The sequence below is a fragment of the Schistocerca americana genome, chromosome 11, assembly GCF_021461395.2.
Source record: "Schistocerca americana isolate TAMUIC-IGC-003095 chromosome 11, iqSchAmer2.1, whole genome shotgun sequence".
NCBI lineage: Eukaryota > Metazoa > Arthropoda > Insecta > Orthoptera > Acrididae > Schistocerca > Schistocerca americana.
In genome coordinates, this window is record NC_060129.1 from 206,046,299 (window position 1) to 206,190,477 (window position 144,179).

Consider the following 144,179-nt stretch of genomic DNA (forward strand, 5'->3'; position numbering starts at 1 on the left):
TTACAGATGTCTTGCAGTCGAGGGTAAACCATCCGAGTACATGCTTAGGGGACAGTCGCGAACAGGCTAAAAAAAATCGAATTTTTTTTTAGTCTTAATCTATGCTGCAATTATTTGTCTACAAAATGCCGTTTGTTTCATACAAATCTGATTATTAGATTCGGAGTTATTAATTTGTTCGTGAAGCACGGTAACTTGCACTAGGTCCATTTTTGCAGTGTCTTGCGCAGTAGTCAGCATTGACTATAGTACAACAATCATTTATGTTCCACGGGTATAAATACTCTTTATTTGGGTTGCAGGAGAGAACTGTTATTCTGATGTTGCCAGCCTGTCTGCTTTGTCGACTATCGTTTGTCAGTTTCTTCATCCTAGTTGTTTACGTTTTGGTGATACAAATGTAATGATTTTGTGAAACGTTATAACACAATGGGTAGAATGAGGAAGTTTGGATACAAGCCCAAGTTTCGTGGAAATAAATACGTAAAAATAAACCTCCAAACTGCTAGTTTTGAACAGAGGGCAGAAAATAATATTCAAAGTGAAGTCAATGCGAGAGTTAGTGCTTCAAGCAAGAAGCTTCTAGGTGCTGCCGGTTTTCCAAGTGCCTCTCAAATGCATGACAATGCAATATGTGGAGTGAACAGTGTTTCTGTTGTTACTGATGCAAACAATCTGATCTCCATGAGGTTATTACATGAACTTATCGAAAAACACACAAATTGTAAAAACTGTGGTGGAAATGTTACTTTGCACGAAGATGTGGTGAAAACCAAGGAAATTGTTTGTAATTTAGTTTTGACATGTTTGGAATGTAGCCGTACTGCCAATAGAATGTCATCCCACGTAACAAGAAGCAGATTCTATGAAAACAGTATAAGATTAGTGTATGCACTCAGGTCTATTGGAAAAGGGCGAAGTGCGGGTGCTGTCCTTTGTGCAGGTGCTGTTCTTTCCTGCACCTCCAAGAAAGTTTGATGTTTACAACAAGACTATTGGTGCAGTTGTAGCTGAGGTAAGTGAATCCACAATGCTGAAAGCAGCCAAAGAAGCAGTTCAGTTGAATGATACGAAATCTGACCCGAGGCAAATTTCTGCCGGTTTTGATGGCAGTTGCCAGAAACGTGGGCATACATCCCTAAATGGTATTGTGTCAGCAACTTCTTTTGATACTGGGAAGGTTCTGGATATTGAAATTATTACTAAGTTCTGTGACATCTGTAGCAAAAATCCCACTATACAACATGTGTGCAAAAAGGTCTATGACAATTCTAGTGGAGGCACGGAAGTGGCTGGTGTTGCTAACATTTTCAAAAGGTCTGTGCAATGAAGAGGTATCCTCTATACAGACTACCTTGGGGACGGGGACAGTAAGGCTTATCAGAAAGTGGTAGAAGATAAACCTTATGGGCCTAGAGTCAAAATTAATAAACTGGAATGTATAGGACATGTACAGAAAAGAATGGGATCACGACTTCTAAAGATATGTAAGGAAAAAAGTTAGGTGGTAAAGTGGGCCTGACAAAGGCTGAAATAGACAGGATCCAGACTTCTTATGGTATGGCCATTAGAAATAACTGCAACAATGTAGAAGCAATGAGGAGAGCCATCTGGGCTATATTCTTTCATAAAATTTCAACAGATGAGGAACCACAACATAACCTTTGCCCACGGGGACCTGCCAGCTGGTGCAAATTCGACAACCCAGCTGCATCTTCCAGCTAAAAGCACAAACATTCAATTCCAGAAAAAATCCTGCTAGCTGTGAAACCCATTTTCAGAGACCTTAGCTAACAAGAGCTCTTGAAAAAGTGTCTCCATGGAAAAACTCAAAACCCAAATGAAAGTTTGAATTCTGTCATTTGGACAAGGCTACCAAAAACTGTTTTTGCTAGAAAAGAAACACTAAAATTTGATGTTCATGATGCAGTGATGTGCTTCAATGCTGGTGTGTCAAAGAAGACTGATGTATTAAGACTCTTGGGAACAAAGGATGGTATCAATACTGAAAGGGGACTGAAAAAGATTGACATGGACTGTATCCGCTATGCTGATATTTCTGCAGGAAGTGCTACCAAGGAGGACAGGATAGCCAGAAGATCAAAGAAAAGAAGATAAAGATCAAGAGGCTGAGCCACAGTATAGCCCTGGAATGTTTTAAAAGTGCGTCTGTATGACAATGTACATTACTTTCTTGCATGTAAAACTAATACCATTTTTCTCAAAACTACATTTTTTGACCTTCTGGTACACATTTCTGAATGCTACAGATATCACACTTACAGTATCTCTTGTTAATACAACGATGATTAATTAGATAAAAAATAGACCAGTAGTGATAACAAGAACAGATTTACAAGCTCCGAGGTGTTTAGAAAAGTTAATTTTTTGTCTTATAGAACAAAAAAATGATTACTCATGAAATATATAAAATACATTAACCATTTTTTATGTGATTTGAGAATGATGTTTCAGCTGTACAAAAGTTTCAGGTCTTTATCTCCATTAGTTACTTCAGAAAGTGTACCTGACGTTTGCTCGTTTTAGCATTGATTCCTTATGGGAGTTCCCTCGCCACTGTGTCCCCTTAAGTGAAGTACAACGCCATGTTTTGTTAAGAACACTATGAATTGTTAAGATTATCAGTACTTACCAATGTATTATTGAACAATATACGTCTATGACCAGTAACATCCTTCAAGTATAAATGTAACGTGTGTACCACATAGGTAGTCCTTCTGTTGTATTGTTTCGTGGGAGGTGGTTAGCATATGAATGTGAATAAAATGATTATCTTATCAAATGTGCATTCTCTCTAATTATAATTTATCTTATCAAATGTGCATTCCTCTAATTCTAATGTCCAATACTATCTGTGGAAACAGTAGTTTCACAGCAGACGCTTTGTTACCCCACACTGAGGCGTCACCCGGTGAAGAGTTTCCCGTGACGCATCCATCAATAACACGATCAGCGGCATACTTTGTGTCAGGTGTGACATTTAAGCAGGAAGGGGGCAAAGCTTGGATGAGAAACTGCGTGACAAAGCGGTTGCCATGTTCACACTACAACTATTCATTTCAGCCAGGGAATGTCCATGCATTTGGCATAGTTCTCATAATCCCCTTTTGATATGCAATTAGCTAGCACGTGCCACAGTTAAATACAAAACGCGACTTGCCACCCTTGTACCTATGGTGTATCGTGAAGAGGTCAGATGAGGCTTTACCTACGTAGCATAGGCCGTGCATGCTGCATAGAGCACGGCAACTCGGCCCGCGTGATGCGTGTTTACAGTCTGCGGCCGCTTCTGACCACCTTGATCTTCGATCGTACAATATTTCCCACTGTCTTGTAAGCAACGTTTGAATCACAATAGCAACATGCGTCACATCACTATAAGCGTCTTTTCCAGAGCGTTCGAATGATTGAAAAGAAAATGTATAGCGTCCCATTTAAAAAACCATGTACTTGCCTCATTATCTTGGTCAATATCAACGTTGTGATTATTGTGCACATACCAACGTATGTGCCCCATAGTCTGCTACGATTCACCGAACACCGCTTGTTGATATGGGCAAACAATCTGCATTAAATGACCACCACAGTGGATTGTAAATCACAAGACTGCCCTAAACACTATGAAATTTGGCACACCCCCAAGAAATAGAAAACACACATGATGGAACAGTGCATGGGATCGAGCAATAGAAGAAAGAATACAAGCTTGGAAAACTTTCAGTAGCAACAAGACTACAGAAAAATGACAGGAATTTGAGAATGCAGAAGAGTTCATCCGAGGCAATACGAAGAGAAAAATGTAGATATGATATAAGCCAGCTTAAAGAAATTAAACACGAATTTATCAAGAAGACCACCAGAAATTTTTACAAAATTTTCAAAGGAAACCTAACAGGGTATCAACCACCCAATCTGCTTTTGCCGGCCCAATGGATCACTGGAAACCATCCCTAAAAAGAACTGTCAAATTTTAGCTAAATATTTTCACTCACTTCTCAACTGCGAGCATCCGACAGAATCACTTGAAGAGGTAAAGGAAATAATCAATTCTTTTAAGAACGACAAGTCTCCAGGGGAAGAAGGAATCGTAGCAGAAGTATGGCAATTAAATGACAATCTCACACAAGCAACCCACAGAATTATATCAAATATTTGGGAAACTGAACACATACCCGCAGAGTGGAAATGTGCATTAATTCACCCTCTCCACAAAAAAGTGCAAAAACCGATCCAAATAATTACAGGGGAATTTCACTGCTCCCTGTAATGTACAAAATTCTTTCAAAGGCCCTGTCAGACTGGAAGAACAAGCGGACCAGTTAATAGGGGAGTATCGGGCAGAGTTTCTCAAAGGTCGATCTCGCATCTAACAGATACGGAACTTAAAAACAATTTTGCAAATGAGAAGACGTAGAGATACTGTGGTAACTTTTGCCGATTTTAAGAAGGCTTACGATTCAATAGACGGGCAAACATTATTCTACACTTAAGAGGAGTTCAGGATTGACAGGAAAACAGGGTCAATTATTCAACAGGCATTAACTGATACAACCTCTGAAGTTAAATTCGCGGGAGAAACATCAGACGCATTTCATATCCATACTGGTGTTCACCAAGGAGATGGGATGTCCCCCTTCTATTTAACACAGTTCTTGAAAAAATTGCGAGGACACGGGAAAAAGGAAATAAAAGGAAGTCAGCTCGGGATTACGTAAGAGCAGAGAATCGGGGCAAAGTGTCTGGCTTTTGCAGACGATCTTGCCATTCTAATGAATAGACAGGAAGCCAAACTTGCATTGAAAAACTACAAGAAATCTCTCAGAAAACTGAGCTACAAATCTCCTATGAGAAATCACAATATATGGAAAACTAACCTGTAGATAATCTCCCCGTTACTACGCAATACAGGAAAGATGCACAAGTTGCCCACTTGAGATATCTGGGAGAGAGAATCCAACCGTCAGGACTGAACTCAATAGCCAATAAAGATAGAATCTCCAAACTTGAAAAAGCGTATAAGCTCACTCGGAATCACTATAATAAGAAACCTATTCCTGTCAATGCGAAACTAAGGCATTACAACAGAGAAGTCCAACCAGAAGCACCTTATGCTGCAGAAACTACAGTGATTTGTGATCGTACGAAGATCAGAGAGATTGAAAAGCAGGAAAGAAAAATTCTGAGGAAAATATACGGACCATTGTTTTGTGAGGGAATTTGGACAAAGTCACAGAAACAACAACGGTGTGTGGACCCTCCCTAATGGGACGCTGTGTTTTCTAATTTGGCAACTAGTGACCACCACTGTCTGGCAAGAAGGGGATGTCTCATTACGACTGAGGACACCGAACAGCAAGGTCACCAGCACCCTCGTTTTAATGATACACTGACGAGCACGGTGAAAATCTACGTAAGAAATGGCAAGTCGCATTCCACTACGAGTACCGATAGGCAATGACGATACGGTGAGATTCGGAAAACCTCGTAATAAAATCGCGGCAAGTGACAGCAGGCAACTAGTTGACACGGGGGATAAGATATCAGTAAAGACACTGTTAAAAAGGAGGCAGATGGTTGTGGCTGGGTGACTACTTATAAATAGTGAGTGACAAGCCCCTCTGCGACACACAAAAATGTCCAATATCTGGGGATGAATTATGGACACCAGGCGAAAACCTTAAGACACAAACAACTCTCACCTCATCATCAGTTTTAATAGAGGGCACGTCCTGTGGGGGACCCTGATCGACCCTCAGGTCATCGTGTGAAACACAATTAAAATATGTCTTACTGATAGCTGTGACCCCCATCTGTGGTATACTGAGGGCTCCCTCACATCGTAAGAGGAAGCCACGTGTCAGTGGACAATGTCCCACTATCAGCCGCGTCACAGGTGGAAGGACGTAAACCACGGTGACACTGAAGATTTCACAGAATGTAGTTCACTATTCCTCACTTTCGGCAACCGAGCAGTTCACCAACATGTGGCCTTACCAATCACAAACGAGAGGACAGCCCACAGGCGGAGGGAAGGGGGTGGGGGAGGGGGGGGGGGGGGTTTACACTGGAAGGGAGCGAGCTGCCTCAGCAGCTGCAGCGGCGTGTCCATTTCCCCAAATCGCTACGTCCCGAAAACGGTGTAGCGGGACTTTGATTTTCACCGCGCTACACTCGTTCCCTCAGATATAAATTATACCGTCGCAGCTGTACGAGTGCTCGACGGCACAGAAAATATATAAGAAAATGAAGGTACTAAAATTGTAACTGTTTTCTACCAGCTTTTGTCTCTCGAGAGCAGAAGCTTTACTCACTAATTAGCTAGTCTCGGTCGGATTAAGACGAAAAAACTTATTGATGTGCAGCAAATATTCATATTCCGATTTAATAGATGGTTTTAGTGAATAAAATTAGGTATTTAAATGAAACTGTTTTACTCACATACCTTCACTCACATTAAGTCGTATGCAAATCCCCACTTAAGAATCTATGCCAGATGCCATAGTTCAACTAGAAATTCTGCGCATTAAAGTTAAAGAAGGGGTTCTAAAGACTTTGCTTGCCAAAAATTAGTTTTATGGGTAAGGCAAAGTAACCCCGAACGAGATTTTGAAGGGCGTGTGCTTCCCAGGTCAGATCTAATGTGCAACACCATCCTCTGACATTACTTTCAGTCCTGAAGACATTGTCAAGTAATTCTGTGTAACCTCAACCTCCTTGCTCACGCTAGAACAAGTTGTCGAGCCTTACACACTGCTCACTGATCAACTGGGTTTATAGTACTCAATTAGTGTAGTTAATGATTTCTGCCACTTTTCACTGTGGAAACAGCTTTCTGTGGAAAGTAATAAATCTCCACACTTGCCACAGTGCCGCAAAGGAGCACACAACCGAGAAGTGGATGCACGAAGCTGCAGAATACGGAAACGTGGCCGAACTGCTCAGACATCCTGGCACAGGGAACGGACGCTAACAGCCAGTGTGAAAACAGCTACACCGCATTTCACAGGACGGCGACGTCGTCGTCGTAAACTGCCTGCCGGAGTCGGGTGACGAAGCCAGTGTGCGGAACAACCGGTAAGAGACGCCCCTCCTGACAGCGGCAGGATACAGCAGACGGGACGCCGCGACTGTCCCGCTGTTCTACGGTGCAGACAATGACGCACGGGATGGCAGCGGGCAGACAGCTCTGCCGAGTCGCCGCACGTGGCGAAACGGCCGTCGCGAAGCTGCCGTTGCGGGGGTGGTGGGGGGGGGGGGGGGGCAGTCGTAGATATACCGAGTGGGATTCGTCCCGTGTAACACGGACCTGTCCTACCGTTTGGAGACGAAGCAAGTAAAACTCCGAGACACTGTGAAATACGTGTCGTCGAATTATTCAAATCTTCCTCCCCCCTCCTTTCTTCTCCTCATACTGATCTTCCTCCCACAGGTGAGACTTTCTGAACTACTACCGTCAACTGCCTCGAGCTTTCGAAACGGTAGTTTCTTACACTTAGTCTGCCGGTAGTAGATCAAATGTTTCACTGTCACAGGAGTGCCGAGCTCTGTCGAAACTGCTCCGGAGTAGCAATCGTTAACGTTTAAATTCACTACGTTCCAAATAGACACGATCATTTTCAATAAACTTCCAGTGTGGTATACTTTAAAGCAATTTTCAAGACTCCTACACCACATTCTCTTCCCAGCACTTTGAAATTGGTGTGTGCATTTTCATATCGGCACAGACGTCCCTATTCTGAGGTGTCTTGTTACTGTTGCCCATCAGCGTACAACACAGTGAGAGGCAACTTGTGCAATGTTAACTGATTTCTTGTAAGGAGAAATCTAATTCGGTAAATCTGTGAGAAGGTACTGACAAGTCTGGGTCTCGCAGAGAAAGCAGTGACAGGTGTTCTTGGTGAAAGCAAAAGCTTCCTTTTCAGCTTTCTAAGTAGTTTAGCAGTCTCAAATTTTCGCATTGTGCACCACGGAACAAAACAATTGGAAAAATTATTGGTTTTAGATTTCTCACGAAGAGAAAAGCAACTGTTGCCACACATATAGTGTATGATGTGAAGGGTGACTACTGGAAATAGTAATAAAAGTTCCTCGGGCTTCCAGCTGCGACAAAGCCACGAGATTTCGGCCGAATACTCCTCTGCCATTGTCAAGTGGTGGATGTCTCAGACTCTGAAAATCTTGCTGAAGGAACCGAACCACTCGCGAGAAGTATTCGAGAAAAAACAGCTGCAACAACCGCCAGATTGCGCAAGCTACCTTTCTGAAAATGTGTATGCAGAAAGACTACTCTGAGGAGAACTGAGAAGGTTGCGTTCTTGCCGTTCTGCGACTCAATAACAGGAAAGACGAGCCAACTCCTAAAGAGGCATAAAATAGATTCTGTCTTCAGGGCTGCAGCAAAAATCAGACAAATCTTGAGGCCCGTGAAAGATGACGTAGGCCTGAGAATGGCAGGAGCGTATAAAATACCACGTGGGTGTGGACAGTTCTATAACGGACAGACTGTGCGTACCACTGAACGGCACTGTGTAGAACACTTAAGTTGTTTACGTCGACGGTACCCAGACAAATCAGCGGTAGCAGAGCACGCACTATAAAATGGTCATTGTATTGCATTCGACAAGGCACCAATTATCACACGGACTAGAAGTACAGTTCCAGTGAAATTTTCAGCACTTGACGTTGACTACGATGATAAAACCGGTGTAGAAAATCAGGAAAAAAGCTAAAATACTCCAAAAAAAAATTCAAAAATGAACTTCTCGATGCAAAAATGCGCAAAAGGTCTCGTAATGTACACTAATAGTCGCACAAAAGACCTCTCCACATGCTTATGCGTGAGTAACACATTCAAAACATTCAGTGACAGTAAAGCCTGGTGCCAAGTTAAATGTAATGGTCACAAATATTGGAACAGATGCAAGCCAACAAAAAAAACGTTATCACTTCTTAATTATTGGTGGCGGAAACGATGTATATACAAACGAAAGCAAGACTGCCCTGCAATCTTTCCGTAACATATTGCCGAAATTGTTTAATACAAATGCCGTCATCACAACTGTTCCAGTGCGACATGATCTGCCAATATGGTCCTGTGTAAATGAAGTGAAATTGTACAATCGTGAGCTAAAAAATTGTGCGACAAATTTAACTACGTACAATCGGTAGACTTTAGGGAAATGAACCGTGGTAATTACACAAGCCGTGCCCTGCACCTAAACAGAAAAGGAAGGTTAAGCTACTTTCGCAGTCAAGTGAACTGTTCTACAAACGTAGCAAAGAAAAGGATGCTGTCGCTCTAGAAGCAAGATTTGTCAGAACATCTGCAGCTGATGTTTGCACTGCTTTTGCTGTTGATGTTGGAAATAATACTTCCCTGGACACTGGTGTGATGAACCTGTACTAATATATATATACACACACACACACAAAGATGATGTGACTTACCGAACGAAAATGCTGGCAGGTCAATACACACACAAACAAACACAAACACACACACACGAAATTCAAGCTTTTGCAACAAACTGTTGCTTCATCAGGAAAGAGGGAAGGAGAGGGAAAGACGAAAGGATGTGGGTTTTAAGGGAGAGGGTAAGGAGTCATTCCAATCCCGGGAGCTGAAAGACTTACCTTAGGGAGAAAAAAAGGACAGGTATACACTCGCGCGCGCACACACACACACACATATCGATCCGCACATACACAGACACAAGCAGACTGACATCTCTGCCCAACCTCTTTGCATTTACACACATTATATACTACACGGCAATCACACCAGTGTCCAGGGAAGTAGTATTTCCAACATCAACAGCAAAAGCAGTGCAAACATCAGCTGCAAATCTTCTGACAGCAGAAGTAGCACCTGGATCAATGTTGAGAACCACAGGGAACAGGAAGCCCTCACAAAAGGCCCAAAACTTTTTATTCACAAAGGTAGGAAAAAACCAGTATAACAAGTAGAACAATAGATTCAAAGAAATTCAATTTAAAAATACTGCATCCAAATGTTTAATGTGCATCCAACAAATCAGAAAATTGGAAGTGTTTTTACCTGCTGAAGTGCCCAACATTTTCATAATGACTGCGCACGGTTTGAAGGAGAATGAACTAAATGTCTTCAGTCTAATGGGATATAAAAATGTAGCATATTACTGCAGAACTGCACACAGAAGTGTGGGAGTAGCAATATATGTAGACAGCAAAGTAGAGGAATTGCACTCCCTGGAGGATAAACTACACAGAATTTTGCTTTGAGTAAAAATCTCGAGGAAAGGTGCCTTGTAATAGGAATATATCCACCACCTACTTCATGCACTGAAAGATTTTCACTGGAAATTGATATGCTACTGCTTAAACTCACGAATCAATACACTTATGTAATACTAGCTGGTGACAAATACACAGGGTGAGTCACTAAGTACTGCCACCTAGGATAGCTCCTGAAAGATGATAGCCGAAAAGTTGGTGTGACAAATGTTGCACGGGTCAACGGGGGCAATTATATTATGTCGGTTTTTTGTTGCTAGGTGGGATCACGTCAGAGATATGAAGGTACACTGTTTTTTTCACCTCTTCAGGGATATTTGCACAAATGTGGCCATTAACCTTATGCTGAATATATTGAAGGAAATGGAGGCCTGTAATGGCCAGTGGTTACATTTGTGGCCATTGTGTTCCCATAAGTTGGTTACCCTGTCTCTAGTTCATTATCTCTGACTGTTACGGAGAGAGACGTGTGGTGACTATCGACTGAGTCACGTGTAATATCTGTTTCGCCAAGCTCTTTGCGGCATTCTGTTGCCGGGCGCGAAAGTTTACACACGTGGACAGAGAATCACGAATGTATCTACTGTATGTGTGTGCCTCTGATAAATAAAATAGTGTTTATTACATGTGGTATAGTGTGCACCATTGAATTCAGCAGTCTTACAACAGTAAAACCCATACTGGTGACCCCGAATTTTGTGCGCGAGTGCTACAACAAACTTTTGTACCGTCGAGCAGTACACAGTGGATCACTTGCCGCCCATTACACCACACACGTGCCAACTAAGTTGACCAACGGATGCGTCGGCACAGTTTTCCAACTATCCACGTTGTGTTCGCAATAGTTCGACGCAGTTCCCGCACACACCTACCAGCAGTACTCGACAGGAGAGTGCTCCTGCATTCCCACAGTCACAAATGCTGGTATCAGGTACGAACAATAACTTACCGTTATCTTACGTGATTCGGCAGTCTTGTGCCAGTGTTCCGTAACAACACAACGTTTTTCGCGCACAAAACTGAATTCGAACATTTTACGTCGAGTACGAACTTTCCACATGTTCCGAGTGCTCGACAGCGGCCGACAATGTGCTCGAACCCCTGTGACTGTGTAATAAGGAATACCACTCAGTCCACGATATGAAGATTGTAGCACTGCATTGATACCGACGGTCATCGCTTTGAACACCTTCTGTAAATGGACGTTCGTACCAACTTTGTGACCTTCATTGATCTCCAAAGACCTTACTGTTCCACACCATTGAATTTGTCTCGAAAGCCACTATCAGAAAATAAGTACCAAACTATAGCATTCCATTTAAAATGGCAAAGTTGACCTTCATATCTATGACAACTCCACCTAGCAACAAAAAACCAACATCATATTATGGCCCCCATTGCCCCAGGCAACTTTTGTCCCACAAACTTTTCAGCTCCTATCATACTTTGAGTTGTTATTGTGGCAACAGTTAGTGACTCACCCTGTAGATATCGTTAAAGTCAGTGGCTACACAAGGAGTTTTCAAGGCATCGTAAGGACAGACACCCTCCAGTTTCATGTGACAAATCCATCAAGGCTTACAGACACATCTGGCACATTAATAGACCATGATCTGTCAAATATACCTACAGACAGGTTATTACTACTGTTGTTGCAGACCATTTTGGACAAACAATTTAACTGCGAGATCACATAAAAACAGAGGAAAAAGGAAGTGGTTGAATTTAGACAAACTAACCTTAGAAATCTGAGCAGGCTAGAATTTTTGCTAGAAGAATAGCATGGTACGATGTGTACATAGAACAGAGTGCAAAAAAGAGCTGGGAATCTTGAATTATGACACTACATAGGGACAGATTGTCCTAAAATATACAGAACTACTAGGGTTACACCACACAAAAAAAAATGTTTACTACAAAAATTAAAAAGCAAGAGATGAACTGATTTAACTCTTTGAAACATATCAGAAAGGAAAATGTCAGGTCAGTCTTGAGGCTTACAAGTATAAGAAGGAAGCATACACTGGGATGATAAGAGAAGCAAAGGCAAGCCACAAAAAATCTAAAATACAATCTAACATCTCTAAAACAGTCTGCAAGTACATAAATGGAAACAGAAAAGAATCGGATGCCTTGAAAAATACAAATATAGTTGACAAGAGAAGGGAAATAAGTGACCTATCCACAAATAGTGTGCAATATTTTCAACCAGCACTATATAGCTATACTGGAGAAACTTCTAAAACAAAACATATCAGCATCAAAAAGATTGGGAAGTCCTAAAAATGTGGCTGAGAGTTGATATGTCCTTCCTACAGATGAACCTTGAAAAAATTGTAGCACTAAAAAATAAAAATACAGGACTTGTGGATGGCATTTCAGAAAAAACAGTCACACACTGTGCTAGATATGTTGCTAAACCTATAGCATTCCTGATACATTTAGTAATGAAGCAACGAGTATTCCCTAAGTGTTTGAAGTAAAGATGTGCCAGTTTTCAAAGGAGGGGATATAAGAGACCGTGGAAACGGTCGGCCAATAACCGTCACACCTGTTTTGTCTAAATGGTAAAAGCAGTGATTACAGATGACAAACTTTGTAACACACATCAGTGAGGCAATGGATCATCAAAAGAAAGTATCTAGTGTCTATTTAGACCGTTCAAAAGCCTTTGATTGTGTCTGCCATTAAACTCCTACAGAATCTGGACTGCTATGGCACAAGAGAGAAAGCTGCTGGAAACAGACAACAGTGTACTGAAATAAAATAAAAATCTGGAAATACAGAGAGAAATGTTTACTCTGATTTTCTGCAGGTAAATTGTGCAGTAGGTCACGATTCAGTACTACAATCTCTGCTCTATCTTTATATCAATGATATGCCCACTGCTGTAAATAAAGTGATCATGCATGCCAATGACAACTTCACTAGTACGTAGTGACTCCGTGAAGGTGTTGGAAAAAAGAGCCAGTAAAAACTTACAAATGGCAGAAAGGTATTTTACAGATACTGACTTATTGGTCAACAGGAAGACGACTATGTTTACAAATTTTGAAACAAACAAAACCAACAGATCAGAGGAATTTACAGAGTGTATTGGGGTGTACACTTAGAATCAGTGGACTGTAACAGTTTTCTGGGTGTAGATGTGGACAAATGTCTCATGTGGAAACCACACTGACAGGATCTGTTCCAAAGTAAGTGCAAATATATTTGTAATGAAAAAAAAATTGCTGTACAGTGGACACAGAAACCTTGCTTAATATGTACTATGGACTTTCCTTCCCACACATATTTTACTGTACCCCAACACGAGGTGATGCAGCAGATGTCCATGAATAAAAAAATCCTAAAGCTTCAAAAGAAAGCCATTACATGCACAGCTAAACTAATGCCTCGAGAATCCTGCAAAAACAAATTTGAGGAATTTAAAATATTAACTGTACCAAGTCTGTACATATATGAGAGAATACTTCTAAAGGTAAAGTGTACAGCACCTCTAAACAGAGAGACTACCACCTAGTATCAAGAGCATCAAGCAACTAAGCATGTTCAAAAGAAAACTCAAGGGACACCTCATCTCTGGATGCTGGTATAAGGTGAAACAGTACTTGCTGACAAATCAATAGGACAAATGTTATTTGGAATTAATTTCATGTAGTTCGTGAACGAACTAGTTCGAGAGAGCATTCCCACAGGCGAAGTACACGAAACAGTTCACGGATAACCTAGCTCCTTAGTTCGTTTGCTCTTTTCCGAAGACCGACGGACAACAGCGAGACGGAGAGAAAGCCCGCAGTTGGCTTTAAAAAAAAAAAATCACGTGCTTAGAAATCAAGAATAAAGTTGGTAGAGTGCAGTTACCTCAGAGGGAGAATCGAGATATTTTAGTGGCTGATCCTACTGCTAGCGACCCTTCGGCGTCTTTTTCTAGTAGCAGCAGTAATGAAAACAAAACGACTATATGGGACGACTATGACCAAGAAATAAGAAAAATCACTAGACCAGATAACCAACTTGCTGCCGGTATTCGCAAACTCTATAAATACCTCAACGAAGAGTATTTAGATCGAAAAAAAGATCCGCTCGAGTGGTGGCACTAGCGTCTTCAGTTACATCCTCATGTACATGCATGTGTGTTAAAGAGATTTTGCATAGTAGCGACATCAGTGCCCTACGAACGCGTTTTTTCTGTTACGGAAGAAATCCTTAATGAACGAATAACATTATCAATGAACAAAGTTTCCAAATTAATGTTTTTACATAATAATATGTACATTTTTGTAATATTTCACTTGAAAATTAGAAGACTGATTATTTAAAGAATGATAATGCAAAGCACAAAATGTATGCTTTAGAATACAATCTCACTCAGTCGGTCATAGTTATTTTTTCTATGTCTAATTGTTCGGTAGCAAATTACAAGTGTTAGTGTTTCTTCTGTTAATGATGAAAGTATTATTGCTTGTGCCATATAGTACTTAACCTGTAGCTAAAGCAGAAATATTTTTGTTGGTTATTTCCAAAACTTTAAAAAAGTCTATTATTTATGAAAGTGTATTTTTATTTTAAAAAAAAGCACAGAATTTGAAATAGACACAGGAGTACGACATAGAACTAGACTGTTTAGCATTTGCTGATGACGTGGCACTGATTGCACAAGACATTACCGATGCACAGAAACGGCTAGAATTATTACAAGAAAAGGCAGCTAAAATAGGATTACAAATTTCATTTGAAAAAACAAAATTTCAGACTGACATCAAAGATGCGCCCTCTGATCTCAAAATTGGTAATAACTACATCTCTCGAGTAAACGAATTTAAATATTTAGGTGAATGGATTGCAGAAAATTGTAATGAAAAGAAATCTGTCAGATCAAGAGTCCAGAAAATGGAGACGGCGTTTCAGTTAACAAAAAACACCTACAACAAAAAGTCTCATGGAACTGCAAAATACGACACTATACAACAGTAATTAGACCTGAAGCTCTCTACGCATTTGAGACACTAAACTTTCAACACAGAATACTAAAAGAGGAATTAGAAGTGAAAGAACGTGCGATAATGAGGAAAATCCTAGGACCAAGAACTAAAGATGGGGTACATTATCCAAAACCCAATGCAGAAATATATAAAAATATCTCCAAAATAACAAACACAAAGCACATGAGAAGAATCCAATTCATGGGGCACTTAGAAAGAATGGACTCAAACAGGTTAATGCACAAAATCCACACATTTTTAAAGAACAAAACTACAAGACCGAACTGGTACAAACAGACGGAAAAAGACCTCAGATATTTAGGGTCTCCAAATCTACATGATAGAAATGAAATCAGAAAAATCACAAACACACAGGGTTTTGAGGAAGAAGAGAGAAAAACCTAACTGACATACATGGTCTACACAACGAAAGCTAGCCCATTCGTTGTTTATGAAGGAATACTGGGCTAAAAGAAAGGCCAACAAATGTTGATTACGCGTGGTCCTACGTGATCCATCCGCGAAGAAGAAGAAGAAGAAGAAGAAGAAGATTAAAAAAAAAGCATTTAGCATATTCTGTAAGTAATATTCCTACACTGAACTAATAAATAAACAAATATTTTTTAAAATTAAAATACTACAAGTGCACTGTACATAAAGTAAAGTGGTTTACTACCCCATTTTACCCATTTGTATAAATAACTAGTTTATTTGCCCTTCCTAAGTCTAATTACTCGACATAAAACTGTGATAATACAGGCATTGGTACCACTGGTCATTATTTAAAAGACCAGCATAACAAATAAAAGAGTGTGTGCAGCAGCGGTACCAAAGCGAGTGAACTGTCTTTCCGGAAATCGAGATGGGAGCTAACGAACTAAAAGAGCGACCTAGTTCGCAACAGAACCGTGAGCTAAACTGAACATTCCCAGTCGCGAACTGTTATGCGCAAGACTAGTTGGAATGTCTAATTTTCCTGAAAGAAGGAAAAAGAAAACTAAGTGTAGTGCTGAAAATACAGAAGAAAACATGCAGACTAAGACTCAGAATTGCAATAATGTATAAATGTCCTAATTTTTCTATGCAGTGTGTTTAACATAGATGAAGTAAATGAGTCTTCAGTTCTTTTACACATATTATTATTCGGGACCTGAGGACTGACCTTGTGGCCGTAAGACCCATCGAAGGGCAACCTAAGTGTCGGAACCAGGTCCGAGCGCTGGCCACGCTACGCGGATAGGGGAACGCCTCCCGTAATAGGAGGTAGCTGCCGAATGTATGTCAATAGGTAGCTCCGGACCGAGGCCCCGTGGGCTTCTCTGGGGGCCCTCTGTAGTGGAGGGTTGCTGCTGAATATACTGAACAGGCAGTGCCACGCAGGATCTACAGGCCGACCTCGTAGTAAGTCCCCTTTTCTGCCGTCGGGGGGCAAACAAGAGTTGGAACCAGGTCCGGTCTCATATGGTGGGAGACCGTCACGAATATGTTGAATAAGTGACTGTTATGGGGCCCTCTGTAGTGGAGGGTTGCTACCGAATATGCCGAACAGGTGATGCCAGACCAGTCCACGGTTGAAGGGTTGTTGGCCAGGGCCATCGTTAGAGGAGTCGGGCCACGTTCTTTAACGTGGGAATCACTAGTAACAGAGAGCCATTTGGCCACGATGTTACCCTGTCAACTGCATGGCAACGACCGTTAGAACTGTCACGTTTCTACCCGATCCCTAGCTCACACGAGTTAGGTCGTAAAGGGCGAGACTGGCAGATCGTCAATGCAGTAGAGGATCGCGTCGGCGACCTCGGCGGAAACCCGTCACGCGCTGCAAGAGGAGTCTCGCTAACACGAGTAGCGTGGTGGTAAAAGACCATGCGAACAAGCGGTAAACGCTGGGATAGCCGTCTGAGGTGTCGGTTCACGTGGTGGCGTGAACTAGTATCCGAACTCTGTTTGGTAACGGCGATGTCCCTTGGCAGACCACACGGCGTTTACTCACAAAACTGCCGGAAGCTACCCAATCCCGCGCCTCAATAGGTAGAACCCACGGGCAACGGGCACTTTCTGGTATGCAGGAGATGTGTGGTAGAGGATTGCGCAAGCGACCTCTGACAGTAACTCGTCAATGTGACAAGAGAAATCTTGTTAAAACGAGTACCCCTTTAAAGGGAGCCATGGGGTAGCTGCTGGGGTAGTCGTCAGAGGTGTCGGTTCACGCGTGAACTAGTATCCAAGTTCTCCTGCGGGAGATACGATGAGCCCCTTGGCAGACCGCACAGCAGTTACCCATAAAGCTGCCTGTTTTCTACCTCATCCCTGGTTATCGCCTTTTTCCAGGGCAACGGGCGACTCAGGCAGTATAAGATGTGCGGTAGAGGACCCGAATTTAAATGTCCTCGGCGGTTACTCGTCTAACGTGGCGGGACTAAATGCCAACACGAGTAGTAATTATTATTATTATTATTATTATTATTATTATTATTATTAGCAGTATGTCAGAAAACAACAACAATTAGGTTGTAGACTTTCCCTATGTGTGCTAGACTGCTGTGTAAATGAACACAGGCTATCATATATCACTAAACAAAAATATTATCAGTAAACGTTACTACAGAATTATTTCATGGAACAAATGACAAATTTGCAAGAAATTTGTTTCTTTCTGTATAAATTTGCAACATAACACACCTAAAATCATTGTAAAACTGATCAGAAAAAATATAAAAAATGGGAGACCTAATCATTTCTGAGAGTGAAGTGATTATGATCATCATAGTTTTAGCAGTGGTGATGGCTTGCCTTTGTCTTCGCTTGCCACTAATACATGGAGTAAAATTTATTGTGGTAGTACAAAGTGTCCCAACTTCAATGTTTATGTTGGTGTAATGGGCAAATTGGAAGATGAAGGTAGCAACATGGCACAGCATAATTTGCTTTCTGTTTTTCGGTTATGATTTGATTGAACATTTAACACTTCAAACTAACTTGCATGCCACCTAAAAAGCCACACGTGTAACCAAAAACAAAGTGTTTTTCTAGCAAATAATATTGTCGTGGGAATAAAATGCCCCCTTAGTTACTGTGACACTTGATCTTGCTGTAAAGAGTTGAGGGACAACTGTACAAGTTCACTCATGCCCCTAAAAAGTTTTGGAGGGCTACTAACACACATCCATTTCAACAACGACAACATGACGCCACGAAGAGAGTCTACAAATTATGGTATACTTTTATAAAGTAAGAGCTACGTTTGACCACATCAAGCAGTTGACGAATGCAAGGCGACATTCAAAGGTAGTATTATTTATAAATAATACGTGCCCAAAAAACCCACCAGGAGCGCATTTACAGTAAGGCTTCAGGCCGATGAATAGTTTGTGATTTTTAAGTGTACACTGCAAAAATAGATAGAGCTGAGGATAATTTAGGGCAAAGAGCTGTACCTGACTTGTGCTAGGGTCTGGAAACGGAAGGTTACCACACGATTTCTGACAACTGCCTTACAAGTTTGCCACTAGCAGAAAGCTGAAACAACATGGGATACACAGTTGTGGTACCTTCATGTGTGACCACAAAGGTTTGGCACAAATGAAGCACGAAGAACTCAGTAGAACGGAATCTAATTGGCCAGTAAGGAATGATGGAATATCCTGTATAACAACGGAAGGACAATTTTTTAACTACGATCAATTCTCCAGATGACGTTTCTGTCGTGAACAGAAACGAGACTGACGGCAGCATGAAGCAAATTTCTTATCCTGACACAGCTAACACATATCGTGCAAATACAGAATGCACTGAAAGCTGACACCGTTCTATACAATTGACAGAAAATCGTGAAGGCCGCGATTAATATTTGTTTCTGTATTTTGTCCATTTATCAGTTGCGATGTATACCGGTATGAGATTACGACTAGGAATTTAGAGTTAACGTTTTAACTGGTTAAATAAGTACTAGAAATGTGACAGGTTTACCACGTAATACACCACACCCCGACAGATTCAAACGACAGGTGCCGACAGAAAAGAAAAAGTCAGAAGCGACACACACACACACACACACACACACACACTGCAGCAGGGGCCACTAAAATGTCGTGCAAACTGTGGTACGAAAAACCACTTAAAACACGATGTATACTTATGCTTGTCACCTGACAAGACCGCTTTCATTCTTTTCCATAGTTAGTTATTTTGAGTCTATCCAGGCTGTGACGTACGTTTTCTACTCACCGTGTATATCTCTAAGATTTGCCACAGTGGTTTCACACGTAGCCAACCTCCAATATTCATTCGAATGTGTAAGAATGTAATAAATTCAAATGTTTATTTCCTTACTCTGTATCTGATTAAATTTAATAAAATTCCACCTGAAATTCAGCAGTTTGATGTTACGTTCCATAAAATGATTACCAGATACGGCAAGGTAAGAGCACCGCTTGTCATTAACAGCCCCGCCTTCGCACTCGTGCGGCTGCAGACCGGTGCATCACAATTTGCCAGAGACTGTGACCACATACTGGACACTGAGGTTGTCGTCAGGCACCATCTCCTCCGTGAAGTGTACACGGGCGAGCTGCCGCAAGGGAAGGGGAGTGGGAGTGGGCAAAACTACTGCCAGCTGCAGACAATTGTGAGCTCCCTCTCCACAAGGAGGCTCGTCAAGACTAATCGGTCCTGGGTTCGACACCGGAGGACGTGGCAGACCGTGCAGTGCCGGCCTCACGGCACGTGTACTCTCGCCTGACGGACACCGCCGTCGAGCCGATCTCCCGGGGCCTCCCCGGACGTCTGGAGAACGGAAGACTGACGAGACGGGGCGGCTAGCTGCCCACAGCCGACGGCACTAGTTTTGCAGTCAGTCGAAGAAAAAGAATCGAGTTTGCATAAAATTCACACTTTCGAAGTAACGGTTTGAGACGACCCTCAAGTTTCCTTCCATCCGTGATGCAGTAATGTAAATCTCACACGGTCCACAATCGGCACCGTCAATACACGTGTATTTTGTCGACAGACACACTCCGTAAATGATTTCTTCTTTGAAGGTATTTTGAAATTTTCATATCCTCGTGCAATATTTTTGAAGTCAGTCTCTTGATTTACAATCTATAGTGCTGATGACTTAATGCAGATATGGGATAGACATGTAGAGAGAGAGACTATCAGTTCCACCGACAAAATCCGAACGTGAAGCATTGTGCTTCCTTCTAGAGACACTAATATTCCTAAACTGACTAACGTCGCCACTAGGTATATCTCGCACATGCACTGTTTTTATGTTTGTACAGGGTGGCGCAGGGGAACGGGAAATTTTGAACGTTACAGTTGGCAGCACTGTAGCACCGGCAGATGTTCGAAACTTTGCACAACTGATGTGAACGCATTGCCATTTAGTAATCGTGGAGAACTGGACTGGTGCGGAACGTGCAGTAGCCGTGAGGGCATTTTACAAAAATGGTGATAGTGCGACTGCCGCACAGAGAACATTCTGACAGCATTGCCAGCTCGGACGTCACAGACGCGTCCCATCTGCGCATGCGATTACAACGTGGGTGTGTAATTTTGAAGAAACAGGATCTGCCTTGAAAAGAAACCTCCAGGTGGCATTCCGACGGTACGTACCCCAGAGAACATTGCAGCTGCTAGGGCTGCAATCGAGAGAAGTCCTCGCCACTCCGTTCGACAGCACGCATCTTCGCTAGGGATTAAGCGATGAAGCTTACGGAGAATACTGCACGAATTAGACTTCCATCCCTATAAGTTTCAGATTGCGCAACACTTACACGAACACATGTGGAGTTTAGTAGCCAGATATTGGCTAAAATCAACGAGGACGCGAATTTCCTTGGTAACTTATGGATATCAGACGAAGCCCATTTCCACCTGAACGGATTCGTGAACAAACAGAATTTTCGTTATCGGGCACAGGACAATCTTTGTGAGTTTCAACAGCGACCACTACATAGCGCCAAGGTCACAATACGGTGTGCTGAATCATGTCACGGTGTTATCGGCCCTTATTTTTTTGAACGTGAGGATGGTAGTGCAGTGACAGTAACATCCGCTCGATATGTTGAAATGCTTCTAACATTCATTACACCGAGACTGTACGAGCTTAATGTTAACGTCGAAAACGTGTGGTTTCAGCAGGACAGAGCCACGTCACCCACTGCTCGACAATCGATGGCAGCAGTTCGTCAATTGTTTGGAAGACGCATTATTTCATGTAACGGTGACATTGCACGGCCTGCGAGATCCCTTCTTCCTGTGGGGATATCTTAAAGGCGAGGTGTACCGTACACGTCCTGCAACAATCCATGAACTGAAGGAGAACATTGAAAATGAAATCACTGCCACTCCCCGAGATTTCCTACACCGCGCATTGCAGAGTTTTCGTAACAGGCTGTTAGAGTGTGAACACCGAATGGGAGCACATCTTTCCGATGTCACCTTTAAAAAGTAAAGAGACATTTTTGGACATTTTGATTGTTAAGACATACTGAATAATGGCATACTGAATACGTTCACTTTCGTTAATAAACTACTAGTTTTATGAATTTATTCATGGAAATGACGTTATTTCCCCCCCCCTCCCCCCTGGGGGGGGGGGGGGGGGGGGGGTGCACCAAAGTGTTATCCACCTTTGCGATTGTGGCCAGTACAATGAACAGCTTTTCCTGGTCTGCAACCAGACAGTGGAACCCGGTACAGTGATGGTGACTTGTCCCGTGTAACACAGTTCTGTCATACGATGCTGCAGATAAAACCCTGGTGCTAGGCCAGCAACATAGATCAGAAAACGCGTGGTTGGCATATCAGAGAGTGAACGTCAGACACAAAGCTGAGGAGAGTGTTTTTAGTAGTAGGGGCGAGTTATTTTGCGACTGACCTCAGACGTGATGCGCTATTTTTGACGAGTTTCTCCAGTTGGGGGCGGCAGGGGGGGGGGGGGGGGGGGAGCAGTTGCTGTTGGGCCGCAGTGTTCTTAATTTGGTAACTGCACTGTCAGGTGGGAATGAGATGACTATTTACGACTAAAGGCACCGAACAGCCAGGCCGTCAGTGCTCTCGTGTTAATGATGTACCGACGAGCACAGAGAACAATCTTATTTCAAAAAACGGCAATAAAATGGAAAACCGAGTTGCATTCCCCTTCGAGAACTGTAAGGCAACCACAATAATGTGAGCTGCAGGAAAGCCCGTAATAAAATCCCGACGAGATGCTGCACGACAACTAGATGAAATAGTGGATGAAGTACCAGTAAAGACATCATTAACAAGGAGTCAGGTGTGTGTCGCTAGGTGACTACTTATAAATAATCAGTGACCGAGCCACTCTGTGACACGTTAAAATATGACATTCTATATTTGGGAAAAATTTCCGGAAATCAGACAAAATCTTGAAACACGAACACTACTCGCCTCATTATCAGTTACAATAGAGGGCAAGTCCTACGGGAGAGCCAGATCGACACTCGTATCGACATATAACACACACTCAAAATACCTCATGCTGATGTCTGTGTCCCACATCTGTGAGAAGCTGGGGGCAGTCTTGCATCTTAAAAAGAAGCCACATGTCAATGTAGAATGTTCCACTACGAGCTGTATAACGGTTACTCCTTCAGACCCTCCCAGGTGGAAGGAAGTAACCCAAGGACACACTGAACGTTTTACAGAACGTAGTTCATTACTCCTCACTTTCAACAACTGAAAGTCCTGCCGACACGTGGCCTTCCCGGTCAGAAATGGGGGGACAGCGTACACGGAGGGGGGTTGTTCGACAGTGAGCGAGAGTCAGAAAGGGAGCAAGCCTCCTCGGCAGCCGCAGTGGTGAGTTCGTTTCCTCGAATCCCTACGTCCGGGAAACGGGCAGGAAATGGTCCCCTCGTCTCGCCTTTAAGGTGAAGGGGAGCATCCAGCACTTCTCGCAGGGTATAACACACTACCAAAATTTCGAAGACTAGCCATTCCGTACCGGCAGTGGCCACATCGGGGACTAGGCATCGAGTCGTGGCAGAGCACGCAATGCCTCCGAATTGGGTCACGGTCAATTCCACGTGGGACCTGTCAGTTCGAGTTGGGACGTAAACTGCGGCACCTCAGAGTTTTGACCGAGTGCCGTCCACAGAGGGCCCGCTTGTCAGCAGAGGACAGCACGGAACACCACAGTTGCAAATGTGGCGAGCATTTTAAGCGGCACTGTGGAATTACACGCTACTGCCCGTCTCGAGATCGACAGTCATGTGTCGAATGCAAATTTCTGAGGTTACACACCGAGCTTTCGATCACTACTTTGTCTGTAATTGCGAGTTTACTAGGGGGCACAGTAACTGGAATTTTTATTTTGCATTTTATTGAACCCTACATTTACAGTATTTTAGTCCCCTTCAAAGTATCATCCGTGTGCAACGGTACACTTAGCCCGATGCTTTCGCCACTGCCGGAAACAGTTCTGGAACTCTCGTGGCAGGATACTGTTCGAAGCCGTCAGTGCGTTTTCTTTGACGTCATCTACATCACCAATTCAGTTTCCTTTTGGACTTCGCTTCGTCCGTGAAAATAAAAAAAAAGTCAGACAGAGTGAGATTGGGTGAGAGGGTGGACGAGGGACAAGCACCGTGTCACGTTTTGCCACAGACTGTCGGAGCTGTGACGGCTGGAGCATTGTCTCGCTGGAGCAACCAGTTTCCATTTTTCCCCAGTTCTGGCCATATTCACTGCACACACCTTCGAATCTTCCTAACACATCCTCATAAAAATATCGGCTCACAAACTGTCTGGAACAACACACTCCCTGTAAACAATTCCATTCATATCAAAAACATAGATAAACACTGTTTTCATGTCGGACGGCACTCGACGTGCTTTCTCGGGCCGTGGCAATGTTCGAGTTTTCCACTGGCTCCGCACTCGCTTTTACTCCTCGACTCCAGATTGTACCCGTAGTACTGACTCTCATCCGGCAGTTGGACAGTTTTGCATTTCACTCTTCGAACCGTGGCAAACATTAACGTGGTTTTCTGTTCAGTCACCTGCGAGTGAGCGAGGAACAAATTTTGCAGACTCAGTCTCGTGTGCAAATCTTCAGTTAAGATTTACTGGACTGTGCTCCGTGACACTTTTCTTTCCTGAGAAATTTGGTCAATGGTCCTCTGAGAATTGCTAGTTTGATTGATTGTGGCAATCGTTTTCATCATTTCTTGATGTCTAAGTACAACCACAGTGTGGCACTTTTCAGTCGATGTTTTGCGAGATCTGAAATAAGAGAACCACTCTTAGCCCTGCGATTTCTCCAAAGCATCGTCACTAAAGGCTTGCCGAAGCATCCCAATAGTCTCTGCTGCAGTTTTCCCCGACAGGAAACAAAATTTCATGCAGACTCTCTGCTCGTTGTCAACCGTGTCATTAAATGCCAAGGGAAGCGAACAGAAACACTAACAACAGAGCACAACAAACAAACCACTGAACTCCAACTGATGCCAGCTTCCTGAGCCACGTGGAATACCCCTAACCAACACCACCTAGTACCACAACACGTAACAACAAAGCGTGCACATCCAACTGCAGCATTCCAGGTATTTTTTGATCCCATCTCAAAGTTTCAGTTTTCACTGTGGTTTATCAGTGTGTAAATTCACAGGTGAACCAGTAACACCGCTATACACTCAGTCATTAAACAGAATTTCAACACCAACAGACTTGTTAACAGTTTTGACAATCAATTTTTGTACGTGAAGTTAATAGATGGTTTTAGTGAATACATTTACATGTTGAAATGAAAATTTGTTTTACTCAGATATCTTCAATCACATTAAATAATATGCAAATCCCCGCTTAAGGATCTACGCCCGAGGCCACAGTTCAATTTGAAATTCCGCACATTAAAATTACAGGATATGCCTCAAATACGTGGCCTGCCAAAAATTAGTTTTCTGGGTTAGCAAAGGTAACCCTGAACAGGGGATTTTGTAGGGTGCTTCCCAAGTCAGATGTAATGTGGAACACCACCCTCTGACATTACTTTCAGTTCTACAAATGTTGTCAAGTAATTCTGTTTAACCTCAAAATCTCCTTCCCCATACTGGACCAAGTTGTCAAGTCTTACACGCTGCTCACAGTACTGGGTTTTTAGCGCGTAATTGGCACGGTTATAAAGACTTTCAGATTTTCCACTGCGGCAACACATTTCCGTGGAAAATAATACGGCAAAGGAGCAAGACATCGAGAAGCAGATTCAAAATGCACAGGGAACGGAGACGCGGCCAAAGTCCTCGAGGTCTCTGCCAGGGGAACAGACGCGAACAACCGGCGCGAACGCGGCTACACTCCACCGCACTGTACAGCGGAATTCTGCCGCAGTCGGGGGCCGATGTCAACATGCAGAACAAGTGGCAGCAGGGCGGCCTCCACATAGCGGCAGGATACAACAGACAGGGTGCCGCAAAGCTCCTGCCGGTCCCCAGAGTGAACAGAGATGTGAGGGACAGCGAGAGGCAGGCAGTTCTGCAGACCACTGCGGCGCGTGGTGAAGCGGCCGCAGTGGGAGTGACACTGCGGGTGGGTGTGGTCGAGTCCGCGGCCGCCGGTGACTGCTGCTGCTGCTGAAGACCTCTCCAGCTCGCCATAGCCTACAACAGGAAGGTAGTAATTGACACTCTGAGGGGGATTCATGCCATGTAACGCAGGCCTGTGATACGATGCTGTAAGTAAAACAAATAAAAGACTGGTATGCCACACATCAAGTGCCACCAAATTACTGAAATATGTATCCACTCCTCTTCCCCCCCTTCCACACCCACCCTTTCTCCTCCTCATACTGTCTTCCTTCCACACGTGATACTTCCTGAACTACTGCCTTTGACTTTGTTCAAAAATCTCTCGGGCTTTCCGAACAGAAGTTCGTGTTCACACCTCTCGAATATCAGTCATTAACAGTTGAACCTTTAGGTGTTTTTCGGTGGTGTGCACAGACTGATCTGTTGCATAGCACGAGGTCTAATCTGACTGCAGTTAACGAAGCCAACGAACGTGAATACGGGATATAGTGTGTGGTAACAGGAGTGATCTGTAGCACGTTTCATCACAATAACTGAAACTGCAAAGTAAATTCAGGAAAGCTGTATCGTAACAGACACGTCTGCGACACGTATTCCAATACGTACTAGGTGTACAACTTTGCTTTTGCCGTTTACCGATAGGTGGCGACAATGGGAAGTAGTGGTCGAAAGAAACAGATCGCAGATGTCAGGCAGTTAGCTCGGCCCTCGGTCAACATAACCTCGTTCAAACATTAGTCGATTTGTGTCTGCACCATAAAGTTGTTCTGGATTGAAAATGTCAGTTTACGAGCCTAATTCTAGTCATTTGCGGGAGGTGTTACTGTTTAGTTTCAATATGAAGAGAACAGCAGGTTAGTCTTATTGAACGCTCTCTATTATGTACGGTATAAGTGAAAGAACGTTTCGTGAGTGATTTTAACTTTGCAGACCGGCATAGCGGTGGAAGAGAGAATGTTTTCGAAGATGCAGAATTGGAGACACTGCCGAGTGAACACTCGCGTCAAACTCGGGAAGAATTGGCACGATTAGTGGGAGTGACACAGCAAGCCTATTCAAAACGTCTCGAGGCTATGGGCACGATTCAGAAAGAAGGAACTTGGAGTCCCGTGTGAGCTGAAACCGAGAGAGACTGAATGGCGTTTGTGAACAGTTGCTTCAGAGGCAAAAAACGAAAGGGATTTCTGCATCGCATTGGGACTGGGGACAAACCGAATATTCACAGCTCAAAGATCGTGCTCTGCATTTGGTGGGACCAGCTCTGTGTCGTGTACAATGAGGTGTTGAAACCAAGTTAAAGAATCACAGGTGCTCGTTATCAAACACAATATGTTTGAGCAGAGTGTTCGAAGACAAACGGCCACAATACAGTGGGAGGTATGATAAAGGGATTTTGCAGTATGACAACACTCGACCCCACATTGCAAAAGGGTCAAAACGTACTTTGAAACGTTAAAATGGGAAGTCGTACCCCACCCGCCGTATTGTCCTGACATTGCTCCCTCTGACTATCACCTGTTTAGATCAATGGCGCACGGCCTGGCTGACCAACACTTCAGATCTCACAAAGAAGTCACAAATTGGATCAATTCGTGGATCACTTCAAAAGATGAACCATTTTTTCGACGTGGGATTCGTACACTGCCCGGAAGATGGGAGAACGTAGTGGCCAGCGATGGAAAATACTTTGAATGATACGTGTGTAACCAATTTGTTTCATTAAAGCCTCAAATGCCGGGGGAAAAAAATGGCAGAAGCAAAGTTTTACACCTTGTATTACTCACGTATGTTGCACATAAATTATGAAAAATGCATCAGGGTACCAATTGAGTTTGTTGCTGTATACAGCGACCTGGAATTTGGCCTCGAGGAAATCTACGGATCGCAATGGACAAATTAATGAAATAAAGAACGAAACGAAAAGGGATCCATTCTTACCGTGTCGACCGGCAACGAAGCGTCCAGCGATTCTTCCATTGCGGCAACAAATAGGCTGACGATTAATGTTCACAGGCGTCAACTTCTCCGATTTGGTTTGTGCTGCAGGGAACTGTTCGTAAACAGATATTTGAATCATTAACATCTTAACAGCAAATTGAACATTTTAACACAGATTGATTTCACATTAATTATCATTCACACACAGATTCACACTAATTTACATAGTTGTCTTAACTATGAATTGCCAGTAAACATGTAATCATCACATTTTTTGTTTTCTGTTTTTATTGAGCACAAACAACTGGACATGCTTCTAAGATATAAAATATTGTCAAGCCAAGTACACGCACAGCATTTTCTACGCATCTGCATCCACTGTCACACACTAACAGCAGTTCAACACTGAATACATTTTAGTAATATGTATTTAAATCCAAATACAGTCCAATTGCATACATATGATGACAATGAGGCAGCTACCCAAGGGATAAGCAAAAGTCAGTAATTGACAGTGCCACACTACATTCAATCATTCTCTGCTCGGCAGTCTGGAGCAAAGCAGGCATCACCAAAATCTGAAGTGACAAGAAATGTTCAATAATCGCTAGAAAGATCACTGGATCTGTTAATTTTGACAGTGTGAGGCTGATGTGCTTTTCCATCAACACTTGGTATGAAAATTGCCATTAGTTCAAGGTTTTTATATATTGAGATGCAGTGGCAAGTTAAACTACTGCAGGCCTAGGGCAGCAAAAATAAACAAGGTCCCCAGTCGGAGTTACAAATTTATGTGCTTGTAGTGTCCACTCTGTACAAAATGAGTCGGATGCTTCAGAAAAGAGTGAAGTATTGATAATGTATGTAGTCAATGCTCTAATGAAGGTCAGTTTTCACTGCCCATCACGTCACCTCACGTCATGTCGCGTCTAAACATTCCACAATGCATTTCAAATGGCGGCGTCCACATTGGCCATCAAATCACTGTCGAGGTTTCTCAGGAAGAAAGTTTTGATGGCCGACATCACGCATTTATCACACGATCCAGAAACGCATTTCCTTCCGATATACAGTGACATATGTATCTCCTAACTTTGTTTTGTCACACATTTTGTGTTATTTCTATTAGTTATTTTTGTTATTTGGTATAATTTGTTCCATTTTGTTGTTTATTTTGTTAAAATGTTTAATTCTATAATGAATGACAAAAGATTAATTGAAGCAGTGAGGTAGCTTACGAATTGTAGAACACGAGTGTACTTCATTACTTGCTCTATACTACATTTAAGTGGACTTCTATACATACCGCTATATTATTTAATATTTTACAATGAAATGGATGGCAGTATGCATGCAACTTTAAGCGGAAGAGATACTATGGTTAAAACCAGAGTACCGGTATTAAGTGGAATATATCTGGAAGTGGTCAGGCATTTATAATGTTCGATAAAGAAATGGACTGAAACCTTCAGGCATTGCATCTGCAAACCACTGTGAGGTGCATGGCAGAGTGTACGTCCCACTGTACCAGTATTAGGGTTTCTTCCCATTTCGTTCACGTACACAGTGCGAGACGATCGAATGCCTCTGTACCTACAGTAATTATTTTAATCTTATCCTCACGATCCCTATTTGAGCGATACGTAGGGGGGTTGTCGTATATTCCAAGAGTCAGCATTTAAAGCGAGTCCTCAAAACTTTGTTCGTAGACTTTCTCGGGATATTTCACATCGGTCTTCCAGAGTCTCGAAGTTCGGTTCCTTCAGTCTCTGCGACACACTACCACGAATCAGACAAACCTGAAACCATTCGTGCTGGCCTGTACACGTTCAACATACCCTGCTAGTCCTATTTGGTATGGGTCCCACACTCCTGAGCAATATTCTAGAACCAGTCAGACGAGTGGTTTGTAAGCAGTCTCGCCTGTAGACCGACTGCACTTCCCCAGTACTCTACCAATGAACTGAAGCCCACCACCTGCTTTGCCTACAACTGATCCTATGTGATCTTTCCATTTCATATCCCTACAAAGTGTTAAACCTAGGTATTTGTACGAGTAGGCCGATTCCAGCAGTGATACTCTGATATTATAGTCATTGGGTACTACATTTTTTTCGTTATGTGAACTGCAAAATTTTACATTTCTGAGCATTTAAAGCAAGTTTACAATTGTTGCACCACTTTGAAATCTTCTCAGGATCTGACTGAATAAATATATGAATATGCAGCTTCTCTTAGATAGTACTTAATTGCAGATAACTGCATCAGCTGCAGAAAGTCTGATTTTACTATTAACATTGTCTGTACGGTTATTAATACACAACATGAACAGCAGTGGTCCCAACACATTTCCCTGGGGCACACCTAAAGTTACATCTACATCAGATGACAACTCTCCACCCAAGATAACACACTGTGTCGTCCACACGAAAAGGTCCCCAATTCGGTCACAAATTTCACTTGACACCCCTGAGCTGTGGTACCGAGTCAAATGCTTATCACAAGTGGAGAAATACTGCAACTACCCGATTACCTCGATGAAAAGTTTTCAGTACGTCTGCGAGAGAAGTGCGAGTTGGGTTACTCGTGACTGACATTTTCAAGATCCGTGCTGCCTGGCATTGAGGTGGTCACACTGTTCACAATACCTCATAATGTTTGAACTCGGGATACATTCTAAGATTCTACAACAAACCTACGTCAAGGATATTGGACGGTTGTTTTGTGGATCACTTCTACCCTTCTTGTACACGGCTGTGGCCTGCACTTTTTTCCTAGAACTGGGCAGAGTTCTTTTGTTCGAGAGATCTACAATAGATTATAGTAAGAAGAGGGCTAACTCAGCAGCAAATTCAGTATAGAATCAGAAGGATTCCATAGGGCACTAGAGCTGTCCAATTTTAAGGATTTCAGATTTTTTTCTCAACACCATTAATACTCGCTTCCATTCACCTTTTCTGTGTTATAAGTATTAAATTAGGGTAATTCGCCTGGATTTCCCTTTGTAAAAGAACATTTGAAAATGAAGTTAAGCATTTCAGCTTTTGGTTTGCTAACCTCAATTACAGTCCCTGGCTCTTTTGCTAGGGGCTGGACACAACTTTGGTGTCAGCCTTTACATATGACCAGAATTTCTTTGGGTTTTGTGAAATATCACGCTACAACATTCTGCTGTCAGTCACTGAAGGCATCACACACTGCTCTTAACAGCTGACATTTCATTCGGCATCTCTCTATCTGTAGCCCGACGCTTTGTTTTATGCCTATTACATAGTAAACTCCGTTTCTTTAGAAGTTTCTCCACAGTAGCTGTATACTGTGGAGGTTCTCTCTCATTATTAGCTGTTCTACTGGGTACGTATCCATCCAGCACATGGTCAGCTGTTCTTTTAAACTTTACCCGTAGTTCCTGTACACACTCCTGCACTGTGCTGGAAGTTTGAAGTTCTTCAGTGAGATATGACACGACTGATTTTTTATCTAGTTTCTGCTTGTTTTAGTTGTCCTTTTTACTTTGGTACTCACTGTCGCCACAACTGCATCACGCTCACTGATACTAGTTTCGATGCTGACATCCTCAAAGAAGTCAGATCTGCTTGTTGCCAATAGATCCAACACATTTCCATCACGAGCGGTGCCCCTAACTATTTGTTCTAGTAGTTTTCAGTTAAGGCATTTAGTAAATTTTCACAGCTCGTCTTATCGTGCCCACCAGAAACAGAACTAATTTTCCCAATTAACTGTCTGACGATTAAAGTCTCCACCGACGATTACAGTACGATCGGGGAACTCGTACGTGCAAGTGAACCGAAGCTTTCTCTGAAGGTTTCTGTTACATCAGGAGACGAGTCTGGTGGGTGACAGAAGGATAAAAGTATTTTACACCCGCCATCGATACTGCGCCTCGCTCCAACAATATGAAGTTTCAATTTCTATCTCAGTCGATACGACTCTTTTCTACTGCAACAAATACACCACCTCCATTCCCCAACTGCCTATCCTGTCAATATACACTCAAATTTTTCCCGAAAATCTAACCGCCATCAATTTCAGTTTTCAACCAGCTTTCTGTACCTAGTGTTATGCAACCTTCACCGCATTTCACGAGCACTTCAAACTCTGGCACTGTTGCAAATGCTTCGAGAGTTAACCGTTAAGATTTTAATACTCTCACCTGCGGGAGACATTTATTTCTATCTTACACTGATACTTCCCTGTATCGTACAAGTATCACTGTCTGGACTGGACGGAGAGCCGTCTAATCTAAAAATCGCACCCCACACACAGTCTGCTACCTGACTACTGCCGTCTGCCGTATAGGGCACACCTGATTCATTTAAGGGGACCCTGCAGTTCTCAGCCCTATAGCACAGGTCCAGGAAGTGACAGCCTAGCTTGTCACACAATCTTCAGAGTCTCCGGTTCAGTCATCCACTCGACTCGGAAACGAGCGGCCACGATCAGTTCTGCGAACAGTGCAGCAAATTGTGAGCTTCGTTAAAACTTATCACGGACCCTCACTACTACGATGCAAAGTTATTCCCGTAAAGACACCGTCACGGTGTGGCTGACAGATGTAAAGTAATCTGTAGAGATAATCACGATGTCACTTATCTTGACGCTGCCGAATAGCCACCGTGCACGTGGCTTCGTCGTCTAGGCGACGATCGATTCCTTTGCTGCTCCAGATGAAAAAGGTGTGGGTTTTGACTATTACCAGACCGACCGAAATCACGAAGCAGGAGTCCACTATTTTTGTTTAGAAAATCTCTGATCACAAAAATAAAGTACCACGTGCACTGTGGATACCACATATTTATCGAGAAACACACAAAAACAACAACTCTCGACCGCAGCCAAAACGCGAGTGGCCAAAATCACGTTGCTGACCAATGACCTCAGAGTTGTATCGACAAAGAACTTACAATTTCTGTATCGATTATTGATACTACATTTTGAAGTTGCGTGAAATATCAAATAGCATAATGGATAATTCAGTGACAATAATAATAAGAGTGAGAAAATTGTACATATAAATAATGCAAGTCAAACTTTTAGAAATAATAAAAGTTTTAATTTAAATATACTTCCAAATTTGAATTGATCGCAAGACCTACCTTATGATCATACTAAGTGATCAGTTTTCGAAAACTACTTTAATTATCGTATAATGTCTCACAAAAAAATGGGCTCTATTGGTAAGCTCCATTACAAACTAAGCACAAGTCGGGTCTTCTCAGCTGTCTATTCCAGTCACTGGAATGACCCAAGAATGACCTCAGAGCCCGGACAGGCATTTGTTCTAAAGTGTGGGATAACGTGCAGTCGGTTGGATGCTGTCCCTTCAATGGCTGCTGGAATAGGCTCTTCAGCATACTGAATAACACCCTCGAGCAGACACACTGAGGGCTCCCGGTGTCCTTTCCCGATTCTTGCAGCCATTTCTCCAAGTGGTACCATCATTCGCCGTATGTTCGAACTGCCTACAATTAGTAGACCCCTACACTTTTGCGTTTGCCTCCTCCTGACTCGGATAAAACAGGTTTCCCCACAAACAGGTGAAGTGAGTCCCACAGAGTCAGTTCCAGTGTCAGTGAAAAACTTCAACTCCAACTCGTCGGTTACGGGGATCGGTACGACACCCCGAGTCCTCCCCGGTCCCCTTCCACGTTGTACGGCAGGCCCGGATCTACCACTGACGTGCCACTTACATTTGAGTGCACAAGTAATGGCAGCTCCTGTACTTTCTGCAGAGGACACTCGACTTACAGGAGAGGACGGTACTTGAGGTACCTCCGGTACCAGTACAGGAGGTACACAGCTCTCGGCAGCTCTCCCGACGCACCGCTTTGCAGCAACTGCCTATCTTTTGACAATACTCGGGACGATTTCCAGCTGCGTATGAATGTCAGCCAATTAATTCCATGTTGGAGAACAACATTCACAGTGAGGCAGCATTTTGGCTGCAACAATGGCAAAGTATTTTGTGTGTAGTATACCTCAGACTTCTAGAAGAATATAATAATTCCAATCCCAAAGAAAGCAGGTGTCGACAGATGTGCAAATTACCGAACTATCAGTTTAATAAGTCACAGCTGCAAAATACTGAAGAGAATTCTTTACAGACGAATGGAAAAACTGGTAGAAGCCAACCTCGGGGAAGATCAGTTTGGATTCCGTAGAAATACTGGAACACGTGAGGCAATACTGACCCTACGACTTATCTTAGAAGAAAGATTAAGGAAAGGCAAACCCACGTTTCTAGCATTTGTAGACTGAGAGGAAGCTTTTGACAATGTTGTCTGGCATACTCTCTTTCAAATTCTGAAGGTGGCAGGGGTAACATACAGGGAGCGAAAGGCTATTTACAATTTGTACAGAAACCAGATGGCAGTTATGAGAGTCGAGGTGCACGAAAGGGAAGCAGTGGTTGGGAAAGGAGTGAGGCAGGGTTGTAGCCTCTCCCCAATGTTATTCAACCTGTATATTGAGCAAGCAGTAAAGGAAACAAAAATTCGTAGTAGGTATTAAAATCCATGGAGAAGAAATAAAAACTTTCAGGTTCGCCGATGACATTGTAATTCTGTCAAAGACAGCAAAGGACTTGGAAGAGCAGTTGAACGGAATGGACAGTGTCTTGAAAGCAGCATATAAGATAAACATCAACAAAAGCAAAATGAGGATAATGGAAAGTAGTCGAATTGAGTCGGGTTATGCCGAGATAATTAGATTAGGAAATGAGACACTTGAAGTAGTAAAGGAGTTTTGCTATTTGGGGAGCAAAATAACTGACGATAGTCGAAGTAAAGAGGATATAAAATGTAGACTGGCAATGGCAAGGAAAGCGTTTCTGAAGAAGAGAAATTTGTTGACATTGAGTATAGATTTAAATGTCAGGAAGTTGTTTCTGAAAGTATTTGTATGGAGTGTAGCCATGTATGGAAGTGAAACATGGACGATAAATAGTTTGGACAAGAAGAGAATAGAAGCTTTCGAAATGTGGTGCCACAGAAGTATGCTGAGGATTAGATGGATAGATCACATAACTAATGATGAAGTATTGAATAGAATTGGCGAGAAGAGGAGTTTGTGGCACAACTTGACTAGAAGAAGGGATTGGTTGGTTTACAGGTTCTGAGGCATCATGGGATCACCAATTTAGTACCAGAGGGCAGCGTGGAGGGTAAAAATCATAGGGGGAGACCAAGAGATGAATACACTAAGCAAATTCAGTAGGATGTAGGTTGCAGTACGTAAAGTGAGATGAAGGTTGCACAGGACAGGGTAGCATGGAGAGCTGCATCAAACCAGTCTCAGGACTGAAGACCACAATAACAACAACTAATGTATCAGAGTCTTGTTTACATACATATTTGTGGCAGGCTTATTTACTGTAAAATAGCGCTCTGGACTGTGTGTGAAACAGTTTTGGAAGCATCAGTGGTCAACATTTACTTGGTTTCACTAGTTCACTGCAATGAAGTTTAACTATTAAAAGCCAAAGACACAATGTAAAGAAAATTTCTAAATCTTGAAGGGAAAGGTATTGAGGACAATATCACTATTGCACAAAAATTTGCACCGAACCAGTAACTAAACTTAACCTTGAACAAATTGTTTCTCACAGGGTGTGATGGCAGGTCACAACAGTCTGTTTTAACAAAAAATTGCGTTTCAACTTTCTAAAATATTTATAAAATGCAGATTCCTCTTCCTCGGGCTCTTTGTAGAGTGAGAAATCCCCCTCTGTACCACGTAATAACATTTTTTTGGACCCACTGCACTGTTTCACACTTCTCTCTTCTTTCTCTAATATACAAGCTATCCCTGCAAGCTGAAAACCATTTGAGTCCAACAGATGTCATTTCCATACAAATGTGGTATCCAGCATCCACATATTTATGTAACCGTAATTGAACTGAACTGGCCTGAACAGTAATATACATACTCAAAGATATCGGTCGAAACTTGCAGTGTATATCAGCATTTAGCACAGCAATTATCAGGTAGAGAGCAACAAAATAAGAAAATTACCTTTTATTTTGATGCCTGAAAACAAAGCCTGTAAAATTACAGTAACAGTTTGGTCACCACAGTACAAGACACTAGTTGTTATAAATATTGCTATTGTACGTATGTTTGTGCCTTCATTTTAACAACATTCTCAATTATGTCATTTAAATTCATCTCCTTTCAATTGATAAAATGGCTCGACTGGCTAGTCATTCTAGATTCATCATTAGTTTCAGAGAAACTGCTCTCTGATGATGCGACAGAGACAAATGATCCAGAAGTATTGCACTGTAAGTGACACACAGAGTAATGATTCGTGGAAGTCCCATCTAATTATAAATTTGAAGGTTTCCTAGGCCATCAATCTAAGAGCAACTTCCACACACTTATCGATTTGTACAGAGATGCCTAAAATCTCTTTATTTCTTTCAGCACATGCTCCTTATCAATCTCTTACATTTCTACCAAATACTCCAGTGCTACAGCCAGAACATCAGCAGCTTCAAGCATAAATTTAGTTTCAACCATTTGGAACAGTTTGGCCATTTTTTCATGGTTAAATAGCATTGCAACATTTTCTTTATAATTCTGTCAATGCATTTAATCGATGATTGACGAACTTCCTGAATTGATAATCCAGCATTTATTTATTTTTATTTACAAGTCAAGTTCCATAGGACCAAATTGAGGAGCAAATCTCCAAGGTCATGGAACATATCAGTACATGAAATTACAACATAAAAGTAATAATACATAAAAATAAAATGTTTCTGAAACCGAAAAATGTCAATCCGTAAGTTTACGTAAATGCAAACAACAATACAACAAGAATCAGCTTAAGCTTTCAAGGAAAACCTAAACAGAATAGAAGGAGTGACGCATGAGGAAACTTCACGTTTCGACTTGAACGCACGTGGATTACTGCTAAGATTTTTGAATTCTTGTGGTAGCTTATTGAAAATGGGTGCAGCAGTATACTGCACACATTTCCGCACAAGAGTTAAGGAAGTCCAATGCAAATGCAAATTTTATTTTTGCCGAGTATTAACAGAGTGAAAGCTGCTTATTCTTGGGAATAAGGTAATATTGTTAACAAGAAGAACGGGAAGAGTTACTCCAAAATATAATACCATACGACATAAGCGAATGAAAATAAGCAAAGTAGACTAATTTTCGTGTTGAATGCTCACTTACTTTGGATACCATTTCAATAGTAAAAATGGAAACATTAAGGGGCTCCGGAAAGGCTCAAAATCATGAAAAGTTCAATTTTTACTTTTTTACGTTTTCTGAATCTGCAGACTATTACCTTTTAATAGATATATAATTTATTCAATTCCGAAGAGTACAACTATTTTTAAATTTTTTTTGAAATGTGTTCTACATGGGCGTGACCCACTGTGGCGCTGTTAAACTGCTGTCAAATGGTGTTATTATTAACGTCCGTGTTCATCAGGTACATTTTAGTGATGTGAGAAAGTATGTGTTGTGGCTAACCTGTGATGGTTCAATATATATCGCTGGTGTGATTGTCGATTGTTTCATGTTTATTTACTCTGTCGTTATCTCGAAAATATTCGTAATTAATTCTGTTTCTTGAGTCTCTGTTTTGTTGAAGTATAATAATGAGTGAAAGTAAAGTTATTAGAAATCCTCTGAAGGCTTTTAAGAAAAGGAGAAATGTTGGAAAGCCAAAGGTATGTGTTATTACTGTAAACAATAAAGACGATAACCAAGTGAGTGAACCTAACCTCTCAAGTACACCTGCCCATAGCAGTCAAAGTCGGAAAGAAAATACTTCACAGAAGAAGCTTGGTTCAATGAGTGAAAAATATGAATGTTTTATGGGCGAATCGGATGTGAATGAATTATTTGATATGTCGGTTCTCAAAGGAATTTTTTCAAACTGTGTAAGATGTATTCATTGTAGTGAAGTTGGTCTGGAACTCTCCATAATAAAGCACGTAGGACTTGCTAGTGAAATACAACTGAAATGTGATAAGTGTTCATACATGACCACCTTTTGGAACAGTGTTGCAGTAACTGCAACTGAAGAAAATGGTAGCAAAATCTACGAACACAACAACGAGCGATGCTTGCTTTAGACAAGGAACACCTTCGGGCTGCAGACAGGGCTGTAAAGAGTCTAGAAATACAAGCAAGAGTAAACAGGAGGAGGAACAAGAGGAAGCTGGAGGAGGAGTTTGCAGAGGATGAAGATAATCCGTCCTATGGACCTGGAATGCACTAAAAAGTTAATCCAATCTTTGTCGCTCGATTCCCAAAACTTTTATTTTCTCATACTAATTACATGTTTTCTAAGGATCTTCCAAACATATTTGTTTCAAACTTTCAGTAAATGTTACACAGTACCTTCTGCATAATTTGACACAGCCTTTTTCCAAAAAACTGTATATTTTTGAATATATAAATAAAAAATTGCAAAAAAATGTTGTGAATTTTCATTACAATTGAAAAAAATCATCTTTAATAACTGAACTAAAATTTTGTAAAATCCCTGTGCTAAGTTGTAGCCCATATTCCAATAAATAATCTGTAAAAAGTTCAACTTCCTACTCCAATACTTTGTGAGGAAAGATGTAATTTATAAGCGTTATTTTAACATTGCAAGTATAGGGCATTCCGGAGCCCCTTAAGTCTTTGAACAAGATCCTGAATGTGGGCTTTCCACAAAAGTTTACTATCTATCTGAACACTCAGAGAAATTTGAACTGTTCAGTTTCACTAATCTTATGTCCATACTGTGAAATTAAAACATCAGAATTTGTTGAATTTTGTGTTAGAAACTGTACAAACTGAGTCTTACTGTGATTTAGCATTAGTTTATTTTCTACAAGCCATGAACTTATGTCATGAACTGCACTATTTGAAACTGAGACAGTGTTGCACACAACATCCCTTACTACCAAGCTAGTGTCCTCAGCAAACAAATATTTTAGTTACCCTTAATACTAAAGGGCACATGATTTACATAAATAAGTAACAGGAGTGGCCCCAACACTGATCCCTGGGGCAAACCGCATTTGACCCTACCCCACTCAGATCCCACATCACAGCCGTTATCAACATTGTGAATAATGACGTTTTGCTGCCTGTTGCTAAAGTAAGAGGTGAACCAATTGTGAGCTACTCCCTTATTCCGTAATGGTCCAACTTCTGGAGCAATATTGTGTGATCAACACAGTCAAATGCCTTTGTTAAATCAAAAAATATGCCTAGCGTCTGAAACCTTTTGTTTAACCCATCCAAAACCTCAGGGAAAAGAGAATATAGCATTTTCAGTTGTTAAAGGACTTCTAAAGCCAAACCATACATTTGATGGCAAACTGTGTGATAAAAAATGATCTATTATCCTTACATACACAGCCTTTTCAATAACTTTAGCAAACACTGATGGCATAGAAATAGGTCCAAAATTTTCTACATTTTTCCTTTCTCCCTTTTCATAAAGCGGCTTTACTACTGAGTACGTTAATCGTTCAGGAAACTGACGATTCCTAAAGGAAAAATTACAAATAAGGCTAAGTACAGGGCTAACATGTGCAGCATAGTACTTTAATAGTCTGCTAGGCACTCCATGATAACCAGGAGAGTCCTTAGTCTTCAGTGATTTAATTATTGACTAAATCTCCCCCTTGTCTGTATCACTGAGTATTTCAGACAACAACCTCAGAAAGGCATTTGCCAAGAGTATTATACGACTCCCTGCAAAAAATATATTTTTATTTAAATCACCAGCAATGCTTAGAAAATGATTGTCACATACTGTGCATATATCCGATTTATCAGTAACAGACATTTTTACTACAAACTGACTTTATATCGTCGACCTGCGTGTAGCATCATGATGCTAGTTCACATGGTATTTTTTTATTTACCTTCCCCCTTCCTTGTTTGTCAATGTTAATGCCCATATCATTGCATTTTTTGAAGCAAAAAGTGACAGAACTGTTACAATTTTAAACACGGCTGACGGCACCAAGTGTGTATAAACTTGCAACAAATGATGTTTACAGCAAATTGGTTACATGAAGTTTATTGTAATAAGCAATGGCTGGGTTTCAGCGTCACTACAGGTGTCTTCTTCAGTAGAAATAACGTCATCTAACTTTCATTACATTAACATTGTAAGCACATTCTCAAGTAATTTTTTGAAAGTTAACAGCATTGTCTGTAACAGTTCTTTCCATCACTAAAAACTCAATCGGGGTTTTAAATTTGACAAGTCTTTAATCCAAAGTCATTTTTGGGTACTGCACATATTGTCGGACTAAATTTACTTCCTCCAGTGCTGTGCGTCTAAAGTTGATGTAGGTCATAAAGATAAATATCACATGCAGCTGGAAAGAGCAAACTCGGACATCTATTAAGGTTTGCCATAGATGGATCTTTCATACCTTCCAAAGGGCTTACAATTATTTTCACATTTCCTGTTATGACTGACAATAGTATTGAGCACTCCAGCAAATACCAGGCAATTATTTCAAACTGTCCCCTATTTTTTTTCCCCCTACAAGTAATTCGAATCTATAAGTAGATGACAAAAAGAATGAAATTCTCTACAGTTCCAAAACAGGAATAGATGCGAATGCACAAACTCCACAGAGATTTAAGAAACAATTGACACAGACTGAACACAGCTTGTGGATTGACTTTTCTGAATTGTTTGTTTCACTTCTCCACGTACATCAGACAGACATGGCATCATGTTAACCTTCATCCATTCACTGCAATATCCAGACCATCTTTTCCCAGGTGTTGTTGAATATATTTTCACATATCCTCTGCAGTCTTTCCCAACATAAATAAAAAGCTAAGATGGGTTCCACAACTTCCACAATCGTGTCTTCTATACTGGCTTAACTGTAATTACAGTAAAGCTGTGTAGATGGTACAGTCATCAAAATGTTTCCTGCAGAATAGCTGCAGCCAGCTCATTATCTACATTTACATACATACGCCACAAGACACGGTATGACGTATGACAGAGCTTACCTCGTACCACTACTAATCATTTCCTTTCCTGTTCCACTCATACAAGGGGTGTTCAATAAGTAATGCAACACTTTTTCTCAGTCAATATCGGTTGAAAAGAATTCAGAATTTGGGGAAGGACATCACGGAATTTCAGCCCCTATATTTTCATGAAGTTCCAATAGCTGGCAGCACTACACATAGCCTTCAAAATGGCATCTGTAACGGACTGTTTCCATCTCCGTGACAACACGAGGCCTCACACAAGCCCACGCACCTGAGAGAAACTCTCGAAACTTCATTCGACTGTTCTTCCTCACCCGCCCTACAGTCCGTATCTCTCACCTTCCGACTTCCGTCTGTTTGGTCCGATTGGGGACACACTTCACGGGAAGCGGTACACGGATGTAGCGAGGCAATGGCTCCGATGTCGACAAGTAGAGTTGTACCGTGCGGGCTTATAGGCCCTTCCAGTAAGGTGACACGAGGTTGTCACACTGAATGGAGATCGTGTTGAATAATAGTGTTTTGCAGCTGAGCAAGTGGGGAATAATAGGGTGTACTAGAATTCTGAATAAAATCAACCTGCTTTCAGAAAAAATATCAGGACACCCCCTCTCCTCCATCCACAAACAGACAACCCAGCCCCCCTCCACTTGCAGCCCCCTCCCCTTGTCTGCCACTGATGTAATGTACCAGATAAGGCACAATCCTCAATGACTCGTCTTCTAAGATGGTGTCAACACATCTTGTTTTTTGTACTGTCATGGCAGGGAAAATATGACAGCTGGTTTTGACAGTACCTAACTTCTTTTGCTCCTTTTACCAAAACACAGCAGAGCTTACAACAGTCCATCATGAAACATTTAATTTCTTTATTTACGTTGTTGCAAAACCCCACAACAATTCACTTGTCCCCACCTACCAACATCCCTTAAAAATTTATATTATTTTATTGAAAAATCTGTAGTTATTTAAACATCATGAAGATAAGGAAGTTTTGCATTTTAACTATATGGAAAAATACTCTTCTCTTTGCATGCTATCCTTTGCCAAAATTTTGTTTCTATATCCCAAACCGTTTTTAAGATACAGGTGAGATGTTGTGGCACGATCTGAACCAAGTCCATTTCATACAATCCATTTTGCCGAGATCTCCTCCCAAGTTTAAAGACTAGTTCAATACATTACCTGCGTTTCGTTTGCAGAAAGTATGCAACACAAACAAAACGCAAATTCATAGCAATCCTTGTTTTCCCATCCAAACTATTCAATTTTTTGCAATAGTTTACTTAATATGAAAACATCACAATAATTCTGGTTTTTAACAAAATGACAGACGTTACTTCATTACGAACCTGCCGAATGAGGTGATTAGACGAGAGAGAATCAATCTGTTTTACTCAATAGTTTGAGAAAGACTCCAAACCTCGACATTCTGTTTCGTCTCACGTTAACTGGCGTTCTCTGTGGCTTCCCGTCTTGCAGGCTGTGGTGGTACTCGCCATGTACGAGGTTTGTCCGTAAAATACGTATAAAAGTTGAATAATAACTATTTTACAATTATTCAGGTATTACAATATGGTCTCCTTCGAAGTGCCCACCCTGAGAGCGATACACTTCTGCCAACGGCGTTTCCACTGTTGATAACATTGCTGAAAGTCTTCAGTTGTGTTGTCGTTCGGTTGCCGTGTCGCTTCCGGCTCGGTGGCTTCCACATTTCCCGAGTGCCACCCCCGAAGCACCATATTGCATTTCGGGAACGTGAAGAAGTCACACGAGGCTAAATCGGGTGAATAAGGTGGGTGGTCTGTCACGGTGATTGAGCTTCGGGCCAAAAACTCGCGCACAATGAGCAACGTGTGAGCGGGCGCATTGTCGTGATGAAGGATCCATCTGCCCCCTTTTGCCAACTCCGGTCGAACTCCAGCCACACGAGCTCTGAGACGTGTCATAACTTTGACGTAAAAATGTCCCTTCACTCTCTGGCCGGGAGGGACACATTCCTTGTAAACAATGTCCCTAGAATCAAAGAAAACAATCAACATAGTCCTCACATTGGACCTCGATTTTCGCAACTTTTTTGCTCTCGGTTCTCCAGCTAGTTTCCATTCCTCGCTTTGAGATTTGAGCTCCACATCGAATTCGTAAAATCAGGACTCGTCTCCAGTGATGACTCAGTCGAGGAAGTCCCCTCGTTCCTCTGCTTCCAACCAATCCTCACAGCACTCGACCCTCTTCGCTTTCTGTTCTGGCATCAAGAGCTTCGGTACGATTTTCGCACACAATTTCTTCATTTCAAGTTTTTGTGCCAGGATTTCGTGAACGATTGTTTTGGGGATTGACAGCTCGTCAGCAATCATTCTGACCGTCAATCTACGGTCTTTAAGAACACGAGCCCGAATTCGTTCAACATTTGCATCGGAACTCTATGTCTACGGGCGTCCCGGGCGAGGGCCACCGTTCACTACTTCTCGGCCATCCCGGAACCTTTTTAACCAGTTGTTCACGGTCGGTTCCTTCGGAGACTTGTCTCCGTAAACTTGTTTCAGACACTCAAAAATCTCTCAGCCATTCTTGCCTAGCTTTGCAAGAAACTTGATGTTGACGTGCTGTTCCTCAGAGAGAGCTCCAGGCCGACGGCAGGTGAAAAAGGGTGACTGTCACAACAAGCTGCCGCACACGCAGAGTGCTCCGACTCGGACTGAGCGTTGATGGGATTGATTACAGCAGTAGTCCCACCTGGTGGTGACTGCAACTTTTAACAAAGACATTCTTGAACTTTTATACGTATTTTCCAGACAAACCTCGTAATGTAGTTGAAGCACAGATAGGCCCATCCTCTTCTGGACATGACCTTTATAACAGCAATCCATAGCCTTCCATATAAAAAAAATTGCCGATTTTGTTACATCTTTAAGTAATACACATACAAATTTTAACTAGTGTACATTATATTTAGAAAATAAAATACTTCCCACGTGAGTTTATAAGTGATACACAAATCATTTTATTCAGAAAATTGCAAATTTTATAAAGAGATAAAAATCTGAAAATGTGGGAACAATTTTTTTTTTTCCATTATACCTCCCCTTAAATGTGCCTGTCTGCAACTTAGTGTGTTATTATGGTAAGTAGCAACCTCTCTTCCGAGACTGTTTATATTCCTACCTGGAATTTCCATTGTTTGCTTTCACTTAATATTATTTTTTTAAGAACCTCTTCACATCATCTGTAAAATTTAATGAAACAGAATTACGAGGTTCTTGTTGCCTACCTCTGATTTATCTCTAGCACCTGAAGGACCATCTATCGAGATTGGTAATTTTATTGCTTGCTGCCTGGAAAAATTGTGGCAGTAACAATACCCCTAGCGAACCTTCACCGAGGGTTTTGGAGAGAGAAGAAATGACAGTTGTCTAGTGGAACCAGGCTCATTGTCAAAATACCAATCCCAAATGTCATCAAAGCAACAATTCTGAATGGCAAGTCAAAAAGGAAGCGTGCCATTTGATTTCAAAAGACTGGAGCTCCCTATTCATCTTGCATTCGTAATGACCATTGAATCCCAAGTCAGTCATTTTAGGTACATGTAGGCTTTTCGAACAGTCAATTATATGAAACTTCCTGGCAATTTAAAACTGTGTGCCCGACCGAGACTAACTCGGGACCTTTGCCTTTCGCGGGCAAAGGCAAAGGTCCCGAGTTCGAGTCTCGGTCGGGCACACAGTTTTAATCTGCCAGGAAGTTTCATATCAGTGCACACTCCGCTGCAGAGTGAAGATCTCATTCTGGAGTCAATTATATGTCGCACGCTCAAAAGTGTCTGCCAAAAAAATTGTTATTGCGAAAGACAAAGACAAAAATGCTCTGTGTTCAAAAGTATACCAACAAACTTCAAATTTAATTACTGCACAAAGAATCCTTGTCTTTCATTATTTTGCACATGCAAATGTGTGTGCTTCACATGTGTGTACATACTCCAAAAGAAAAAGAGCCATCGCAACGCATGCTGGGCACAGCTCATGTTGAATAAAATCTGCTACCAGCCACAATCAAAGGTGGGTTATTTAGATCGCAGCCATTTTCAGTCTTACGCCTATCTTTAAGTAATCATACCTTATAGGTTATAAATTCTGTTTTCAAATGTAGTACACATTTTGAATGTGTGAGTTTATGTCTCGCCTGCAGGTAACAACATTTTTAGTGGCATTAATGTGTGGAAATCTGAATATGGCGGTGCAAGTGAATACTTTGGTGAGAAATGCTCAATTGTGATACGGATATTCCATCTAACAGTGAACAATTAACTCTAATCGAACGTCACAACATGAAACTGAATGTACAGTCATTTGAAGATCAGCATACGTACAAAACTGGTCCTGATTTAAATAAACCATCTCAAACAGTGATGACAGATTTTGTGTGTTCCCTTTCCTTATTTGCTGAAACTGCCCAAAGAACATTTATTTTCTTACCAGGTAGCGCACTATTGCTGTTTATAGAAGCCACTTGACACCAATTTCTCTTGATCCCCAGTCAGTTCAACATAAGGACTGATGCTTCGTGATTTAGTACTTTCGCCACTTTGTAATGCACTGTCACCCTTGGGGGTTAACCGAAGCGTCCGATTCCACCTGTCAGCTTTGACCCGTGACAAAGACGATGGCGCAGAGTTTAGTTTGTGAGAGTGGCGTGCTTGCATGTGTTTCGTTTTGATATGATTGGTGATGCTCTCTGGTGGTGTGTTTATGTGTTGTGTATTAGGTCATGCTTTTGGTTCAGTGTGTGTGTTTATAGGCAGCGCATTGTTGTGGTCGATGGTTCTCTCTGGTGGTGTGTTTACGGTTAGCATGTTATGCGGCATATGGGGTTCATTTGCATGGTAGCATTGCATATGTGTGGTATCGGTTGTGACTGTGCTTTCAGTGGAATATTTTTCAGTGAGTGAACAATTTTGGTTTTGTTATGTCAATGTTATTGTAGTTTTGTTAGTCGTGTGTGAATTTTTGTAAATCGCTTTGTTTATGTCTTTGCTAGGTATTGATATGACTGACAAGGTGAACAGTTTAGGTTGTCGTCGATGATGGGGGACAGTGAATTGTCTCTAATAAAACTTCTTCAGCTATTCGGCCTGTTGGCTGAAGTTGTGAAGTGTTCAGTTTCTCGTGAAGAAATCGGGCTTACTAAAGTTCTGGTGTCTCGGCTAAGGGACAGCTATATGTGGAGATGTCTTAGGGATAACAGGTCAAGAGAATTGGTCAATTTTAATTTTCTAAGTTTTTTTTTTTTTTTTTTTTTTTTTTTTTTTGTAGGATTAAGTGTGGTGGTGGTGAAAGTTGAGACTTATGTTGTGTCAATAGTTGCTGTTGACCTATATAGGTCAAGGGAAGTGTTTGATTCCAGTGTTTTTAGTTGATTTTGGGAAGGTTGTGGTTGTTTTATTTTACTGTTTTTGTCGTTCAGTTTAGCAGCGTGTGTTTATTTTTAGTTTGCCCCCACCCAAATACCCCCAAGTTCCCTCGCTTGTCCTGTTAGTTTCATTATACTTTTGGAGGAATATGTATTTGATGGTTTTTTGATCTATTTTTGTGTTTGTTGTCATTTTTATGTAATGACGTCATGGTCGCGATATGGGAGTTGCCGTGAATGGTCATTTCCGCCATATTGGTGACGTCATTGGTCAAAGCAGATGGGTGGAATCTGACATTTCTGTAAACCAACCCTTGGCACACTAAGTTGTTTGGCTGTGGCAGCCATTAAGTTGCCTGCCTGGACAGGTTCTATAGCTTTTGCCCTTTATTTGCGCCTGTAATTTCTACTGGTTCTCATTCCTGGAAGAAGGTGCTCCAGTTACTGACCACACCAGACATTGGAACCCAAATTCACAAGCATAAAATTCCAATAGGAATTCTTAATGTAATTAATTTTGGTCACATATGTTTTGAACTCAAACCATAAATAAGACCCTGGAGCCAATCACTGTTAGGTGGTATGAAAGACTGGACCATGACAATTATTACCAGTCTTCTATACCTTACCTTAAAATTAACAGATGGGAATGATGATATTTTTAAAGAGTCTTCTGTTCTTAAACTCTAGTTATCACACCCAACAGACAAGAATTAACTGGTGAAATTGTAAATGATGTTTCTCAGAAAATCATTAAGTGGTTCTCTGCAAATGGGCTCTCATTAAACTTTGACAAAACACAATACATACAGTTCCACACAGTAAATGGAATGACACCATTAATAACTCCAGACTTCGATCAGAAATTGGTAGCTAAGGCAGAATATTCTAAATTTCTAGGTGTATGCATTGATGAGGGGTTGAACTGGAAAAAACACATGGGAGATCTGCTGAAACGTTTGAATTCAACTACTTATGCTATCAGGGTCATTGAAAATTTTGGCGATATACATCTCAGTAAATTAGCTTACCACACCTATTTTCATTCTCTGCTTTCGTATGGCGTCATATTCTGGGGTAACTCATCATTGAGTAAAAGAGTGTTCATTGCACAAAAGCGTGTAATGAGAATAATTGCTAGAGCTCATCCAAGATCATCCTGCAGACACTTATTTAAAGAGCTACAGATCTTCACTGTGGCCTCACACTATATATATATATATATATATATATATATATATATATATATATATATATATATATATATATATATATATATATATATTCACTTATGAAATTTGTTATTAACAATCCGAACGAATTCAAAAGTAATAGCAGTGTACATGGCTACAACACTAGGAGAAAGGATGATCTTCACTACTCAAGGTTAAGTCTAACTTTGGCTCAGAAGGGGGTAAATTATGCTGCCACAAAAGTCTTTGCATCTTAAGTCTGACAGATAGCCATATAGCATGTAAAAGGAAATAAGAATTTCTTAATGGCAACTCCTACTCAGTAGATGAATTTTGGATATAGTAAGTGGGTAATTTCCCCAACAGCCACAAAAAATAAATAAATAAAAAGATTAAGTGTCATGTAATATTTTGTGTAATGTAATATCTTGTATTGACACCTTTTATTAATCTGATACGTTCCACATCATTACGAAGTGTCGTATTCATGATCTATGGAACAAGTACCAATCTAATCTAATCACTGATATCTTGTTGTTCAACTGAGGAAGAAAATACCAGTGTTAGCCACGAAGGAAAAAGTAAGCAAGCAGCCAAACACTGGTATTACCAACAGCCAAAAGAAGAACATACCTAACACTGGTATCGTGTACTTCAGTTCATCTACGAATTAAGTATTGCGAAGAAAACTATAACTCTTCCATTGGTACCCTGTAGGTCAGATGACATTACCTATTGTGGAGGAAACCACAAACACAGTATCTCATTTCCGGTCACATGAATATTAACTGATGGGCAGAAAATGACACTTAACACTGGTATCCTATACAGATCAACTGAAAAATAGGATATTAGTGTTACCCCCAGCAAAAAGAATGACAAACCTGACGTGTCTTATTTATTACGGCACTGCAGTAAAGTAAATGGTACACAAATTCCTTAAAACAACAAATGAAACACACACACACACACACACACACACACACACACACACACACACACACACACACACATTCTTTCTTCCTTTCTTTTAAGGGTACATTCATTCATTCAAATTTAGAACTTGACACTTCGTTTCCAAAGCTATGCAATTTACTATTGAATTTAACTGAATTTTATCTGATCCTGTAAGATTACATTGTGTACAGTAAATGTACATGTAATACAGGACGTGTCAAAGTAGTAACATTCATTATCACTTATTTTTCTACCCCTTTAGCTTTTATTACATAATTGATAATGAATAACAAACTTTTTCAATGTGAGAGTAAGTTTCTTCGGAAAGTTGTCAAGTACACTACGTTGCACTTTTTAGACAGACTACTTAGTAGACTGATACCAGAGTACTGGGGTCCTGTTCTAGCATTGCCAGTCGGTGGGGTATGCTCCGTACTTCATTCTTCCTTCTTGTATTGTGGGTGTGCACACTAGCATTTGTAATCCAGTCCTCACTACCTTTTGTCATGTGCATTATTGTTTTGTATATATACAATGATGAAGTTAAGATACCTAACTTCTTGAAGCAGTTAGGTCTTTCTACTTAAAATGGTCCTAATTGCTTTTTTTTTTGTAATGTGAACACTCGTTTTGTCTCTTGTTTGAGTCCCCCCCCCCCCCCCCCCTCCCAGTCACTCCATACAGTAAGTATGGTTTGAAAAGTCCATGATACACTGTACACAGAAGGTTGTCTTAATACTGTGATGGCTGCATCATTAAGAATATGACAGAGCTCAGTTTCTTACAGACATTATTAATATGTTTTTTTTCCCCCATTTCAGTTCATTATCCACAAGAATACCTAAGAATGTAATAGATTCTAATTCTTCCAGCCTTGTTCCATCAACCTCTAAATCCACGTCTACAGCCTGCTTGTTTTTAAACACTGCATACATAGTCTTTAGATTTATAAGAAGTTCACTTTCCAACAGCCATTGAGCTGTGACATTTGCAGATATGTATGCTCTGCTCTATGACTCAAAAATAAAATGTCATCTATGAGTTAAATATGACATCAATGGACAAAGCTAATAAGTTTTGCACCATTCTTCAGTTGACATAACATTTTCCTTTGCAAAAAATATTGAAAACTGGTCTCAGAACACCAACAATCACTTCATAGTTTACTCTTCCACTAGAACAAAGCTGTGTTGAGGACCTGCTAACCTACAATTTTGCCACATTGTAAGGCATTAGACTTTCACATCCACGCCACAGAGAATGGTCCTACTGTCTACTACTAATCGAAACTCAGATAAATGTGAAGGGCTGTTTCTTCTACCTTAACACTTTACCATCTCTAAGCCCAACATATCCCTCATTACAGATGGATGGTGAGCCACCTCCCCCCCCCCCTCCCCTTGTTCTTCAAAGTAGCAAATGGAAAGCTGCAGTTCACAAAATGGAAACCAAATAATGTCGCAGCAGTTGAGATGTCAGTTGATAATGTGTAGTATCACTACATTATGAAGACTTGTGCATAATGTGAAGATGGACTGGTAGTGAGGTATGACTGAACAGTGAAGCACCAGCCTTTTACTTCTTAGCAAACAAACCCCTGCACACTAGGGGTGAACCAAATGAGGTCTTGCTGTTTTAAGTGGACTGACCCCTGCATTTGCGTGGGTGGAGGTTCCCATCTCCATCTGACCATCCAGATTTAGGTTTGTGTCATTTCCCTAAATTACCTCCAAGTCAATTTAAGGATTTTTCCTACTATTAGGCTAAGGCCAGTCACCTGCCCCATCCTTGTGAAACTAGACCAGTAAGAATGTAACTGCCTCTCTAACCTATACAGTGTTGTTCTTAAATTGCACTGCTGTACATGTACAACACCCTTGCAACAATAATCCACCAATAAATAAAACAAAGAATGTTCACCATAATGTTGGGTTATGTTAATTATTTTTAGCTACCTTTTCCACAGTGGACCATTTCACAATACACTCGAGGCAGGTGGATTTGTAGAGGAAATAAAGAATTAGGCACACGCAAGCTTAGTTAACAACCAGTTATCAGAATATGAGAAATGTACTAGAGCACAAACTGCATCAGCTTTTTTAGGGACAGCAAAGAGAGAAGCCCACCAATTACAGTGCATACAGAGGTGTTTAAACAGGCATTCTTCCCACAATCACAACTGGAATAGGAAGAAGGCCTGATACCTGGTAAGGTAGGAGGTACCCTCTGCCATGCACCTGTGTATACTAATGACAAAGAGCTCCACCTTACTGGCGAGTGTCAATGCTGAGACAATACACCGTTTCAAAGAATGTCTTCTAGCAACGACAAAAAGCCATGGTATTTAGATATTTCCAAATGACCAGAAACCCGAGGTTTTCACGACACTTGTCACTTTTCTCTAGCAACAGAAAGTGACTGGAAACAGGAAAATGTGTATGAACTTTGCATAACTAAGAAACATTCTTGTTAATTTCTCAACTAATTTTAAGTCAAACGGATGTATGACAAATACAAACTCTTTGAAGTTATGTACCAAGATGATACTGCCCGTCCTGATAGAATACGCAAGTCCAACTACTGCTATCACATATTTCATCGGAGTGTTGGTAATAATGTACTGGGTCATTCCATGTTAAAGAGACTTTGTGACAAAAAAATTAAAATGACAATATTACAAATATAACCTTAAAAATGCCAAGTTAAAAGTACATTTGTTCATTGCAAAATAATCATGAATATGAAAAAAATAAATTTCTACCTTCACTAAGTGTTTAAAGTGCACTACTCTATGGCACCACAGAGGTATGCTTTATGCTATTTCCAGATGAGTATTAGTTGTGTTATCTATGGCTGATTGTTCTATTGTTGGAAAGAATATTGAAGTCAACATTGTTATAGCTCATAATAATTCGTTTTGTTGAAGTAAGCTAATTGCATTTCTTTATTTTGTTAGTTTTATAACATATATGCAGCTTGTAACACCCGTAACAAAAATGATACAAAAGTTTAATTTGTAATCTAGTAAATTTGTTCTGTACAATACCTTTCTGTAAAAGTGAGGTTATGCACATGTTTTACAATATCATACCATTACATGGCATTTTGAAATCTTATTTAACACTCTTAGAGCTGTTACGGGTGTTACTAATTTTCGTTTCGGGTGTTACTTAACACATGCATAACACCCGTAATTTGAATTGGAAGGTTTAATGCCACCTTCATCTTTAGTAGGCCTAGGCCCTACATTTAAATTATAACCAAAGGGTATTATTATGAATGAAAAAAGTTTTTAACTATGTTTATTACATATGAAAACAGTTTTAAGCATGAAAACTAAAATTTTTATTCCTCTGCATACATTTTTTAAGCACTACCCTACATTATAAAAGTTAATTAGAGCATTAACCTGACTCAACTGATGTTCTCCTAAAAAGTTAATTAAGCCCAAAATTCTTTACATATAGTTTATGTTTTCCATTCTAACTTTTCCAAGAACAATATTTATAACCTCAGTTTTAAAATTTACATAGGCCCAGTAAACTGCTTATTGAGGCAAATTCTAGTCATTCATAAGAGCCTATGTTTAACAATGTACTGTGCTGGGCAGTTCAAAAATAAATATACTTAGTCCAATCTATGTTATTTTGAGAGAGACTTTGGATTGACAGTCTAGTGGAATTTTTTTGCCAGTTCACATGGTAAAGGCGCCATGGATGGCATTGGAGGTGTGCTGAAGAGGAGCATGTGGACATGCTGTTAGATCTAGGAAAATTATTATTAACAACACAATTGAGTTTTATGACTACACTCTGAAGAATTTTTCTAAATTTAAGGTACTATGGGTTGATAAGATAGGAGCATAACATTCCTATTTTGGATGAAAGGTGGAAAAATTTACAAGCGATTCTTCAAATCCAGGGCTGACATCACTTTTGGCCTTATAACACAACTGATTTGCTGGTTTCAAAAACAGCAGAGTCATTAATGACAAGGGTGTCATTTCTGACGACGCCAAAGTTAAAACATTACATGCAAAAAGATGCATAAACTTCTATGAAGTGTGCAGTTCTGATGATTCTGATCAGGAGACTGCTTCACTATCTGAATCACAAGACAATATTGGAAGTGCTTGTGAGTTAAGCCTAACTAATAAAATTGAAAAGTCTGATTTAAAATTTGGGTTATTTGTCTTGGTTGACATTGCAAGTGATAAAAAGAAGCCAACCCTATCCAAAAGTCAGTACTGTTACTTGGGAATCTGCCAGAGTGAGGTTGATGAAGAGGAGGATGTGAAAATAATCTTTCTGAAGTCAGTAGGAAAAACTAAAACACTTTTTAAACTAGATGAAACTGATGTTTGTTTTGTGAAATTCAGTCAAGTACTATCTAAGGTAACACCAGAAATCAAACAAGGTAACCGTTCGTACTTTGAGTTCAATTTTGAGTTGGATGTTGCTGAAAAAGATTATTAAATGAAGTTTTTAAACCTATCAACAATAAGAAAACATTTTTGTCATAAATTTATTAGGCCTACAAAATTAGGTTATGTAAGCAATGATATCTTGGCCTAGTTGTACTATAAAATTGTAACAAAATTTTTTGTGTGATAAATAGCTTTATCCTTCAAATATGTTTTCTTAAGTACATACTTTTATTCCAAATAAACTACAGTACTTCTTTTACTTTGATGCAATTGTAAGAGGTAGATTTATTCCTCAAGAATCAAATCTGATGCATCTATGTAACACCCGTAACATTTAATGTAACACCCGTAACAGAAAAAAATATATATATACTGAGTTATGATGTCCAAAAAAATAAAAATTTATATTTCAAAATAAAATTTGGGGCAATACCTCTTAACAGTTGTTTTACAAGAATAAAAGCTTCATCAAGTTTGCAGAAATTAGAGAGTTCCCTAACTCATAACAGGGGCCAGGTCTACTTTTGGTAACACCCGTAACACTACTTTTTTGATTAATAACCAGGAGAATAATAAAACAATTCCAGTATCAACATTTGTCACATGAAATATAATGTAAGCCTTAAAAGTTTTCAGTATTAAATTCAATAAATATTATTCCTTACATTATTTTTCCTGATTTTAAGGTGTGTACATGTAACACCCGTAACTATGGAATTGCCCTACTGCAAAATTGTGACTTGATAACTAAATTTGTAAGCCAACGATTATCTTCCTGTGTTGTCACGCAAATATTAAACTAGCAATATGAAATATGCAGTGAACTACTTGATAAGCTTAAGGAATTTGCTGATTTGCTCACAGTACTGGTATAGAGGCACTAGTCACTTTCTAATTTACTCGACTAAGTTTTGATGTCATATGTGTGAACAGCATTCAAATATTATGTCAGCTTACTGTTAATACTGTATACAGACAGTTTCTAGGTTTCTCATGCTTTTGTTCCATATATCTCGTCCATTCTGCATCCCTGATGGAACTCATTTTCGATGGGAGCTAGGGAACACGTTGAAAAAAATAACGAATGAAAAGGGACGCGTTCTCACCTTATAAACAGGAGCGAAATCAACCAGTGGGTCTTCCTTCCCGGCAACACGAGGAAGCGACAAATGGGCTAATAATTAACGTTCACCAATGTTCACTTCCTGGAATAGGGTCGTGTTCACAGGAACTGTTGACATAAGATGAGGCACTAGAATCTTCATTACCACATACACCAAGTAAACTGAACATTTTAACACAAATTAGTGTGTTATGACAAATCATTCACGAGTCTTACCAATTCATGTAACTGCCGTAACTATAAATTGCCAGTAGACATTTAAGTATCACAATTTTGTTTTGAATTTTATCGAGCACATCCGACCACACACGCTTACAAGACGTAAATTATCGACAAGCCGGTCACAAGCGTAGCACTTCTGGTCTAGTGATTCTGTCTTTTCTGTCGGCTTTGACCAATAACGTCAATCGTCATGCATTAGTCAGAGATAGTAATGTCTTCACTTCGAGGCATAGATAATAAAACAGTTCTGTGTCCCGGATAAGCGCTATCATTGTACATTAAAATAATTATTCGTAATGATATTGAGGTAATTTGGAGTATTAGTTTGTTATTGTAGAAAAATTTTTAGTGTCTTATTTTCGTTTATAGGAATGGATTTGTTTGTTTGTGGGTATGGAACTTTCGTTACTGTCTGTCTAGGTGAGCTTCGGTTATTCCTCGATATTTCCGTGTGGTAAGTTCACTTTTCCATTTGCTTCTTTCACTGTATTTCACTATTTTGACATATTTCACTGTTTTATTCCACCAATATGTGTATTTTCGTGTTGTAAAGTACGTAATAGAAATTTCTCAGCTGTCGATCTTCTTTCGTTTCCCAGCACTAGTATCAGTACGACATTTTCGAATGTGTACTTGCTATATTACAGGCTAAACCCCCGGCACAACTAAAATTTCTATCATGTCCTTCACTTCGCATTAACACTGACGACACAACGAAAATTTGTATCCCATCCTTCACTTCGCCTTTAACTGACACTATATATGTCAATTGGCGAGCAAGATACAAATGTTGCGTATAGCTATATAGCTCAAGTAACGAATGGGATACCATTAGCTTCCAAGGCAACAAGGAAACTGTACCCCAAAGTGAAGTACGGGATACAAATTGTACATGTGTCGTCTTCTTGTCTCCGTGTAGTACAATTGAGGTACAGTTGCGAATGTAGCGTACGTCTATTTCCACCGTTTCGTCACCAGTGTACATATATAGAGGTCAACGGAAGTCTGGTATACATATATTACATACGTAGGTCCTTCTGTCATCAGTGGTACTGATATGTACATAAGAAAAGACTGTTAGTAATAGACTAAATAAACAACACATCTACAATTTGTATCCTGTATTCCACTTAGGGTTTACTGAAGAGGAGGATACATCGTTCAAGTGAAGAACAGGACAGTAATGCTGGTGAAAACGAGGAAATCGACTTATGACAAACTCGTATTCCGTACTGTACTTAAGCAACACACTTCGGATGAGCTTTTAATTTGTATCGGGTTTTTCATTTATGGTTAGTGAAGCAGGGGATACATAGTTCAAGTGAACAACAGGACAGCAATGCTAGTTGAAATTAAGAAATCGACATACGCTAAATTTGTATCCCGTACTGCACTTAAGCAATACAGTTCGAAAGAGTTTCGACATACAACTGACGTACATGTAACTTGATGTCTTCTTTGCTAGTAATATATTTCATTCATGTATTTCCATTGTATTTTGCGGAGAAATACTAAGATACAAACACGCGATATCATTAACGTGAAAATACTACTAGCCCTTATATATGTGAAGTACAGTCTTTCTGTCTTGCATTCCTTTGTTTCTGAACATTCTTCTCAGCTCTTTCATCTTTATAATACATGATTTCTGGCCAATTCCGAAGCCATTGGTCAAAGCCGACGGGTTGTATCCCCTGCTAAACTAGACCTGGACTTTTTGTGGGCAAGTTTTAAGAGTTCCGCATTAAATACATTCTACAAGCATGCATTTAAATGCACATTTGGTCCTGTCGCAAACATACGTGTACAAAGATACCGCGGCACAAGAAAAAGAATAATCAAATTTCCACTCTTCTGTTGCCTTGATAACATTTAATTCATTTCTTTCCATCCCACGGGGACTTGCGACCAAAGATGAATTACCTATGTCTGCGAAAATCCTATCCGTTCATTTCGACAACAAGCTAATGAGTAACGAATACCTTCATAATATCCTAGTGGGCATGATCTTAACATTCGACAGTGTTACTTACATCGTCAGACTATCGATTAATCGATAGTATATGCGCTATCGGTAGTCTGGTTTAACTATCGTTAGTCCTATCTTTTATAATGTAATTGGCGCCTGAAAAATTGTTGGTTCCTATTACCTCCATGGCGTTTGGAGTGCAGAGGAAATGTAGACTGTATGGTGCTATTTAATCAACAACAAATACGGTGGCGCCTAAGCCAGTCTAAGTTGTTTATAAGCTATGTTGTTAATGGATTGTTCGCTGTGGGAGAGGGGTTCGTGAAAAAGGGAATTTTAATTTTCTTGTTTGTCTTCCAATGATGACAACTCATGGTCGTGTGTCTCATACCGATCAGATGCTTATGGCGAAAACTACACAGCTAAATAACACGTAATTGTGAATGTGCGTTATACTGATTTTCATCTTCAAATGTGTGGGCTTACTTACTTGTAAAATGGAATACAAATGTAAATAATGCTGTTGTAATACAACGCAGTTAGTAGAGGAAAATATGACACTTTAAAGATTTTTTAAGTGTTTCTGATTGTAACGTGTAATGCATTTTAAAATAAATACAATTATTGTCGTTATCAAGTAAACACACCTGCTACTGCCCTCTTCTGTTTCTGAGTCCTCAATGCACTTACAAGTGTTTTCAGTTGTACATATTAATACGTAAAGTGATGGCTGGACACAAACATTAAAATATACAGCTGTATTTACATGCTATATGCTTTCACAGCATTGTAGGGCGTATTCATAAGTAATTTGGGCGAAATGTGAATGTTTTAGTGGATGTGAGACAAAACTAATCACTTCTTGCCAAGAGTTGACTGAATGTCCACAGCTGTTTTTGCAAAGCTCCAAATCCTGTATATATTTCTTAAGCTCTTGCTCGTTAATGCTGAAACCCCTTGTTTGAAATTTGTGCAGCAGGTGAATAAGCTCACCATTTTTTTTCATTTTTCGTGTTTACATCTTTCTGCAACCTGATGAATAATTTTTCGAACGTCACGAGAAAGAATTCTATCCCTTAAGCTTCTCGCTCTACGAGGTACCATAGGGGGCGACCACAATATGCCAACAATCGCTTCTTCGTCACTCACTTCGTTATTTAAACGCCACACATTATTATTATTGATCATGCAACTATAGTGCCACAACTGTTCAACCTCTGTCGGAGGCAGTGAGACAAAGAGCACAGTAGCGAAGAAGTTTTCCGAATGGTGCCGACATGAAGCGATCAGTACTTTTTGCGTGCCAGCGACAGTCTCTGTTGGCTGAGGAAATTCCGCGCTTTTGTTTATGTAAGAGCTGCGTCTTATTGTTCTGAAAATGAACCGTAAAAATCAATAATCCATGTGGAATTTTTTCAAGAAAGCGAGGGATAACAGTCAGTTTGTAAAGTGTACCATCTGCATTTGAGATAATAAACATGATCAGCGAATAGGACTAATTTAAGAGACCACTAAAAAGAAATCATGGTGAAAACTAGGAACCATGAATTAGCAATAGAAGCGAAAGGGAAGGGATCGAGTTGTGAGCTAGATTAAGTGCAAGAGGTGCAACCAAAAACATCGAAAACCTCTACAACCAATTATTTTAACACAAGACAGTTGTACGATGCCAGTTCAAATGTAAAAAAAAAGAACTTGGTTCTCTTTATGCACAAATGACTGCTATCTACATTCTGCCATACACAACTTCCGACCATCAATGCTTGAAAAAAATTGTTTGTGCCTTAGACAGCGGATAAAAACCACACTTAAATGTTTACCGATCTCAAAACTATAAGAAGCGATAAAAAATAAATCGGAGTAAGCCCTTACAAAATGTAATTTTTTAGTGTTATAACAGACATGTGGAAAAGCGACACATATAACTCATACTGCCATGGCTTGCCACTCTATAATAAACGAAAAATTAGTTTCACCCATATTAAAAGTGACAAAAACTGCAGGCCACACAATGCATAATCTATGCACATGCAACTAACATTTTTTAAAAACGTTTCCTCCTTTAACTTGTCAATGCCATGCTGAGTTTCGTTTCGTTCTTGTGATCGGTACATGTCGGTATAAGTCAAGTCGGCGTAACTTGTAAGATATTTCTTGGCAGTTTCACCCGTCCCCTTCCCGCCCCCACTACACTCGCCAATCTTGTCGATAGAAATCTGACGTTATCGTGTATTTGTGTTCTGTTTAGACACTGCCAGCTGCAACAGATCATTGAGTAATTGTGTTACAACAGGCTTAGTATGTTTTCTTATTCATTACTACAAATAAACAACACATTTGAACATAGATGTCTCTGTAATGCGCTTTCTCAAAATATTGTTACTTCCACGCCCATAGTTTTCTCTTGAGAGTTCGTGCAATAGCAGACTAACAAGTGAGAAATGAATGGTAACCCCAACACGATCTGAACCAAAGTTAATATAGCATAGAAAAATCAGCTGCAGTGGCATTACAATTACAATGTTGCTGTCTTCTGAGTATATAAACAACTTGCTTTTGTGGCGATTTATGTGGAAGTGTTTCCCTTATGTCAGCGAATTGGAAAGAATTAAAACTTTCGGTGCTTATAAAATGGCATCAAAAATTAACACATATATTTGCCATAAAAGACTAACCATAGCAAGTTGTAAATATAAGCCTTACTAACGAATCGAAACTTACCAGTGGTAATGGTAAACTCTGAGCTATTGAGTAATGGAAGCTGTCGTATCGCCACTGCAGTGAAGCTGACGAAACGCTATCTCTCAGGTTCTGTCAAGTGTATAATTCGAGCAACGCGGGTATATTATAGGAATACATCGGTCTCTCGCTGCACCTTACCATATCCTTCATTAATACCGTGCTCTTTATACCGCTCCGTGTGTTTCCCCCCGACGAAAGGCAAAACACCCAACAAAACTTCTACAAGCTACATGCTTTATGTCAACTGCACTAAGATCACAAGTGCTACCGATCTCTGTGATGTAGTGGCTGTAGCACTGCAGTAGAGTGATGGCCCTTTTGTTTCGTACTGAGTGTCAACTCAACAGAGAAAAAACATGAGTGAAGGAGCCACCCTTGATCTCTTCAACCCAGTTTCAGCCTTGTTATTCCAATGTCCAGTTTATACCATAACTGCTGCACTTCATGAGCAAGCATGCACACCTAAGGTAGCAACATTGCGTAGCTGAACGGTGAACATTTCCCCTGTCACATCCCTATTCCTTACGACCACCTTCTTCTTCCTCTTGCTCTTCCTGTTTTCCCCATGCTTCTAAGACTCTGAAGCTCGATGTAACATCGACAAATAATATATTGGCCAAATTTTTATGTGAATTATTTTTTACGTATGAAAGTAATTTTTCAGATAACAAGACGCTAAAGAAAGAAATTTTTTGACAATATTATGCAAAATTTCGGACATACCTGCAGGTTACATTAACATTACATATTTTCAGATCAAATCTTACTAGAATACAATACCCGTGATAAGACAATAGTAGTGGTTACAGACAACACTGCAATTACGAAAAATCTGTCTAAATTTTAAGGATTCGACATTCACCCTGTTTTGCCCACTGCATCAACTTAAATGTAGAGTTCTATGTACTGACTTGGCAGAAAATCCTTACTTCGAAGAGGTAGGAAGATCAAAACAAAATGTCCAGACACTCTGTGACCAAAATGGTACTGAAACAGAGGATGACAGACTAAAGGCCGAAGTACTAAATGTCTTTTTCCAAAGCTGTTTCACAGAGAAAGACCGCATCATAGTTCCTTCTCTAGATTGTCCCACAGATGACAAATGGTAGATACCGAAATAGATGACAGAGGGATAGACAAACAATTAAAATCGCTCAAAAGAGGAAAGGCTGCTGGACCTGACGGGATACCAGTTCGATTTTACACATAGTACACCAAGGAACATGCCCCCCTTCTTGCAGCAGTGTACCGTAGGTCACTAGAAGAGCGTAGCGTTCCAAAAGATTGGAAAAAGGCAGAGGTCATCCCCATTTCCAAGAAGGGACGTCGAACAGATGTGCAGAACTATAGACCTGTATCTCTAACGTCAATCAGTTGTAGAATTTTGGGACACATATTATGTTCGAGTATAATGACTTTTATGGAGACTAGAAATCTACGCTGTAGCATGGGTTTCGAAAAAAACTATCATGTGAAACCGAGCTCGCGCTATTCGTTCACGAGACTCAGAGATCCATAGACACGGGTTCCCAGGTAGATGCCGAGTTTGTTGATTTCCGCAAGGAGTTTGATATAGTTCCCCACAGACGTTAAATGAACAAAGTAAGAGCACATGGACTATCAGACCAATTGTGTGATTGGATTGAAGAGTTCCTAGATGACAGAACGCAGCACGTCATTCTCAATGGAGAGAAGTCTTCCGAAGTAAGAGTGATTTCCGTTGTGCCGCAGGGGAGTGTCGTAGGACCGTTGCTGTTCACAGTATATGTAAGTGGCCTTGTGGATAACATCGGAAGTTCACTGAGGCTTTTTGCGGATGATGCTGTAGTATATCGAGAGGTTGTAACAATGGAAAGTTGTACTGAAATGCAGGAGGATCTGTAACGAATTGAGGCATCGTGCAGGGAAAAGCAATTGAACCTCAGTGTAGCCAAGTGTAATGTGCTGCGAATACATAGAAACAAAGATCTTTCATCATTTAGCTACAATATAGCAGGTCAGCAACTGGAAGCAGTTAATTCCATAAATTATCTGGGAGTAGGCATTAGGAGTGATTTAAAATAGAATGACCATAAAAAATTAATCGTCGGTAAAGCAGATGCCAGACTGAGATTCCTTGGAAGAATCCTAAGGAATTGCAGTCCGAAAACAAAGAAAGTAGGTTACAGTACGCTTGTTCGCCCACTGCTGGAATACTGCTCACCGATGTGGGATCCATACCAGATAGGGTTGATAGAAGAGAGAGAGAAGATCCGACAGAGAGCAGCACATTTCGTTACAGGATCATTCAGTAATCGCGAAAGCGTTACGGAGATGATAGATACACTCCATTGGAAGACTCTGCAAGCGAGACGCTCAGTAGCTCGGTACGGGCTTTTTCTGAAGTTTCGAGAACATACATTCACCGAGGAGTCAAGCAGTATATTGCTCTCTCCTATGTGTATCTCGCGAAGAGACCATGAGGATAAAATCAGAGAGATTAGAGCCCACACAGAGGCATATCGACAATCCTTCTTTCCACGAACAATACGAGACTGGAATAGAAGGGAGAGTCGATAGAGCTACTCAAGGTACCCTCCGTCAGGTGGCTTGCGGGGTATGGAGGTAGATGTAGATGTAGATGTAACAGTGAAGATTTTTTCTAAGCAGAAACGTTTTCCAAAATTTTATTGAAAATAAAGGCTATTGTGACTTTCCTTCATAGCTCTAAACTAGCCAATGACGAACTGTGCAACGTTCAAAAAAGAGCAAACAAAAAAGAAGCGAGACTGATGCAAGAGGTGCTGATTCGATGGAACAGCTCATGCCACATGCTCAAAAGAATTTTGGAAGTACGAAGTGAGCTTGGCATTGTGAACAATGAAAGTTCAAAAGCACTGCCCTCAGAGCAGAAAATTACCTAGCTGTACAAAATATAATAGATCTTTTTGAACCTTTTGAAATAGCAGCAACAACAATCTCGGGGGAGTTGTACATCACTGCTTCTTTAATTTTACCTCTTATATGAGGTGTCGCTGCAAAATTTTCGGACTTGTAAAGCAACTTGACAAGTAATAAAGGACAAAGTGTTCTGGATTCCTTGATTAGTCAGTGAAAGAGTGAAATCATTTAACACATTGACTGTTAATATGCTGGTGACGTTATTAGACCGTAGGCTTAAAAACTTGTTTCAGGACATTTCAAGAGGCAGAGAACGCTGCACAAGTACTTCAGAACGAGTATGCTATCATTGCATCAACTACAAGAATAGTACCTGTAACAGAAGCATCCATGGGCTGTGTTAATACGTCCACTGATACGTCTAACAGTTTGAAAGTGGATGATCTACTTTTTTTTCCAATTAGCAACAGTGTAACGTCGATGTCACTACACTAGTCAGTGCTTTGATAATTGAACTAAATCAATATTCTGAAAAACGTGTTAGACAAGCGTGCCTGTGTGTTTATGACAAAGCTATCTGAAAAATGTTCTGTGGACATATGTTTCCCAAACTATTCTCTTCAGTGCAGTCTACATGTTGCCAAATTAAAACAGAATATTTGCAGTTCATAAAAGAGCAGTGAGGCAATTGTAAAGAATATGGCACAGATGGTCATGTACGGAAGGCTTTGTGCAGCATAATACACTGCCAGAAAAAAAAATCCGACACTCTCAAGAACTGTGTTCAGACACACAGCGTATAAGATGTGCATTCTGAGCGGCTGTAGTGTTAGAGATTCTTGATGCTCGGTAGGGCTATTTGAGGACGCTGGGTTCTGACTAAGCATGCAATAACTGTGTCGAGTTTAGAGGTGAAAAGTGTTTGAAACATTCATTCTGGCGTACAACCATACCTCACCAAAGAGGGCATACTCTTGCTGAACAGCTACAGCCAGCAGGAAGATGGATGGACAGATTGCTACACATGTTGGGCACAATGTATTCGTAATGCGTCGCTGCTTTCATCAGTGGGCTGTGGAACATTTCCACGTCTGTAGGCCATGTTCTGGACTTTCACTTAGTACAGATGAATGTCAGTGTCGACCCATTGAGTGAAGAGTGGTGGCCGGCCGAACATCATGAAGGATCGAAATCAGGGCTCATGTTGCATCTGCTGTGCCGTCAGGGATAATTGGGAACCATCAGCTTGCAGCAGGATTAAGATCACATGCATCTTTGGCCACCATACCACAGCCTCCATGACACCACTAATCATGGCTACCAGCACTCTGGTGTCGTTAAAGTGTTGACTGTAGAGTGGAATGGAGCTGTTGTCTTCAGTGATTAGAGAGTAGGTTCTGTCTACATGCAAGCGATGGACATACTTCTGCTGTACACCTGATGAACTGCCTATTCTAGAGTGCATTCACCTATGACACATACGTCTCATTCCAGAGTTGATGGTAGTGGTGGGAGAGAGGCAATCACTTAAGTTAGTGGTCATATCTGGTGTTTCTGCAAGATAAAGTAACCAGTGCCCAATACATTACACAGGCATAGACCATTTCTTCGACGGGAAGGTGATGTGCCTTTTCAGCAGGATAATGTATGAGTGCTTTGGTGCAATGTGCTCTTCGTCATGTGCATCAACTGCCCTCATCTCTAGTCAGTTGCAATAACTTACTCATTCTCCAGAGCCTGGAAGAACCATTGCCAGATTACAACAAAAGGTAAAAGATGCTCAGGACAGTTTATCACAGAACATCACTTGGCACCTTTATGATGGTTTGGACTCAAGAGTACACGTCTGTGCAATCACCAGGTAGGGGTACAGTAGACCATTTGGTCAAAAGTATCTGGGCACCCCAAAAAACATACGATTTTCATATTAGGTGCATTGTGCTGCCACCATATCAGCGACCTCAGTAGTCATCAGACATCATGAGAGAGCAGAATGGGGCTCTCTGTAGAACTCACGGACTTCGAACGTGGTCAGGCGATTGGGTGTCACCAGTGTCATACGTCTGTACGCGAGATTTCCACACTCCGCAGCATCCCTAGATCCTTTGTTTCCAATGTGATAGTGAAATGGAAACGTGAAGGGACACATACAGCACAAAAGCGTACAGGCAGACCACGTCTGTTGACTGACAGAGACTGCCGACAGTTGAAGAGGGTCGTGATGTGTTATAGGCAGACACCTATACAGACCATCACACAGGAATCCCAAACTGCATCAGGATCCACTGCTAGTACTATGACAGTTAAGTAGGAGGTGAGAAAACTTGGATTTCATGGCCTAGCGGCTGCTCATAAGCCACACATCAAATGGGCAAATGCCAAATGACACGTTGCTTGGTGTAAGGAGCATAAACATTGGACGACTGAACAGTGAAAAAATGTTGAGTGGAGTGACAAATCACGGTACACAATGGGGCGATCCGATGGCAGGGTGTGGGTATGGCGAATGCCCAGTGAACATTATCTGCCAGCGTGTGTAGTGCCAACAGTAAATTTTGGAGGCGGTGGTGTAGTGGTGTGGTCATGTTTTTCAAAGAGGGGGCTTGCACTCCTTGTTGTTTTGCGTGGCACTATCACAGCACTGGCCTATACTGATGCTTTAAGCACCTTCTTGCTTCCCACTGTTGAAGATGAATTCTGGGATGGCAACTGCATCTTTCAACACAATAAAGCAACTGTTCATAAGCACGACCTGTGACGGAGTGCTTACATGGCAATAACAGCCCTGTAATGGACTGGCCTGCATAGAGTCCTGACGTGAATCCTATAGACGCTTTTGGGATGTGTTGGAACGCCGGCTTTGTGCCAGATCTCATCCACCAACTTCTATACCTCCCCTCAGTGGAGCAGTCCATGAAGAATAGGCTGCCGTTCCCCAAGAAACCTTCCAATACCTGACTCAACGTATGACTGCGAGAGTAGAAGCTCTCATCAAGGCTAAGAGTGGGCCAACACCATACTGAATTCCAGCATTGCCGATGCAGGGCGCCAGGTGTCCGGATACTTTTGATCACATAGTGTATGTATTGATGCGACTGTTTGGGCACATTTTACTGTGCTATATGTGTTTTATTTGGTCAGAAGTTATTGTCATATACTGTTACAGTGATGAATTATCTATCATCTCACTTATCATTAAAAAGACGTTGTCACTGAGTGTGCCGCAGTCTTGTTCCAGCACCGAATTTTGACAACACACGCACTATGTGTTGCTGGCATAAGCTGTCGCCAGCACACCGATCGGCAAAGAGTTTGCAAGAAGATCGATAATAGGCGATGAATCAAGCGCACTTATCAGAAGAGAGGGGAAAAACAGACTCGCAAGCAATGCGCCGCCAAAGTCCTCTCGGCCTTCAGTATTTAGATCGCCGCCGCGCCCAGTCAGTCACAGACGGTCAACCAAGTCGGTCAGTCACAGTCAGTTCAGTTATTAGCTCAGTCACTATCCTGGTTCGCGTCTGCCATTTTACATTACCATTTATGGTGGGACTTGTACTTCAACAACAGTGAGGCTAATGTGGATTATAACAGAAGAGCTTGTACCACAACAACTAGGTTAAAGAGCTCCTTCTTCTTATGAATAAAGAACCTTGTTAAAATATGTGTGCAGTTGTGTTATAGAAAGAAGACACCAGCTACCAAGCAACATCCTCTCCTTGCTTCCCATGGTACAAGACCCTACAGTAGCAAATATTACACCTAAATATGTATTCATGTAAAACGCGTCTAAACATAAATATACGTAGATACCGCAAGAAAAAGACTTTCTAACTTCTAAGACAAATAAGTATATATTTGTTGTGGATTAAAGATACACCAACAAATTTGTTTTCCAGCCAAAAATCTGGATTTTCTCTGCCCTCGTTATACGTTAGGGGAACAATCACTTCACTTAGTGTGATCAGATGACAGGAGACGTAGATATCGGCTGGAAATACGTACAACTGTAAGCAGTAATTCATTAATGTAAAAATTGTGTTGCATACTATTTTCTGATCAACCAGTATCGTGTATAAAAGCAAAACTGTGCAGTTCCAGAATAAATCCACTGAAGATTCCTTAAAAGGCGAAACTGTAGTGGAGTATAGGCAAATAAAGACTGCAGCAAGAAAAATACGTTTCCATTTATAAATTGAATATCGCAGTACTATGGCTCCTAATAAAAAAATTATTACACTAGACAGATGAATGTGAAACCAACGATGAGTGTACCTGGTGAAGCAGTCAAAATACTCTTTAATAAGCAACTGAAATCAGTTATGAAAGAAATGTGAAATGTCTATAACATGTGGAAGTAGCTAAAATGGAACTAAATCTTCGAGGCTATATTGTAACTGAAAGTATTTAATAACCTATTATGTGCCTGTTAAGTGTAGTTCTGTTTTCTATATATATATATATATATATATATATATATATATATATATATATATATATATATATATAAGTCGTGATTTAATATTGCAGGGTAAATGCTGTCAGGAGACATGTATTTAAATTTGTATGATGCATCCAATACCCTCACTGGTAAACTGTTTTAATTGTGTGGACAATATATTTCGTGTGTGACGGTGCAAAGTGCACTGTGTAAAATAGACCTCTTTGACATTCTCTAACACTCTTTGTGTGCGCTAATTATTCTGTTGTGTTCGCTGTTAATTTTGTTTGTTCTTGAATGTGCAAATATAGTTATTAGTAAAATGTCATTTTTTTCTCCTTAATACTTATTGAGCTGCGCAAATTCCAATAGGTTATGGGCCCAGTGTGCATTTGGAATAAGTATATCAATAAAATGGTAGGGAGAAAGTATTGGAAAAGTTCCAATTTACGTGAAGTGCGAGTTATCCTTACAAGACGATCGCAGTTTTTTTCCGCATTATTTTTCGATGTTCTTTACGGCAATAAAAAGCAAGTTACCGTTAAGAATGAGTGTGGCACAAATTCCACAGATTGAAAGACTTATAGGTCGCGAAAACTATGCAACCTGGAAGTTCGCAGTAGAAGTGTATTTACGTTTAGACGACCTATGGGACGTGGTAGATGGGACAATGAAATTCACAGATCAGAATTGTTCAAGTAAGGATAGGAAAGCAAAATCAAAATTGATATTACTGATTGATTCGGTGAATTATGTTCACGTTGGAAAAGCTGCTACAACGAAAGAAGTCTGGGACAATTTACGAAGTGCATTCGAGGATGGTGGTCTTACGAGAAAAGTAGGATTATTACGCGAGTTAATTACCACTCGTCTGGACAAATGTAAGAGTGTAGACGAATACGTTAACAAAATAACAACCACGTCGAACCGACTGAGAAACATCAGATTCGAGATCGCTGACGAATGGATAGGAACATTGCTGTTGGCAGTACTGCCCAAAAGGTATGCACCTATGATTATGGGACTTGAAAGCTCGGGTATACAAATCAGAGGCGACAGTGTTAAGGTGAAAATCCTGCAGGACGTAAAGAGTGCTCCAAGCTGTTGTACATTGGAGAAGGAAGGTGCATCTGCTCTCTACTCAAAAAACAAAAAGAAGAAATCGGTGAGGTGCTATAAATGTCAGAAGATGGGACATATTGCGTCTCAGTGCAAAGAAAAGTAAGCCCAAGATCAGACACTCAGCAAAAGAGGTATGTTACTGATAGCCCAGAGAGAAGGTCCAATAACAAAGGTAAGGCACTCTCATGTTTTTATTCTTTTGGTGGGATGAGTAATCGTGATATGGAATGGATTTTAGACTCAGGTGCATCTGTGCATATTGTTAAAGATAAATCACTTCTTTATAACATCAAAGATAAGACTCATATGGGAATATCTACTGTTGATGGCAACAAGCTCCAGTGTTACCTGGCTGGGAAACTAGATCTACATGTAAGTGTAAATGGTGAATCAGATATGGGTACAGCACACAATGTTCATTATGTGAAAAATGTGGCAACTAACCTGCTGTCTGTAGGGGAAATTGTCAAGAAAGGAAATACAGTCACTTTTGACATGCAGGGTGCAAGAGTAATCAGTGAAAGTGGTGAAGTTATAGCTACAGCAAGTAACGAAAGGGGTATTTTTAAGTTGGATACCATTGACAGTAAACATAATAATGTTAGTGATTCAGTATATTCAGCAGAAGGTTTTTTATGGCACCGGAGGCTTGGACATCTAAATAGAAAGAGTATGTCTATAATAAAGAATATGGTAAAGGTAATACAGAATTTTAGTGTGTCCAAGGATCCTTGTGAGGCATGTATAAAGGGAAAACAAGCAAGGTTACCCTTCAAGACTAGTAAGAGTAAATCCACAGAAGTCTTACAGTTAATCCACACAGATGTATGTGGCCCAATGGAGTGTGAATCCATAGGTGGGAGTAATTATTTTCTTACGTTTATTGATGATTACTCACGATATACTCATGTTTATTTTCTTAGTTCGAAAGACCAAGTGAGAGATATCTTTGAGGAATATTGCAATATGGTTGAAAGGTGGATGGGAAAGAAGATCAAGATCATCAGGTCTGATAATGGGAGAGAATATATTAACCAGAAATTGATGAAACTTCTGGCAGAAAAGGGAATCAGGCATCAAACTACCATAAGGTACAGCCCATCTCAAAATGGGGTTGCTGAGAGGGCTAATAGGACCATTGTTGAGAAAGCAAGGAGCATGATGACTGACGCTGAATTATCCAAAGATTTTTGGGCAGAGGCAGTGTCAACAGCTGTATATTTGAACAATAGATCACCTACAAAAGCATTAAAGAATAGAACCGCTAATGAGATGTGGATAGGAAAGAAACCTGATCTAAGCAATATAAGGGTTTTTGGGTGTGTTGCAATGGCACATATTCCAAAACAGCTAAGAGGAAAATGAGATCCGAAAACTAAAAAGTATATTTTTGTAGGTTATTGTGAAAATTCAAAGGGCTACCGATTGATGGATCCATTGACTAAAAAGATTGTCACAAGTAGAGATGTAATATTCTTTGAAAATAGAAAGGACTCAAAAGAGAGCAAAACCACTAAGTCAACTGCACCTAGTTCAGAAGGTGAAACCTTGTGTGAGGAAATAGAAAGTGCAAAAGAGGAAGACGACAACCAAGGACAAATGGATACAATTTATGATGACAACGAGTTAGAGGATGAAAAAAATGAAGAAATCAATGTAAGGCGTTCTTCTCGTGTACCAAAACCGAAGGAATATCCATATTTTGAGATGTATACAGCACAGTCTTTTAATGATGAGCCAAGAACAGCAGAAGAAGCAATGAGTTGCCCAAACTCTCAAGAATGGAAAGAAGCGATGAAGAGAGAATTAGAATCTTTATATCAGAACGAAACCTTTGAATGGGTAGATATGCCAGGAGATAAGAAACCACTACAGGCAAGATGGGTATTCAATTTGAAGAACCCTGAAAGCTCATCACCAAAATACAAAGCAAGACTTGTGGTAAAAGGATATTCACAAAAAAAGGGTAGATTACGAAGAAACTTTTTCACCTGTAGTCAAGTATGCATTATTGAGATATCTTTTAGCCTTGGCAGTAAAACGAAATTTAATAATTCGTCATATGGATGTTAAAACGGCATATTTAAATGGGAAATTGGAGGAGGAGATATATGTCATTCCACCAAGGGAAGCCATAAAAACCAGATCAGAAAGTAAAAAGATTTGGCGTTTGAGAAAAAGTATTTATGGACTTAAACAAAGTGGACGTTGCTGGAATCGATGTCTACATGAAACTCTAATAAATATGAATATGAAGCAATCCAAGGCAGATTCCAGCATTTACTATAAAGGGAGAAAAGAAGAAATAATAATAATGGCGATATGGGTGGACGATTTCTTTATCCTGACTGAAAGTGAAGGCCAAATGAGAATTTTCAAGGAACAGCTGCAAACCAAGTTTAAGGTGCATGATGTGGGAGAAGTCAAACGTTATTTAGGTATGCAGATTACTAAGGATGAAGAAAGACAAGAATTGAGCATAAGTCAATCATCATACACGGAAAAAATATTAAAGAAATTTGGCATGAGTGATTGCAAACCCATAAGTACTCCAATGGAAGTAGGAATGAAGTTAAGTGTAAATGAGACTGATGTGGAATGTGACAAGAATGTTCCTTATTTAGAAGCAGTAGGGAGTCTGTTATATTTGTCTCAAACGTCACGACCCGACATTGCTTTTGCCACCAATGCAGTGAGCAGATATTGCAGATACCCAAAGGAAAAGCACTGGAAAGATGTAAAGAGGATATTCCGATACCTAAGAGGAACCTCAAACTATGAGTTAAAATACCATAGACATGATAATGCAAAACTAGAGGGATATAGCGATGCGGACTGGGGGAGTGAATTGGGAGACAGATACTCCACCCCTGGCTGCTGTTTTAAATTAATGGGGGGCCTCACATCATGGTCCTGTCAAAAGCAAAAAACGGTTGCATTGAGCACCGTAGAGGCTGAGTATATGGCACTATCTTACACCACACCGGAAGCATTATGGCTACGAATATTAGTAAGTGAAATAGAACCCAATTTAATTGAGGAACCTACAACCATCTTCTCTGACAATAAGGGAGCCATAAACCTAGCTCAAAATGATGTTACTAGTGCTAGGACAAAGCATATTGATATACGGCACCATTTCATTCGGGACCACATAGAGCGACAGAACATTGCCGTGGACTATCTGTGCACAGAAGACATGTTAGCTGACCTTCTGACCAAACCCTTGGAAAGGGAGACGTTTGAGAAGATTGTGGGACTATTTGGTTTATCTTGTGGAAGCAACACACAAAATATAAGTTCAAGGAGGAGTGTTTGAATTGTGTGAACAATATATTTCGTGTGTTACGGCGCAAAGTGCACTGTGTAAAATAGACCTCTTTGTCTTTGTCTAACACTCCTTGTGTGCGCTAATTATTCTGTTGTGTTCGCTGTAAATTTTGTTTGTTTGAATGTGCAAATATAGTTATTAGTAAAATGTCCTTTTTTCTCCTTAATACTTATTCAGCTGCGCAAATTCCAATAAAAACTAAGAGTTAGGCCGCAACAAAGAACCAAAGATGTACCTATAAGTTCGACCATACCGGAAAGAAGTTGAAACAATTCGCGGTGCTGCAGGGCACTGCTGTCATTTCGTAGTCATCGGTGTTCATTTGTCTTCTGGGACTCGGTTTGACCAGCCGAAAATTAGTTACTGTTTGCCGTTCATTTGTCTGGTGGTTGAGTTCGTCAGTCATTGAAACAGTTGAGTCCTAATTTTTGTAGTCGTACTACAAAGGATTTTTCTCTGATGCGAGAACTTACTTTAGTATTCTGCATGAAATACATTATAGATTCGTCCGCTGCAAGATTATGGTACATTAACGAGACAGTGTGTTTGCGCTTTGTCGCTCGTAATAGTTACTATAGATGTGATGTATGTCAGCTCAAGGAAGTTGTGCGTCCTGATAGTAGGATACGGAAAAGGTAATATTGATGCAATTTTTTTTGTAGGTAACAATAGTTATTTTGTTGGCCTTCCTTGCAGACTTGTAATCGGTATCATTAATTTTACAGCCAAGTGGTTTCGAACAGCATGTGGTCTTCAATTTCGCTTAAGCGGAAATGAGGTTGAATATGTGAACTAGGCGGATTTTCGTAAAGATTAAGAATTCATTTATTCATGTACAGAATGAAGTTACCTGTAATGCGTTTACAGTAAGGCATTGCTTTCATAAATAGTTTGGGTTTCATAAGACAGACAATAATAGTAAATGTTATGTAACGGAAGCGTCCGATCCCGCCCGTTTGCTTTGACCCATGACGTCACAAATATGGTGGAAACAAAAACAAACACACACACTTTCCACAAGCAGCCTAATGACACTAACGGGACAAGCGCGGGAAATGGGGTGTTTTGGGTGGGGGGCAAACTAAATATAAACAAATTTAGACGCCTTGCGTAGCTACAACGTGTAAGTGAGGAGAGCCATGCATGAATACCCACCCACCTCCCCAGGGGTCGTAACCCCTGCAACCCTTAGAAGATAAAGATGCTTATTTATTTTTTTATTTATTTATTTTTTTTTTATTTATTTACGTCCTGAATCTTTGTGGTACATATACCATACCTTAGATGTTGGACAAAATATTACATTAATATACTGTTACATTGGTGTATACATTACATTTATAAATTGTTACATTTTTATATTGCTATATTGTTACATTACATTTTTATACTGTGACAACCAACTTATTTTTCAAGATACTGTGTAACTGAGTAAAAACAGTTTTCCAAGAGATATGATGTTAAAGATTTTTTAAAGCTATGGATTTTGTTTATGGCCTTTAGATTACTTGGCAGCTTATTAAACAAATGTGAACCTGAGTGATATACACCTTTCTTGCACAGTGTGGTATAACAATGATGTCTGTGTATGTCACTGTTTGCCCTTGTATGGTGTTCGTGTACAGATTTATTTTGAATAAATACATTTCCATTTTTTAGCATGCTCTTTTTTAGGAACATTACAACTTCTAGTATATAGATACATGGTAGGGGTAGAATCCCCAGTTCTTTAAAGAATGGTTTGCATGATTTTCGGCTGTTGGCATTTTTCATTACCCTCACAATCTTTTTTTGTTTCCGGAATGTGGTTATGCAATGAGGAGAATTTCCCCAGAATATGATGCCATATCTTAATAGGGAGTGTATGCAAGCGTAATACACTGCTCTAACTGTTTCAGGACTTGTGTTGTTCCATATAACCCTCATCGCATAAGTCATTTTGGATAGTTTAGAATTTAATGAAGTGATGCTTCAGTAGCTGATTAGTGTTTTTTGTCTTAAAAAAAAATCTCACGGGATAGAACGAACAGATCAGAAAAGTAAATAAAATAAGATAAAACAGAACTGGAGACAGCCACACTCAAACCAAACTCCGCGCCGTCATGACGTCACACACAACACCCTTACGTCACGGGTCAAAGCCGACGCGTGGGATCGGACGCTTCTGTCGACCCGTGTTATGCGTAAAAATATTCGTCAAGCCATATCCAGTGTTTAATATGGGTTTCCTGAATTTGCAATTTACTCTTTTGTAACGAAAAATGTGTTAAATATGGCACGAACAAAAACATTTGGCTAGACTACAGATTAGTCTGTTACTACTAGTATTATTACTACCACGAATATGTCTGGGTGCGGTGTTGCTGGATTGAGGGGTGGTGGGGGGGGGGGCAGGAAGCGGATGTGGTAGTGTCCCATGTGTGCTAGGTTTTGTTTAAGAATGGTTACTTGTAGTGAGAACTTTGTTGAAATTCGTAGTTATTCAGGTAGTATAAAAATGGTACATATTCTACAGTTAGGCCACAGTCTACTCACATCCCTTTTCGCCTGATATAATCTCACTCTACTACGATTCACAACTCTTGTGGGAACCAAATGTCCCTGCTATGTTCTGCTATTGATATAGTAACATATGAGGTAACAGATTGGAAAGTGCAAATGTAAGTAGGTCCTACTTGAAGTTAAGCAGGAATTGTGATGTAACAAGAATTGAGGACACATATATGTAAAACATTTGGAATTAATCAAAAATGTATTCCCTAATATAGCAGATATTTAGTTAGCAGGATCTGTGTCTCAGAATAAGATTAGTAAATTTCACCCTTTTGTCATTGTTTGATATCCATAGATCAACTGCCATTGCCACTATTGGTCAATGTAGCTGTTCACTGTAGACCTCGATGTAATGGTGTTGGTAGAAATACTTATTGAAGTTGGTTGGTAAATGGCTCATTTGTTGGAGCTGAGACATTGACAGATTGCAGGTGATACCAGCTGCTAGCATTGTGTTGCTAGTATGAGGCTGTCTGCAGTCAGTTTGTTGTTATGTGGGGAAGAGTTATAGTGCGTTTAAAATGAGTTGCGGCTTTTGACAGTTCAGTACAGAGTGAGTGGAGGAGGGAGGCGCATTTGCCAGCATGTGCGGCGCGCATCGGCAGGTGACGACAGTATATTGTCAGGCCTTCTCAGTGTGGAACCTGGCAGACTCGCTTGACTTATATGAACAGCAAACCGATGGATCTGCGATTTTTCTAAAATTACTTTAAAGAAACTATTCTGTAACAAAAAACCGGATCTCGCATATCTTGTAGTTTAATTCATCGGCTTCATGGTGAACCCCCTATCATTTTGTTGGTGGCATAATTATTGTGATATACCCATAGTAGGTGAACTCCAGAGAGAAATCCTTAGTTTGCAGCGAAAAATAGGTGCCGCAATGAAATTGTTTTTTGTGTGTGTTAGGTTGCGTGTTGCTACGTATTAAATGTAGACAATATATTGAATTAATTCTTAAATTTTGAAGGAAAGCTGTCTGGAAATGCAATGCATGTAAAGTACTCAGTCACGAACTCGGGTGTCGGTGGAAAAAAGTAGAATGAAATATTCACAAATTCCTCATATCTCATAAATAGTTTGATATATCGAACAAGATTTTGGCAAATGACAGCACGAAAAGATGAGTGTTTTGCCATATGATTAATATGCAAAACATCCATATCTACCACGATATTAAAGCGACTACAGATTTTTCAGTGATGTAATGTAATTACTTAGGGCCATTGATAGCTGGTGAAACAAGAACTGCTGTGGTTTTTGCAACAGTATAGCTGAAGAGGTTACTGTTTATTTTTATACTGAGGATGGGCTGTTTCATTAACTATTGACCTGACTTGCACTCAGTTGTTAGTTTAATAATTCACTACCTCAGGATTCTGTCGCAATTTCAAATGCATTAGAAAGTTAGTGACATGAATATTTCTACACTCTGGTATGTTTTGACAAAAGAAGCAGATTTTAACAGGGCAACAAGAGAAGTTACGTATTCCTCAAAGCTTGCCACAGTCCTTCATGAATCAGTGTTCCCCTCAACTACCTCCTTGGTATGGCTGACATCTCAAGACCAGTCCTGTTGTGTAACATTTGCAGTGGATTCTTTTGTCAGCATTTCAATGTCAGTGAGCGTACACTTCCTGTTGCTTTTTGCCAGTGTACTTTTCACTTAGGCCCATATACTCTGTCGGATTTACACGGGCACGATACGGAGGGTGCCCGATTAAACTACGCCCTTCACGTTTAGCCAGTTCGTCGACCTGGTAGTGTGAAGTTTTGACTTATACTGCACTAAGAGTTCCATTAACTTTGCTTTATACATGTTACGTTCAACTTTATCTCGGGCAACATTTCTTTGTACACAGAGCAAAACATCCCTTCCCTCCACTGCATTATTGGAGATTTATGCATAACAGCAGTGTGGTATGGCATTCTGCCCATTACTGTTGTCATTCCGAGGAATGTTTTGCAGCACAGTGTTTCCTGACCGGGGAACAGTGACTCACGTTCCCAACATGTCCACACCACTGCATTCGTGTGGACATGTTGGGAATGTGGGTCTCCTGAGGAGCGTGCAAGGGATAAGTCCTTGCAGGTGCACTATCCTCTGTGCCCTCAGTGGCTCTGGTTGATAGAGCGTCTGCCATGTAAGCAGAAGATACCGGGTTCGAGTCCCAGTCGGGGCACACATTTTTCAACGTGTCCCCAATGAAATATATCAACGCCTCTTTGCAGCTAGGGTGTCTATTTATTATAATTTAAATACAAAACACTTCTTCAGAATACAGGACTACACAACATTTCAGTGCCATAAAATAAGACTTAATAAGAGCTGACACTGCTGAATATACTGTGTGATGCCATTCAATATTTTTACTTGTGCTTTGGCAACCGGGGCACTTTACCAGCCGGACTGCTGCCGGCACGGCAGGGAAAACCGCCTCGCCATTGGTGTTACCTGGAAAACGGCGTCGTGTCCCCCTCTGGTCAGCCAAACGTCAAGCTGCAACTAATTTTAAATGCGCTGTAGTGCAGGATATGGTATAACATTCCTTGTCCACCGTTACATCTGCTTTTTAGACGATTTAAATTTTTGGTGATTGTAGTAAATTGTGCTATTGGAGATAGGGAACGGGGGTTGGATTTATGGTGATTGTGCCAAAGTGTAGCAGATATGTTGTGAAGTTCTCGATTCGAGAATTGTAGTCGAATATGTGATGTGTGTAAGTTCAGCAAGTGTTATCCCATAACTATGGCAGTCTGTGATGATGTAAAATGTGCTGCATTAACTGCTGGAGCGAGATGTGTCTCTTCAGATCCATAGACTGGTTTGATGCAACTCTCCGTGCTAGTCTATCCTAACATCCCATGTCCTGTGTCAGCTAACACCAAGCAAATGTTTAAATGTAACAAGCTCTTCACCAATATCGTACATCTGAAAAGACGTAAGGCTGCTACTGGCCAGTAATGTAATTTACATACATCGAGGCCTAAGAGAAAGACGGGCTGTGGCGCATACATTTTGTACAGTGCAATTCTCGCTTGTATGTACGTGCCTAGTTAAGAGTTAACAGATGTAGAAATGCAGTTTGTCTGCTGAGTTGAGTGAGCAAGTGAGCTCGGACCTATCTTGGTTTTGTGATGTTGCTGTTTTCTGTTTTTATTTTCTGTAGAGCTTCACTTCATATGAAAACAATGGTCTTCTGTGACTGAGGTAATTGTGCTTGACTACTAGTTTGTTTTCTGGTTTCGTTTTATTTCCACCTTATTTGCAAATCAAACATTAATCATTTTGCAGAACATTAAAGTTAATTTTGTCTGTTAGCTAAAGATATTCGGCTTTTATTAATCAGGTAAAATGAACTGTTCTTCAGTGTGAATCTAGAAATCAGAATGTCCACGTCAGGCTGAATGGTTTTTTAGTGTGGTTTATAAAATTGATGCTTTCAGTATTTTGTGATTTCTGATTTGTTTTTATGGTGCTTTGTAAGACCGTGTAATACTAAACATATGAACACATGTTAGTGTCCTTTGAGGATGAGTAAACAGTTGAATGTGATCAGCAGTGCAAAAATATATTTTTTCTTCAAATTTGTTGACAGCTTTAGCAGAATAAATGGTTCTTTCTGTGAAAAACAATGTTTTTCTATGACAAGACATTTCCACACCTATCTGGCACCTTCTCTAGGCTTCATGCTATTTCTAGGTTTGTCTTTGTATTATATGTACAGAATAGTGTTGGTTATTTATAGATTGGCAGTGATTTATCACATGCCTTGGTATTCTTCTCCAGAAATAAATTTAAATTGCCAGTTGTGCATATTCTTGGCTTTGCAGATTCTTACCAATTTTTTTTATAAATTTTGAAATTGTCCTGAAGTAACTTATTGTCTAGTTCTGGTGGATACAAATAATTGTATTTTATTATTCTTGCAAGAAATTTGTGATCCTTCTTAGTGTACTTCTCGCATTGATGCTTTGAATGTGTAAACTTGATTCAAAATATTACTGTTGCAAACTGAAATCATATGGATCGATATTAAACTTACAGTGCATGTTATGACATTATAGTTGTGACAATTTATGGTAAATACATGGAACACAAACCCAAATGTTAGATCCAGAAATAAGTCAGGAGCCCCAAACACATTTTTTATAAAAGGAATAATGCTCGAAAATTAGAATTCTGTCTGCTGTGGCAACATAATGAACAGCTGGTATGTAAGTATCATCTGCAGACGTTGGCACTCTTCCAAGAGTTTAGGATCTCATTTCATTTGTTGATGTGAGCATTTAAAATAATTAATCTTTAGTTTAACAGCAGCTATTTCACACAAATAATCCACAACTTATCCAGTGGCTGGTCTCGGTTTATATGACTCACTTTTTTGGCTACAAATTAACTTTATTTATCCACCCAACATCTTTGAAGATTGTGGGATAGGCCTACGTTATTGGTTTGCAGATATTGCAGATGCCTCCCCCCCTGTCCCCTCTATGCACGTGCCCACACACACAGTTCTGTCCTGCTGTTCTCGTTCCAGAACCTACTGGCCACTGTTCTCTAACTTTTTTTTTTTTTTTTTTTTTTTTTTCAGTAATAAAATGGGAACACATTGAAGTCAAATGAAGTACTTCATAATTGCTCCATGCAAACTGTGACAAAGCTTGTGTTTCAAAGTACAGCCACCAGGGAGCAGTGGTAGAAGGAAGTTGGGGTAACAATATACAACCAAGTTGAACTTTTGTGGCACAATAAAAGTTACACCACAGAAAGTGGGAGTTTTCACTTGCAACTGCAGTATGCCACTAGCTGTCTCAATACTTGTGTTGCATGTGAATCCGGCTTTACTGTCAACAACCCAGGCACTGTAAACAGTGTTATGGGGTGAATGCGTGAAAGTTGCAATGTTGTTCCTGTTGCCTACTGATGCATAATTTTTTTATACATACTACTTTGTGTGTACGCATATTGTTGTTTGACACAATTACATTAAATATCTAATGATTATGAAAATCTGCTGATAGCAGAGGAACTAGTAGCAGTTATTTTTGTTGCTTAGTGCTCCATTTCTGCCCATTTGAGGACAAAAAAATCAAAATTTGTTAACGAGTTTAGATTTGTCAGGAAGTGCTCTCTGAAAGTATTTGTATGGAGTGTAGCCATGTATGGATGTGAAACATGGACGATAAACAGTATAGACAAGAAGAGAAAGAAGCTTTCGAAATGTTATGCTACAGAAGAATGTTGAAGATTAGATGGGTAGATCACATAACTAATGAGGAGGTACTGAACAGAATTGGGGAGAAGAGGAATTTGTGGCACAAATTGACTAGAAGAAGGGATAAGTTGGTATGAACATTCTGAGGCATCAAGGGGTCACCAATTTACTACTGAAGGGAAGCATGGAGGGTAAAAATTGTGGAGGGAGACAGTGACAAATACATTAAGCAGATTGAGAATAATGTAGGTTGTAGTAATTACTCAGAGATGGAGAGGCTTGCACAGGATAGAGTAGCATGGAGAGCTGCATCAAACCAATCTTTGGATTGAAGAAAACAATGGGCTATAACAACTGACAGCAGTTTAAATTATGAAAAATATGGCAATTTAGGGATCTTAATGTATCAATTAATGAAGTATGTGAACTAGTACATAAAATTCTGGCCTAAAGAAATGAAGACAGAGGTTGGAGTTTTATAAGCCCCAAGGCAATGTCTGCAAGTGAAGATGCAGCTATTTCTGATATTGAATATCTTGTAAATTAATGTGTCTAACAGAATATGGGAAACGTTAGGCCTACTTAGAAGTTGAACTGCTAGTCCTTAAACCTAATGTTATCACTGTACCCAGGAATACATTAGTTTGTTTTTCTTATGTTACGTATTAGAATTTTCGTCTGTGTTTAACTGAGGTCTCAGTAAAGCTATGACCAGTATTAGAATAAGCACATTGAAAATATTATCTTGAACAATCAATCTAAGAGGTAAATGATTTGATGTTTTGGAGAATCCGAACACCTTCCACATGTATACTATTTAGAGAAAGTACAAAATTTGAGAAATTCACAAAGGGGGGAAAATCCAGATATTTTCAGGAGCTGAAGTCATAACAGATGGAATTGTTCCAGCTTGCTACTGGCCTCTGTGGCCAAGTGGTTCTAGGCACTTCAGTCTGTAACTGCGCGACTGCTACGGTCGCAGGTTCGAATTCTGCCTCGGGCATGGATGTTTACGATGTCCTTAGGTTAGTTAGCTTTAAGTAGTTCTAAGTCTAGGGGACTGATGACCTCAGAAATTAAGTCCCATAGTGCTGAGAGCCATTTGAACCATTTTTGTTGCAGTTTGCTATCTCTTACTGGTTTGACTAAGGCTGCCAGTAATTCAGAGGAGACATGATCTACTCCTGTGCACTTACTTCAGCCTAGGTCTTCCAGTGCTCTGTGAAATTCTTGAAGTATCAAGGTTCCTCCTTCATGCTTACCTACTTCCTCTTTTGGGTTAACAGTATTATCTTGTAGTTTTGTCTCCTGACATAAACTGTGTATATATGCCCTGCACTGACCAGTCTTCCCCTCTTTGACCGGTAATGGTTTGCCGTCTGAGCTCTTAATATTTATACAGATGCTTCTCTTTTCTCAATTTTAGGGTCTTTAAGATTTCTGTAGGTGTAATTTATCATTTCCCTAGACAAGCATGTTTCTGCACAGTTGCATCTGTCCTCTAGCCATTCCTTCTTAGTTGTTTGGCATTTTCTGTCTTTTTTTGCCCCTTTCATATGCTTTATTTCTGTGTTTTTCCTTTCGTGAATTAAATTCAGTACCCCCTATGTTCATTTATCCACTGTGTACTGCAAACACAAACCAGGTAGTCTCTGGCGCAGGCTGCTGTCTATCTGTGGAGGTCATTCCCACTTTCTGCAGGCAATGTTTCTTCACATCTCCCTGTTTGCTACTGGTCTATACAAATACAATTTGTCACAGTCTACTGTAGTACACCGCATCACTTTGGTTACGCGAGTATTGAGAGGTTTTACTGGGTCCTAGGTACAAGAGGACATTTTATTGACTTTATGTTCACTTTGTTAGAACAATTTATGTGCTTGCTGGTTGAGAATATGGCTCTCTTAAACATGTTGGTTGTGCTCCTTTTATAATATTCGGGATATATCAGTCGAATCTGATACAATTAAGTTACCTGTAACTGTTAAAATTTCATTCCATTCTGAGTTGTTATTCAAGATTGACAGACCGGATGTTAAGTTTTACTACCGACTAGTTTGTGTGAGGTGAGATACAGTATTCTCCTCTCCAGTACCAGTTAGGCGTAGAGCTTTGTAGACATCTCAAGTATGTTGTATAGTTCGTTGTTGAGCTGTGTGTGTTTGACAGGAATCAAAATATTCTACAGGGACTTGTCTTATATCTAATATAATTTACTTGTATTGTGCAGTTTATTTGTAATGCAAATTGTATTATAAATGGAATTCATGCATGTGTGGTTTGAATAATTTACCAAGATGGAAAACTTTGGGAGATGTAACAATAGTGAAAGCATATACGGAGGCCGGTCGTGGGAGACCTCCTAATATCGTGTCGGACCTTTTGCCGAGCACAGTTGCAGCAAATCGAAGTGGCGTTGTCTCGACAAGTTGTTCAAAGTCCCCTGTGGAAATATTGAACCGTGCTGCCTCTATTGCTGTCCATTATTGTGAAAGTGTTTTTGTTGCTGGATTGTGCACGAACTGACCTCTCGATTAGATTCCATAAATCTCTGATGGGATTCCTACTGGACAGTTTGAATGGTCAAATTATTTCCTCGGATTGTCCATAACAATTGTAGCCTGATGACGTGATGCATAGTCATCCATAAAAATTCCACCATTGTTTGGGACTGTCAACAGGGTTACCACAAGTTCTGGAAATCAGAGAATTTCAAATGTCAGGAAAATGAGTTAAATCTGAAAAAAAAACAGTGGAAAATTTAGTTTTTGTCTCAGTAGATGAAATGATTTGTTTACTGAGATATCAAGCATTGTCACTGGCTGGGTGCCACTTCCCTTCTCCCTAGTTCGTACGGCTTCTCCCCTTCTTACCACTCCCCTTGGTTTGCAGTCAGTGCTTGCACCCCTTCTTGCCACTAGCCTAGCAGCTGCTGACGAGAGGCAGGGAAGCGTGAGGAGTGCTTCGTTTGGATCCGATTCTGAGATTGTTGACGCGGCGGCCAGAGACGGCGGTCGTGCGTGCACGAGTTGCCTGGATGTGTGCACGCTCTCGTTTCTGACAAAGTATACGGTCAGAAATTTAGTTGAGAGAGTGCGGTTGTCTTTTCTAGTGGCCTCTCTGCAGCTCGGCAATCGTCTGTACGGTGAGTTCCCCCTATCCTCATTAGTACTGATTCTGAGTATTTGTGCAAGTTCTGCTGCACGGGTTGTTCACTGCGGTCTCACTTCGACACGGTGTCTGTGACGTGTGAATAGTTGGCCACACGAGTCGACTTTGACAACGGGCCAAAACTGCAGGCCGTTTCTGCGGGTATCTCTAACGGATCGGGGCTGCCGCTCTGAAGCCCACCGTTTCCCCGTAATGTGCGAGCCCTGGCTGTCGGATCTGGTCTCGCCGATCTACGCACAGGCTGGGTCTGTTCGTGTGTGGCACAATGTGGTGGATTTTTGCGGTTCATCCGTGGACCTAGAACTGCGGTGCTCCTCGGCAGGCCGGAGGCCGCGGGCGATGGAGTTCGGGAATTGAGGCGCTCTCACCCCGAGTGCATTGTACAGTGCAGTGTTTCGTAGATATTTTATTTACTAGAGTACATTTTGGCACCTCAAAAGTAGTTTAAATATTAGAAAATATGGATGGTAAGAAAAAGAAAATGTGGCAGTGACTGGAAGTTTGTATGCTATTTACTCATTTATTTCTCGAAAAAATCACACAATCCCTGTAAAATAATAGACATAACAGTGTGTAATGACTGACAATTGTTGGTTTACACAACTCTTCCCCATGTTATACACTTGACACGTGAGGTTCTTTCTGAAATCAGTGAAGGTATTTTAAATCTATCTTGCAATTCCAAGGAAATGCCTATTTTTCTCACCAAATGTATTTCATGTTATTGAAATAAAATAAGTGGTCTTAATGAAACACACATACCATTTGGCTTGCTTTCTGCATCTAAAAGTAGTTCATTACAAAAGATTTTTGTGTTAGTACTTAAGATTTTTGCAGGAGAAATACAGAAGTCCTTAAACTTTTTGTCAACTTAGGTCTTTACTTACCACTGAGATCTCAGAATTTGTCAGGGGTAAATGCTAAAACTTGTGTGGAAGTCGCGGAAATATCAGGGAATTTCACTTGCGGCAACTCTGAAGTCCACAAATGGCTGCAATGATCTAAGTAGCCAAACGTAAGTATTTTTAATGATCGGTTTCCATCTTATGAAAATACAGCCCACACCACTATGCAGCCACCACCGGGTTGCTCGGAGCCACGGCTTCGTGGGGTGTGTGCCACATTTGAACCCTACAGTCAGCTTTTACCAACAGAAAGCTGGACCTGTCTGACCAGGCTAGTCCACCAGTCTAGGGTCCAACCGATACGGACACGAGCCCAGCAGAAGTGCTGCAGGCAATGTCACGCTGTCAGCAGAGGAACTCGTGAGTACGTAATTAGCATTTGCGTGCATACTGGTAGCATCACAAGCTTTTCTGAAGCCAATATCTGACAGTCCTTGCTGGAAACGGAAAGTTCCTGTAATTGTTGTGCCGTGCTCATTAGACTTTATAGTGTCAAACTTTATTTCGTTCCGAATCGGAACACTAGGCTATATTTTGGATTCAGTATTATTGCCTGACCTTTTGATGCAGGCAAGTTGTAAGCACGTTTTCCACAGTAATCGTGGTTGCTGAAACATTATTCGTGATAAATAATTGTAGGTACTCTTGAAGACAATTTTTAATAGGCCTACTTACTGTGGGGTAGAAGGGATACGGTAGTTTTCTTGTTATATTATATTTGGTCGTTATTACAGTAGCCTACATTTAACATTACCTGATTTTTGTAATCTTTTTCGTTTGTTATCTAAGAGAGGTATTCCAGTTGTTCACTTGTGACATGCAAAAAGTTTGAAGACGTGACAAGAAGTACTAATACGACTCACACTTTTTGCATGTCACAAGTAAACAACTGCTTACGACTTTCATTCATCTCCCGTAATACAGGTAAATTAAATAGTTAGCGTTGTGCAGTTCCAATACAAAACAAATGCTATACACTATATTTTTTTTATTTACGTTACTTTCATTGCAATATGTCTAGTAAACGAATTTTAAAGGAGATAAATGCAAATAACGAATAATTTTTACAACCACTGTATCACATTTTCCTGTGCTGTACGTAGTTGGCTACTATGAGTATGTTATAGCTGTAAAAAAAGGCATTTAACGAATGACTTTCCCATATTGTCTTTGTCTTGTGCTTTTGATTCGGTGAGTGTGTACTCCACTACTGGCCATTCAAAAGTCCCGCTTACAGTTTGGCAGAAAAATGGCTGCCGTATCGTCCGGTTGGCCACTCTCTCCCTATACAGACAGGCTCTCTAGATCTGACTACCCCTCCACATTCAAAGTCTGTCAATTCCCATTGTATACAGTAATGAGACAAGCAAATCATAGAAAGTTGAGTGTGTACTGCATTAATAACACTCACTGTTCGCAGTCTTTCTTCTTTCTTTCTCTACCGGTCGGCAGGGTTAAGTACGGATTTGGCACGGTTAAGGGGTGGCCGGATGCCCCCTACCGCCACCCCGTACCGCCCGGGATGGAATTAGTGGATCCCGGCTGTCTGCTTCTAGTGTAAATCGTGAAATAGTGTGAATGCGTTTCAAATGTCTGCGAGTCGTGTAACTGAGGGGGGACGTGGGGACCGGCCCGGTATTCACCTAGGAGGATGTGGAAACCCGCCTAAAAACCACATCCGGGCTGGCCGGCACATGGGCAGTCGTCGTTAATCTGCCGGGCGGATTCGATCCGGGGCCGGCGTGCCTCCCCGAGCCGAGGAAGCAGCGAGTTAGCGCTCTCGGCTATCCTGGCAGGTAACACTCACTGTTCGCAGTATGCCGACTAAATATGAATGAGTGAACTGGACAGAAAGCTGCTACTGCTGTCTGCTCACTTCCGTTAAATAGCAGCCATTCGTGTGCTGTTGGCAGCTTAGTATTTACTTCATTACAATGGTATTCCTTGAAGTATGTACCTGTATCATTAAACAGTCCTTTCCACAATATGTTGTTATTGGTTGAGAAGGTTTACAGTGAACATTGCTACTTGCCGTGTAGCTAACACAACTTTCCAGTCCCTGACTCTAGATATTTGGGTAATTTGTGTGAAGAATGACGAGGCACGTATCTGGTGTTCGTCTGAACCGGGAGGTATTCCAGATTGCTTGCTTTACGTGTGATGGGAGTGTGTCTGAGGTCTTTCTGCACTGTGAACGTTAGAAACAGGCACAGCCTCTGTGGAAATTGTCTTGCACTGTGATTTCGACTGTCATCGTTAAGCAGAAACTTACTGTCAGTGGTAACAAACAGCATTACGGAGTAAATGTGATGGGAACAGAGATGTATCTAAGTTTGGAACAGCCTGTACCAAAGTGCTTGGTAAGTTTGTGCAGAATCAAGATCAGTGTAGACCTGCAATGCTGTTACCATAAAATGGACTTGCTTAGCTCACAAGGAATGTTTGGGACCCTGTTTCTGATTCTTAATTTCTTGACATATTGATTTACACGAAATACGATAAGTTGTTAATGTAACATTTATTTTCTGTGTCGACCCATTACGAATGGGTGTGAAGAATGCTGTACGAGAGCCAGACAGTTAAGTTTCTGCTCGGTGAACGAGTGTGTGTTCTATCGCAGGCCGTTCTCAAACAATCTTTTCAAAAGACTTACAAGTGGCTGTCATTACATGATACTATGGCCTGTTAGTTATGCCTACAGTCATACTGGACACACCTTAACATTAGTCCTAGCAACCTCCACAACATTTTAAATCTGCTACGAACCCCATTACGACTGTCAGAATTGCAATACTTTAGTTGCTCAATGTCATTTTGAGATGAACTGTTGACAGTGCATACCCTGTGTTAAAAGTAAAACTAATGCATCAACACATCTGCAATTGTCAGTTTATTACTGGGTCCATTGCTTGCCACCATGTTGAAGTAATCGTGTCTTTTTTGGCCAGTCATTTGAATTTTCACTGTTTTTGGCCGAGCTATTGTCTTTGTGTCAGTTTTATTAGCTTTGCTGTTTCCATTTCTTGTTTAATAACGTTCTGAACGGCTTGTGCCTTAAGCCGGAGAATTATACATGTTGAATATGGTATGTACATTTACCTTTCTTGTAAAACTGGAGGATTTTTAGATTTGTGGTGACAGTGGTCTTTACAGTGGATTGTCATCTAGCTCCAGAATCATCAGGACCTGTGTAATTTGCTTTGTGACTTTAATTTTACTTGTATGAAGAATATCATACGTGTAAAATTGAAGTGTAATCATCGTAAATAGTCGGTGGCTCTACCGAGTAGTGTGAAGTGACTGTATCGGAAATTGGGCAGCTTTTAATGTGTTTTTTTTTCTTTTTCCCCTTGTAATTTCAGGTGCCTGAGTGTGGCAGAGAGGAAAGGGAACTCGATCGGTGCGGTGTCGGAGCTCCTCGCGTGGGGCACACGTGCCGATGTTAATGCTGTGTACCGGAGGTGGTAAAGTAGAGGCACACGGTGTAATACTGGCTGCCAGAAACCCTGTTGTCACAGCTGTGCTGGTGTGGCATGACACAGCAGAAACTGCCAGTGACTGTGTCCACATACTGGACATAGAGACCACCGCTGTGAACCACCTTGTCCGTTACGTGTCTGTGGTACAACTATTGGCAGCTGCAGACAAATATGACCCCCATCTCCTAAAGGAGCCTCGTAAAGACAGGTTGGTACAGGAACTGACACTGGAGGAGTTAAGATTGAAACAAACCTTCTGTTTGATAAAGAAATCAAACAGCATAATCCTGGCACATTGGATCAGTGAACACAGCTGTCTGTTAAAAATTTACAGCGATTGGCAGAAATTTTATTTCCACCCGATTTCGTCTCGGTAAATATGAAATGCCAACTACCTTTAGTGCATCATAATATTTGAGGGCTTAGAAGTAAAATTAATGAACTACTTATGTGCATTGATGAATTAGTCATCAAACCCAGTTTTTTATTTATTTATTTGTTTTCTGTCCATATAACAGTTTTCGGACATTGTCAGGAAAATTTAGATTACATTACACATATACAGTAAAATATTTACATTCTTTCATAACAACATATGGATCAGACACATGTCTGTACACATTATTTTTCAAAAGGGCATGACAAGTAGATTCTTCTATAGTGTAACACAATTTAGCTTATATTTATAATAGTACAGTACACGTAATACAGTGTACAATTACATTCTTTTATACCACTGATAGATCGGAGACATTGTCCATATACACTGTTTTCCAAGATGGCTCTACAACTTGGTCCTCTATAGAGTAACAACACTTCTCTATTAATAATTGCTTCAGTCTACTCTTTAGCATATTTAGATTTACTTTCTTGAGTTCACAGGGTAGTGCATTGTAGAAAATTGCTCCCATTCTGTGTGGGCTGTGGTCAGTTGTCTTTTTATTTGTCACAATTCTATGAAAATTTTCCCTTCCCTGTGTATCATAGTTGTGTACATCACTGTTTCTCATATTAAATTCGGGATTTTGTTTCACGAACATGACTGCCTGCAGTATATACATATAGTACACCGTAAGAATTTTATATTTTCTAAAGATGTCTCTACAAGGCTCTCTCTTCTTTACCTTGGCTACCATTCTTACTTCCTTTTTTGTAATCTAAAAAGTCTATTTATATGAACTGCTGATGCCCCACCCCATATCTCAATACCATACTGAAGGTGCGGATGAATTAACCCAAAATATATTTGCCTTAAGGTATCGTGGTCCAAGAAGGCTGAGACCCGTTTCAGTAGATACGTTTCTACTGATTTTCTTGCAAATATTATCTACATGGTCTTCCCATGATAAGTGGTCATCAACAACGATGCCCAAAAATTTATGTGAATTTGCATTTGCAAGACCCAATGGGGATGTAAATACAGTATCAGTTACGGCAGCATTATAACTGAGGATGAACTTCATTATCACAGTTTCTTCTTTATTTACAAGAAGCTCGTTTGCTGTGAGGTATGCGGACAGAGTATTGAAACTGATCTCGCTACTGTTAGCTGCAGACTGCATATCACTGCCACAGCTGATGAAGGATATGGCATCGGCATAGCTTACAACTGTGCAATTTTGGGGTTCAAATAAGTTATTTACATATACGAGGACCAGAAAAGGCCCTCGTATGCTTCCTCGAGGCTAGCCACATTGAAGTGAAGTGTCCTGAAGTTTGATTTGGTTGTTAGGAGCTGATCATTTTGATAAGTTAGCTTTACACACTGTTTCCTGTCTTTCAAATAGGAGGTAAGTAGTTCCAAGGCTAGTCCTGTCAACCCGTACTCTTATAGCTTACACAGAAAAACGGTATGATTCACAGTGTCAAAGGTTTTACTCATATTTAGGAAAGTGCCTATTGCCTTGTTGATATAATCTGCCTCTCTGAACATTGTGTGACCACTGGTATAGATATGTTACACCTTACAGAATTTAAGTTAGCCTCCTACTTCTGTAGACAAAAGATGGAGAAAGGAGGAGTTACCACGTTTGTTAAAAAGTTTTAAATTTAAGAATATTGATGTTAATAAATTTTGTTTAGAGCAGCACTTAGAAGCATGTGCAACAGAGATAGAATTTCATAATATGTTCTTTATAATAGTAGCCATATACAGAGCACCTTCATGAAATTTCAACCTGTTTATAAATGGTCTTAAAGATTTATTATCTCATCTAAAATTGAAAAGCAAAGAACTTGTGGTTGCTGGTGATCCTAATATAGGTGTCCTGAAAAACATTGTCAGTGAACAGTTACTGAAATCAGTTACATTGTCATTCAGTTTAATTTCTACTGTAAATTTCCCAACTAGGGTATACAAATGTTCTAAGACTGCCATTGATAATATATTTATAGACAATTCTAGCCAACTAAACCACATTACAAAACCTGTAGTAAATGGGCTATCTGACCATGACATGCTACATGTAACATTAATTTTGAAAATTGTCAGGGTAAAACATCTATCTGAACTGAGTACAGAAGGCCAACAAAACAGTCAAAAACTGAGAAATTTAAGAGATTGCTCAAAGAAATTAATTTGATGGATTTTTACAGCATCCAAGACACAAATGGAAAATACAAAACATTCATTAATAAAGTTAGCACCTTATTTGAAAATTGTTTTCTCCTGAAGGTAACTCAAATTAAGCAGAAGTCTAATAGAAACCATGGATCACACAAGGGATAAAGATATCATGTGAGACAAAAAGCAAACTCTGATACGTAGGGACACCTTTGACACTAGCATTACAGCTCATTGCAAAAATTACTGCAAAATACTGAAGGTTATCCCGAAATCTAAACACCTGCATTATGAGAAGAAGATAAATACATCCAGCAATAAAATAAAAACAATATGGGATATAGTTAAGTCAGAGACAGGTAGAACCAGAAATAAGAAGGAACAAATAGCCCTAAAAATAAATGAAACTCTGGTAACATACGCATGTTGTGTTGCAAACCATCTAAACAAGTATTTTGTCTCTGTTACTGATAGCATGGGGTTGTCAGGTTCAGTAAATAATGCAAAGGAATACGAGACCAGTGCACACAAGCAATCTCAGTAAAATGGAATTGACACTTACTTCACCCAAAGAAATAGAATCCATCATAAAGTCTTTGAAATCAGAGCATTCTAGTGGTTATGATAACGTATTAACAAAGTTAATAAGTGCATTCATGTGAGCTTAGTCATATCTCAAGTTATTTGTGTAATCAATCACTTATCACAGGAACATTCCAGAATGGCTTAAATATGCTGAAGTTATACCTCTCCACAAGAAAGTGGACAAAGAAATTACTGACCGATCTCACTTCTGCCAGCTTTTTCAAAAGACTTTGAAAAGGTTATGTTAAAGTGTCTACTTAAGCACCTTAGCGAAAATCACACACTGTCAGTCACAGTTTGGGTTTCTTAAGGGTTCTGATATTGAGAAAGCTATTTACACTTACAGCAAAAATGTCCTTAGTTCATTGGACAACAAATTGGAGGCAACTGGCATATTCTGTGACCTGTCAAAGGCGTTTGACTGTGTGAATCTCAGCATTCTTTTAAGTAAATTAAAATAGTATGGCGTCACTGGTAGTGCTGCAAAGTGGTTTCAATCATATCTTACTAATAGAAAACAAAGGGTGTCATTACGTAACACTTCAGCAGTAGGCAATCAGACATCTGACTGGGAAGAAATTACATGTGGTGGTCTCAAAGATTCCATACTAGGTCCACTACCGTTTCTTGTGTATATCAATGACCTGTCATCTGTTACATTACCAGATGCCAAGTTGGTCTTATTTGCAGATGATACAAACATTGCAATAAATAGTTAATCAAATATAAATTTAGAAAGGGCAGCTAATCAAATTTTTACTGACATTAATAAGTGGTTCATAGCCAATTCACTGTCATTAAGCTTTGAAAAGACCCCCTATATGCAGTTAAGAACTTCCAAGAGATTTCCTTCTGGTGTGTGTATAAAATATGACAACATGGAAATAGAAGTTGAGAGTGTAAAATTCTTGGGATTACAACTTGATAATAAATTCAATTGGGAGCAACATACTAACAAACTGCTAAAGTGCCTAAACAAGTCTGTGTTTGCAATGCGAATGATGTCAGACATAGGAGATATCAATATAAAAATACGGGCATATTTTGCTTATTTTCACTCCATTATATCATATGGTATCATATTTTGGGGTATCTCCACAAACAGAAAAAAATTTTTGGAGTACAGGAGTGTGTAATAAGAGTAATTAGTTGTGTAAATACAAGAGCATCATGTCGAAAGCTATTCAAAGAATTGGGCATATTAACCACAGCTTCTCAGTATATTTATTCCTTAATGAAGTTTGTTGTAAATAATACATCACTTTTTCCAACCAACTGCTCAGTTCACAGCATAAATACTAGGTATAAGAACGATATACATAAAGATTTAAAATCACTTACTCTTGCCCAGAAAGCAGTCCAGTATTCAGCAACGCATATTTTGAGTAACTTACCAGCAACCATAAGGAGTTTAGTTTCAGACAAGGCACAATGTAAACATAATTTAAAAGAATTTTTGGTGGCCAACTCCTCCTTTTCCATCTGTGAGTTTCTCAACAAGTGCAGTAGACCATTTTAATGAAAATTTATTATACTTTAATTTTTGACAATACTTGTTTGTAATAGCTAAGTTACTACCTACTGTGTGAATGATGGATGTATGGAAAGCAGACGTAAGTCTTAAGTCTGTAAATAGTGGAAGTTTAATTTTAAATCTTGTACATAATCTGACTGTTCTTAACTGTAGATCACTGAAATGAATATTTTATTTTAATTTTTGACAGTACTTGGTTGTAATGGCCAACAAACTAGCAAATGTCTGAATGATGGATTTAATGAAAGCAGATGTAAGTATTAAACCTGCAAATATTAGAAGTTTAAATTGAATTCATGTACATAACTTTACTGTTTATTGCCTGAGGATCATTAAAATTAATAGAACTCAAGTTTTTCTAATTACATTTTTGTAATGTGTTTATCTGACATGTTCCACACCCAGGAGGATTCCCTCTTTTATGGGTCTACAGAATGAACAATTAATGTAATCTGATCTGATCTCGCGGGACTCTCTGGATGTGTGGAGGATGAAATACTGGTGAGAAGGGGTGGCTAGCTGCCCACAGGTTGTGGCAGAGGTGTTACAGTTAGTGGAAGCAAAAATCAGGTTAGCATAAAGTTCTACTTTCCTATCTCCTTGTAAGTAGCACCTCTCTAACACTTCTGTTAAGTAATAGTTTGATACAAGATTGAGGCTTCCTTCCATCGATATTTTACTAATGTAAATCTCACACGTCTCGCACGATCCATAAATTCCCTCTGTAATGGACCTCTTTCTCTGGGGGACAAATATTAATTATTATCAGTAGTAGTATATTAAGCCACAAATTATCATTTTAAACCTGTGTGGTCTCCCTGGTGTGCCTAGTCGACCACAAGTCCCCGTCAAGGTGTTCACTCTAACAGAGTACATACAGGGTTGAAGACATGGAGAAAGATAGGTGTATAATCACAATTTGAATTTAGAGTAATATAACTTTCTTACCTTTATTGGTCAGTGTTGCACGTCATCGTCCAGTGACGAATCTCGCCATCCACTGTTTGTTAAATCAATTTGAGGTCCAGGGTGTGTATTCGGCTGTGTAAGAACTGACACATAGTTAAACTTCCAACTTTTATTTTATAAATGCTGATTGTGATGATATTCAACAATTTTCAATGTAACAGCTTTTCCAATACATCATTTCGTTCCCTCTATCCTTGACCTTCTCAAAGCACGCGTATTAAGACGTCTCGACGCCAACTGCCCATTGTCTCTACACCCGTCAACCACTGGCTCCTGTTCGCAGAGCTTACAAACTGTGCAGTACTGACAGCCTCGGTTGTATATCGCACGTATACATATATGAAAAACATGGTATGAAGAATTAAGTGATCCTGACTTAGGTTTTCTGTGATTTCCCTAAATCACTCCAGGCAAATGCTGGAATGGTTCCTCTAAAAGGGCACAGCCGACTTCCTTCCCTAATCTGATAAGACCGATGACCTCGCTGTCTGGTCTCCTTCCCAAAAAAAAAACAACAGTTTTGTAACAAAATATTATTTCACTTTATGTTTATGCGGTTAAAGTTCACTTGCTCCTTCAAGTTGATTGACAGCACCACACACCTCGCCAGCCGGTGGTATCGGTAGTTTCAGTAGTCCGTTACGTTACACCTCGTGGAGCTCGCCACTCTTTAGCGGGTTCGTGCTTGGTTACCAGTGGGCCCCAGCCTTTGCAGCATCTTTTCCCTTCCGTTCTGCATGTCTGTCCTCTTGTTGTTCCTTGTCCCCTCCTTTGGGGAACATGTCTGGGGTGTTTACGGGAATGTTCCTCATTGTCCATACCTGACATAAGCGCAGTCTCACCACTGTTTTTCGTTCCCTTTTCCTTTCTTCGTTCACCTTCTGTCCTTCCTTCACTTCGGTGTTTGAGACTCTGCTTTTTCTTGTTCATCCCCGTGCACTCCTGAAGTCTGACACGTAACATGTGATTGCGTAATGCATAATTCCAAACCCTGGATTGACAGGTGGGGTTCACATGTAGCAGGGTGTATACGACCCGGAAGATCCGGGATAAACCCGGGAAATTTTTGTTGTTTCAGTTTTCAGTTAAATTTTTGTGATTTTTGCCTGGTATGAATCTATACTCTAACAAAGGATATTGCCGTATCCAGCTACTGCAGAATAATACTGCAACAATAAACGTGAATGAGAAAAAAAGGGAAATAAAACATAAATTGCAAAGGAAACGTGCCATATACAACACAACACAGTGCTCGTATGAGCGTTTGCCAACAGCAAAATGTGTCAAAGGCTTTAGAAAGTCTATGCAATGCTTCATAACAAATTGCCTCTGACGAGGTGACGTCACGACTGTTTACATTAGATTCGTTTTAGCAGTTAAGAGTGGGCTCCTTGCGCACGTGCAGTTGAGTGGCGTTCGAGTAGCACCTTCTCCCATTTCTGGCTACAGAAATGTGGCTGTCAGCTGTGTAAGCAGTTGCAGCGAGCAGCTAGATGCGACTGGGAAACATTTTACTGCCGTGCCCAACCTGCCAGATTCACACATGCGCAGTGGGCCCAGCTCTGTGGGAGGGAGGGGGGACGCCAAATTCATATTGTGGAGGAGAGCAACTTGTTTCACAAAGTGCGTAGCATCCAGCGCATGTTGGTCTATCGATTTACTCATTCGATTTTGATGCGCATCCCTGTCGGGTTTTTGAATACTCTGTAAGTGGATTTCTGACTGAATCATACGCCGCATGGGGTAGCCGTGCGGTCTCAGGCGATGTGTCGAGGTTTGCACGGAAAACGCGTGGTACGAACACGTAATGACACGTAACCCGAGAATAATCGGGGATAACTAAACTGGTGATTCTGGCAGGCTTAGTAAGTTCACCGGCGAATAAGTTTTGACAACGGCAGGAATAGTTCCAAAATTAGTGCTGACAAGATTGTTTGTTAGAACGAGGGAGGAGAAGAAACGGGGACATCACACAAATTAGGAAAGAATATGGCAATTCCAAATTCGTATAAAAATCTCTTACTAATACTTTTTCGGTCTCGCGCTCGAGAAACTGGAGCGTATAAATGAAATACGAAACTATTTTTTGCTTGTCGTAGGCGTAATAGGCATTTTATGTCGGTATTTGTGAATTATATTCTGCCGTGTTATAAAAATGACAATTTGTGCCTAAAGGGTCTCATTTGTTTGGTGTGTGTTACAATTTCTGCAGTGTTAGAAAAGCCTATTTTGTTTTACGTAGCAGACAGTGACAAGAGAGCTGTAATCAGATCGAGAAACCACACCAGTCTCGGGTACTATATGTATTAACAGGTTACGCGGTATTAGACAGCGATATTTTGATTTTTCGTGTAGAAAAGCGTTTGACGAACTTCGATGAGGTAATAGATTCTGTCGCAGAAAGGAAAGCGCGGTGTGTCAAGCTGTAGCAAGATCAGAGAAAAAAGAAATGCTAGGAGCACCCACATTCCTTTCAGCCTCCACGCACATGTATTCCCATTCGGACCTCTCCTCCTGCACGGCCCAGCTTGCCCGTCATCAATCGAGAGTGGTCCATTCGCTCTGACGCGTACTCGAACAACCGTTTCTCGTGTGCTACCCGTTTGCTGACTCCTACCCCACCTACATGCACACCCAAATGGCAGCTTTCTGAGGCCAACTGGAGACTTTTATTCCTCCCTGGCAACGCTCGACATACCACGTTTCTCCAGTTGTGATGACCGGGTAGAATATTGTGCAAACTTTATCCTTACCACTGCAGAATGTTCCATTCCTCACACTTTTTCTTTACTGCTCCGTGTCCCAGTACCTCGGTGGACTGAGGCATGTCGCATTGCAATTCGTGCGCAGAGAGGTGCTCTCCCTATTTTTAACCTTTTAAGTGGGCATGACGGATATATCCGTCCGTACTCTGCTATTGCACAGTGGGTTCGACAGATATATCGGTCCACTGCGTTCTGTGGCTAGTAGCTAGTGGGCATGACGAGTTATTGCCCTGCCGTTGACACCGCGGTATTAGTTGAGCTTCGTCCACTAGATGGCAGCTCTTGTCACGCAACGCAGCATGTTCTAGGCTAGTTATAACATTGTCCACCCGAGCGCGCATCGAGAAAATGCGTCCTGTGAAGCAGCCGCAAAAGCGTGCCTTTTTCGTCTGTGTTTACCGCAGCGTTAGTGAGTGATCTTTTGCAATGGTGTAAAGAAGTAGTTTATCAGATTGGGAGATTGAGAAGCTGCTTTTAGAAAGTGATGATAATTTCAGTGACAGTTCTGGAAGTTTTCAGGCTACAGATGTTGAGGCTAGTGAAAGTGACTTCGATTCAGAAACATCTGACGACCAGACACTATTGCAGCAGACAGTACGTAGTGAATTTGTGCGTGCTAGTTCAGTTCGTATTCAATATTTGTTCAGTGGTAATAGTGGTGCAGTTGTGCCTCTAAAACAAAACGATGTGATGAGTTGTTCTATGTGTTTTGTGGATGATGCTTTGTGCGCAATGATAGCTGAACAGACGAACTTGTATGCAGAGCAGTTCATAGCTTCTCATCCCAATTTAGCAGCACGCTCCAGGGTTCACAGCTGGCAGAATACTACACGCGATGAGGTAAAAACACTCATTGGAATGCTTGTACTTCAAGGAATTCTTCACAAACCAGACCACAAAGTGAACTTTTCAAAGAGGGAATCAGTTGACGCACTTTTTTTCAGGAAAGTGATGAGTGAAAAGCGGTTTCATCTTCTATTGAAATTCCTCCACTTTGCTGACAATACCTCATATGATCCACTAGGCACTATCAGCAGAAAAGTATTCAAAATTCACCCTACTATGGAGCATCTGCGACATAAATTCAGATCAGTTTACATGCCAGAAAGGAACTAAACCTTTGGCGAATCGTTGATGCTCTGGAAAGGACGGCTCGGATGGAAGCAATATATTCCATCAAAGCGTAGCAGATTTGGCATCAAATTGTACGAACTCTGTAAAAGCAGTTCCGGGTATGTATGGCACTTTATTGTTTACACTGGAAAGGACACTAATTGTGGTAGCCACTATCCAGACGAAAAAATAACCTCTCAAATTGTTTTGGAGCTTCCACACATTCTACTCGGGAAAGGCCACTGTATTTGTCTCGACAACTGGTACACCAGTACAGATTTGGTGGACAAACTAACCAGCAATAACACCGATGTTGTCGGCACAATGCAGTGAGACAGGAAGGGGTTCCCTGACTTTGTAAAACAGGAAAAACTGAAGAAAGGGAGTACATAACAGGGTACAAAGGCAAGCAGGTGGTAATGAAATGGAAAGACAAGAGACGTTGTTACGGTCAGCACCTTCCACGACTATACATTTGTAAATGTAAACTCGAAGAAGGGAATCGTTCAAAAGCCACAAGTTATCGTTGACTACAACAAGAATATAGGGGGCGTGGATAGGTGCAATTCTCAGTTACAAAGCTACCAGATGGCCAGAATCAGGCTGAAAAATTACTATCAGAAGCCTTTCCGCCATTTGTCGGACATTGCGTGCTACAATGCATACCTTCTGTACAAGAAGCACGGTGGCGAGCAAAGTAGACTGAGCTCCGTGATTAGTCTCGGTGAACACTATACCGTATCTTTACCACATCAGGGAACATCAGTAGGACGCCCACCTCGAACACCAAAAGCGACACACCTTACAGCCAGGCATTTTCCAGACCTTCTGCCACCCACAATGAAGAAAAGACCAACAAGGGCGTGTGTGGTGTGTACGAGAGAAGGCCTTCGCAAAGAGACTTCATACTGATGCGCAGAATGCGAAGTTTCCTTGTCTGCAGCACCTTGTTTTAAAACGTTTCACACTGAAAATGATATGTAATATTGTGAAAATACTGTTCTGTTAAGTTCTGCAATTTATTTTATTCATTTCCACCCAATATCAATTTAAATTCAACAATGAAAACGCGAAGGAAAACGTGAGAACAGTGCCCAGCACCACCGCGAACTGGCGCCCTGGCGTATATTACCCACTGTGGAAGAGGCGCGTGTGCACGCGCCAACTACCCACTTGAGAGGTTAACTGTCATCCTACGATGGCAAACTGCATTCATTATATACAAATGCACGCACAGTATTGTCGCGTTCTTCAGGATAGCAGAAAAGATAGCAGTGTTCCATTCACTAGTTCTTTCAACATTTCCCCCACCCCCGCTCCTGTTGTGTAAGCCGACCTCTCTGGGACCGAGATCCGTTTCCCAATTTCTGACGTGACAGTAGCAGACGATGTCATTGTGGACCCTATTGCTGTCTCCGACACCTCGGGCCGCCATTTTGCGGAAATTTTGAGCTCTTCCCTTTCGTCACCCTGTCTTTCTCCATCGGAAACGAGCAGAGGTGGTGGCTCGAGTGATACCCTTCTCTCCTCAGAATCGTGAGTGTTAAAATGCCGCCTTACTGTGAGAGAGCGAGATAATTCTCCCACTTCGTCCCGATCCTCCGCCCGAGGGCCAGACACTGTTAACACTCGGATGTGGGAGCAGCTTTCTGTTGCGGCAAGTACTTTCTGCTTAGTACATACAACTGCATCTGGGTAGATGGCACGTTTCCCAGTCACCGGTGTGAAGTCACTATCGTATCCATACCAGAGCCTGGTGAGGACAAACGCTGTCCTTCTAGCTGCTGCCCCGTTTCTCTCACCAGCTGTATTTGCGAGGTGACGGAACGTACGGTTCGTGCCCGGCCGGTACGGTGGCTCAAGTCTCGCAATTTACCGACCTCTCACAGTGTGGATTTTGAGTGTGTCGTTCTGCAGGTGACCGTCTTGTCACTTTGTCCACCCGTGTCGTGAATGGTATTCTGTGCAAATCCGAGACACCGGTTTGGAAAAGGCGTACGACACCTGTCGGAGCTCTGGTATCCTCCGGTCACTCTACAAATGGGGCTTCTTTGCTCGCATGCCACATTTCCTTCAGGAATTTTTAAGACAGTTTTTGAGGTACGTGTGGGTTTTGCCTTGTCACACCTTTATCCAGGAAAATGTTATGCCTCAGGGGTCTGATCTGAACCTCTTTCTCTTTGCTATTTCCCATTACCCCTATTGTGAGCTGTCTCCCACTGGGTGTCTGTCGCAGTTCTCCACGGACTTTTCTTCTCGAGCAGCGTCTCGTGCGACATCTCAATTGTCTCGACTCGTGGAGCGTCAATAATGTCTTTCGCTTTTCCGCTGACAAACCCGTTCGTATAAATTTCTGGCAGTGCAATTGGTTTCTTCCTCCATCTTTACGTCTCGGGCCTGTCGCTCTTCCGTTCGTCGGAACTACGAAATTCCCGGGGCTCGTGCTCGATAGGAAACCTCGTCGGTCCTCCCTCACATCTTACCTGTCCACCTGCTATACCTCGGCCCTCAGTGCCCTACGTGTCTTCGGTGGTACTTCCCGAGGAGCGGATCGAACTGCCCTCCTCCATTTGTACAGCTTCCTTGTCTGTTCGAAACTAGACTAAGAATGTTTCATTTATGCATTTATGTTCATCTTAAGTCGTCTCAATACAATCCGCCATTGTGGCACATGTTGGGCCACTGGCATCTTTTACACTAGTCCAGGTGAGAGTCTGTAAGCTGCCAAACTACTGCCGTGACTTCCTCCTCGGCAGATAGGCGTGCCGTTCGTCTGCCATTCGTAGCGACCTGTCCTGTGCTTCCTTCTTTGGTGACTCCTTTGATTGCCATTATGGGGCGCGTCCCTCTTCCGTTACCTCCTGGAGTTCACTTGTGACTCTTGCTCCGGCAGCTTAACTACACGCTACGCGCAATTTTCCCGGTGGGTGTAAACCCTTCACCACCTCGGCTTCGTGCGGCGGCTCGTGTTCGTTCTCTTCCTAAAGGTACTACTCCGGCCTTGCTCTTTCGCCTCCAGTTTCACGGCCTTCTCGAGTAACTTCTCAATAGTACCTTTGCGTACACTGGTGGCTCTGACTGGTGTCGGGTGTGCCTTCGTCATTGGCACAGACGTTTGTCAGTATCGGTGTCTGAAACACTGCCCTGTATGTACAGCAGAGCTCTTTGCCCTGTTTCGGGCCACGCAGTACATCTAGAGACGGGCTTTTCGATTGCATCTTCTGCTCCGACACTCTGCCCTTCGGAGCCTCAGTGTGCCGTACACCGTCCGTCCCTCGTCGTAACGGGTCGGGGAAAACTGTCGCTCGCTCGGTCTCGGTGGAGGCACGGCGGTGTCTGTGGGTTTCGGGTCGTGTCGGTCTGACGGGAAACGAGGCTGCTGCTCCCGAGGTTGCAGTCGCCGTGCCTCGGCCCGCCAGTTCTTACGTTCCCTCAGATGTCTGTGTTGCCGTGTCGCGGCAGGTGACGTCACTTCGACGTCACCACTGGTCTCCCCTTCGTGGGGACAAGCTCTAGGAAACTTAGCCTCTCGCAGCAGCTCGAACGACCTGCTCGAGGCCCTCTTGCTGTGAGATCGTCATTTTAGCTAGGTTGTGTATCGAGCACGGTGTTTTTAGCCATCGCTGTTTAAGTGGTACTTACACACCACTGTGCATTCGTTGCCCTCAGCCTTTGACGGTCCGCTATTTCCTGTCGGAATGCCTTTTTTTAACGACTTTCGTTCCAATTTATTTTTACCACCTGAGTTATCGGCTGTTTCAGCGAACGATGCGTGGGCTGTCGATTGCTTTTTACTTCTTATCTGTCGTAGCAATTTGGTGAAGGATGTTTAATCTTTAGTTCAAGACCTCTGTTTCTCTATGGTTCGTTTCATTTTATGGACCTTTCTCCAAGTACTTGTTTTTAGTTGGGTTTTTTTTCTATTGATTGGGCTTAATGTGTAGTTGCTTATAACTCTCTCTCTCTCTCTCTCTCTCTCTCTCTCTCTCTCTCTCTCTCTCTCACCCCCCACCCCCTCTCCGTGTTCTCCGCTTCTGACATGGGCGCATGTGGCCCTTGTTGTTTTTGCACCCTAAAACAACACATTTTTTTCAGTAAGGAAACACTTTATCAGCATTTCTCTGCTTTGAAGATACACTGAAATTTTCATATCGTTTTGCTGTATTTTAGAAGGCAGTCCTGTGATCTACAGTCAGTTATGGAGACAGTTTAATATAGATACGGGATATAAATCATGCTTCCAGGAGAGAGTGAGAGTCCTACCTACCAGGTTCTTTGTAAATTATAGATGGACAGGTACCATTAGGTTCTGAGGAGTGCTCTTGCTCTTTCTAGGTCACTAATTGGGACACCATCCTTATTGTTACCCCTGTTGTTGTCTACTCAGGAAGAATGGTCAGCACAAACTGAAGCTGCTCATAATAGGGAAGTATGCTGAGAGTAGAGCTTTAAAAAATATAACTGCTCCTGCACGGCCTGTTACATATGTCCACCAAAAATCTGCTTAGATGCACAAAAATATTTTTAAGAAGTGGTTTCTTGAAGATTTTGTTCCAGAGACCAAAAGATACCTTAAGAAAGTGCTTCCCTTCCAAAGCAGTCTTAAGGCTTAACTCTGCATCATACCCTGATCAGGAAGTGTGATGGTATTTGTGTGTTGTTCTTACCCCCTGAGCTTAATACAGCCAATGGACAGACATTTTACAACACTTGGGAAAAAAAGGCATTGATGTTGTTTGCTTCAGACACTTTTACAAACAGGTGAAGGAACCATCAAAGAATTTAAAAGTGGTGGTGGTGGTCTCCGTCGTCGTAATGATTAGTGACTCTAACGGAGAAAGTGACAAGGAAATGCCTGAAGAAATTGTACCACTGATCACTTAAACCATGGGTTTGGCAATTCTAGACGTGACTTCTTATATTGAACAGAAGGTGGAAGCTTCTCCAACTGACACGATGCTTCTTAGATGATGGCACAACATTGCTGCTAAGAAAAGAGGTTCTGTTTTAAAATAAAGGACTATGAATGGTTTTTTTTTAAATGTAGCTTGTACACTCCTGGAAATGGAAAAAAGAACACATTGACACCGGTGTGTCAGACCCACCATACTTGCTCCGGACACTGCGAGAGGGCTGTACAAGCAATGATCACACGCACGGCACAGCGGACACACCAGGAACCGCGGTGTTGGCCGTCGAATGGCGCTAGCTGCGCAGCATTTGTGCACCGCCGCCGTCAGTGTCAGCCAGTTTGCCGTGGCATACGGAGCTCCATCGCAGTCTTTAACACTGGTAGCATGCCGCGACAGCGTGGACGTGAACCGTATGTGCAGTTGACGGACTTTGAGCGAGGGCGTATAGTGGGCATGCGGGAGGCCGGGTGGACGTACCGCCGAATTGCTCAACACGTGGGTTGTGAGGTCTCCACAGTACATCGATGTTGTCGCCAGTGGTCGGCGGAAGGTGCACGTGCCCGTCGACCTGGGACCGGACCGCAGCGACGCACAGATGCACGCCAAGACCGTAGGATCCTTCGCAGTGCCGTAGGGGACCGCACTGCCACTTCCCAGCAAATTAGGGACACTGTTGCTCCTGGGGTATCGGCGAGGACCATTCGCAACCGTCTCCATGAAGCTGGGCTACGGTCCCGCACACCGTTAGGCCGTCTTCCGCTCACGCCCCAACATCGTGCAGCCCGCCTCCAGTGGTGTCGCGACAGGCGTGAATAGAGGGACGAATGGAGACGTGTCGTCTTCAGCGATGAGAGTCGCTTCTGCCTTGGTCCCAATGATGGTCGTATGCGTGTTTGGCGCCGTGCAGGTGAGCGCCACAATCAGGACTGCATACGACCGAGGCACACAGGGCCAACACCCGGCATCATGGTGTGGGGAGCGATCTCCTACACTGGCCGTACACCACTGGTGATCGTCGAGGGGACACTGAATAGTGCACGGTACATCCAAACCGTCATCGAACCCATCGTTCTACCATTCCTAGACCGGCAAGGGAACTTGCTGTTCCAACAGGACAATGCACGTCCGCATGTATCCCGTGCCACCCAACGTGCTCTAGAAGGTGTAAGTCAACTACCCTGGCCAGCAAGATCTCCGGATCTGTCCCCCATTGAGCATGTTTGAGACTGGATGAAGCGTCGTCTCACGCGGTCTGCACGTCCAGCACGAACGCTGGTCCAACTGAGGCGCCAGGTGGAAATGGCATGGCAAGCCGTTCCACAGGACTACATCCAGCATCTCTACGATCGTCTCCATGGGAGAATAGCAGCCTGCCTTGCTGCGAAAGGTGGATATACACTGTACTAGTGCCGACATTGTGCATGCTCTGTTGCCTGTGTCTATGTGCCTGTGGTTCTGTCAGTGTGATCATGTGATGTATCTGACCCCAGGAATGTGTCAATAAAGTTTCCCCTTCCTGGGACAATGAATTCACGGTGTTCTTATTTCAATTTCCAGGAGTGTATTTTTGCAACTTGGAAATCCTTCCCCTTATATGTACATCACAGATATGTACTATATTTTATTTATTTTTAACAATTATTGTTCTCATTAAAGATTTATTCATGATTTACCCATTGATTTAGTGGAATTTCCATATTATATGAGATTTTTGTAATTCAAGGTAGGCTAAGCCCCAATTAGCTCAAATTATTTGGGCTCTACCCTAGCCTTAATCTGACTGCTATGGGTGGTAATATATCTTGCACGTTCACTGTTTTTCCATTTCTGTGTTTTAACTGAATTTAGCAATTGAATATGGTTTAACATTTTTCATAGAAAACATTGTGCAAAAGTTCCCTGTGTTTGTAATTGACATTTAATTGTGACTGATCTTAGCCCAAATTAACAATGCTCTAAAAAGCTTGCAAAGGTTTGGATATGTAAAGAATGCCTCCATATAAAATCAACCTGAGAGAATGATTTGTTCCCTTTCACAATTCCTGTTGCTTTATGCAGGCTGGTTACCTCTGATGTCTGTAGTTGGGGGAAGATTGCCCACTACACTTGCATACACCAAATGGTACACTGATTCTGTTCATCTTCCAGCATTTTCAAGAAATAGTTTGCCAGGTTTCACGAGGAGCAGTATTAGCACAGTTAGAGAAGGTGGCAGCCGACAAGCCTGACATTTTTTAGTTTTTTTCTGAGCTTTCATGAATGTCTTGCATTACTACGATTCACATTTCTTTGGAAAGGAACAAACATGGTACCTACAATCATTGTGGTATGTTGGGGGGAGATGTACGAATATTTGTTTGTCTATACAATATATAGTCACGTATAACTTCACTGCGATATGCTCAAGGGTGTATTGAGACATAAACGATACTTTTGTCACAATGTTTTATTAGATCTTGATTGAACCTTTCCACATATGTACCTCGATGATATTACGTGGTGGTGGTGGTGGTGGTGGTGGTGGTGGTGGTGGTGGTGGTGGGTGTGATCACATCGTTATTGTTATTAGTATTTTTACACCCTACTTTGGGGTATAAAAAGTCAGTCACTTAATGTTCTGTGCCATTCTATTAGCTCAGTATTGTTTCATTCTTTCTAATCTTGCTTTACTTTCTTCTTCAGAGATTTGGATTGATTGTTTTGGTTTTTATTTTGACTTGGAACTTCTTTCTTGTGTTTGATTACTTTTTTACAATTTGTGATTTAGATGTCTTTTAAGACCTCCTTCATTTCCTTAAACCAATTTGGTTGTTTTTTTTTTCCCTGCAGTAGTAGTCAAAAAAATTCTATTTTAATCTGTTTGGTTTCATTGAGGATGTGTCCATAAACATTGCTTTCTTCTTTTTTTTTTTATTGTGTGAGACTTCTCCCTTTCTTTGATCTCCAGACTTTCAGCTGGGCATGGTTAGTGTTGGACAATGTTTGGCTCCACTAAGGGCTTTTCATTTGATTATTGTATTGTAATGTCTTACATTTGGATTCCATGAGAGAGACTTTTTGTTACGTGTTCTTGGTGAGTTGGAAGGCCAGTTCAGCTTTACTTCTTCTAGCTTCCATTGCCTTTCCCTCGAGGGCATTCCAGACGATCCATTCTCAAAGATATTTGTATTCTTTGACAATCTCAATTTTTTTCATTCTCCTTCTTGGTGGGGTTTGTTGTTATCCGGAGCTTTTCAAATGAGATTTTGAGACCTATTTTTTTAGCTTGTTTTTGTAGTTTGAGTGTCAGTTCCTCGTCTTCTTTCCAGGTCTCTGCTTAGTAGGGCCATATCACCTGCAAAATCTAGACAATTGACTTTGATGACTTTGCTGTTTGTTCCTAGTTGGATTCTACTATGGATGTAAGTTTTCCACACACTACTTCTTCGAGGGCACAGTTAAATAGGTTTGGAGAGAATCCTTCTCCTTTCCGTACACCTGCTTTTATTTCTAAGGGGTCAGAGTTCTCCTGAGAATTTGGCCACGGATTACGTTTGTAAGGATTTCTCTGATTTAGTGATTTTGTTGTCTAGGTTTAATTCTTTTAGTACAGTGATAAGGGATTCCTGATTTGAGTTGTGTGTTTTCTGATAGGCCATGAGGTTTTTTAGATTTAGGATTTGTTCTGGGGAGGATCTCAGAACATGCTTGGTATTATCAAAGTTGATGGACTAGTTGGGGTTCTGCCCTGTTTAATGGTACTGTAGAGAATATCTTGTATGTTGTCTAGGAATCCAATCCCTCTGTAGTCGTTCTAGTTCTCTTCTGGATTGGGTGGATGAGAGCTGTGTTCCATTCGTGTGGGATGCTTCCATTTGTCAATATTTCTCAAAAGATAATTTGGAGAGAGTGTATGGCAGTTTTTTCATTTTCTCCAAAGTTGAGCTGTGATTTGGTCTTCTCTCGAGGCTCTATAGTTATCGAGACTTGAATCGAATGACTGTAATTCCTCAGTGGAGGGTGGTTCAGAGTTTGTATTGGTTATTGTTGTTGAGGTCTTAATAGTCCATTTTTTTTTCTGTGGGTTATTCACAGTTGAGGTGGTTCCTGAAATTTTGTCCTGCTGTTATGGGAAATATTTCTGTTTTTGTCTTGGAGCTGTAGAGCCAGTGGGCTATATTTGGTTATTTCTTGTTTAAAAGTCTTGTAAAAGATCTTCGTTTTTTATGAATTCTTCATTGATTTGAAAGAGGATCTGGGCTTCTTGTGCTTTCTTTATTCTTTTGATATTTTTGCTCACTAATTTTCGCATGTTTGAGAAGTTTTGTGTGCTATGTTCATTTCTGTGTGACTGACACTGTTTCCATGCTTCTCTTCCAGTTTCTCTGTCCACAGGTGAAGTGTGTTTTTTGGCTTTTGTTACGGGAGCTAAGTGTTTGATTTCACTTATTAGGCTTTTTTATATTTGATCCTAAGTTTGGTTTTACAGGTCTTCAGTTGCAAGGGGAAACTCCATGGGGTTTGTTACCTTTCTGGGTTTTATTTGTTCAAATGTTTTCATTCCAGTCTTCGATAACAATATCAATTCTTTAGACAATTATCAGTTTCAGTGCATTATGACCATCCTCAGATCTACAATCTACACCTAGTGAGCAGTGTATCTTTAAACATGATACAGCAATACGTATCACAATATACTATCATAGAACCAAGGAAATGTACAGATAAAATACGGCAAAAAATACTTTTTACACCATGTCCTAAAGTGATAAGGCCATAATGGCATTGTCAAAACATATAAATATAATCAGCACAGCATCGTCACATAGATCTAAAATAAGGTGTAGAATAGGCCACGTCATCCACACAGTCATTATTGCAACTGGCTGCTGAAGTGCAGTAGCCACCAGAAATCTTTACCTACATCCTCCCTAGATGCCACTACTGTTGTGTTAGATGTAGTCATCATTTACGTAAAAAACATAATCTGATAAAAACACATTGTGTAAAATACATGTAGCAGACTTTTAAAATTGATACTATCATAGAAATCAATTGTGATACATTACAAGATGAATACAGTTACCCGTATAAAATTATTAAAAGGAAATACACGAAGAGGATAGGTCCGACCCTTTTTATGGTGAATTTATGGTCAACAATATACGTAATACATTGCCTGTAGCAACCTATAACTTGCCTATGAAAGATAAAATGTCTATATGACAGCTGAAGGAAAGACAGATCAATGATCAGCGCCCTCTGTTGGGTCAGCCACCAGAACTTAACCACTAGAGGGCTTGACATACATCGTGTTATGTCTCCCACAGAAAACGTTTAAACAACATATTAACAGTCAATAAATAAAATTATATAGTCTGGCTATACATTCCATGAATAGGTAGGACATAATCAGTTACAGGATTAGAGGGACTAATGTATGCAAGTAAGGCAAATGCCTACTGTTCTCGACATAAATCATCAAGTAAGTCTAGGTATAAATATGCGAGGCATTATTTGGTTATCGTAGTACATTATCAAACAAAGCAGAGTAGGCGTTGGACACACAATCGCTTTGACCATTGAGTACCCTAGTGGGCTCATGCTTTTTGGCTTTGTGAATCTCCGACAAGTTATATTTCTTCTTTTGGGATTGTTGGTTCTGTTTTTCCTTTCTGGGAAAGGTAGGTGGGTTGTCACCTCTGAGGACTTTAACATTTCTTCATGGAACTCTAGTTTGATTGCCACATGATAAAGTAGAAATTCACATATGTGCTGGTTTGGTAAGATCCATGTTTGCTGTTTTTGAGGTAGCTTTCTAGATGCTATGGATTTCGGGTTCATGTTGTGTGCTTAGTGTAATTTTATCAGTCTTATGGCATTTTTATTAGTTCTGTTATGTGCTGGGTAGTTTCCAACAATTTTGCTGTATTTCTTGCCTCTGGGCATTGAAGTCTACCATAAGTAGGACCTTTTTTTTTTAACCCCCCCCCCCCCCCCCCCCCCCTCACCCCTGGGATTTTTGCACATCACCATTGAATTGGTCCCAGAAACATTCTACCTTTTCGTTGTCCTTTCAATTCTCTTCATTTATGGGGGCATGTGCATTCACTATGGTGTATATTTTGTTAGCAGTTTTAAAGGTAAAGTGTGGAGAGTCTTTAGGGTTGTGATTCCAAGTTGATAATGGAGTCCAAAATATTTTTGTCTATTATGAAGTGAGTTCCAAGGTACAATGTGTTTTTCAAATTTTTTTCCATACCTCTCATTTGTATATTCTGAAACCTCCAGATGAAAGTTATCATTAATGAATCTGGTTTCTTGTAGGACCATTACAAGAATTTTGTGGTTCTGAGGGTTTCTGTAAGACACTTTAGTTTTCTGGTTTTTAGTAGAGGATTTACATTGAAATTAGCTGTGTAACCTGGTCTTCTATGCTTCATCTTGCTTAAGCTTCCAAGATGCTCTGGCTCATCTCTGTCTGATAAAGCTGCAGACTCCCCAGAATCTGATTGTCTGGTTGCACACTGTGGTGCTGTGGTTTGTCCACCTTGAGTAATCTGTTTCACATCACATTCTTCCATAATTAATAATATTATGGGGTGGCTCCTATTGTTCCAGCTGGTCAAAGGCCATCTTTGGATTCTTGTGTTGGTCTGTGGGTGGTATTTTATTTTCAAAGGTCATTCCGTGTCAAATGCACAAGCTGATTAAGTTTGACGTTAACAGATTTTGGTGAAATTGTGTACCTAGTGTCCATACACAGTTAGGAAAACAACAAAAATTTTCGTGATTTTAATTAAAAGTTTACTAAGCCTTGGATTTTAGAATTTTTAGTTAAAAATTGCTACACCTTGGAGTAGTAAATTGCTATTTTCTCAGGAACCAGATGAGGTACAGACCTGGAAAAGTCATTTTAAGGCTCTTTAGATGAGCTTTCATTTGATATAAAACATGATTGCATTTAAAAATTTTTTTTTTTTTCAATTAAATACATTTTAATTTTCTAAAAAGCAATATTCTTAAAATTTTGAAAAAATCAGTTTTCTTGCACTGTACTCTCACACCTCTGAAAGTTTCATTTCGGGATCATCATGGCATCACATGTTGCAAAATTTTCAAGTTCCATGTGTTGTGTGAAACATGACTTTCATAGCGTTTCTACATGAAGAAATCATCAAATTAATTTAAAAAAATTAGTTACAACATGACATTTATTAGCAGCTGTCTCTCACAACTTCTTATAAATTGGAATTAACTATAAAGGCTCTGTTGGTTTTGACCATGCGATTTCCAGGCAAGGTGAATATTTGGCTTGTTGGAGTCACTGGGTTCTCCACACACAGAACATCCACCACACGAATCCACATAGCGTCTGGCTTCTCTGGGTATAAAAGAGGAGGAGATGGGCCACACAGAGGAAGAAATGTCACATTTATTTAATCTTGTTCGTCTTTTTCCGAAAATGTGTGCAAGCCACCACCTGTTGTACACTGTAGTCATGTACCTATTTATAACTCGGTGGCAGCATACCTTGAGGTTTGATGGTCAATTGTTGTAATGAACTTTGAGCATATGAGAATATCTCGACAAAGATTTTTGTCGCATCTGGAACTACAGAAGTGAATCCGTGAAACGTTGGAGTCCCTGGAATCGTTAACGCTTTGCTGAAGTGGCTGTTTAGAAATGTGGCTGTCTGTGTATTCATCCTGAGTTACAAATGTAAAATGTAGTCCAGAGATGTTTTCCACTGCCAAGTTGAAAAGCTGCTGGACTGTAAGAATTTGTCATACAAATGTTGCAAACTTTCTCATCCTGCCAACCTCTTGACTGTGTCACAAACTCCATCGCAAGGCCCTTTTCTGTGAGCTGTTGGTGAAAAATGTCATTCAGCTTCTATGCCAAAATCATCTTGATGGAAACATAGATCTAAAGTTTTTCTTGTTTTGTATTGATTGGCAGTAACAGAACAGCAGTAGTATATTTCTTTGGGTTCAGAGTGCTTTCTCAAGGATTCAGTGAGCTTTTTCTGGTAGCTGTTGATGGCCACAGTCTGGAATAACGACATAACTGACACACTCTGTTTCTCCTGTGTAGTACACAAGAAATGGGTGAACAGTGGCTTGCTGACTTGGACCTCATCCTGCATCAAAAATGAGTAGTTTTCTGAAAAATCACAGCACACAGCAAACTGTGAATCGTGTAGGCTGTCTGTAATGTTTCATAAATGAACTTTGTTGTTTTTGTGATAAAGTCATGAGGACCAACATAGACAGCTTATTGCAAAATAAATTGATGATGTCTGTAGTTGATTTTTGAATGTTTCCAATTTAGACCTGTCCACAGAAATTCTGTCAGAAGGTGACATTATCTATCCACATTTCTTCCAATGCCTTCTCAAGTATGGTCTCGATTTCCTTATTCCCAGGGCACGAGTTAGTCTCCCAACTGACAGACTATTGATGGTGGCTTGCACAGAATGTTTGCAAGACAATGTTTATATGTCTTATTTCTCCACTTGTTACGGAGTTTAGCCTTGCATTTTCAGTTGTAAGTTTCAAATTTCGGCGAATGCTACTTATGTATCCCGTTAGTCACACAGGTGCCTGCTAGAATACAGTTTCTATGCCTCAACTCTGCAAATTTGGAAAAACTAACATGCATTTTAGGAAAATTTTCTTTAAACACTCTGTATGCCTCATTTAAATTACAAAGAACAAGTCTCTTTGAAACTTTAATTTTCTGATCACCTCTGTCCTTCATTGAACACAATCTTCTATTCTAGACATGGCCCTGTTTATGCCGCCACACTCATAAAATGACCAAATGGATTGGTCTTTTCCCTGGTATTTGATCTGGATTTTCCAAAATACCTATGTTCTATAATAGATGCATCACTTAACGAACCATGTAGTTTGGGGTATTGAACACGCTGTGTTCTCTCCCTTACACTCTGGTTCAGGCAGGCAAGTTAAAATTATGATTTTCTCCTTCCTGCTGCTTAAATTTGTCTCAGATTGTTTAAAACTGCATTCTTTCACACCGCAGTGTCACTTTCAGAAGACACTGCTGATAGATTCCTTTTCGTAGCAGAATCAATTCTGTTTCTCTTTCCTGCAGAATGTCTCTTAGACGATATCTCTTTCACATGTGCAGTAGACTCTCCTACCTCTTGAAGACATGTTTTAAGGGGCTGCAAAACCTGTGCCTGAGAAGTAAAAATGGGATCTGATTTGAGTCTGACATCATATTGTGGTCAGCATCTATTGTAGCCTCCTGTTCTTTTCAAAGTATACAAGTTTTTTTTTTTTCCTACGGCTGTCACAAACTTTTGCAACTTTTGGCATTTCAGGAAAAAGTGTACACATTCATTCGGAAACATTTCTCAGTCCTTTTGTCTGCCAACTATGGTTCACTGTTCACAAGGAATTGAAACACTGCAAATTACACATCACATTTGTCCCTCCTTTTATGTTAATGTCTTAAATCAGCAACACCAGGGATTTCGAGAAAAAATTAAATAATTACAGCAGAAGTTGGATTTTACATTTATCACGATTCTACACCCAAAAATAGTCTCGATGGTTTTCATTAATAACTATGTAGAGGCACTAGGTATAAAAAGTTTCATCAAAATCTGAGAGCTTAAGGTAAATTTCCATTCAAAATTGTGTTTTGACACAGAATGACTCGCCACCTGCATATCTGCAGAGCCTTCGCCTACCTTCCCGGCAGGGGAACAGAAACTCTCCCTCTGTGACTGTTTATTATTGTGTGTTGAGGTAGCACTCCAATCTTGATAACGTGAGTGGACATGTGGCGTACTTTGTGTACATGTAAATACTCGTAATACTCTGTGTAGTACAAGATAAACATGCGTGAGCAGAGTCACAGTTAATCTTAATTTATTCAAACAATGATAAAATAAACTTTCATTATATAACTCTGTTGCCATGTGAAAGTGTTGCCCCACTGTAGTGAAAATGAACCACTCGAAGAATTAAACAGTGCAGTTGCATCAGGTTGCAGCCAAGAACTTATTTGATTACTAATTACCTCATAGACAACGTCCTCATTGTGGTATTGTGCTGTTAGCTCAGAATTTGGGACATTTTCTTGCACAGATCCTAAATTTTTTCTCACCTAGTTCACAATTAATGTAATATTACTGCTGCTCACTTGGACGTGCAACAACACACTCCGTCAGGTGAAGCAATAATTGAGAAATAGGTATGGGCTCGCAGTTATAAATGCCGACCGAACGGTGAAAGATAGTGTCGTTTACGGTTGGCGCACTTCGTATGTAGGTGTGCCTTCTCCCAGGTGAACGTGAAACTTCATTCGTTGTAGCAATGTGTTTGGTGAAAGAGTAGCATAAAAAAGGACTAGGCTGATATGCAGTATGAGGAAATGCTGCCGTAACTGGGTGTGCTAATATGACTGTCAGACGTCTGACTTTCTTGTACTGTACCTGACTGGCTGGTGAAATTTTGAATGTCAGTTTCTAAAAAATGCTTGAGCAGTACTTTCTACTTCAGGAACATTTGTCACATCTATATGAACTAAGTCAGTGCAGAAGTTCGATAAAATTAGTGACCTGTTGCGTGTTGAAACATCCCCAACTCTTTTTTTTTTTTTTTTTCTTTATTGTTATTTTCAAACCCGTACAAACAGGCAGGCTGTCAGCAGCATGGTACGCCGCTCTTCAGCCGTAGAGGAGATAAAGATAGAACAGAAAGAATACACAAATGTGACATAACGGTGGGTAATAAAACAGTAGACACATAAAGACAAACACGGAGCCGTTCACACTTGACGAAAATTCACTACAAACTGTTGTCACGACGCACTAACACTGAAGATGGCGATGGCACAGGTGAACGATGGAGTATGACGGGAACACTGAACACGAAACACGACGGCACTCACGAGACACTGATGGCGACGATCTCCGGCGCGCGAATGTCCACTCAGCGTGTACGAGTCCGGGGACCTGCCAAGAGAGGAGGTGGAGGAGGAGGAAGGGGAAATGGGAGAGGGGAGAGCAGAGATGCCATGGGCAAAGGAGAGAGGGGGAGGGAGGTAGGGGGAGTGAAGCCCGGAGGAGGGGGTAGGAGGGAGGGGGGAAAGGAAAGAGAAGGGAAGGGAAAAGGGGGGGAGGGAGGGTGCCTGAAGGAAAGGACACAGGAGGGGGGGGAGGATCAAAGTTGATAGGAGGGGTAGATGCAGGGGAGGAGGACATCATCAGGGAGGGGGAGCTGGCGGAAACCACCTTGGGAGAGGGTATGGAGGGTGGAGAGATGGAGACCGGGTGGGACGTGCGAATACAGGCGCGGCAGCGGGCGGGGGTGGGAGAGGAGCGAGGAAACGAGCGGGTGAGGAGGATCAAGTTTACGTGAGGTGTACAGGATACGTATCCTTTCAAGGAAAAGGAGGAGGTGGGGGAAGGGGTCCCCAACTCTCTTGCAGTTCCCTTTTTAGGTGCTCCACGCCGACGTCTGCTCGTAGATACGTATCGCCGGTAGGTTTTCCGGCTTCACTTCCCGACGTGACCGCGACGATTCTCCGATGGAGTGCGGGCCTCGTGTTTTGTTATTACTGCGAGTCTTGTAAATATCGCCTTTGTTTAGTAATTTGCCCGGCTAAAACTCTCCCCTCTTACGATTAAGACAGCCTGCGCCACCTTTCGGAGGAAGAGGGGACGTCAGAGAGTCACAAAAGTTCATATTAAGCAGTCCGTAAAACACGTAAACGGTTGGTGTGTTAGTTAATGCCTGCGCTTTCCGCTAGACGGTGCTGACTTACTGCTGTATAGCTTTGGTTGCGTAAAACCTTCACTGATTAGCACCAGGCAAATGGAATAAGTACAACACTCATGTATTTCACTTTCACTCTATATTCGAGGATTAAGATGGTGATGGATGAAGGTCTATTTAAAAGGTTCCTAGCCTGGAGGAATCTAAATAGTCCGCAAATGCCGATATGCACGCGCTCTACGTCCAGACTCGCAACTACCGGCACAAGACACTTTCGAAAGTCCACACGCCACTATCTGAATACCGGTACCTCTGAATTCACTCGTATCGGCAGATAATTTGAGTTTCTGTCGTCTATATGTCCGTAGACTTCCAATCTAGCACTAAAGTCCTAAAATCCCCTTAATACTCCGTTCCTACCGACAGTCAGAGATCGTACACTACATCACTTTTAATCTCCGTAACATTCTAACAGTTTATCGTGAATCTTAACACGATAAAGTCCAATCTAATTATTGTCTCGCCGACTGACACGGGTTCCCCGCCCTTTAACGAAACAATCGAGGAAAAAAAGGCGGCAATAATGACGATCGGGCCTTTTTATTGGTTTTTCATCACGAGAGTTTAACGTCACTGCTTCCTCCGTGATGGAGTTCCGTGGCTTTGCTTTACTTAGTCGTTAAACTACTTGCTGATATACTATAATTTTGATCTGAAATTACCGAACTCTGATTCTACACTATTTTCCCCTATTCTATTCTTAATTTTAAATTATTCTTTCTATAGCTTTTATCACTGTAAACTGAATCGAGGTGTTACAATGTCCCATGTCAGATCTAATGTAGTACTCCACCCTCTGACGATTTTCGCATGTAAAAATGTTGTCAAGTAATTGTGTGTAACCTCAAAATCTTCCCCCCCCGCCCCCCCTCCTTACTGGAACAACTGTCAAGTCTTAGTTACACATTTCTTACTAATCATTGAGGTTTATTACATTCAACTGGTATAGTTGATGATTGTGTGTTTATCTACTGTGGCGGTAAATTTCTGTGGAAAATAATAAATCTCTACGCTCGCCACAGTGCCTCAAAGGAGTGCGCTGCCGAGAAGTGGACGCGGGAAAGTGCCGAGCGCGGAAATGTTGCCGAACTTTACGAGATCCTGGCGCGGGGAAAACACGTCGACAGCCGGTGCCAAAATAGCTGCACTGCATTGCACGGGGCTGCAAAGGGGGGCAACACCGTGGCCGTGAACTACTCGCCGGAGGCGGGTGCCGATGCCTTCAGTAAATTGATTCCTTAGGATGGATAGGATGTGTGACTGCTGTGTACGGACGCAGGAGGAGCTGGCCACTGTTCGCGAACAGCTGAGTGTGTTGATGGCCGCGGTCAACCGTCTTCGGGCTGCTGCCTCGGAGTGTAGCGGCGGTGGGGAGTCTGGTGCGTCGCATGGCACACCCCAGGTGTTACGTGCTTCACCCACTGTCCCTGCTGTCGAGACATCTTCGCGGGTGCCGGGCGCGGTTGGGCCACCCTCTCCCCGAGGGGAGTGCCGGGTTCAGCGGCGCACGAGGCAGAGGGTCAATGTGGAGGCTGGCCGTGTGGCATCGCCCGCTCTGCCTGTAAGTGGACATGTGGCTGCTCTTTCAGCAAGGTCCGAGCAGGCACACGGGGTGGGAGGGGTTTATTAGTTATTGGGAGCTCCAACGTTAGGCGGGTGATGGAGCCCCTTAGGAAAATAGCGGAAAGGTCGGGGAAGAAGGCCAGTGTTCACTCTGTCTGCTTGCCGGGGGTCTCATCCGAGATGTGGAGGAGGCGCTACCGGCGGCGATAGAGAGCACTGGCTGCACCTGACTGCAAATTGTTGCTCATGTCGGCACCAATGACTCCTGCCATCTGGGTTCAGAGGTCATCCTTAGTTTGTACAGGCGGTTGGCGGAATTGGTGAAGGCGGAAAGCCTCGCTCGCAGGGTGAAATCAGAGCTAACTATCTGTAGTATCGTTCCCAGAACCGATCGCGGTCCTGCGGTTTGGAGCCGAGTGGAAGGCTTAAACCAGAGGCTCAGACGATTCTGCAGAGATCTGGGGTGCAAATTTCTCGACCTCCGCTATCGGGTGGAGAAATGTGGGGTCCCCCTGAATAGGTCAGGCGTGCACTACACGCCGGAAGTGGCTACAAGGGTAGCGGAGTACATGTGGAGTGCACATGGGGGTTTTTTAGGTTAGAGAATTCCCTCCCTAGGCCCGACAAGACGCCTCCAGAGACGCGGCAAGGTAGGAGTAGGCAAAATGCAACAGCGAATAACAATATTAATGTGCTAATAGTAAACTGCAGGAGCGTCTATAGAAAGGTCCCAGAGCTGCTCTCATTAATAAACGGTCACAACGCCCATATAGTACTAGGGACAGAAAGTTGGCTGAAACCAGACGTAAACAGTAATGAAATCCTAAACTCGGATTGGAACGTATATCGCAGAGACAGGCTGGACAGTGAAGGGGGAGGCGTGTTTATAGCGATAAGAAGTGCAATACTACCTAAGGAAATTGACGGAGATCCGAAATGTGAAATGATTTGGGTGAAGGTCACGGTTAAAGCAGGCTCAGACATGGTAATTGGATGTCTCTATAGGCCCCCTGGCTCAGCAGCTGTTGTGGCTGAGCACCTGAAGGATAATTTAGAAAATATATCTAGAAGATTTCCCCACCATGTTATAGTTCTGGGTGGAGATTTTAATTTGCCAGATATAGACTGGGAGACTCAAACGTTCATAACAGGTGGCAGGGACAAAGAATCCAGTGAAATTTTTTTAAGTGCTTTATCTGAAAACTACCTTGAGCAGTTAAACAGAGAACCGACTCGTGGCGATAACATATTAGACCTTCTAGTGACAAACAGACCCGAACTATTTGGAACAGTTAACGCAGAACAGGGAATCAGCGATCATAAAGCGGTTACGGCATCGATGATTTCAGCCGTAAATAGAAATATTAAAAAGGGTAGAAAGATTTTTCTGTTTAGCAAAAGTGACAGAAAGCAGATTTCAGAGTACCTGATGGCTCAACACAAAAGTTTTGTCTCAAGTACAGATAGTGTTGAGGATCAGTGGACAAAGTTCAAAACCATCGTACAATATGCGTTAGATGAGTATGTGCCAAGCAAGATCGTAAGAGATGGAAAAGAGCCACCGTGGTACAACAACTGAGTTAGAAAACTGCTGCGGAAGCAAAGGGAACTTCACAGCAAACATAAACATAGCCAAAGCCTTGCACACAAACAAAAATTACGCGAATCCAAATGAAGTGTGAGGAGGGCTATGCGAGAGGCGTACAATGAATTCGAAAGTAAAGTTCTATGTACTGACTTGGCAGAAAATCCTAAGAAATTTTGGTCTTATGTCAAAGCGGTAGGTGGATCAAAACAAAATGTCCAGACACTCTGTGACCAAAATGGTACTGAAACAGAGGATGACAGACTAAAGGCCGAAATACTAAATGTCTTTTTCCAAAGTTGTTTCACAGAGGAAGACTGCACTGTAGTTCTTTCTCTAGATTGTCGCACAGATGACACAATGGTAGATATCGAAACAGACGACAGAGGGATAGAGAAACAATTAAAATCCCTCAAAATAGGAAAGGCCGCTGGACCTGATGGGATACCAGTTTGATTTTACACAGAGTACGCGAAGGAACTTGCCCCCCTTCTTGCAGCGATGTACCGTAGGTCTCTAGAAGAGCGTAGCGTTCCAAAGGATTGGAAAAGGGCACAGGTCATCCCCGTTCTCAAGAAGGGACGTCGAACAGATGTGCAGAACTATAGACCTATATCTCTAACGTCGATCAGTTGTAGAATTTTGGAACACGTATTATGTTCGAGTATAATGACTTTTCTGGAGATTAGAAATCTACTCTGTAGGAATCAGCACGGGTTTCGAAAAAGACGGTCGTGTGAAACCCAGCTCGCGCTATTCGTCCACGAGACACAGAGGGCCATAGACACGGGTTCCCAGGTAGATGCCGTGTTTCTTGACTTCCGCAAGGCGTTCAATACAGTTCCCACAGTCGTTTAATGAACAAAGTAAGAGCATATGGACTATCAGACCAATTGTGTGATTGGATTGAGGAGTTCCTAGATAACAGAACGCAGCATGTCATTCTCAATGGAGAGAAGTCTTCCGAAGTAAGAGTGATTTCAGATGTGCCGCAGGGGAATGTCATGGGACCGTTGCTATTCACAATATACATAAATGACCTTGTGGATGACATCGGAAGTTCACTGAGGCTTTTTGCAGATGATGCTGTGGTGTATCGAGAGGTTGTAACAATGGAAAATTGTACTGAAATGCAGGAGGATCTTCAGCGAATTTACGCATGGTGCAGGGAATGGCAATTGAATCTCAATGTAGACAAGTGTAATGTGCTGCGAATACATAGAAAGATAGATCCCTTGTCATTTAGCTACAAAATAGCAGGTCAGCAACTGGAAGCAGTTTCTTCCATAAATTATCTGGGAGTACGCATTAGGAGTGATTTAAAATGGAATGATATAAAGTTGATCGTCGGTAAAGCAGATGCCAGACTGAGATTCATTGGAAGAATCCTAAGGAAATGCAATCCGAAAACAAAGGAAGTAGGTTACAGTACGCTTGTTCGCCCACTGCTCAAATACTGCTCAGCAGTGTGGGATCCGTACCAGATAGGGTCGATAGAAGAGATAGAGAAGATCCAACGGAGAGCAGCGCGCTTCGTTACAGGATCATTTAGTAATCGCGAAAGCGTTACGGAGATGATAGATAAACTCCATTGGAAGACTCTGCAGGACAGACGCTCAGTAGCTCGGTACGGGCTTTTGTTGAAGTTTCGAGAACATACATTCACCGAGGAGTCAAGCGGTATATTGCTCCCTCCTATGTGTATCTCGTGAAGAGACCATGAGGATAAAATCAGAGAGATTAGAGCCCACGCAGAAGCATACCGACAATCCTTCTTTCCACGAACAATACGAGACTGGAATAGAAGGGAGAACCGATACAGGTACTCAAGGTACCCTCCGCCACACACCGTCAGGTGGCTTGCGGAGTATGGATGTAGATGTAGATGTAGACGTAGATGTAAGGAACAACTGGCAGCAGACGCCCCTCCACACGGCGGCAGGATTCGGCAGGCGGGGTGCCGCTGTCCTGTGGTGCGGGGCGGCAGTGGGCAGACAGCTCTGCACGTCGCTGCAGCGTGTGGCGAAGCGGCTGTGGTGAACCTGCTTTCGTGTGTGGGGGCGGACCGGTCTGCCGCCGGTTATGGCAGAACACCTCTCGAGCTTGGTCTGGCCTACAACAGGACAGTGGTCTCTGACAACCCTACCACAACAAAGGTCAAAATTTAATAAAGATTGTGGTGTTGCTCACGCTGCTACATACTGAATTTTCGGGGAACAACAAAGTTATTATGTGGCAGGTGTCATTAGAGCACAGTTAATAAAGTCATTTCATATAATAATGAATAAACTAGGCACTCATCTTTTCGTGTTTCCCACGCTGGTCTCGTTGTGAACTCGTGACTCAATCGTCGAAAATCTAGGTGGTGCTGATTCCGAGCTCGGATGCAAAGAGGCCTAGGTTTTATTAAGCTATATTCAAAAGTTTTGTAGATGCACTTCACAAACCATTCTTGATGATTAAACCTTTGAAAGTTAGCACAATGGTGATATAAAAAAAAAAAAATTAAATCTGCACTCCGAATTTAAGTTACACTTCCTTTTTATTGCCTTTGTTGCAGTATTGCGTAACACACAAAACATCACTTCACAATACAAAACATACTTGAAAACATCTTCCTCACTGTTAAAGTTCACATTTTATAAGCTGACTATGTTATGCGTCTTTCCCGCATGACGTTAAAGACTTGATGTTTCCAAGGATCGACTCCAACTAATAATCACTTATGCGCCCAAAAATCAGAGTTACAAGTACGTCAAAGATCATAATAACAAAAGAAACAATATACATAAGAATAATATCATTCCAATATAAACATATCGATGAATCAAAGTACCTGTACATTAATCAAATCAAATCTGAATGTTGTCTTAGAAATATGTTAACCACTCTACAGAAACACAGTACAATATTGCTGGTATCGAGAGGTTCCGGTGAGCTGCCGTAATGGCTATGTAATTAAAGTACCATTACAGGTCGTAGACATACTGAGAGGAATTTGTCCCATGTAAAGTGGATCTGTCATACAAAAATAAACCGATATAAAATCCTGGTATACCTCAAAACAAGTGCCAGCAAATTACTCAACTATTTACTCCCTCCATGTTTCTCCTCCTCCTCCTCATAATATTGGTCTCCCTTCTGCTTGTGAGACACCTGCCTTCAACTTTGTTCACAAGTTCTTTGACCTTTGCAATAGTAGTTCGTCTTCACACTTAGCCTGCTGGCAATACGTCCGGTGATTGGCCGGCAGAGGAGTGCGGAACTTTATTGAAAGCGCTGTCGTCGTCCTCATTTCCTCATTTGTTCTTACGTAGTTGAAAGTTCAGACAGCTGTCTCCATCCACAGCGATCTTTAGCCTTTCTTAATATGGTGTGAAGAGGCAGACTGGCAATCTTCTCTTAATCCAACCATGTGTTTGCTGCTCTCCCACTTCGTTTTCTGCCCTCAATTTTTCCCTTTGTGATGGTCTTCTCTAAATTATCCCCTTTCCCTCTCGAGACGTGCCCGAGGAACTGAAGGTATCTTTGGCTGACACGAGAAGATAACCTTCTTGTGATTTTAAGTTATTCTGTTATTGAAATATTTGTTCTTTTTGTGTCCACGGTACACGTAGCATCCTCCGCAGACACCACGTCTCTTACCGTTACCTTTCACGGTTCAGATCTCGCATCTGTATAAGAATACAGGAAACACCAGTGCTTCTAATGGGTGCATCTTCGTTGTCTCGGATATTGCCCGATTCTGCCATACCTTAGTGACTTTGACCATTGCGGCTCGGCCGAGAATAATTTGTCGCCTTACCTCTTTATCACATTTTCCTGTGATATTGATCAGAGAGCCTAGATATACATAATCACTATCTCCAGATTCCTTAAGCATCCTGTAAGCTGGTTTTGATGGATGCCTTGGCAATTTATAACCATTAGCTTGGTTTTTCATGTTTATCTCTAGGCCAAGGTTTAGACTAATATCTTCTACTCTCGAGAACAGGTTACCAAGTTCTTCCTTACTTCCTTCTATGACTGTAGTATCATCTCCGAAGCATAAATTGTCGATTTTCCTGCCGCCGATAGAAATACCACCGTCCCAGCCATCCGGCACTTACCTGATTACACACTCTGCATAGATATTGTAGAGCTGAGGTTACAGTACACAACCTTGTCTGACGCCGTTTGTTACGTCAAAAAGTTCCGAGTATTCGCCGTCTACTTTTATGGTTTCAGTATGGCTGTTATAAAGACCTTTTAGTAAGGATACCAGGTGTTTTGGAACCACAGACTGGCTGAGCACATGCCACAACTTGTCCCACATGACACAATCGAAGGCCTTTTTATAATCTAGGAAGCAGATGTAGGCAGGGACACAGAACTCGTAACATTTTTCAATTATCTGCCTTAAATTAAAGACTGCCTCTCGAGTACCTTTACCTGACACGAAACCTGCTTGTTCTGCAGAAATCTGAGACTGCAGAAAAATTTTTAGGTGTTGATTTAATGCTACGGTACTATACTTGGAGCTGTCCCTAACTGATCCTTATTTGTGCAGAGGAATTAGGACAGATGTAGTCCAGTCTTAAGGCCATTCTCCCGTTTTACATACCTTACTACATATTAAATGTAGGGCATGCATGCCTTCCTCTCCCACCGCAGTCATCATTTCTCTGGAAGTACCATCTATACCTGGGGATTTGTTGTGTTTTAGGTGCTTGATGGCATTTTAGGTTTGACTGTATAGAATATCAGGTTCTTTATTTGATTCCATAAAAATGTTCTCTTCTTCGATGTTGTTTCCGTTGCAATACAGTGTTTCACAGTGTTGTTTCCATCTAGCTATTGCTAATTGCTCGTCACTAATAATAGTGCCATCTATATTTTCTACCATCCACGTGCGTGACTTGAACTCTCGGGTGATGCTGTTTATCTTCTTGAATAGGTCATGCGTTCCATTTAATTTTTGTTGTTGTTCTACGTCATCACAAATACTGGTGAGATACTGTGTCTCGTCAGTTTGGCAGCTGCGCTGTATTTTGCGGCAAAGTTCTTCGTATGATTATTCGTCTTCAGCGGTTTGTATGCCACGTTCTAGTGTGCTTCCGTTCTTCAGTGAGCAGTTGAGTATTGTTCGAAATCCAGGGATTCTTTGTTTGAGGGGTCTTTGTAACCTGTTCAGGGAGAGATGAACTGATGATTTCTTTCATTTTGTACCATATTTTGGGAGCTACTGCTCTGTTAGTTTTTGGAATTTGGGTCTTATTCTTTCTCCAAATTCTTTGAGACTAGGTTTATCTGTGAGACGAATCTGCCTTACTCTTTTCTTTGTGGTCACTTTCAGTTTTATGTTCATTTTCATTTCCATATGCAGCATGATATGGTCACTGGCAAAGTCTGCTCCAGGATAGGTCTTGCAAACTAGTGCTGTAGAGTAGCAATGATTAACATTTGAAGTCATTTTAAAAAGTCCTACACCACATTCTCCTCCCCAAAAATGTCAGAGAAGTCTGTCAGCATGGCTTTGACATTTGACCTGACATGACAAGCTCTTTTTGGCCTCGGAGGAAATTTCCCAATCCACTGTGAAGATTGAATATCCACATCATAACTGTAGACCTATGGATAAATGATGATGGCAACCTCTTGGGTAAAATATTCCGGAGGTAAAATAGTCCCCCATTCGGATCTCCTGGCGGGGACTACTCAAAGGGACGTCATTATCAGGAAAAGAAAACTGGCATTCTACGGATCGGAATGTGGAATGTCTACCTGCCCTTAACCGGGCAGGTAGATCAGAAAATTTGAAAAGGGAAATGGATAGGTTAAAGTTAGACATAGTGGGAATTAGCGAAGTTCGGTGGCAGGAGGAACAAGACTTTTGGTCAGGTGAATACAGGGTTATAAATACAAAATCAATTAGGGGTAATGCAGGAGTAGGTTTAATAATGAATAAAAAAATAGGAGTGCGGGTAAGCTACTACAAACAGCATAGTGAACGCATTATTGTGGCAAAGATAGACACGAAGCCCACACCTACTACAGTAGTACAAGTTTATATACCAACTAGCTCTGTAGATGATGAAGAAATTGATGAAATGTATGATGAGATAAAAGAAATTATCCAGGTAGTGAAGGGAGACGAAAATTTAATAGTCATGGGTGACTGGAATTTGGTAGTAGGAAAACGGAGAGAAGGAAACATAGTAGGCGAATATGGATTGGGGCTAAGAAATGAAAGAGGAAGCCGCCTGGTAGAATTTTGCGCAGAGCACAACTTAATCATAGCTAACACTTGGTTTAAGAATCATGAAAGAAGGTTGTATATGTTGTGGATTGGCAAGACAGCCAACCCACTATGAGAGGAAGCCGAAAGGCACGCGTTTAAGCTCACGCAGGCTGGCGTGAGGTCTGGAACAGGTCAAGGAAATGAGACTAGCAAAAAACGTACGTAGCTGCTGGAATACTTAAACTTTAATCCATAATTGGTGAACATCGTTCATGATGGTACATGTTTTACAGCATCAATAGTAACTGGTAATGGCGCCTTGCTAGGTCGTAGCAAATGACGTAGCTGAAGGCTATGCTAACCATCATCTCGGCAAATGAGAGCGTAATTTGTCAGTGAACCATCGCTAGCAAAGTCGGCTGTACAACGGGCGAGTGCTAGGGAGTCTCTCTAGACTAGACCTGCCGTGTGGCGGCGCTCAGTCTGCAATCACTGATAGTGGCGACACGCGGGTCCGACGTACACTAACGGACCGCGGCCGATTTAAAGGCTACCACCTAGCAAGTGTGGTGTCTGGCGGTGACACCACAGTATACATGGAAGAGTCCTGGAGATACTAGAAGATATCAGATAGATTATATAATGGTAAGACAGAGATTTAGGAACCAGGTTTTAAATTGTAAGACATTTCCAGGGGCATATATGGACTCTCACCACAATCTATTGGTTATGAACTGTAGATTAAACTGAAGAAACAGCAAAAAGGTGGGAATTTAAGGAGATGGGACCTGGATAAACTGACTAAACCAGAGGTTGTACAGAGTTTCAGGGGGAGCATAAGAGGACAATTGACAGGAATGGGGGAAAGAAATACAGTAGAAGAAGAATGGGTAGCTCTGAGGGATCAAGTAGTGAAGGCAGCAGAGGATCAAGTAGGTAAAAAGGCGAGGGCTGCTAGAAATCCTTGGGTAACAGAAGGAAATACTGAATTTAATTGAGGAAAGGAGAAAATATAAAAATGCAGTAAATGAAGCAGGGAAAAAGGAATACAGACATCTCAAAAATGAGATCGACAGGAAGTGCAAAATGGCTAAGCAGGCATGGCTAGAGGGCAAATGTAAGGATGTAGAGGCTTATCTCACTAGGGGTAAGATAGATACTGCCTACAGGAAAATTAAAAAGACCTTTGGAGAAAAGAGAATCACTTGTATGAATATCAAGAGCTCAGATGGAAACCCAGTTCTAAGCAAAGAAGGGCAAGCAGAAAGGTGGAGAGAGTATATAGAGGGTCTGTACAAGGGCGATGTACTTGAGGACAATATTATGGAAATGGAAGAGGATGTAGATGAAGATGAAATGAGAGATACGATACTGCGTGAAGAGTTTGACAAAGCACTGAAAGACCTGGAAACAGGTCCCCGGGAGTAGGAAACATTCCATTAGAACTACTGATGGCCCTGGGAGAGCCAATCCTGACAAAACTCTACCATCTGGTGAGCAAGATGTAGGAGACAGGCGAAATACCCTCAAACTTCAAGAAGAATATAATAATTCCAATCCCAAAGAAAGCAGGTGTTGACAGAAGTGAAAATCACGGAACTATCAGTTTAATAAGTCACTGCTGCAAAATACTAACGCGAATTCTTTACAGACGAATGGAAAAACTGGTAGAAGCCGACCTCGGGGAAGATCAGTTTGGATTCCGTAGAAATATTGGAACATGTGAGGCAATACTGACCTTACGACTTACCTTAGAAGAAAGATTAATGAAAGGCAAACCTATGTTTCTAGCATTAATAGACTTAGAGAAAGCTTTTGAAAATGTTGACTGGAATACTCTCTTTCAAATTCTAAAGGTGGCAGGGGTAAAATACAGGGAGCAAAAGGCTATTTACAATTTGTACAGAAACCAGACGGCAGTTATGAGTCGAGGGGCACGAAAGGGAAGCAGTGGTTGGGAAGGGAGTGAGACAGGGTTGTAGCCTCTCCCTGATGTTATTCAATCTGTATATTGAGCAAGCAGTAAAGGAAACAAAGAAAAATTCGGAGTAGGTATTAAAATCCATGGAGAAGAAATGAAAACTTTGAGGTTCGCCAATGACATTGTAATTCTATCAGAGACAGCGAAGGACTGGCAAGAGCAGTTGAACGGAATGGACAGTGCCTTGAAAGGAGGGTATAAGATGAACATCAACAAAAGCAAAACGAGGATAATGGAATGTAGTCGAATTAAGTTGAGTGATGTTGAGGGAATTAGATTAGGAAATGAGACACTTAAAGTAGTAAAGGAGTTTTGCTATTTGGGGAGCAAAATAACTGATGATGGTCGAAGTAGAGAGGATATAAAATGTAGACTGGCAATGGCAAGGAAAGCGTTTCTGAAGAAGAGAAATTTGTTAACGTCGAGTATAGATTTAAGTGTCAGGAAGTCGTTTCTGAAAGTATTTGTATGGAGTGTAGCCATGTATGGAAGTGAAACATGGACGATAAACAGTTTGGGCAAGAAGAGAATAGAAGCTTTTGAAATGTGGTGCTACAGAAGAATGTTGAAGATTAGGTGGGTAGATCACATAACTAATGAGGAGGTATTGAATAGTATTGGGGAGAAGAGGAGTTTGTGGCACAACTTGACAAGAAGAAGGGATCGGTTGGTAGGACATGTTCTGAGGCATCAAGGGATCACCAATTTAGTATTGGAGGGCAGCGTGGAGGGTAAAAATCGTAGAGGGAGACCAAGAGATGAATACACTAAGGAGATTCAGAAGGATGTAGGCTGCAGTAGGTACTGGGAGATGAAGCAGCTTGCACTGAATAGAGTAGCATGGAGAGCTGCATCAAACCAGTCTCAGGACTGAAGACGACGACAACAACAACAACAACAACAACTACTACTGTAGACCCATGTCTCATCACTAGTTATGATTATCTTAAAGAACATCGTGTACTCATTTGCGTGATCCAAAAGCTCTTCACAGATTGCGAGGCGAAGGTCTTCGTGGTCTTGGCTGACGAGCCACGTAAAAACGAACTTGGCGGCAACACGATGCATTCAAAGATGCTGTCAGAATTTCATGACATGATCCAACTGCAAGCCTCACACATACAAATACTATCATAGTGAGCATACCACATCGACATGACTTGACAGAAGCTTCATGTGTAAACAAGTGTAATAGGAGTAAACAAATCTGTGATCATTTCAATAACGTGACACTAATAAATGTAAGCGCTTTCAAAAGGGATCGTTATACAAAACATGGGCAGCACTTAAATTACTCTGGTAAATTAGCTTTATGCCAGGCTATTGAAGAAGTTGTCATTGATAAGATAAAACTGCTGAAAACAATCCACAGTCTTGAATATAAATGTCTCCAGCAGGGAAACTTGCAGTGATGACCAAGACATGCCTATTAAACTGCAACAAGCACCATTAACTACAAAGTCAGATGATTGTAACTCTGTGCTAAATCGAAAGTTAAAGATTGGGATTATCTGTCCTTCTTTCATATAAACATACAGTCAGTGAGAAATAAACTTCATGAACTTGAACTGCTATTAGAAGACTTGCATTGTGATATTCTGTGCCTAAATGAGCACTGGCTTAAAGAACATGAATCCAAGATGTATACTCCTGTTGGTTTACAATTTTTAACTGGCTATTTTAGATCAGCTATGGAAAATGGAAGAGTGTCAGTACTAATGAAAAGTGAACTAAACCATACAGTTAAGATAATAGATCTCAAGCACTTAGTCCACGAAGGAGAAATTGAAATTGCTGCCATTCACTTCCCTGAAAATGCAAGATTGTTGTAGTATCTGTGTACTGTGCCCCCAAGACTGGTGCCAGCGTTTTTGTCCAGCATGTAGATAACCTCTTAATGTACTTAGTTAGATATAAGAAGCATAAAATTTTAATATTTGGTGACGTCAGTACTGATGTGTTGGTGCAAAATCCTAAAAGTAGATAGCTGCTAGATACCCTCAAGTCATACAGTTATGCTTGCCTTAACTATGAGCCTACCAGGCAGAATGCCTGCCTAGACAATGTGATACCAAACATTTGCAAAGATGATGTAATCTTAAATGTTGTTAAACCAATGCTCTCTGACTATGATGGAATTTTCCAAAAATTAATGCCATTCAAAAAAGAACAGGCTCAACCAATAGAAGCCAGGACAGTGAGGCAGTTAAACCCATCAAATATAACAAATCTCACACAAAGACTTAACGATCGTGGACTGGTGTAATGCGGTCATGGAAAATGAGTCATTAAGTGTTGCTTTTGATTATTTCTTACACACCATTACTGCTATCTTAAATGAATATTGCCCCCTCATCATTAAACACAATAGACTAAATGCAAGGAGAAAACAGAAAAGAAAAGTAACTTACTGGTATACACCTTACTTAAATAACTTCAGGATTCTGTTAAGAATTTACTATGATAAATCTTGCTCGAATAATGAGTATATACACTCATATGCCAATTCAAAACAGCTGTACAGAAAAGAAATAATTTCTGCAAAGAAAAAAGCTAATGAAAACTATATTTCAGTCCAGCAACAAATATAAAGCAGCATGGAAAATAGTTAAAGCAGAAACAGGGCTAATAGCAGAAAATTTTCCTGTTCCTCTAAGTGCAGTTGAACTAAATAATAGTTTCATAAATTCTGGAGAATTAGCTATGACAGATGAAAGTAATTTAGATGATAGTGAGGACAGACTTCCCAAATTGCAGGAAACAGAGTTGACAAGAGACTTGCCAAAATTTCAATGGAGAACCATTTATGCTAAGGATATGCTGGATGTAGTCAGATCACTAAGCAACTCCAGAACTGAGGACATCCATGGTTTTTCTAATTTTACCATAAAGAAAATAAGACACAATATATGCATTCCACTGTCTTACTTAATCAATAGGATGTTTACAGAGGGAACATTTCCAGACTGCCTTAAACTGACAATTGTATTGCCCATATACAAAAAGGGAGGCAGAAATTCACCCCCAAAATTACAGACCTATAGCAATAGTACCAAAACTATCTAAAATTATTGAAAGTCCAATTAAACGATTTTTTTGAGTGTCACAACCTTCTCTATAAGGTTCAGTATGGATTCCGAACTGGGCTATCAACAATAAAAGCTGTTCAGGAAGTTGTCTTATCAATATTACAAGGTTTTGAAAATAGGGAACATACCTATACAACTTTAGTTGATTTAACCAAGGCATTTGACACTGCGTCACATAGCATTTTAATTAAGAAACTAGAAAAATATGGAATAACTGAAACAGAACTATTACTGCTGAAATCATATTTGACAAACAGAAACCAAATGGTCTATATAAATTCAAACAACAAATCTGACGTTCTCAAGGTAAAATACAGAGTCCCACAAGGATCTGTACTGGAACCTTTCTTATTCACTGTGGATGTGAATAACGTGCCCAACACATTACCATATAAATCTGTCATGTATGCTGATGACACAACTTTTATCACGTCACATAATGATGTAAATGTTGTCAAACAAATGAAGAAATCCATGATGGAAAAGGCGGCTCAGTGGTTCCATGAAAATAGGCTGTCGTTAAACAAAAATAAAACTGAACACATCCTTTCTTCCCTTAGAGATATTAATGATGGACCTAATGAAATCAGACATTCAGTAAAATTGCTAGGCATTTGTCTTGATACCAAATTGTGCTGGAATACCCACACAGAAAAGCTGTGCAGTGGGTTGGCAAGATTTCTATATCTCCTTAGGAAACTGAAGCATTCTGTCAGTAAGGAGTGCATACTTATGACATACCATGCCTATTTTCATACTCATCTGCATTATGGAATACTTCTTTGGGGAAACTCTGCTGGGGCAAAAGATGTTTTCCTCTGGCAGAAGAAAGCCATTAGATGTATTTTTGGTGTGAGCAATTTAACTTCCTGCAGACAGTACTTCATTGAGCACAAAATTCTTACAGTTCCCAGTCTATACATACATAAAGCACTTATGCATGCCAAATAGAAAGCCCACATGTATGAAAGCAGGTCAGATGTGCACTCGTATGAAACCAGACATAGGAACTTATTAGACATTCCTTGGACACGTTTGAGTTAAATCCAAAATAATTTTTTACATGCTGGCAAAACATTTTACAAAAATACATCACATGGAACGAGGGAATTGCATGAGAATAGATTTAAAATGGTGGTAGGGACATGGTTGAAAGAGAGAGCATTCTATAGCATAAGTGAATTCCTACATGATGAAAAAATGATTCTCTATTATTATAAATGTGATTGTGATCAAAGGAACTGTAATTTATGTCATACAACCATACTGACCTAATGTATAATCATTTGTGTAACCATCTGATGATGCCTGTACAACACAACAGTTGTCTACAGGCAAATAAATAAATAAAAATAAAAAAATAGATAAAATAAACTGAAATGTTACATTCTTCTGCAATCTCTATCTGAGTCACTCATTGATTGGCACGCACAGTTTCGCCGAGGTTCCCGACACGAATGCTGTCACTAGGTGTTGAAGGCCTCCTTAACGTGGCTCATCTCTATCTTCCATGCAGGCATTTTTAAACTGTGTGAACCATTTGTAACACCGAGTATGGCTTAAGCGCTCATCATTGTAGGCTTCCTGCATTATTTGTTGTGTTTCTGTAAAGGTTTGCTCAAGTTTCAAAATTTAATGCAGGCACAATGCTCTTCTAACTCTGCCATCTCAAAATTCACAAAGAGAGAGACAATGTTCTACTCAATAAAGCACGAAAAAAGAAACTAATCAGGTATACAGTGACAAAACTTCCAACACTTAGATTTTTAAACGCAGGCATGTTCAGGGATGCCAATCGCATTTTGCTCCAACAAACCGTAGCTGCGAAATTACAAATGTTCTGGAATTTTTGAACAGATCTCGTATTTGCCATGATAGACTGGTTTTCAAAATGTATAAAACTATATCCTTAGAAGAATGCAGTCAGCAAGAAAATAGTTACTAAATCACAAAGGGCTGATTTCATGCTGTAGGCATACAAAAAGATATTTTTCTCATACTGGAAGGCAATTCACATCAAAAATATGTAAAGAATTTTTTGAAGGCTACAACAGAAAAAAACCATTTGTACTTATCACGCTGTAATCCAACTGAGTGATAAATGAGAGAAATAAGCCGTTTGTGTAGAATATACTGCAGCAAGGATCGTTCAGATGGGTTAGAATGTATCAGTAGTTTTGAAGATGTGTTAAATAGCTCACCATGTGAACTTTTGTACAACAAGAAACCTGCTTACCTCATTAGTGAACTGCTTGAACTCCCTGCATGCAAAAGCAGGTGTCACTTAGAGATGATATTGTAAGAGAAACTATGAAACAATGTTACAGGAGAAAGCAGGGACCTGACAGGAAAGTAAAAGCCACATGGTTTAAAATTGGAGTTTTAGTTCTAGCAAGGACAGTAAATAGTGAGATTAAGAATTTTTTTTTATATTTACATAGGGCCATTCAAAATTTTTGAATACCCCCACCCTACTGCTACTGGATCATTTACGTCAAATCAGAGAAACTTTATGGGCTCAGAAATGTAACACAATGGAAACCATACAGGAATTCAGACTAGGCTGATACTATTTACTCACCAATTTGTTTATTCAGACATTATACCAATTTGAAATTGGTTTCAGGCACATATGATAATTACATACACCCTGTAGAGAAAGGAAAAGTACTTTCAGGGAGATGCACGCTCTTTATGGATTGTGTGTGGCAAGAGCAGGACTCTAGTCATGTGACACTGTCTTCAACATAAACACAGTTTCTGATGTCACATTCCTTTATTCTTTTATTTATAGCTTTTCTATACACAAACAGTACACATTGCGTACAAAACTTGCAATATATGATTTACATACACTTATTTTTATCATTCACATACGTATTTGAAACTCCTAATATTCATTTTGCACCTATACTATCAGCCTATTATTGCACCAAACTATGTATTCCTGTTGGATGTAAACTGCTGGTATGCTGTTTGTGTCAAGAATGAAAACAATTCCTGATGTATTTCCCTTTAGACATAAGAAAACTTACAATAAATCATTTATACTTACCTATCTGAGTGTCTGGTAGACAGTTTGCGACATCTGTTGCTCACATGCTTATATAAATTTACACTGGTCACTTTGTTTATTGTCAGTCAATTTATTACAAGCATGGCTGTACGGATTCAACACTGCGTGTTCCTTACATTGTCTGTATGAACCAACACTTGCCACTTTGCTTATTGTTAGTCAATTTATTACACCTGTGGTTAAATGAATTCACTAGCTATTTTCTTATTTTTCACAGGCTTATGAGAACTTACTCAAACAATGAAAAATCCAGGATGGAATGTAACAGTATTACGAAAAGGAAAGTTGTTACCTTATAGCAGAGATGCTGAGTCGCAGAGAGGCACAACAAAAAAAAACTGTCACAAAGCTTTCGGCCAGTAAGGCCTTTGTCAAACACACACACACACACACACACACACACACACACACACTGCCAGCAGCAGCAGCACCAGTGTATGATGGGAGTGGCGACGGGGAGGGGGGGGGGGGAGGGGGAGGGGAGTAAGGAGGAGGCTAGGACAGGTGTGACGGTACGTCACATTAATGGACATTAGGAGAAAGGGAAAGGAAGTTTTTGTTATGAGACGTGTGAACTATAAATTTTCAAGACTGTGTATGTGTGTGCGATGTATAACAAATAATAATGTAAGTTGTTATCAAAACACAAATATTAATTGATGTAATTAACAAAACAGTTTTTCTGGTATAATCTCTGTGTAACATAAGACATGAAGATCAGAGAAAATGCTTTGATTGAACTAGCTCTCAGTTTTGTTTCGTCTGGCAGTAGGCCACCATTCTAGTGCTGTCTGATAATTGACGTAAGTTGTATCTGTATTTTTGAAAAATATGATAGAAATTGTAATTAGAAAGTGTGTATTATTGACTTTGTTGTCACGTCTCATGATCGCAACCATTCATTATAATTAACAAAGTTTTTACAGAACTTCGTAGTGCAGAGAGCTCATCTGCCCTAAGCAGGATTTATTCGGCCATTACTCTGATGATTCATGTTATTAAATGTAAATGCGAGAGACTTCTCAATTTTGAACTTTCATTAATTTAGAAGTTACCAAAATTCACAGCTCTGAATGAGTTCAATGTGTTCCATTTTGGCCGCCTAACGGCAGACGAGATTCTCTCCGGTTTTGCCTTGCAAATAATGAACAAGAAATACTGAAAATCATTACATTCCGCAATATTTCAGTTAATCTTTATGTAATTTGGTACATAAATAACCAGTACCCCGGAGACCCATATTAATAATTACAGTCTGCGTAAGAATACGCATATTTTCTTTTCTAAATAGCAGCACACACGCAAACTATTTATTAGAAGGCGGTGAGTTGTGTGCTGTGTTTAAAAAAATATTATGACATATGTACTTCAGGGCAGCCGATGTCTGTAAGAGTGTTATTGCGGTGTAAGTTAATTAAGTCTCATGCTAGCCCACAGTATTTAAAGCCAACCCAAACCAAATTCATAAAATACATAATTATAAAAATATATAATTATCCCATGATAAAGTGCACCCAGACACACACACATCCACTTATACCGTGATACAGGGAGGGGGAGGGATAGTATGGTGGATAGTGAAGTGCTGCAGGTTAGACGGAGGACAGGGGAGAGAAGTAAAAGAACTGGATGTGATGGTGGAAGGGGGGATGGGAGAGGACAACGACTGACGAAGGTTGCGGCCAGGAGTATTATGGGAATGTACGATGTATTACAGGGAAAGTTCCCACCTGCAAAATTCGGAAAAGCTGGTGTCGGTGGGAAGGATCTGTATGGCACAGACGGTGAAGCAGTCATCGAAATGAAGGATATCGTGTTTGGCAGCACGCTCAGCAACAGGGTGGTCCACTCGTTTCTCGGCCACAGTTTATCGGTGGCCATTCGTGCAGACAGACAGCTTGTCAGTTGTCGTGCCCACATAAAATGCAGCACAGTGGTTGCAGCTTAGATTCTAGATCACAGGACTGGTTCCACAGATAGCCCTGCCTTTAACGGGACAGGTGATGTTTGTGACGGACTGGAGTAGGTGGTGGTGGTGGGAGGATGTATGGGACAGGCCTTGCATCTATGTCTATTACAGGGGTATGAGCCATGAGGTAAGGAGTTGAATCCTAAATCCCTCACTTCATTCAGATTCACTGATGACATCTCTGCCATCTGGATCGACGGTGAGGACGCCCTATCCCCATTCCTCCAGAACGTCAACAACTTCTGCCCCATCTGCATCACCTGGTCCTAGTCAACCCAGTGCCTCTGTCCACATCAAACCTACCAGCCACCAGCAGTGCCTCACTTGGACAGCTACCACCTGTAATAGTATGAAACCAGCAGTGTTCCCAATAAAGGGCTAAACAACAGCTAAAGCAGTTTGAAGAGTTTTCATACGATGTGAATCCCATCAACTTGTAAGAACTTTATTAGTAAAAGAAAAAGGTTTGAAGGTTATTAAATATTAACAAATTTCTTTCAAAATACAGCATTTTGCAACTGCTGCATTGAATAGGTGCGGGGTAGTTGACTTGATCATACTGCATATCTGTGCCATGTGCTAAGACTGAATAGCATAGAATACTGATACCTTCTGGTTCATAGCAGACACAAGTCATGTATGTATGTATGTATGTATGTATGTTTGAGACTTCATAGAATACCTGCAATGTGCACATTTGTAATGATAGTGACATGCCACTGTACAGGGTGGTTTTGCTAAATGGTGACGAACTGGAGGAAATGATCCCTGAGAGAATATGGAGAAAAAACATCATACGAACATATGTACATCTACATACATACTCTGCAAGCCACCATACAGCGGAATGTATCCTGTACTACTAGTCATTTCCTTTCCTGTTCCACTCGCAAATAGAGCGAGGGAAAAAAGACTGTGTGTATACCTCCGTATGGCTCTAATTTCTTGAATCTTGTCCTTGTGGCACTTATGCAAAATATGTTGGTTTGCAGTAGAATAGTGCTGCTGTCAGCTTCAGATGTCAGTTCTCTAAATTTTCTCAATAGCGTTGCACAAAAGAATGTCGCCTTCCCGCCAGGGATTCCCATTTGAATTCCCGATGCCTCGTGTTGTTTGAACCTACCGTAACAAATCTAGCAGCCTGCCTTCGAATTGCTTCAGTCTTTTTAATGCCACCTGGTACGGATCCCAAACACTCGAGCAGTACTGAAGAATAGGTTGCACTAGCATCCTTTATGCACAGATGAACTGCACTTCCCAAAATTCTCCCAATAAACTGAAGTTGACCATTCACGGTCCTTTCTGCAATACTCACACGGTCATTCCGTTTCCTATCACACTACAGCATTACACCCACATATTTAAATTAATTGACTGTCCCAAATGGGACACTACTAATGCTGTAGCTGAGTGTTACAGGTTTGTTCCCCATACTCGTCCACATTAACACACATTTTTCTACATTTAGAGCCATCTGCCATCCATCACACCAACTAGAATTTTGTCTAAGTCCCCTTACATCTTCCTACAGTCACTCAACTTTTACACCTTACCGTACCCCACAGCATCATCAGCAAATGACCACAGGTCGCTGCCCACCCTGTCATCAATCATTTATGTATATAGAAAATAATAGCAGCCCCATCACACTTTCCTTGGGCACTCCTGATGATACCTTTGCCTCTGACAAACACTCACTGCTGAGGACAACTTGAGGTTGGAAATGCACGGTGTCTGCACTACAAGGTATTTATTAATTAATCATGCCTGCACAGTAACAGTGCAGCACACAACACGCTGTTAGGAGACTGCCATTAGACGAGGTGTTTGCAGTGGCCCCCATAGGCCTCTTAGCTTGTGTGAACACAGTGCAGCGGCGAGTGACAAACGTTCTCAAATGTGCCCTCTTGCAAACAAATGGCATCACAGGCAGCAAAAGTGCATTGTTCCAGTGTCTGCATGTCTAACATGGGCTCCACATACAAAACTTCTGTCAGATACCCCCACCGGTAGAAATTCAAAGGCTCGAGATCACGCAGTAGCCACATTACCATTCACACTACAAAAGGCATATCTTCCAGAAGTGGAGGGGGGGTCAGGCTTTCCTGTAGGAAAAGCAGATGTGCCTTGCTTGTGAAGCATTTTGGGGGGGACGACTGGTCACACGAGTCGGACAGTATTAGTACCCTTGTGGGTCACTGATACAAACAGTACATTGCCAGTTGCCCGGTCTGCTCTCGTGTGTGGTCCACCTTCGTGTGGGTGTACCTCACTCGAAGTGCAATTCTGACTGTATCTCCGTAGGACCTCTTTTGCTCATTATTCTCTCAGCAACCATTTCTTGTAGTCTCTTCCCATTCACCAAAATCATCCTGTATAAATACTAATCTGTAACATACAGCCCAACCCACACACACTCTCAACCCATATTACTGCAGGGAATTAGCAGGGTTTAAAGAAATGCAGTCTCATTTTTTGTGTGAATTTGTGATCACCATAGCTATAAACTGTTGAAGTGAAACTTTTTTGTACACGCCTAGTATGACAAGGGTGGGATAGGCAGTGGGCTGCGCCCTCGTCAGGGGAACCGTGCCGGCACTCGTCCGAGGTAACTTAGCAAAGCCACAGAAATCGGGACGGCTGGATGGAGACGGCAGCCTCCACACTCCCAAACACGGGGCCACTCTGTGTAAAACCGTGCTACCTCTTACAGTTTACGAACTGTGTACTTTACTGTTTGTGAAGACGTTCTTTAATAGTGTGAGAGGCTGGTGCTACACTGTTCATTTATTTCTCTCAGTCATGGCACACAGTCCTCTCTTAACACTACACACACTGTCAGCAGATGATGGGATCGTAGTGACTATGTTTGGCTGCAGTTTGGCATTTCCTAGCCTGAAAAACTAAGTCAGATCAGTAAGTTGTGCCAGTTAGAAAACATTCTCACAGTTCACGGGTGACAGTTTAACATACCGCGTTACACAACTCGGAGAGGCGTAGTAACTCCTTTTTTAACAGTTCAGCTCTAACTTACTCACGTAGACATACACGTGTAGACTACTAAACCCTACTGAAAATTACATGTCGGTTACGTTTAGACTACATAGCACGAACTGCACTGGAAGTTACATAAAGAGAGGTAGATTGTGTAATGTCTGCTCACTCAGGCTGTTGTTGCCATGCCTTTCCATAGACATGTGTAGTACAGGAAACAGGTCACAAACAGGGAGAGCCAGAAGGTACATGACCCTAAGTTCAAAAACATAATGGGGTGGGAAAATTGAGCTTCTTATCAGTAGGAATGTTTGTGAAATTTATGTATACAGACAGAGGCAGCGAGTGAAAATTTGTACCGAGCCCGGGAATCGAACCGGGGAGTCCTGCTTACTAGCCGGGCATGTTAGCCACTAAGCCACGTTGGGACAGCAGGTCATAAAACTGGCATGCCCCCCTCTCCTCAATCCAAATTCTCACTGCTACTTCAGTCTATTTTAAATTGCCCCCTACACACAAACAGAATTGCCGAGGCTATCCACATTCTGGAAAAGCTCCTCAGCATCTAATGTAAATGGGTGATCCAGCCTGAAGCCGAGATGCAGGTACTTATAAAAATGATGTGACACAATTTCAGAGACTTCACTGGTCTCATGTACACTAGTAAGGAGCAGACTTGAGTAAAATTCCCAGCCTTGGTCCAAATTTCCACTCATCACTTCGGTCTGTATACATAAAATCATACCTGTCAGAGACCAGTGAAGTCTCTGAAATTGCGCCATTTCATTTGTATGTTGATGAATGTGTGTGTGTGTTGGCAACAGATAACTTTGGGGATAGATGTACAGCTTGTGGTATCCAAGCAGTTCACCACCCATTAACAAATATAATAAATAAATCCTTCACATGAGGAACATTTCCAGAGCAGTTAAAACAGGCAAGAGTTGTACCTTTGCTTAAGAAAGATAAAGCAGAACAGACAGAAAATTAGCGGTCCATTTCCCTGCTGTCACCATTCACAAAAAAACAGAAGCAAGTATGAAAGATAGATTAATGAATTACCTAAATAAATACAATCTTTTAAGCGAATCAGTTTGGTTTCTGAAGTGGCAAAAATATGTAGTCAGCCATAGTAGAATTCACAAAAGTTGTGCTTGATGCTCTTAACAAAGATGAGTGTGTCATAGCCATATTTTTGGATCTTTCTAAGGCATTTGATACAGTCGACCACAAGATTCTATTAAATAAATTAGAAGCATCAGGAGTAAGAGGGGTAGCTAATGACTGGTTTCGATCATATCTAACAAATAGGGTACAAACAGTAGAGATAACACATACTTCAAATAGATCTAACCATTTAGTAAAACACTAATCAGAACCAAAATACATTAATTCAGGGTTCTGCAAGATAGCATATTAGGAAACGATTTCATAGTTGACAACAGTTGGATTGTTCCATATTCGCCACTTCTTTCCAAAACATTCAAGGCACATTGTAATGTTGAGTATTGCAATTCGGTCAAATCTATTACATACATTTGCAAATATGTCACGAAAGGGAGCGACATGGCGGTTTTTGGTATCCAAACATCCAATATCAACGATGAAATCACGCGCTATCAAGTTGGTAGATATGTGAACTGCAATGAAGCAATTTGGCGTATATTCTCATTCCCTATTCACGAACGTTATCCCACTGTTGTACATTTGGGGGTGCATCTAGAGAACGGTCAGAGAGTATATTTCACAGCGTCGAATGCTGCTCAACGTGCCGAAACACCTCCAGCGACCACACTGACCAGTTTCTTTGCGATTTGTCAAAACGATCCGTTCGCACAAACGTTGCTTTACTCGGAAATGCCTCGTTATTACACTTGGAACGCTACATCGAAGAAATTTCAACGTCGGAAGCAAGGCGATGCAGTTCCTGGTCATCCAGATATGCGTTCTGCTGATGCTCTTGGTCGTATTTACACAGTTCATCCGAAGAATGATGAATGTTTCTATTTGCGGTTGTTGCTGGTACATGCTCGAGGGCCAACATCATTTGAATCACTACGAACTGTTAATGGTATAGTGTGCCCCACATTTCGTGCAGCATGTCAAGAGCTGAATTTGCTTGAAAACGATACTCATTGGGACACGACAATCGCTGAAGCAATTATTTCTGCATCTCAAGTCAGATACGCACATTATTTGCTATCATCATTTCGACATGCTTCCCATCGAACCCACGTGACCTGTAGAACAAATACAAAGATAACATGTCAGAAGACATTTTATATCAAATTCGTGTCAGCTCAAGAAATCCCGATCTTGAGGCGAATGAGGAGATGCATAACCAGGCTTTGCTCTTGATCGAAGATATGTGTTACCTCATGTGCGGCAGTATGTTAGTTAGGTTAGGAATGCCAGCGCCAGATCGCGGAATGAATGACGCATTTAATAGAGGATTGGACTGTGAACGTAAATATGATCCACATGAACTAATCCAATCAGTTCAAACGAATGTACCACTGTTGAATCCTAAGCAGAAGGAAGTCTATGATACACTGATTAATGCAATTGATGATGGAAATGGTGGCTTATTTTTTTTGGATGCCCCCGGTGGAACTGGGAAGAGATTCCTCATGTCATTGATTTTGGCCACTGTACATGCGAGATCCGAAATTGCGGTAGCAATTGCTTCTTCTGGAATAGCGGCCACATTGTTAGACGGATGCTGTACGGCTCACTCAGCGTTAAAATTGCCCTTAAACCTTCAAACTACTGAACAGCCGACATGTAACATTTCGAAACACTCCGCAATGGCCAAAGTTTTAGTAGCATCAAAAATCATCATATGGGACGAATGCACAATGGCGCACAAACGCGCATTGGAAGCCCTAGACCGAACATTAAAAGATCTGCGCAATGACTCGAGATGTTTTGGTGGTTCAATGATTTTAATAATCTGGCGATTTCCGACAAACACTACCAGTAATTCCAAGATCTACTGCTGCCGACGAAATAAACGCTTGCCTCAAAGCATCAAATCTGTGGCGATATGGAAACAAACTTCAACTGTCTGTAAATATGAGAGTTGCATTGTTGAACGATCTATCTGCTGATGATTTCTCGAAGCAATTGCTGACTATCGGTAATGGCCGTGTTCCTGTTGACGAATCGAGCGGTTTGATTTCATTTCCTCCAAATTTTTGCAATTTCGTCTCATCAAAAGACGAGCTTATCAACAAAGTATTTCCGGATATCATTGCTAACCACAAAAATACTAAATGGTTAAGTGAGCGAGCAATTTTGGCGGCTAAAAATAAAGATGTAGATGACCTCAATTTTATAATTCAAAATCAAATCGTAGGTACTCTGTATTCATTCAAATCTTATCGACTGTGTAACAAACGAAGAAGAAGCCACTAATTATCCAACTGAATTTTTGAACTCCTTGGATGTGCCTGGTTTACCACCGCACAATTTACAACTGAAGGTTGGCTCGGTAGTCATCATCCTTAGAAATTTAAACCAACCAAAACTGTGCAATGGAACGCGTTTGGTGATAAGAAAACTGATGAGCAATGTGATTCACGCGCCGATACTGAAAGGAAAATTTAAAGATGAGGAAGTTCTTATTCCAAGGATTCCGATGATCCCAACAGATATGCCCTTTGAGTTTAAACGAATTCAATTCCCGATTCGTCTTGCCTTCGCCATGATGATCAACAAATCACAGGGCCACTCCTTGACTATTTGTGGCCTCAATCTAGAAAATGCGTGTTTTTCTCATGGTCAATTGTACGTGGCATGCTCACGTGTCGGCAAACCATCCGCATTATTTGTTCTTGCGCCTGACCAAAAAACAAAGAATGTCGTTTACCACAAGGTGCTTGAATGAAAATCCGATTAATGAATTAATCAGAGTGTGTCTCAACCTGCACAACATAGTTTTCAATGATTTTTTTCTGACATGTGTTTGAAATACTTAATAATTATTATTTTTACCGAGCGAGGTGGCGCAGTGGTTAGCACACTGGACTCGCATTCGGGAGGACGACGGTTCAATCCCGTCTCCGGCCATCCTGATTTAGGTTTTCCGTGATTTCCCTAAATCGTTTCAGGCAAATGCCGGGATGGTTCCTTTGAAAGGGCACGGCCGATTTCCTTCCCAATCCTTCCCTAACCCGAGCTTGCGCTCCGTCTCTAATGACCTCGTTGTCGACGGGACGTTAAACACTAACCACCACCACCAATTATTATTTTTTTAATTTTTATTCTCATTCTGTATGTATTCATCATCATTCATCAAAATAAAATACTTTTATATTTCTATCTATATTAATATTATTTTGTATCATTGTATTACGTTCATCAAAGCCTAAATTAGTTCAGCTAAAAGGTAACACGACATTCATTGACTGTTAGGCGGTACGAAGTTCGCTGGGTCAGCTAGTAAGCAATAAAGTGACATTTAACATAAAGAAAACTAATGTCGTGAGTTTGTTTGAAGAGGGAAAATAACAGCGTTAAATTAAAGGTAGACAGCACCTCTATAAACTGTATAACAAATGCAAACTTCCCAGGAATGAATATTGATTCTCAGTTGAAGTGGTGTGAACACACAAAGGTACTTTCAAACAGAATGTCATTAGCATGTTATGCCCTTACAATCCTATCATCAGTGTGTAACACGCAATGTCTTTTAGTTAGATACTATTTGTATGTACACTCAGTTCTTAGCCGTCTTTTTTGGGGAACAAATGTACAAAATATAAACACAATTTTCAAACTATAGAAAAAGAACCATAAGAATAATAACAAAAAATAGTAGTAGAGCTCATTGTAAAGATCTGTTCAAAACGCTGGAGATTTTGACTGCTCTGTGTGAGTACATTTACCAGTCAGTTGTATACATCAAAAATAACATTGGTAATTACTGCACAAATAGCTCCGTCCATGACCATGGAACAAGAGCTACACTCAACATTTACCAAGAAAAAATAAACATAAAACTCAAAACAGCATTTTCTACCAAGGAATAAAACTGTACAATAAGTTACCAAAAGACATTAAAGAAATTACAAAAATACACTTATTTAAAAAGGCAGCAAAAAAATGAGAGTGTAATCCCAAAGTAAGGTCTCCTATTTCTTTATAAGTACATAGACCTGTTTATTTCTACAATGGTTTACATCAGTTTACAGCTAGAACATTTAGCTATTTTTTTGACATTATCACCATTTGTGTCACAGCATTTTTGTAGATGCTGTGGCAGTTTTTGTATGCCCATGTCATACCAGCTCACTGCCATGCTGTTTAGAAAGTTATAAATCTCTTCTTTCACCTCGTTGTCGGAGCTGAATCGTTGGGGGCCACAATTAACGCTGACAGGTACTGTGAGACTCTGAAAAAACTCAAACGAGCAATTTAGAACCGGAGAAGAGGAATGTTGACCGAGGGCGTACACATTCTCCGTGACGACGCTCGCCCACACATCGCTCGGCAAACCGTTGCTCTCCTGCAACAGTTTCAGTGGAACATGATCACCCACCAACCCTATAGTCCTGACTTGGCGCCCAGCGACTATCACCTGTTCCCTAGGTTAAAAGAACATTTTGCCGGAAAGCCATTGAGCTCCGACGACAAGGTGAAAGAAGAGGTTCATAATTTTCTGAACAGCATGGCAGCCGGTGAGTTGGTATGACTTTGGCATATAAAAACTGCCACGGCGTCTACAAAACTGCATCGACAGAAATGGTCATTATGTCGAAAAATAGCTAAATGTTCAAGCTGTAAACTGCTGTAAACCATTGTAGAAATAAACAGGTCTATATAGTTATAAAAAAATAGTACTTACTTTTGGGATTACCCTTGTACCTGTTATGCAATACATTGAAAGATTACTTGGATGAAACAGAGTATGGGTTTGCTAAAAAAAAATTTTATACAAATAAATACTGACAATGATTATAAAACATTCCACATAAACCTTCACACTGTGTTTTGATTTCTCCTTTTTTCCTTTTCTAGAAAAACTTATCCCCATGCATAGCACAATAGTAACAACTCTTCCTCTTTCTGAGCTCAACATCTCACATTAGAGGGATGCTGACTCAGTTTTTCAGAATAGAAAATGGGAAGTTCTATTCCACGTGGGAAAAATACATCCAAAAACAAAAATGATGTGACTCACCGAACGAAAGCGCTGGCAGGTCGATAGACACACAAACCAACGGTTGCTTCGTCAGGAAAGAGGGAAGGAGAGGGAAAGACGAAAGGATGTGGGTTTTAAGGGAGAGGGTAAGGAGTCATTCCAATCCCGGGAGCGGAAAGACTTACCTTAGGGGGAAAAAAGGACAGGTATACACTCGCATACACACACATATCCATCCGCACATACACAGACACAAGCAGACATTTGTAAAGGCAAAGAGTTTGGGCAGAGATGTCAGTCGGGCGGAAGTACAAAGGCAAAGATGTTGAAAGACAGGTGAGGTATGAGCGACGGCAACTTGAAATTAGTGGAGGTTGAGGCCTGGCGGATAACGAGAAGAGAGGGTGTATTGAAGAGCAAGTTCCCATCTCCGGAGTTCTGACAGGTTGGTGTCAGTGGGAAGTATCCAGATAACCCGGACAGTGTAACACTGTGCCAAGATGTGCTGGCCGTGCACCGAGGCATGTTTAGCCACATGGTGATCCTCATTACCAACAAACACTGTCTGCATGTGTGCATTCATGCGAATGGACAGTTTGTTGTCGGTCATTCCCACATAGAAAGCTTCACAGTGTAGGCAGGTCAGTTGGTAAATCACGTGGGTGCTTTCACACGTGGCTCTGCCTTTGATCGTGTACACCTTCCGGGTTACAGGACTGGAGTAGGTGGTGGTGGGAGGGTGCACGGGACAGGTTTTACACCGGGGGCTGTTACAAGGGTAGGAGCCAGAGGGTAGGGAAGGTGGTTTGGGGATTTCATAGGGATGAACCAAGAGGTTCATGAGATCCATCCTTCATGAAATCCTCCCCACTCCACCAAGAGTGCCTTTCCGCCGTCCACCGAACCTTCATAACCTCTTAGTGAGTGAGTGAGTGAAGTGTTATGAAACAATGTGTGTATAGTGTGTGGAGTGACTGATAGTGAGGTATGAGGCAACAGTGTGGCATTACATTACTTAATAAGTTATTTGTAAGGAAAGTATTGTATACCAGGAGTAAATTTGATGATTGTCTCTAACTAGAAGTCTGCAGATGTATGTGTATATGAATTACCTTATTTTAAATTGTACTAAACTTTTAAATACATTGACATGTCCTATATTCTTGTAAAAACAGATCTACAGATGAATAAAACTACTACTACTACTTTTGATGTCAGTAGAGTTAGCTGTCTGCCAAGAAATGTGCAGTTTTCTCCTGCTCGACATATGTTCATTCTTCAAAGTTACTTCAAATTGAATTTTTTCTTAAAACGTCAGGAAGACCTTAGGTTAGTTTCTCCTGAAGGAAGGGTGCCTAACAACTCAGATTTGGTGCATAGTTGCAACATTTCAGAAAAATTGGTGTGAATGGATGTGATCGTTCCAGCCGACCTCCAGTGTTGAGTGATGCTTCATTGGAAAATGTCTGTGCAGCACTGCTATCTTCACAAAGAAACTTAATACGAAAACTGTGTCAGCAAACTGGAATCTCTTTTGGGTGTGTTTTCAGAGCTACAAAGCACCTGAAACACCATCCGTGTGGCATTCAAATTGTGCATGAGCTTTGAGAACCTGATAAGAGGAAAAAGACGACATGACTTCTATAGTGTCTGCATTTTATTCGCAACAATGTTTGGGTACTGTGTTGTGTTTTCTACTCTGACGAAGCAATGTTCCATCCAAGTAGCTACATAAACAGCCAGAATGACAGATATTCAAGTTGAGAAAACCATCACTTTCAACATTCACGGAATTTGGAGATTGTTGTGCAATTCCACTCAAAATAATTGTAGCCTTTTTTTTTTTTAAATGATAACGGCTGAATGTTAAAAGTACGTAAACGTTCAATTCGTAGCACTCGAAGAGGCTGCTGAATAACACTGCCGGCTCCAGCAAGAAGGCGCAACAACGCCACACGGCAGGAATCCTAACTAGCATGGACTGCATTTTGTGTGTTACCAAAGACAATTTCATACAGCTGAATTTTAAAATCCCAAAAGTGGTCATGGTTTGAATAAATAATTATTAATAAAACTGACGCAAATATCTCTAAATTTTCAAGAAAGTAATAGTAAATAAAATAAAATGTACATGAATTTTATGTGGATGACAGCTCTGAGTATATATTAGCATATTCGACAATATAATAGAGGAATTAGCTTCCCCCCCCCCCCCCCCCCCCCTCAAGAAACTCCTCAACAGAACAGGAACAGTGAGCCATAATGAAATGAAAGTGTAAGGATTACTGCTAAGATTTTTTTTCTTAAATTCTTGTGGCAGCTTATTCAAAATGGATGCAGCAGAATACTGCACTCCTTTCTGCTTACGAGTCAAGGAGGTGAGATCCACATTAACTGAATTTCTGCCTAGTATGAACTGAGTGAAGGCTGCTGATTCTTTGGGATATGCTCATATTATTAACAAACAACATTTAATGTTGTATATGTTGAGTGGTCATTGTCAGAATTCTCAGATTCCGAACAAGAGATTCCTAAACCTATACCACATATTGCTCAAATCGTCTGTTTCTGAGCCAAAAATACCCTTTGTATATATATATATATATATAGAGAGAGAGAGAGAGAGAGAGAGAGAGGGGGGGGGCTTTTTGGCCCAAAGCTTATACATCTAGCAGTCTTTCTGTTGTGCCTGGCTGCTACTCAACATCTCCACTAAATGGTGAGTAGCAATCTATCCTCTTCAAAATATTGTCATTATTCCATCCTGGACCTAACATTGCTTGAAAAAAGATAATTGGACTAATTTTTGTGTTGGACTATCACTTGCAGATAAATATGCTGATTATAATGGTAAATACAGCAGTGTTCACTTTTTAACAAGGTCCTGAACATGAGCGTTCTTTAAGCGATAACTATCTATATGAACACCTAGCTACTTGAGCTTTCCAGACTCCCTAATCTTTTACCCATTATGAGTAATGAAAAAGTCAGTTTTAGTTAACTATGTATTAAAAACTATAAAAACTGAGTCTTACTGTGAGTCCCAAAAGGTTCGATATTGGGTCCCTATCTGTTTCTTTTTTACGTAAATGACCTACCACTACCACTTGCTATTGATGTTCATTCAGTCTTATTTGCTGATGATACATCAGTTCTAATTGAAAATGAGGTATCTGAAAATATTCAAGAAAAAGCCAAAAATACTTTAGAAAAACTTGATTCTTGGTTCTATCAAAATGGACTAAAACTAAATGTAACTAAAACCAAAATGATGCAATTTGAAGCTAAATCAGTAGAAAAGGAGTGAAATAAAGATAACTTGCAATGGTCAGGATATCACAGAAGCAAACCACATGAAATTCTTAGGCCTAAATCTTGACAAAAATTTAAATTGGAAGGTA

The 144,179-nt window shown here is 40.9% G+C and overlaps 2 long non-coding RNA genes across 2 annotated transcripts; one reads left to right on the plus strand and one right to left on the minus strand.

Annotated features, from left to right (window-relative positions):
• Positions 1–25,042: 25,042 nt before the first annotated feature.
• Positions 25,043–54,302, minus strand: LOC124553700. Its single transcript, XR_006968110.1, has 4 exons — positions 54,105–54,302; positions 53,872–53,996; positions 27,770–27,881; positions 25,043–25,903 (listed from the first exon to the last, which is right to left on the minus strand). It is a non-coding gene; the product is annotated as an uncharacterized LOC124553700 (long non-coding RNA).
• Positions 54,303–70,948: 16,646 nt separating this feature from the next.
• LOC124553703 lies at positions 70,949–90,836 on the plus strand. The gene is made up of 3 exons (XR_006968113.1): positions 70,949–71,116; positions 85,803–86,127; positions 90,792–90,836. It is a non-coding gene; the product is annotated as an uncharacterized LOC124553703 (long non-coding RNA).
• The last annotated feature ends 53,343 nt before the right edge of the window (positions 90,837–144,179 follow it).